Source organism: Rhinatrema bivittatum, chromosome 15 (genome assembly GCF_901001135.1).
Source record: "Rhinatrema bivittatum chromosome 15, aRhiBiv1.1, whole genome shotgun sequence".
Lineage (NCBI taxonomy): Eukaryota > Metazoa > Chordata > Amphibia > Gymnophiona > Rhinatrematidae > Rhinatrema > Rhinatrema bivittatum.
In genome coordinates, this window is record NC_042629.1 from 32,570,887 (window position 1) to 32,715,065 (window position 144,179).

The window sequence follows — 144,179 nt, forward strand, 5'->3', positions numbered from 1 at the left end:
TCTGTTTGAGTGCAGAGGACATAAAATGGCACTTCAGCTTGATCAATGATCCAGTGTGTACTGATTAAAATAAAATACTTGCATCTTCAAAAAAGGAAAATATTTATAAATGTATAATCAGCAGATATTTTCTCTGTGATTCGCAGACTGATTCACCCCCCAGAGAATTCTGGTTCCATCTCTGCTGAAATACCAATACCCACTGAGCCTATCAGCAAACAATATTCCCATTTTAGTGCTCTGATTGTCATGAAAGGTGGGGACGTAGGGATGGAGCTAGAGGATACCATGGGGACCTAGAAAAAATCCTTAAATGTCTTTCAGCTATTTTCTCCTTCTGGAGATCTATAGTGTCATATTCTATTATGATACTCTTTAGGATAGAATAGGATCAGGACAGACTGTAGAGATGTAACACAAAACTGGGAACTTTGGGGAAGGTATCAGAGCAAATCTGTGGGCTGAGATAGAAGAGAGTAGCTGGCAGAGCTCTTCTGTTGGTTAGTAAGTGTGAGTGAGGGCGGCTGACAAAGTTCTATTGGTTAGTAAGTGTGAGTGAGAACAGCTGACAAAGTTCTATTGGTTAGTAAGTGTGAGTGAGGGTAGCTGGCAGAGTTCTATTGGTTAGTAAGTGTGAGTGAGGGCAGCTGACAAAGTTCTGTTGGTTAGTAAGTGTGAGTGAGGGCAGCTGACAAAGTTCTATTGGTTAGTAAGTGTGAGTGAGGGCAGCTGACAAAGTTCTTTTGGTTAGTAAGTGTGAGTGAGGGTAGCTGGCAAAGTTCTATTGGTTAATAAGTGTGAGTGAGGGCAGCTGACAAAGTTCTGTTGGTTAGTAAGTGTGAATGAGGGCAGCTGACAAAGTTCCGTTGGTTAGTAAGTGTGAGTGAGGGCAGCTGGCAAAGTTCTGTTGGTTAGTAAGTGTGAGTGAGGGCGGCTGACAAAGTTCTGTTGGTTAGTAAGTGTGAGTGAGGGCGGCTGACAAAGTTCTGTTGGTTAGTAAGTGTGAGTGAGGGCGGCTGACAAAGTTCTATTGTTTAGTATGTGTGAGTGAGGGCGGCTGACAAAGTTCTATTGGTTAGTAAGTGTGAGTGAGGGCAGCTAACAAAGTTCTGTTGGTTAGTAAGTGTGAGTGAGGCAGCTGACAAAGTTCTATTGGTTAGTAAGTGTGAGTGAGGGTAGCTGGCAAAGTTCTATTGGTTAGTAAGTGTGAGTGAGGGCAGCTGACAAAGTTCTGTTGGTTAGTAAGTGTGAGTGAGGGCGGCTGACAAAGTTCTGTTGGTTAGTATGTGTGAGTGAGGGTAGTTGGAAGAGTGCTTCAGTTGGTTAGAAGTGTTGGAAGAGGGTGGCTGCGGGTTTCATTATTGGGTTGGGATAGGGGGAGTGGGATTAGGATGTTAGGATTTTATTGTATGATTTGGGACTGTGGGGTGAGGAGGAGTTTATATTGTATTTGGAATGTACTTTGTTATGAAATTTTTGTCTGTACAGTGTTCGCTATTTATTGGAGTTTTGTGGTAATCTGCTTTTGGGTTTCTGACTAAAAGCAGACAATGAAATGGAAATAAAGAAAATAAATATTAATTCTGCCAAAACTCCAGTGCACAAAGTTCTAGTAGATCTAAATTTCTCCAAAAATAGTTCTCCAGTTTTTAATTTGTCTGTTTTTGTCTGTTATTCTTTGCTATTCTTTGTCTGCATTGATAAATCTACTTAGTTTGTTTCTGAGTCTGTGAAATCCTCCATTTATCCACAGATCATAGCACACAGTCCATGGCAGTGCCAGCTTGCCTCACTCTACCCTACATGTATGCCCCAACCTGGCAATGGCAGGACCAGTTCAACAGGTGAAAGGGTGATTCATGTGCCATGCCTAGGCAGGCCTCTCTGCTGCTAAGTCCAACAAGGGAGCCAAGTTCAATGGTTTTCATGAAGATTTTTCAATATCCTGTCCACTTGGGGATAGACCGAGACCACAACTTTGCTCACTCTGGCCACAGAATGGCTTTCAGATGGTAAGAACTTGAGGTCGCTACCATCCTGACTCAGATGTGAAGCACTGACCTAGAGGCGAAGTTCAGCGTACAAGGTGTAGTGTATTCTGCTAAGTGAATATAGGAAATATAGGAATATAGGAATATAGGAATATAGGAATATAGGAAATATAGGAATATAGGAAATCACAAAAGTGATTAACATAGGAATATAGGAAATCACAAAAGTGATTAACACATCCAGATGCTTTGGGTGAAAGAGCAATCCTTTCCTCAAAGAATTTTACAGTGTGAGCAGGTCGAAAAGGAAACAAGTAAAACGTGATAGGGTGTGGTGCCTCCAGCCAGCAGCTACTGATGCCTTAAGCCGTATAGGACTTTGTGCTCTTCTGCAGGTGTAAAGCTTCAGGGGACCAGGAAGGGGGACCCCTTTTGTTTGCAATCTGTGGCCTGATGAATGGCAGTGTCAAGTCTTGTGTCTGACAATTAGGAAGAAGATTAAAAGCTGGATGTTTGAGCAAGCTTTTTAATGTGTTTTATGAATTAATAGTTTTTAAGATACCATTTTTTTTAGGTTTATTTAATGTGTATTGTGTTATGGGTTTTTTTTTTAAATCTGGTTTTATATGTAATCATTTAATTTGAATTGTACCTGCTTTGAGTGTTTGACATTGAAGTGGTACTCAGGTTTAACTAAATAAATTATGGAGCCCCAGAAGGTGATATGAAGTCAGTCACAGGGGGTGGGGGTGGGGTGAGGTATTATAGAGCTAGAGAGAGAATTCTGTGTTAGAACAAGTGAAAGAAGTGTTAGAAAGCAGTCTGACATCAGAGCTTTATCTTCTCAAGGCAGATATGCCCACAACACCCATTTTATTCCTCACTTTGATAAACTGAATGGCAGAACACTCCATATGTCTGTTGAGTTGCTGTAACATCCCCTTATATCGCAGAGAGAGAAACAGGCGTGTTGTGTGCAAACCGCTCGCATGCTGTAAAAACGAGCTGCACGCGTGTTTTGGCAGGGGGATGCCGCTGTCTCTGTAGCTGCTGGTTACACCTCGGCAGAGGCCTCATAACAAAGGTGCTGCCCAGAGCCGCTCCCTCCTCACCCCCTCCTTCAGATGAGCTTTCCTCTTTGGGAAGAGGATTGTTAGGGGAAGGCCAGGGCAGTGCAGGCTTTACAACAGCCTGCACTGCCCTGGCCTTCACTGCACAGGAAACTGGGGCAGCTGTTATTCAGCACTGTCAGCTCTGGAGCTCCCCCGCTCCCTGCACCCCCATACCCATCGCAAGAGGGCAGATGGAGCAGGCACGCACAGCCTTCCTGGAAGAGTCTCTGACTTAGAGGAGAGTTCGGAGAAGCGCAGCGGTGGATTCCAAAATACTCCCGTTAGTGTGCTCTTAGAGTGGCTCATGCAAACCTTGTTTGTCTCCCCGTTTATAATAAATTTTAGGGTTCACTTGTCTTATTTGGCAATGTCATCTCTTGCTTCCCTGCTCAATCTGTTTAGACCTGATGAGAGGAGCCTTAATTCCTAAAAGCTAGACTAGAAAAGTTATAAGTTACTCCATTAAAAAGGTATCACCTTTATATTATTATTATTTTTATTTCTTAGCTTTTGGTTTCTGGTTCCCCCTATGAAACTTACTCATGACCTCAAGCGCCAACTTATACAGTTCTTCATAGCACTGAGGTCCTTCCTGTAAGAATATCTTTTCATATGCTACAGTTCCTTCTTGGGCAGGGCATTCCAACTATATGACAAAATGTTGCTCTTTCCTCAGACTGGATGAATCTGCTGCTGTAAGAACATTTTGCTCTTTGATAGGGTTTCCTGGATGGGACCTGGCAGTGACCTGGCAGTCGGTAGTGTTGGCCTCCTACCCTGGGAGCTATCCTTTCATCTGGTTCTGAAAATCCCTGTAATTTGTGATCCCCTTTTGCTGGATCCTGCACACCGTTTCCACCTCAGATATCTGGTTGGCCCACTGGTACCAGCCTCCGACTGTGGTGGGGCTATATTACTTCTTTTTCCTGGGGGTCTGTTGAAGGAACTAAGGCTTGTTTATTTATTTAACCAATTTCTATTCTGCCGATTTGGAAATCTTGGTGGATTACAGCTTCACATACATAGTTATACAACAATAAAACACAGTGTAATACGATAAAACGTGACAACACAAACACAAAATAATAGCGAACATCGGTAGTGAAATTTAATCAGCAAAAGTATGCTGAAAGAGGTACATTTTTAGGGACCTTCTGGAGCAGATAAGCAAAGTCTCCCTCAGCCCTAATCCAGTTTAGCTAGATCTGCTCTGACTGCTTTCTGCTCTGTGCCTCCCTGCCTCTCACACCTTCCCCTGCTGTCTTCCGGGATATTTTCATCCCCTTCACCCCCTCTCCCCTCACCAGGCTTGTTCTCACCTGTCTTATGCCTTTCCTCATTTGACCCTTCTTAGTATAAAAAAAGAGAGGATTCGTGTTCTGTCTCCCTTTTTGTCACACCCACCCAAATGTCATCCCCCCATCCCCATTAATCCTGCGTTAACAAAACAAAAAATTGACAGCAGTTATGTATGACTGTAATCATTTTCAGGAAAAAAATATGTAATCACTTTCTTTTAAGAGCAAAAGGTATTTCCCGTGAGCATTCAGTGAATAAGTGGAAAGGTTAAAAGCGCATTTGTGAAAGTCTGGATTTAAGTGACAGGACACTGGATCCAACGCTCATAAAAAATGCAAGGCCCTATCACCTTTCCAGGACATTAGGACTTGGCTGAGCTGGCAGAACAGGTGCAACCGTTGGCACGGGTTATGCATGCTCACAGGTAGGCGTAGAAATGTTGTGATGGCTGACAATAAATCCTCTTTTACTGGGGACTTCAATAGCAGAAGAATGGAGGGATGGGTACCTTAGCTAATGGCCAGAAGATCTGCTCTGGATCAGAACAGCCAGGATACTCAGGAGGATCTCAGGGCATAAAAACTCCTTGATCTAGTCTACCCAGTTTGACCTTGCCCTACTGAGGCTCTGCTTAATCTCTTTCCATCTCCTCCCCTCTGACCTTTGTAGCTGTTGCAAGCAGACGTCATGTCATGGAGAGAGTGCCATGACCAGATATAATATGAAAATCACATTAACATTCCTTTTTTATAAATAATAAAAAAAAAAAGTGAACAGATTATTCTCATGGACATTTCTCCTTTCAGGAAGTCCTTGTGCCTCTCCAAAGGCAACACGGGCTGCTTCAGGACAAAAAGAGTGATTTGCTAGAAACACGCACAACAGTTCAGATATGTTTATTTTCTCATGTCCCAGACAGATTAATGCGACTCTGTAAACATGTTAGTTACTAGGACAGAATAAGTGCATATTTAATGGTGTTTAGTGGAGGTTCTGTGTGGTTGCAATGGGAAGACGCTTGAGTTTTGCGTATCTCTCGGCCGCTGCAGGGTAATTGGATTGCTCACTTGTTCCCTCCTGACAGCGCTCAGATGGAAAGGGAGTCAAAAGCAAAAAATCCTACTAGGATCATCTTTAGGCAAAATTTTAAGAAATGGTGATTCTATTTCCCCATGAAAAAATATGAGTACCAGAGTTCTTTATATAATCTTGTTCCACTCGGATACTCAATTTCTGGTGGCAACCCTCTCAGTGTTCATGTATTTTGTAAGGTATGAGAAGACCTTCAGATATAAAACACAACAGCTAATTGTCTCAGGTGAAAGGAATTTAGTTCCAAGCTCACTGAAATATTTATTCTGAGATTTTAAAGTTTCAGCAGCTAAAATTTTAATGGGGTTATAAAACTGGATCCAGGTGACCTCACCTGATATTCAAGCTGAGTGTTGGATGACGTAGAATTTATTCATGGCAGACCCGTCGCCTGCTGACGAGCCCTTTCAGGGCGTGCTGCCAGGAATAGAAGGAGGACCTGGCGGTGAGGACTGCAAGCCGCAGAATGTTAGGGTGAGGTTGACCTTCACCTTATTGTGGGAGTAAACCGCCCTGGCAATGACCATGGCAAGCCAGTCTCAAGCATGGGGAGCATCCTTACTTTTTCTCCCATACCCCTTGGACCATAGTTGCTCTGACTGTTGCTGTCTCCTGCTTTACAGGGGGTTTGCGGCATGCAACTGCCCCTTCAGTTGTGACCCCATCGTGTTGAGAGCCCGGCGGTGATGGTGCTCATTACATCCCCTACCATTCTTATCAAGGGAAGGAGAGCTTGGCGCAATGAACTTTAAACATTAAATGTGAAAAATAAAAGAGCCGTAGGCAGAGTTTCAGACTGCTGGCACGAGAGTGGCCCCCGAGGAAACCCTCGTGGAGAGGACGTTCCTCCAGCTCTTGTCCGGTGAAGGAAGTTGAAGTTGCCCAGGCAGACCCTCAGAAAGGGGCCAGAACTGAAGAAATTATGGGTGAAACATAGAGAATCACTTTCTTTACAATGTTTTGATCTTCCTTTTAAATAAGTATGGAGTCAGGATCTTTTACTTCTTGTAGGCTGTCATTTACATAAACTAGAAGGGGCGGCTCATTATTATTTGAAAACTGAAAAGATGCGCCATTCTTGTCAGAATGGTTAGTAATTTAAGGAAACAGTTACAGAAAGGAAATATCAGCCGGTTTTTGGGTTTTTTTTTACTGGAAACATGGTGTGTTTTGTGTTAGTATCTTGTTTTCTGTGGGACTCTTTAGTCCCGTCTCTATTGCTAGGGGGAGGGTAATTTCCATGTTTAGCTGAATGTTTTCTCTCTTAAAATCTTCAGAAGACAGTTTAGAGTGGAATATTAGAGATTAGTTTGGCAGGTTCATGGAATCTGAGAACAAACTATCCCCAGATGCATCAAAGTGTCATATTTTTCCGGGGGAGGGGTTCCACTATTACAGGGGTCGGGGGTGTCACCCTGATAGTGGGACCCCTCCTCCCGAGAAAACATTGCAGCTGCATGGCGCGTTCTTCCATCTCATCATCAAACACAGCAGAGCAGAAGAATGCACCTAGCGACTCTTTAATGCAATGGTGGTCCCCGTGAGACCAGGGCAAGGTCATCTTGGAGCCATTTTCCAAAATAGTTTTACTTTTCAATATATTTATAAATGATCTGGAAAGAAATACGACAAGTGAGATAATCAAATTTGCAGATGACACAAAATTGTTCAGAGTAGTTAAATCACAAGCAGATTGTGATAAATTGCAGGAAGACCTTGTGAGACTGGAAAATTGGGCATCCAAATGGCAGATGAAATTTAATGTGGATAAGTGCAAGGTGATGCATATAGGGAAAAATAACCCATGCTATAATTACACGATGTTGGGTTCCATATTAGGTGCTACAACCCAAGAAAGAGATCTAGGTGTCATAGTGGATAACACATTGAAATCGTCGGTGCAGTGTGCTGCGGCAGTCAAAAAAGCAAACAGAATGTTGGGAATTATTAGAAAGGGAATGGTGAATAAAACGGAAAATGTCATAATGCCTCTGTATCGCTCCATGGTGAGACCGCACCTTGAATACTGTGTACAATTCTGGTTGCCACATCTCAAAAAAGATATAATTGCGATGGAGAAGGTACAGAGAAGGGCAACCAAAGTGATAAGGGGAATGGAACAACTCCCCTATGAGGAAAGACTAAAGAGGTTAGGACTTTTCAGCTTGGAGAAGAGACGGCTGAGGGGGGATATGATAGAGGTGTTTAAAATCATGAGAGGTCTAGAACGGGTAGATGTGAATCGGTTATTTACTCTTTCGGATAGTAGAAAGACTAGGGGGCACTCCATGAAGTTAGCATGGGGCACATTTAAAACTAATCGGAGAAAGTTCTTTTTTACTCAACGCACAATTAAACTCTGGAATTTGTTGCCAGAGGATGTGGTTAGTGCAGTTAGTATAACGGTCTTTAAAAAAGGATTGGATAAGTTCTTGGAGAAGTCCATTACCTGCTATTAAGTTCACTTAGAGAATAGCCACTGCCATTAACAACGGTAACATGGAATAGACTTAGTTTTTGGGTACTTGCCAGGTTCTTATGGCCTGGATTGGCCACTGTTGGAAACAGGATGCTGGGCTCGATGGACCCTTGGTCTGACCCAGTATGGCATTTTTTTATGTTCTTATGTAGTGTCAGCCAGGCCGGATGCGAGGGTACGCCTCAGCCCTGGCCCCAGTGTGGGACTCTCTACTAGTTCTAAAGGTTTGGGGGGTTCAGGTGGGGGAGGGTGCCAGTGAGAGTGAGCCTGGATCCTATTATTTGTATTTGGACCTTTTTTTGGGGGGGGGGGGGCAGGGGCTGGGATCCTATTGGTGATTTGGGAGTGGGGGCTCATCACTATGCTGGATCTTTTTACTATTTTTTTTTTTTTACTTTTGTGGAGTCAGGGCCACCTCGAATGGCGGGGTTCAGCACTGACCCACATTTGGCCATGTGACTTTTTATTGTCGGCTTTTAAATGTGAGGTGGGAGCTTCAGGACCCGCATTAGGGTCCTGGGCCTTCTGCCTCACATTTACTGCTTTTCAAAAGGGTATGGATATTTTATTGCGGTTGACCGCCTTCCTGGTTGGCAGTAATAAAATATTTGCATCAGATTGCCTAGTAATGATGACCTTTGCATGTGATTTGCATTATTTGTGTATGCAAATCACATACAAATGTGGTCATTGCAATAGGAGAGGGAACCTGGGTGAGATGCAAAATATTGTGTATATTGCACAATATCGCGCGGTATATGCTATTTAACGCTTATTAGAACAATACCACAACTTAATGCATCTCCCTGTATGTTTGGAGTATGTAATGTGTTTGGACAATGTAAGGAAGCTGAATGCACCGAAAGGACAGGACAATGTTAGAAGAGTAGTCAATATCCTAAGCAAAATAAAAGAGCTTGAGGGTTGCGTGACTTTTGCAGAGATCAGCCCTTTTGGTTTTGGCACAAACCTCTGAACCTGGGTGCGTAGTCAACATTCCAATCCTAGGGACTCTTTCCAGGAAATTTTCACTTAACAGAGGGAGCAGACAAGGATGGCTCCTTTTCTCTGCTTCTGTTTATTCTGGTGATGGAACTCCAGTCAGAAGTCACCCTGAAAAAAATGAGTGATGATGTACTCTTATTTTTACAAAACCCTATTACTTTTTTTTTTAAACGCTTTGGAGGAAGTGATGGGGAATTTTAGTAAAGTATCGGGCATTATATTTAAATACACCAAACCGGAGATGTTGTCCATAAACATTAGTGCTGACGTTCTGGACCACATAAACAAAGGTTTATTGAGGCAGCTGGGGATGCTTTTCTCAGTGTCTATGAAGAGCTTGTATGCTTTGAAGTATCAACCTACACTCAGGAAGATACAAAGCAATCTTTGGCCTCGTCTCCCTTTTCACATCTGCTGGATAAGCAGAATATCTTCCCTTGAGTTACTTTCGTCTGTGCCTCCAATAGCCATCCCAGATAAATCCTTCAGTGAGCTTAATAGGAGTGTCTTCAGATGGCTCTGGAGAGGAGAGAAGCCTAGGGTAGCTAAAAGTATACAGAGAAGAGGAATGTGCTATCCAGGGGAGGAGCCCAAGATGGCAGCACCACTGTGGCTGCGTCTGTTTGGAGCCGGAGCGCTTACCTGCAGTGCTTGAGCTAAAGGGGAAAGTTTGGGTTTGAACCCTGCCTGGCTCTCTTCTAAGGCCCAGTAATCCAGGAGGTAGTTTCTGAGGGCTGGGAGTGAGTGACGAAGAAGATGGAAAGCTTGTCGTCCTCCCCTGTACTGGCGATTCTTTTCCGTAATGCGTGGTCTCCCCCTCCGGCCACGTTGTGATGACGAATGCCCCAGGGATGGCAGCGGAGGAGGGAGGAAGAGCTAAGACCCTGGATTTCTGGGAGACAGCAGCAGTCGTGTGGCAGAGATGGTGCAGGACTGAGGGAGTCGGCTGAGGATGGAGGAGTGTGCAGCAAACGGGAGCTGGAGTTGGTGGTTGCGCCATCAGGCAGCTTGGAAAACTTCCTCGCGAAGGTTGGCAGCACTTGGAGGGGTGGGGGGGTTACCTAAAGCGCCCAGAAACTTCTAATTTTATTATGCTTTGAGAGGCTATAGCTGCACTGCAGCTTTCTGTTTTTTGGGCGTATAAATCAGTTAAAATGTTATCGCACACTAACCCGAAATTCGGGTCCCCCCAAATTTCAAAGGCCCAAACCACGGGAAATACAATATTTCCCGCAGCGGGCCGAAAACGAAGCCCGAACCGAAAGGTTCGAGCTTTGCACATCCCTACTTCCAAGGCCCCAAGTGCTAAGGGTGACCCTTGATGTCTTTGTTCTCGTCCCTGGGAGAGGGGTATGGGTACATCCCAACGTGTGCTGAATGTGCCCACATAAAACCACTGGCGTCACTGAGTTAAAGTCCAAAAATAAAGTTTAATGAAGTATGGCCCAACAAGGTAATCCACAGCACCACAGAGTCTTTTCTTTTTACATTCCCTCTCCTCAGTCTGTTCAGGAATCTCTGGCACCAGAACCAGGGAAATGTCTACCCTCCCAGGCATGGAGAAATAGAGTCCCCAGGTGGGCAGGGAATCCCTTAGATGGGCAGGAAACCCCTTCCAAACTGGCCAAAATATAAAGTTACTGTCTCTGCACAGAGAGCTCAGATCTCTCTCTCCCCAGGGAGTGAGCACTCCGGTTGGGTTCTTCACTGGTCTCTTTAAGTTGATCTTCTAGATTTTTATATATCTTAGTGGATCCCAGATGAGTGGAATCCAAGCTGGAACAGAAGCTTCCCATGTCCTTAGGTGGGTAGGAAGAGGAGCAGGAAAACACTTCCTCCCAGATCTTCATAAAACAATTTCTTCTATTCCTCCAGAAAGGGAATCACACCGGAGTCATCACTTCAGAGAGCAAGTCTTCTTGATCCCTGGGCATCCCAAACACAGGGTTCCCCCGAGTCCAGGAAGGGCCCAAGTGTCTAGCGAGTTTCCTACCCTATAAAAGTCCAAAATATTACGTGGACAACCACTCTGCACCTTGGGAGAAGAGTTCAGCAGTGGAGCCCTCAACCCTTCCCGAAAGATCCCAGGGTGGAACCCAACTGAGGCAAACATCCACAACCTTCTGCCAGAACTGCAAATTAAACTGCGCTCCCCGAGCTCTAAGCGGAGAGCTCCTATAAAACTCGGAGGTGGGATGCCCATTCCAGACCCCTCAAAGGGGGAGGGACTGCACATGAATGGATCCTCCCCTAATTATGCTTCTCTAACCTCACGGCTGGTATTAAGTTTCACGCTTAATAGTGACAGAATTGTAGGGTCTGTCGCACTTAGATAAAACTTAGCACAGAGACACTGCAGCCATTGGTAGAAAGGAGAAAATTATCAGAGACCTCGAGGTTTGATTTGCACCAGACCTTGCCAGGTGATGTAGTCTGAAGATTCAAGTCTTATTCTGAAGACCAACCACAGATCGTCTACCAGAACCCAACCCCAGGATACATCCCATTGGGTCCTACTGCCTTAACTACTTCACTTCATGACTGCCTACATCTTTCTTTCTTTATTTTTTTTTTAACTCAGCCAATACTCATATTGATTTCATCCAGCCCTGATGGACTATGAAGATTAATGAGCGGGGCGTAATCCTTACTAAATCAGCAGTGTTAGCAAATGCTTTTGCAGACCTCAGTTGGCAGTCGTAAGCATTATGATGTCCCTTTATTCTTTCCGCTTCATTACAGAATTGAGGAGATATCACAAATCAAAGTTTTTAAAGCCACATCTGCCTTTCTAGCGTGCAAGCGTTGTCCGGACATACGTTAAAACACAAATGCAGCCCGTTTGCAAGGAGCGCTCTTCTCTAGCAGAGAGGTTCAGCAGAACAGGTGCAGCCATTGGAACGGGTTCAAATCACTCACTTCCTCCTTCCCCTCCCCCCCCCCCAAAAAATACATGAAGGTAAAAAATAAAGAGAAGAGATCTCAGAATAAGGCGAAAAGAAGAGCCAAGAAATGGGCAAGTCTAGGCTTTGAAGAATTTAGCTGAACTTGCAGCTTTGAGAATTGGTAAGGAAAGCTGCTTCAGGGGGTTTTCTGCATCCCACCATCAATATGCGTTTTCTTTTATTAAGTCCTGTACTTTCCGTGGCCCTGATAGCTTCCTGTCTGTGGACTCCACTCTCCTCTCTTCAGCCAACGCCATAAAAAAGGTCTTGGTATTACTACTGATTCCTTTCCCTCTCTTCACTCCTATCTCCTGTATTTCTGTTCCTCCTTGCAGTTCAGTCAATATTACTAAAATTTGCTCATCTATGACCTTGTCCGTCACCTTTTGGTCCATCCTGGTTGTCTTTGACACTTGGATTATTTTAATGGCTCTCCCAGATGCTGCATTCTGCCCTTCCAGCTGTGCTGCCCTTTCGTTCTACAGTGTCTCTTCCTTTACTGCCTTATTGAATTTCTTCCACTGACTCCCTGTTAAATTCAGGGTAACATTTAAACTCCTGGGTAGCCACGGTCTTGCTTCTGCCTCCTCCCCATCTCTTCTTCTCTGCTGCTAACTCTCGCTCTTTACTCTCAGCCGCATGCTCTCTTCCGTCTGCCTCGGGCTCCGAGCAGGCTTCTTTGAGTTTCCCATTGCATTCTCACTGCAGGGTGCCACATCTTTGGAATAAGCTTCCCTCAGGATGTCCAAGATGACCTTTTCCATCTGACATAAGCCAAGTTCGCGATCTCCACCTCTTCCTCGTCCTCCCATCATGACGTAACTCTGTGGCACTGTATTATTATGATGTCAAGGACGTCCACACACTCAGCCAGTCGTCTTCCCATGTAAAAAGTCACGCTGAGTCCCCTCCCCGCCCCCACGTTAGTCAGAGCAGAAAGGGGCAAAGTCGGGGCAGCAGGAGGTTGGGGGGGGGGGGGACAGGGCAGGTGAATTTGAAAGCCCTGCTTTACTGTTACATTTGCCTCTGCTCCAGACAGGTGCAAATGTCCAGGAGTGCCCTGGACCCTCTGTTCCCCTGCAGGCTGGATTTTCAAAGGAAAACCTTACAATGGGGGGGGGGGGGGGGGGGGCGGCGGCTCCGGCTTTGAAACGTTTTGCTTGTGGTGGGACTGCAAGTCCCGAGATTTGTTTCAAAATTGCCCCCTTTATAACATTTATTGTCAGATGGCCTGATCAGGGGCACAAGATCTGAGATACATTTATTTCAGAAAGACATAATCCAAAGTGGAAGCCTTCCCTTGATCATCATCATCATTATTATTATTATTTATTTATTAGTTTTTGTTCACCGATATTCAACAAAAGTCATCACATCGGTTCACAATTAACAAAAGGAAGAAAAAAATACAATGTGAAATAATTATATAAAGTAAGGGAGAAAATTAAAGCAGATAATGACATCTTTGAAATGTTTGACCTCCTTTCAGCACTTTTGACGCAGCCCTTATTGGTTTTCCCACCACTCAAAACCGTGCATGAAGCAGTACAGTAATAACATTATTTTCAGGTTAGCCCTGCTAAATTGCAGCTTACATTCATCAGGAATTCCCGATGCATTAGAAATCGCATCATTTTGGGCAAGAAAAGCCTGAAAGAGAGAAATGCGACCATTTTTTTGCTGACCTAAAGACGCTGCCTAATAAAAGGAAATCTGTGTATGAAGAGGAGGAAGCAGGGCAGCCAAGGCTTGGGCCAGCCTCTCACATCCCTGTCGGAGCAGTAGATTGACTCCTGACGCAGGCCAGAGCCATTTCACTAACGCAGCAAGTAATAAGATGTCAGCGTTGTTTTTAATACAGGCAGCGCGCATCTTCGTGCTATAACGGTGACCTTTTACGTACGGGAAAGTCACAACGGGCAGAAGCATTTTTCACCATGAAACATTTATTTATTTATTTATTTCAGATTTTTATATACCGGCATTCGAGACAGCAGTCACATCGTGCTGGTTCACATAAAACAGGGGTGCATAGTAAACATAACTATAACAATGGTGCTGAAAAGGCAGTTACATATAACAGGGTGATAAGAACTTGGCTGAGAAGGAAGAGAAAGGAAAGGTTATTAAAATTCACACAGGTAAACGATAGAAGATAAGGATGACCATGGTGTATTTGGAGATTAGTTAACCGAGTTGGAGAATAGTTAACCATGTTGGAGATTAGTTAACCATGGTATAGTTGGAGATTAGGGGTGGCTTGGTGGTGTTCTATCAATTGGCGTCCGGGAAAGCTTGTGTGAATATCCAGGTCTTTAGTCTTTTTTTGAAAGTTGAGATGCATGGTTCTGTTCTTAGATTTGACGGGATGGAGTTCCATAACGGTGGAATGGCTGTAGAGAAAGCCCGGTCTCTTAGTGTGCAGTGTCTGGTGGATTTGGACGGTGGTACCTGTAGCGATCCCCTGTATGCATCTCTTGTCGGTCTTGACGAATTGTGTAGTCGGAGAGGGATCTGTAGGTCAATGGGAGCCAGTTGGTTGATGTTTTTGTATGTGGTAAGCATGGCCTTGTATATTATTCTAAAGTGTATAGGTAGCCAATGGAGGCTCTTTAGAATGGGGGTTATGTGGTCCCTTCTCCTGGTATTTGTCAGAATTCGTGCAGCTGCATTTTGCACCATCTGAAGCGGTTTGGTGTATGAAGCGGGCAGGCCAAGTAGGATGGTGTTACAATAGTCTAATTTTGAAAAAATGATTGCTTGTAGGATGGTTCTGAAATCTTGGGCATGGAAAAGTGGTCTAATTCTTTTCAGCACTTGTAGTTGGTAGAAACAGTCTTTGGTGGTTTTGTTAATAGTGGCTTTGAAATTCAGGCGATTATCAATTAAGACTCCTAGGTCTCTCACTTGTGTGATTGTTGGCGTGGCTTGTTGTGCAGAGGTGATGGTGCTGTTTTCTGAGGCGATGAGCAGGAGTTCAGTTTTGCCGGAATTTAATACCAGGTTTAGGCTGGTGAGGAGGAGTTTAATTTTTTGAAGGCATTTATCCCAGTAAGCTAGAGTTTTTGCGAAGGAATCCTTAATGGGTATCAGGACCTGGATATCGTCCGCATAAAGGAAGTGTTTGAGGTTGAGGTCGGTGAGAAGTTGGCATAACATGCTTAAGGCTTGTGATTTTTGGAGCGTTTTATAGCCGGAGCACGCTGTGCGGCTGATGGGTGTTTCCGTGGGTCAGCCCGGGGCCAGGGCTCTGCGTGCTGGTCCCAGAGGGTTGCAGAGAGATAGGAAGGGAGGGGGATTATCATTCTACGCTGCTGTTCCAGAGCCCGGCCCACCACTGACGGACTGCCTGACTGTCTTATTAATGTACCTGCTGGGAGCAGGACGTGAACAAGGATTAGAAAACTCTTCCATGACTTGCCATGTACTGTCCTCATCTCCCTGCTGCCCCCTTGCAGCCCTCTCACTCTCCTACATTTCCTCCTCCCCACCACACTTCCTACAGCCCTCTCATGTTTCTCCACCCCTCCACTCCCTGCAACCAGTGGTGGGTTTTTCCTTCCCTCTCCCCTAGCACTGTAAGAGCTTGGGTGTGTGTCACCCCTGCCCCTGGTCCTCTGGTTGTGTGAGGCCATTCCCCCCACCATGAACTGTAATGTCCTCACCCTGCCCGCTTCCTCTGGCTGCTCCTCTGATTTTCCCTCCTCACTGTTATCAGGCAAGCAGAGACTGTGCTGGCAGGTCCGGCCTCTCACACACACATCTGGAGGGAGCGGGGACACTTCGGTGCCTGTGAGTGCGGGGCTGTAGGAAAACCCGATGTCTTCTTGCTTGTTTGTGGTGATAGCAGGGCCTGCACAAGAGTCAAAGCTCTGAGCTGGGGCGGCAGCATATCAGATTGGAGTGGAGTGGAGACCCATATGGTGTGTGTGTGGGGGGGGGGGGGGGGTGGGAAATGGGTTGGGAGGGGAGTGAGAGGTAGTGACCAAATGGGTTTGCAGGGCTGCAGCGGGAAATTTGATGCTCTAGGTACAGGCCAAGTTTGCATTATTCAGTGCCTGCCTGCAATCCATATCCTCCCCCCCCCTACTCCAGGCAGCCCTCTCACTCTCCTCCCACCCCTCACTCCCTGCACTCCTCTCTCTCTCCTTCCACCCCTCACTCCTCTCTCTCCTCCCACCCCTCACTCCCTGCACTCCTCTCTCTCTCCTTCCACCCCTCACTCCTCTCTCTCCTCCCACCCCTCACTCCTCTCTCTCCTCCCACCCCTCACTCCCTGCACTCCTCTCTCTCTCCTTCCACCCCTCACTCCTCTCTCTCCTCCCACCCCTCACTCCCTGCACTCCTCTCACTCTCCTCCCACCCCTCACTCCCTGCACTCCTCTCTCTCTCCTTCCACCCCTCACTCCTCTCTCTCCTCCCACCCCTCACTCCCTGCACTCCTCTCACTCTCCTCCCACCCCCTCACTCCCTGCACTCCTCTCACTCTCCTCCCACCCCCTCACTCCCTGCACTCCTCTCACTCTCCTCCCACCCCCTCACTCCCTGCACTCCTCTCACTCTCCTCCCACCCCCTCACTCCCTGCACTCCTCTCTCTCTCCTTCCACCCCCCTCACTCCTCTCTCTCCTCCCACCCCTCACTCCCTGCACTCCTCTCTCTCTCCTTCCACCCCTCACTCCTCTCTCTCCTCCCACCCCTCACTCCCTGCACTCCTCTCTCTCCTCCCACCCCTCACTCCCTGCACTCCTCTCTCTCTCCTTCCACCCCTCACTCCTCTCTCTCCTCCCACCCCTCACTCCCTGCACTCCTCTCACTCTCCTCCCACCCCTCACTCCCTGCACTCCTCTCTCTCTCCTTCCACCCCTCACTCCTCTCTCTCCTCCCACCCCTCACTCCCTGCACTCCTCTCACTCTCCTCCCACCCCCTCACTCCCTGCACTCCTCTCACTCTCCTCCCACCCCTCACTCCTCTCTCTCCTCCCACCCCTCACTCCCTGCACTCCTCTCTCTCTCCTTCCACCCCTCACTCCTCTCTCTCCTCCCACCCCTCACTCCCTGCACTCCTCTCACTCTCCTCCCATCCCCTCACTCCCTGCACTCCTCTCACTCTCCTCCCATCCCCTCACTCCCTGCAGTCCTCTCACTCTCCTCCCATCCCCTCACTCCCTGCAATCCTCTCACTCCTCCCATCCCCTCACTCCCTGCACTCTTCTCACTCTCCTCCCATTCCCTCACATCCTGCAGTCCTCTCACTCTCCTCCCATTCCCTCACGTCCTGCAGTCCTCTGTGCTCCTCCCATCCCCTCACTCCCTGCACTCCTCTCACTCTCCTCCCATCCCCTCACTCCCTGCACTCCTCTCACTCTCCTCCCACCCCCTCACTCCCTGCACTCCTCTCACTCTCCTCCCATTCCCTCACTCCCTGCACTCCTCTCACTCTCCTCCCATTCCCTCACGTCCTGCAGTCCTCTCACTCTCCTCCCATCCCCTCACTCCCTGCAATCCTCTCACTCTCCTCCCACCCCTCACTCCCTGCACTCTTCTCACTCTCCTCCCATTCCCTCACATCCTGCAGTCCTCTCACTCTCCTCCCATTCCCTCACGTCCTGCAGTCCTCTGTGCTCCTCCCATCCCCTCACTCCCTGCACTCCTCTCACTCTCCTCCCATCCCCTCACTCCCTGCACTCCTCTCACTCTCCTCCCACCCCCTCACTCCCTGCACTCCTCTCACTCTCCTCCCATTCCCTCACTCCCTGCAGTCCTCTTACGCTCCTCCCATCCCCTCACTCCCTGCAATCCTCTCACTCTCCTCCCATTCCCTCACGTCCTGCAGTCCTCTTCGCTCCTCCCATCCCCTCACGTCCTGCAGTCCTCTCACTCTCCTCCCATTCCCTCACGTCCTGCAGTCCTCTCACTCTCCTACCATTCCCTCACATCCTGCAGTCCTCTCACTCTCCTCCCATTCCCTCACGTCCTGCAGTCCTCTCACTCTCCTCCCATTCCCTCACGTCCTGCACTCCTCTCACTCTCCTACCATTCCCTCACGTCCTGCAGTCCTCTCACTCTCCTCCCATTCCCTCACGTCCTGCACTCCTCTCACTCTCCTCCCATTCCCTCACTCCCTGCAGTCCTCTTCGCTCCTCCCATCCCCTCACTCCCTGCAGTCCTTTCACTATCCGCTCCCTGCAACCCTCTGTCCTCCATTCCCTGCAGCCCACAAGTACTCCTTCTATCCCCTTCTCCTCCCCCTCACTCACCCTCTGTATAGCCCTCTTCTTCCTGTGGCTCTGCTGCTGTACAACGTGGCAACCTCGTGCTCTGGGCCCAAAAACTCTGCTGCCACCTTCTCTTCCAGCTCCCAATCGTATTCAAAGACTCCACATTCAACTCTGCCCACCTGGGCAAGTTGATTTTCAAAACCCTTAATATGGAGCATAAATAACAGGCCCTTTACTACTGTAAGTAGACTATGTAATATAACAGGGAGCATACCATACCAGCCATAAGTGGGATATGCAGTATAACGCAGTGCTCATTATAACACACCTGTTCCCTTGGAAATGCATGGCGGCCATTGAGCCCGCTCCTGGAAACATAAAGATCTCACTTTCTGAGTTACAGATTTCCTCTGCTTCTTCATTAATTGAAAGATGCATTTTTAAATTATAGGGAGAAAATAAGCCCTGAGCAATGTATTTTCTCAGTGCTCCTAATGGCGAAAGCGAGATTGCATTGAAAGTTAAGTGGATTTCTTCCAGGGCTGGGAGATGTGCAGTTAGTAATTACAGTCCCCAGAACATTGATTTACTGGCAGCCCCTGACAAACCCCGGAGTTGCAGCGTAATTAATCTGTTCGGCGTTTGCACTTCCCAAGCAGTATCAGAGAGCGCGGCGTAGGGTGCGTGCATGCTAAGTGAGCTCTAGGGGACTCAGCCTCTGCTCCTGCTGCGGAGGTGGCGACCGCATCGCCCAAAAGTTATACCCCTTGGCCAGATTGAAGGTGCACGCAGTGCGATCCCGTAGGGAAGTGTGGTCTGTGCACCCCCCCCCGGCTAAGGATTATTTGCCTCAGGGGCTGAGCTGAATGGGCGAGGTGAGGGTTAAGACAGCTGATAGTGGCCAATGATATCCGGTGGCACCCTAGCCCTGTTAGGGACTGATCCTGAACGAGCCGGAAGTGCAAAGAAGCAAGAGGGAACTGCTGGATGAAAGGTCTGTGTGGTTTAGGGGTCCCCGCTGAAGCAGGGTCTTGTGGACTGGACATGTCCCCGCGCGCCCTGCAGCGATTTACAGTGCAACAGAGAATACTGCACAATTGATTCAAAAAAAAAAGGCCATATTAAAGGTTCTTTCCCATTCTGTGCTTGAAAGCCTTTAGTACATCAGGGCCATTGTTCTGGAAAGCAGGAGAAAGTAAGTTTTCCCATTTGCAACAGTGTTCCCTTTCGTGGGGAAAAAAACTGAGGCGGAAATGGCGGTAGAGATCTTAAAATATGCTGTCTAGCACCTGTATTTAACAAACATTACAAGAAATAAATGGTTCCAGTCGTGAAAGTGCTGAACACATTCAGATTCGATGGCCTTGCCTCAGGTGCATCTTTTATCATCAAAATGCCTGCCCTAGGGGCTTGCGTTTCTAGCGCTTGTACATCATCATCCATCAGCAAGCACGCACAGGTACACAAACAGCCGGCCCGTGGTTCACAATCCAAGCAGCACCTCTGCCACGGAGGACACGAGGGCAGAAGTAGACTGACGCATCCTTTCCACACTGCTAAGCATATACAGTATGTACCTCAGGGCTGGATTTAAGGTTTGGGTGTCCATGGGCACCTGGGGATAGGTCAGAGGGTCCCCCCTCCAGGAATGATCACAGGGAGAGGAGGAGAGGTACCCCCCCCCCCTCCCCCGCCTCGCCATTCCTCTCTCCACCCCTCCTGTCCCTGCTGTACTAACCGGAGCCGCCTCCTTGCCTGTGGTAGCTGCAGTCTCAGTGCTCCCTCCTGAGGTGTCCTCGTGGGCCAGCCGGGCGTTGGCAGTTTTGGGGTTTGGGCAGCAGCGGGACCATGGAAGGGCCGGGCTCGCTGGAGGCAGCACTGGGACTGCGGCAGGCAGCAGGGGCTGTGCGCAGGCAAGCAGGGCATACGCCTCTCCCGGTCCTCTACCTGCTGCTGCTGCTGCTGGGCCAGGAAGTAACAGGCACAAGAGTGTGCAGGAGCCATGCAGGCCTAGATTTGATTGGTTGAATGCTTTAGGCCTGTCAGGCTGGAGCCAGGCCCGTGCGGCTCCTGTGTTCGTGCTCCTGTTCCTGCTTGCCCCACTGCTGCACTGAAGAGATGGGCTTCTTTCAAGGGACTGTAGGGGCCCAGGCACCTGCCCTGTTTTCCCCCTCCCCAGCCCCTCGGTTCCAGTGCCGCTCCCCTTGCAACTCCCCTCATCCTGGAGTCACCCGCCACTGAAAAAGCCCTGGAAGAGAAAATTCAGCGCAGGACTTGAGGCCCTGCTCTCTCCTCCCATATGGGCTTGCTGTTATTATGAGAACCCATGTGAGGGGCGGGGGATTCCTCGCTGACAGGAATTTTTAAAGATGACAGCAGCAGAGACAGGCCTGGATGGCAGCATGGCAACGGCACCCCCAGCGCCTAGGAAAATCTGGTGTCAGAGGCAGTCTCCTAAACTGCCTATATCTAAATCTGGTCCTGTATACCAGGTGCCAGCAGTTAAGTGTGGCCGCATGTAAAATATCACTCCTTATCTAGGACACTTTTTCATATTCCATCCCCTTGGGTAGAGGAACATGCAAGATCCCATAGAAAGTTCACACGCTGCCCTCTGTCTTCTCAAGTCTAACCACAAAGCCACCAGCACTAGCATGGCTACTGCCCAAACATCTCTTGGGTCCCTATGGCCTTTCCAGATGGTAACCCTGCGCCACCGAGCAGCTGCGTCACGCATGGCTCTCTGGGGAGTTGCGGCCTCAGGCCACCAGCATTTTAGTGGTAACTTGTACTGACCAACATAACAATTATCTAACGATGAGGTTTTACCTGAGCTTTGGAAACCGCATAAGTCTCTCTCATAGATGTCATTAAGCCATGTCAGACATTTTGAAGAGGGAATCTATTTGGCTTCCAAAGGTCATGCACCTCACCTTAGAAAATTCTTGTGTTGGGCACATAAAATGTATCTGAATCCAGTTATTCTTCCTCTCAAACGCACTGGTGGAACAAAACTCCAGAAAGGACAGCATGGGGAAAATGACCAAGGAATGTATTTCATTTCATCTCTTCCGCCTTTCCAAAAAGCATTTTCCTGCAGAGGGAGACTGGAATGTTCCAGATCAATTTCTTTTCTTAGGTGACCAGAGAATTAGATTGGGGCCGGGTGCTGGATATGGTATACTTAGAATTTCAGTAAAACATTTTACGCGATTGCACCTAGAAGACTCGTAAATAAACTGAGCATTCTAGGGGTGGGACCTAACATGGCGGACTGGATTATACATTTGGTGAAGAGACAGATGGCAGAGCACGGTGGTAAATGGAAGAAAAAGAGGCAGTGCCTCAGGGATCAGTCACGGGGCCAGTTTTGTTCAATATCTTTGGGAGCACTATCGTGAAGATGTCAGGGAGAAACAGTTTTGTTTTTTTTTGCAGCTGATGCTAAGATGTATATAAGACCCCACTAATATCGATGTCCTTAGTACAAAGAGCCTGTTTTGGAGTAAGGAATGGCTTTCAGAGTGTGGGATGATTGAATGTCCCTGTAAGGATATAGACAGACACCCCCAGCCTAGTGAATTTAAAGGGGCTCAGTGAAGGATCTGGAAGTTTCTAGAAGTTTTTAGAAGGAGCACAATTTCTCCTTCCAACTGCCAGCATACCTAGAAGGGACTCGGAGTAAAACGTCTCCTGCCTGAAGTACCTGGAGTAAGAGTGTGAGTTTTCCCAGAAGAAATCTGGAATGCACACAGCGGTCTGCTGTGATCCTGACACTGCCCCGGTCAGTGAGAGGAGAGGAGCTGTGCCCAAAAGGCACTAAACAGACGAAAAGGAGCCAGGCCCGTAAAAGTGCAGCATGAGAACAGTGGAGAAACTGGATTTCCCGATCAAGGATAACAGACACTTCCCATAGCCAGAGTCAGTAGGAGATAGGGACGTGCATTTGTTTGAAAGTTAATGGTAGTCCAAACTGAAAATGGCCATTATTTTGTTTAATTAAACCTTTTTTTTCTACCACTATCTGTTCCAAACATGGCCAGAATCCATTAGAATAATTTTTATTTTTTAATTATTTTTTTGCATTCCGCTTTTTTGGCACCTCAAAGTGGATTACATTCAGGTACTGGCCTGGCCTCCACCACCTCCGCTAGTAGGCTATTTCAGGCCTTGCCCAGCGATGGATTTAGAATTTTACTGCCCCTTGCACTGTTGATGGTGTTGCCCCCCATCACTTCAACAGCCAGGAACCACTGGATAGGGTTCAACAAAAAAATCAAGGGTTTTCTTTAATGTAAAGCAACCCCCTTCATGGGTAGAAAAAAAACACAAGCCTCAGATGTATTACCATCCACCTGGCCAGAATGAACAGACAGACAATGAAATGCTAAATGAAATTAGGGAAGCTAACAAAATCAGCGGCATAGTAATAATGGGTGATATCAATAACGCCAGTACTGACTGGGTGATTGGGTGACTGTCACATCAGGACATGCTAGAGAGGGAAAGTTCCTAGGTGAAATAAATGACTGCTCATGGAGCAGCTGGTACAAGAACCAACAAGAGGGGAAACTATTTTAGACCTAGACCTTAGTGGAACACGGGATTTGGTGCGAAAGGTAACGGTGTTGGAGCCACTCGGCAACAATGATCACAACATGATCAAATTTGACTTAATAACCAGAAGGAGGATGCTGAAAACATCTACTGCGACAGCATTTAACTTTCAGAAGAGTGACTATGATAAAATGAGGAAAATGGATAGAAAAAACTGAAAGGAGCAACTACAAAGGTTAAGAGTTTAGATCAGGCATGAATGTTGTTTAAAAATATCATCTTGGAAGCCCAGAACAGATGTATTCCACCCATGAGAAAAGATGGAAGGAAGTCTGAATGACAACCGGCATGGTTAAAAGGTGAGGTGAGCGATGCTATAATATCTAAAAGAATATCTTTCAAGAAATGGGAAAGGGAGCTGAATGAAGAAAATAGGAAACAGCATAAGAACTGGCAAGTTAGATGCAAACCACTGATAAGGAAGGCAAAGAGAGAATTTGAAAGGAAGTTTGCCGTGGGGCAAAAACTCATAATAAAAATGTTTTCAGGTAAGTTTGAGGTAAAAAGCCTGCCAGGGATCAAGGGATAAAGAAGCACTTAGAGATGACAAAGCCATAGCAGAGAGACTAAATGAATTCTTTGCTTCAGTATTAACTGAGGAAGATGTAAGAGATATACCCATGCCAGAAATGATATTCAAAGGTGATGATTCAGAGGAACTGAAACAAATCTCAGTGAACCTGGAAGGTGTGCTAGGGCAAATTGACAAACTAAAGAGTAACAAATCACCTGGACCAGATGGTATACATCCCAGAGTGCTGAAAGAACTGAGAAATGAAATTGCAGACCCGCTATTGGAAATTTTTAATCTATCATTAACTTTGTCTATGATACATGAAGTCTGGAGGGTTTCCAATGTAATGTAATTTTTAAAAAGGGATCAAAGGGTGAGCCAGGAAATTACAGACCAGTAAGTCTGACATCTGTGCCAGGCAAAATGGTAGAAACTATCATAGAGAACAAAATTTCTGAATATATAGATAGGCATAGTTTAATGGGACAAAGCCAACATGGATTTAGCCAAGGGAAGTCTTCATCGATCTGCTACATGTTTTTGAGTGCGTAAATAAACATGTACTTAAAGCTGAGCCAGTTAAAGCTTCCAGAAAGCATTTCACAAAGTCCCTCATGAGAGACGTCTTAGGAAATTAAAATGTCATGGAATAGGGAGCAGTGTCTTATTATGGTTTATGGTTTATTTAGGTTTTATAAACCGTCACATCAGTAAAAACCATCACAACAGTGTACAAATTAAAACAGGATTGCCAACTGGTTAAAAGACAGAAAACAGACAGTAGAGCTAAATGGTAAATTTTCCCAATCGAAAAAGGTGAATGCCCCAGGGATCTGTTCTGGGACCATTGCTTTTTAATATATTTATAAATGACCTGGAAATGAGAACGTGTTGTGATCTAATTTGCCGATTTCACAAAATTATTCAAAGTTGTTAAATCACAAGATGATTTTGAGAAATTGCAAGAGGAGCTTGCAAAACTTGGAGACTGGGCTTGCAAATGACAAATTAAATTTAATGTGGATAAGTGCAAAGTGATGCACTTAGGGAAGAGTAACCCAAATTATAGCTACAAAATGCAAGGTTCCACATGCTCAGGAAGGTGTGGTATATAATGAAAAATTTGACAAAACCGTCTTTGATAAGGAGTGATATCTTACAGGTAGTCACGCTTTATGGCTGGCAACTGGGATATATTATTGGCAGTATAGTCAGAAATAAGAGAGCAAACTGAATGGATTTCTTTATTTTTTTTCTGCCGTCATCTACTATGTGACTGTATTCTCCCTTCAGAAGCTTTTCTTCATGTTCCTTGTGCTTTCTTAATCTAATAGTATCTGTCTGATGACATGAGGGTTTCAGAATTGATAGACAGGTTTGGAGTGAACCAGCAAAAATGACTTCCTTGTCTATTCTCAGGACCTGGCTTATTCTAATTATAGCTTCACAAACACCAGTGAAAGAGATTTGAAGCAGCACCACTCTCTGTGGTGCAGACCTGATGTTCTGTGCACACAAATTGGTTGGGTCTTGCAACACCTCCTGCCGACAAGTGGTTGCACTTTGAGTAAGTCTGAGCAAGGAGAGATGAGCGTCCATTAAAAATTCTTCATCTGTGTGGAGAACACCAGGAGCCAATGGCATACTTTAAAGGAACATAGCTGTGACTGAGTGCTTCTCACCACAAAGGCAGAGAAGACACAGTGATGTGCAGCGGTGTAAAGGAATGTGATTTGCCAGTGATGGGCAGGTAGGCTTGTACTGTACAAGATCACAAGAAACCTGAAGACCTACCTGCCAGAGCCTTGTATAATTCTCTATGCACTGCATAAACGTACAGTTGGTGTTCTCACAGACTATGCAGCCCCATGTATTCTGCTGCAGCATGTTACGGTACGGCACCTAGAGAACATGGTCGTAGTGTCTTTGAATTGCTTTCAAACCAGTTTTATATACATTCCGTGATGGCGGGAAATAATTCATTTTGCAGTTTAAAATTACTAGTTTGGTGCCAGCTACCAGACTCATTGGGTAAGAAAGTTAATGGGGGACTATAGTGAACATTAAACTGATATCAGATGGATCTAGGTTATAAAGGACAGGCTGAGGTTGAGGCAGTTTTACATTGCAACAGAATAAGATAATAGATTGTGGCACATAAAGACCAAAATGCCCCATCTGGTTTGCCCAGTTGAGATTCCTTCACTTTGGTTAGATGCACATATAAATTCCAACATGCAACCTAATTTTACCTCACCTCGCAACCTTTTTTCTACCACTATCTGTTCCAAACATGGCCAGAATCCATTAGAATAATTTTTATTTTTTAATTATTTTTTTGCATTCCGCTTTTTTTGACACTTCAAAGTGGATTACATTCAGGTACTGGCCTCCACCACCTCTGCTAGTGATGGATTTAGAATTTTACTGCCCCTTGCACTGTTGATGGTGTCGCCCCCCCCCCCCCCCCCCCCCCCCCCCCCACCCACCACTTCCTCGGGAAGGTCAGACAACAGGGAGCATAAGATTTAGAGCATAGCCTCGGAGGCTTCTTCCCATCTTCAGCTTTGATTCTTCAGAGCCCAATACTTAATCCAACAGCCAGACCCCCTTCTATGTCCCTGTTATCAAATGTGATAACTCCCCCAGCCACCAAGGTTAGTGAAGTTCTGTAAAATATCCCGACCTCCCCGTGCTCACTGAAGTTATTACCTTTAGCCATGGTGCCGTCATGCGGGGCAGGCCAGTGTGGTGATACCACTGCTGGTTAGGGTTGTAACTCCCAATCTGTGCAGGTTATCTCGGTGCTTTCCCGGAGGCACCTTGCAAACCTAGCACTACCATTTCAGTTTGTAATGTATCCATCTCGCTCTGTATATGGTGCTTTATTACCTGCTACTAGGGATCCTCTGTGCTTATCTTATGCTTGTTTGAATGCTGTTACCAGATTTTGGTTTTCCCTCCGCCATCTCCTCCGTGGGTAATTCTGACTTCCTGAGACAGCAATGGCAAAGTCAGCCATTACATGCGAATACATTTCAGTCTTCATTCTGGTTAGGCAGAAGTTCAGGCTCGAAGACCTAAGCCTGACTATAATTTCCTTCCTGCAATGAGGCAAAACTAAAACTACTGCAGCTTGTCCCCTATTGCCTGCAACCATCTTGCAAGCCTGGTGCTGATTTTCTTTCTTCCATCCGAGTGTCCCACTCTTGCTTCATCACAATAGCCATGCGCCTCCTTTATACGTGGCTCTCAGGTCAGGTGTCAAGCAGGCTTCACCTCTTCGCCAATAATTTCCCGATTTTGGGGACTTTTGCATTTTTCATCCCTCCTTGACAGTTCTGCCCTTCGCCTCTTTGGGGATTGGTCCTGCTCAGAGTTCACTTCTGTTCTGGTCTCTCGCTTTTGTTTGCCCGTTGCAGTTTCAGGAAGGGAAGTCGCTGGGCATTGCCCCGGGGGGGGGGGGGGGGGTTCACGGTCTACGCAGAGGACAGTGTTGGAAGGAGCCCTCCCGGGCACGACCTTGCTGCCTTGAGTATTTGGGTGCATTTTGGATTTTTTTGGGGGGGGGACCGGCTCCCACCAGTAGGGCAACTACGCCCTGTTCTGAGGGACTGGAGTGCAGTTGTTTGGCTCTCCCTCAGCTAATAGTGGGATTTAAGTGCTGGGATTTTTTTTTTTGTATTTAAAGCTTTTATTAGCAAATGTATGAAACAACAATACAGCGTACAAGTAAAGTAAATACAAACAGCTTTTGAGAAGAGGGAGAGTTTTTCTGTTTTTTTTCTTCACTGATAGCCTATTCCAGATTCCTCTATGGGGAAGGATTTATGGACACTGATTCAGCGCCAAGGAGAAGAAAAATGGATAAAGAAACCTCTGCACCGGGGATTGTAATTCTTTTGTTGATGATGATGATGATGTTTGCCATTTTAGCATGGATTCTTTTCTTGATTTTTTTGTTGAACCCTATCCAATGGTTCCTGGCTGTTGAAGACAGCTATCAGTGAGTACTGACGTGGGAGCGTGGAGAGTGACTGGGTGTAGCAGCCACCACACCCCTCTAGGGCCCCGGAGGCTTGGACGTCCTCCCCGTCGGTGAATCCCGGCACCTAGGGCTGAAGTCTGGTGTATTTGAGCAGTGTGGAGATCCAGGGGTGAAACTGTGGCCCTGGACTTTGCTGTAGCCACAAACCAAGAGAAGGGTTACATCAGGTATCTAAGTGGCACAGAATGCACTTTCCTTGAAATCCAGGTCTGGCAGGTTAGACGTGGAATAGTTGATCAGCTGCATCTCAAGTCCGAGGCCTGTGTTGCTTTTTTTCTTTTCTACCCATGAAGGGGGTTGCTTTTCTTCCTGAATCATTACTGAACCAGTGCCCCAACATGACATCGGGGAACACTGTAACACTAATAGTGCCATCTTTTGGATAAAATGCTGAACAAGCTGCTATCTACTCCCTAAACATTGCAGATCTCTCCCAGCACTTTTTTCAGCGAGAATAAAAAAAAACAAAATGCTATTCCCAGTCTCCTGGCTTCGTTCCATCTCTATCGCCAAACCTCGCAATGGAAGTGAGTGTCCATCCTTTTGAGCAGGCACCCAGCAGCTTCAGGCAGTCTGGCGGAAATTATTCCCTAAACATGAGTTACGTGCCTTGTTTTCCCTGGAGTGGTTATAGGAGAAACGAGCCCAGGATCAAAAGTCCTTTCAGGTCTATCAGGTACCTAATAATGAACAAAGGAAAAAGTTAAATTTAGTGGCAGCGTAGAATGTGGTTTTTTTACTTTACTCTTCATGGCTTCTCTCCTTATTCATGTGTTTGCCATCACGTGAAAGAAATCCCAAATGCTAAGTCACCCTTAGTGAGTAGAAATGACCTTATGGTGCCCGGGATATCCTGTCACATCCTGGCCTGATGCTCCCTTAATCTTCCCTAATGATCTCTTGATTTAATTACTTCAGACCTCTGACCGGCAAGGGCAAAGCAAAGCGAGATGTTTTCCTCCGGCTGGCTGTCGTCTGCCTTTTCTAAGGCCACTGGTCAAGCTTTGCAGTTGGGATAGTGCTACAGGGCACGCAAGGCTCAAACCAAAAAGCTCTCAACAGCGGCATTTGAAGCAGTAAACGGCAGCCAGCCACCCAAGGCATGGGCAAACAAGTGCATCGGGGGAACTGGTGGTAGTGAGTGAGGGAAAAGGGGTGTCCACAAGACATTTAGGGGTGGGTTAAGTGCATCTAGGGATGAGCGAGTGTATGGGGGATGAGCATTAGGCGTTGGTTGGATTGTGGGTATGTCAAGAGGGGAGGGGAAAAATAAAACAGTTTTGATTGTTTCTCTAGTTTCTCTTTGAGAACAGAAAGCAAGACAACAAATATCATTATTTGTGTGTAGCTGTCTATGAAAACACATCCCTACTAGATATGTACCACCATAGAAGCCTATTTGGCTCAGTGCTCTGCACAGGAGCCATTAAGCATCCATTCCATAAAAGTAAGTTCTTCCAGATGATCTGTGGGACCAAACAAACTGCAGCCTGAGGCTTTGTCTCTTCCACAGCTGTGATAAAACAGGGGCATCACTGCTAGAGCCATACGCATCAAACCTGTGCAGGTAAGTGGGTAATAACCCCCGTTACATCTGCTAGCCTTCGTATAGCACTAGCACTTTGTAGAAATCCTTTATACTTTCACCTATATCAGCTGTGTGATGTGGATGGGAATCCTTTAAATTCCTCTGCAGCAGCATCCTAGTGCTCACGTACGTGGCACTATTGGTGGTTATGCCTGGGGCTTTCATGGCACACATTCTCCAACATGGTTTTCATCATTGCCTGACCAGAGAGAGAACCTACAAAATTAGTACAACTATTAACTAGGGCAAGGGTGGCCGACTCCGGTCCTTGAGAGCCACAAACAGACCACGTTTTACGGATAGCCACGGTGATTATGCATGAGATAAATTTCTGTGCACTGCCTCCATCGTAGGCAGATCTCTTTCGTGCATCTCCATTGTCGATATCCTTAAAACCTGGCCTGTTTGTGGCTCTTGAGGGCCGGAGTCGGCCACCCCTGAAATAGGGCATGAAGATTGTCTTCTTTTCGCTGCTGGTGCTCCTGGACCAATACTGGGACTTACAGAACATAACCCTGGAGGCTCCTCCTGCCCCCTTTTTTATTTTTTGCGTATTTATATATATTTGTTTTGCATGTTTACATATTTTATCCTTGATTGAAATGAATGTTGGGTGCATGGGTCTATTCATAGTCCCAAACAAAACCAAAGTTCCACCCACTATCTTTTTTTTCATTATTATTATTTTCTAAAACCTCACGATAATGAAACTCCTTTTCCTGAAACAGGGCACTTAAACTGTATCTGGAAATATTTATAGGACCGTCACATCAGGGGCTGACACATCGCAAAGCTTGTTGAGCAACTGAATCAGCCTCTGATCTGAAGGTCCTATAAATACTTCCAGATACAGTCTAAGTGCACTGTTTTGGGAAAAGAAGTTACATTATCGTGAGTTTAAAAAAAAAAAAAAAAAAAAAGAGAGAGTGGGTGGAACTTTGTTTTTGTTTGGTATCACTATAGTTTCCACTTTCGGACTGTGTGGGGTTAGGCGTCTATTAATAGTCCAGCATTTCAGGTTAAGATGCCTCCTAACTTTTAGGAAAGGACTTAAGACTTGGTTATTCAAGCAAGCTTTCCCAGACACAATCTAATGACACAATCCAAGGACTCAATCCAAGGACTCCCCAAAACATTCAACCATTAACAATACCATTTGTACATAGTATTTAATTAATTTAATTTGTATTTTGTCTAACCAGTTATTCTTTCCTATCTCTTCCTTCTTCTCCAAGTTCTGTGACCCTTGTTAATTGTAACTGTTTCCTTCGATCACCACAGTTTTAGTTTGATGTATTTAATGCACCCCGTTTCATGTAAACCAGCAAGATATGTCCTCATGATTGCCGGTATATAAAAACCTTAAATAAATAAATAAATAAATAAATAAATAAAAGATGTATTAATGTTACGTCCTTTTCCTTGTTTTGTGATTCAGACCAGTACTAGAGAGGCCAGGAACCCATTGTTAGCGCAGGGGAGTGCATTGTGCCTCAAACATACTAGCCTTTTGGTGGGGTGAGACACATTATGGATGGGGGGGAGGGGCTGCAAGACCACCAGGACTGCCCTCCATTAGCCTCTTCCTTGCCGGTTCACCAGAGCAGAGAGAAGTCAGGATCAGGCACTGCCCATCTGCCTTCTCCTCCTTGTCCAGTGACGGAGAGAGAAGCAGAGGATGAGCAGAGCTGTCTGCATCCTTCCTCTCCGCTGGAGTCAGGACCAGACGGGGCCATCTATCCTCAGGCTTCCCCAACCATGAAGTAGCGAGGAGCCAGAGAGAAAAATCATTTGCCCCATAACCGCCAGGATGAGCCGGAAAGGAGCGGAAGCCACCTGCTCCATCGCTGCCAAAAGAGAACTGAACCAGGGATGTTTCCTGTCAGTGGGTAAGATTAGTTAATCAAGGTGGGTAAAATAATTAAAATTTGGGAGCAAGGCCTCAAAACCCACATGATGTGCTAAAGGTTGAGATCTACCGTAGGCGCATCCAAGAGTGCGAGCCACCTAGTCCATGTTGGTTAGCAGGGTTGTGAGTTTATATCTTTCTGCTGCAGCAAGTCTACGATATCCACTGCCTGTCTTTGATTGCACTATTTGTGCTGTAGAGGGTTTTTCAAAGGGATTTCTGTGGCTGAAGTGGTGATTCACCCATAGAACTGCATGACTAATAGGCATGTAAAACTGTGTGCATGCATGCGTGCGCACGTAAGGGCAGATTTTTAAAAAGTACGCCCGACCGACGCAAACAGGAGTACGCCAGATTTTAATAGATATGCCCGTAGCAGCGCATATCTTTTAAAATCAGGGGTCGGCGTGCGCAAGGCTGCGCAAAAATCGGCAGCCTGCGCGCACCGAGCCGTACAGCCTGCCTCCGTTCCCTCCGAGGCTGCTCCGAAAATGGAGCGACCTCGGAGGGAACTTTCCTTCCACCTCCCCGCACCTTCCCCTCCCCTCCCTTCCCCTACCTAACCCGCCCCCCAGCCCTATCTAAACCCCCCCTACCTTTGTTTGAAAAGTTACGGCTGCTGTCCGCGCGATTCCCCGGCCTGGGAGCAGTTTCGGAGGCCTCGGCCACGCCCCCGAAATGCCCCCGGGCCGGAACCACGCCTGCGGCCCCGCCCCGAGATGATGCGCCGCCGCGACATGCCCCCGACACGCCCCCCCAGGAAAGCCCCGGGACTTACGCACGTCCCAGGGCTTGCGGGCGCCGCCGAGCCTATTCAACATAGGCTCGGCGTGCGCAGGGGGAACTTGGGGCAGGTTTTCGGGGGGTACGCGCGACTCTTACACGCGTACCCCTTTGAAAATCTGCCCCATACTTTTATATGCATGGGGATGAGGGGCTCCAGAGGTGGAGTCTGGAGGTGGGTGGGACTTACACTCGCACTTTTTAATTAAAGTATGCACATAAATTCTCTGGGCACACCAAACAGCAGGTGCAATCATGAGCGAGTAGCTTTGTCATGATAATTTTCAAAGTGGAACTTGTGTGAAGCAGCAGCAAAGTGAAGAGCCACCGAGGCACCTGTTCAAGCCCCTGCCCTTAGTAGCAGAGAGGATCCTCGGCTTCGAAGTCACATCATTATGAGGAGAGAAGCCAGCCTGCCGGCTCATTTACCTTCAAGACGCTGAGTGCATAAAGGGCGTTTTTACCTAAAATCACTTGTAACCCTTTTTCGGAGGGAGCACTGTCTCCCAAATGGCCATAACAGGATTTGTTTCTTGGGGGGCACATTTCCCCTCTCTCTGCTTGTCCCCAGGTGTGTGTGGACCTTCCAGGCCCGGGCGGTGCCCTGGAATCCCTCCTGGTGTGTCCTCCCGTGCCGTATGTGAGCGGGAATGCTGCAGGGAGCAGGCAGGACACGGACTGGGTGTTCAACTTAAACTTTAGATTAAATAAACAAATGTACAATCACGGAGACAACTGTGCTGCCCCTGGGGTATTTACAGCGCAGACTCTTCTTCCTTTCCTCTCTGTGGGTGTCCTCAGTGTCGGTTCCCGGGTTAGAGCTCATTCCTCAGGGAGTGAGAGAATAAGAAATCCCGGTTGGGCAGGGAAATCCCTTATGTGTGCGGACCACCCCCTGAGTCTCAAAATCGTATCTGAGGTCCACACAAGTCCGGTTCTTCCCCAGCCTGGGTCCAGATGGGGTCTCCAAAAGGTCTTGCCTCTGCTCTCAGGACTGCTTCTGAGGTGACCTCTCGTTAGGCCGAGAAAATTGAACAGGCTAATATCGCCCAGCTTCAACCGTGAGGAGGGGGGCGGCACGAAACCTCCTCACACACCAAAAAGGGCGAAAAACTTTCAAGGCCCAAAAACTTCACTTCTGAAATGAGGAGTCACTGCTGCCCTTCCACGTCAGGGAAAAGGGTTACCCAGCAGTGGTGTACTGGGGGGAGGGGGGGGAGGGGGGAGGGCCCAAGGCCTCAAGGCCTCCAGGCCTCCAGGTGCCAGGCTGTAAGGGGGGGGGGGGTGTCTGTGGGCCTTTATTTGCCAGCAGAATTGGTAAACCTTGGCTGCTGAGACATCCCATCTCGCCCAGCAGCCAAACTGAAGGAGGCTGCCGGCAATGTCCCCTCTAAGCTGGGTGTGTACAGGGCCACGCACAGCTTCCCTCTCCTCTCCACTGCACAGAAAGACCAGCGCGGCCACGGCGGAGCTCATCCCCCACCGTGGCCGAACCAGAGAAGTGGCTTTTGGCTTCCGAGGGATCCCATCCCACCCAGTGGCCCAACTGGAGGAGGCTCTGTGGCTGTCGGGGGAACCCTGACGCTACACGATAGAATCCCCCTGATGCAGGCTCTCGAAGCACGGTCCCGTGTCGGGGAGTTGGGTTTTCAGAAAGAAACAAGATAAGTGCATTTTATCTGCATAATACTGAAAAAAAAAAACCAACAACAAAAAAAATAACTTTTGGCCTATGAATAAACAAAAGTCAAATGCAGGTGGTTCGTTGCCGGGAGTGGCTGTATTGATGGTTATTAACTTGTAAAGAGTCCTACCCTAGCCCATAAGAGAGTAACCTAGGAAACGTCAGCAAATAAATATCAAAATGGTCCTTCCAGTCTCTATTCATTTATATCCCCTAGCCCCACAGCGTTTTGAATTCTGTTACCGTTCTTGCCCTCACCATCCTTCTGGGAGGGCATCCATCTCGCTTTGCCAGGAAAAAACATTTCCTGATCTTGTTCCTGAGTCTCCCCCCGCCTTGGAGTTTCATGTCCTGACCTCTAGCTCTACGGCTTCCTTTGCATCAGAAGAAGGTTACATTCTTGTGCATTGTTTGTTTAAAAAGTCGTATCCTATCCGCCCCCCTCTCTCCTCTTCTCTAGGATACACACATTTAGCCCCTCAGGCCTCCACGCCCGTGTCTTTTGGTGCAGACCTGCACCAGTTTAGTTGCCTCTCTCTGGGCCGCCTCCATCCTGTCTCTATCCTTTTTTTTGAGATGAGGTCTCCAGGTACTCCAGGCGAGACCTCACCAATGATCTGTCCAGGGACATTATCACCTCCTTTTTATTTTTTTTCCTGCTGGTTATCCCTCTCTCTAAGCAGCCCTCTGGCCCCCCCAGTCCCTGTCTTGTCACATTGCTTCGCGGTCTTCAGATCATCAGATGCTGTCACCAGGAGGTCCCCCTCCCAGGCCCGTGCACATCAGTCTCTCACCATCCCCCAACCCGTAGGGCTCCGTAAAATAAGTTAAAGGTGTTTAAGGGTTTCAGAGCTTGGAATACGCAGGAAAGGACTAGAACATGTGAGACTAATTGGACAGGAGTGATGTTGCCAGGGCACAGCCAAAGCTAAAGAGCCTGAAATAGCAAAACGAAGAGTTAAGCAGCCTTCAAAGAAAAGTCCCTGGATGTACAGCTTAAACAAACTGCTTGGTGGTTCTCTATAAAACATGGGCCTCCTGCTCACTGCTCACGCCTGGGAGGAGGGGTTTCTGCAGTTAGCTCCTGGTGAATTGATGGAAACCCCAGCCCTTACCCATGAGTAGTGAACAAAACCTTTAGCTAATAGGCCTTCCCGATAATAAATTCTGAATTTTTCTGCTCCATTGTCGGAGTGGAGCAAAGCCAAGCCCCTTTTTTTTTGACCACTATGACTTCCAAATACAGTAAAATCATATGCATATGTCAAACTGTATGGCCAATTTCTAGTGAATTTTGCAGGCTCGAGAGGAAATGGCTTGAAACAGTGACATCAAATTTAAATTTTGTCAGATTCAGTCAGGATTAATTACAATTAAACCTAATTTACTTACCATAGAATTAGCATAGGCCTTTGTTATGAGTACATAAAATCTGCATAGGCACTGGCTGTTGCGTAGCAACGAGCTCGGATTTTAAACAGCAGAAATTCAGTTTCGGAAATTGGGCTTAGTCTGCATTCTGCAAATGCCTCCCTATTAACATCACATTTGCTTTACCTGGGTTCACCCTCGGCTACAGAGCACCCAGCTGTGTGATGCAGGTTGCCCCCATCTTCAGCTCTCCTCTCTCTCGCTCATTCCTCTCCCTGCTCTGTTTCCCTATCAGCTCTGCTCTCTGCCAGCCTCCTCTCCTTGTCCCAGCTGATTGGCCTTCAGCTTCCTCCTGTCCCTCTCTCCTCTCTCCTCTCCTCTCTCCTTGTCCCCGTCCTCGTCTCTCTCTCTCTCCGTGCCCTTCCTCTCGCCACCTCGTGTCTTTACTGAGCCGTACGTGCTCCTGAAATTGAGGGCTAGTGGTTTATTACACTAAGGAAGCCTTACATAAATATATAATATGTTACCCATTAGGTAAACAGCCTCATTGATCATGGTGAAAGTGTTTACCATATGTAACCCACGAGCAGGAAAATTAAGAGTGATCGAAAAATGTTTCCACTCTACCTGGGCAAGACATCTATATTCCGTTTCTATCTCATGTCAATAGCTTTTTTTTTTTTTTTTAATTGTACTGTTATTTTGGCTAATGATAACTCTGACGCTTAGGGGAAGATTTTAAAAGGAGCGCGTGTGTCCATGTGCGCGCAGTTCCCAGTGTGCGCACATGGACGCAGCGATTTTATAACATGAGTGTGCCGGCGCGCGCAAATTATAAAACCAGTTGGCCGTGCGGGCTGCGTGCGTAAGGGGGGGGGTGTGAATCATAGTAAATTACGTGCGGCGACGCAGTCGAGCCTCTCCCAGTTCCCTCCCAGTCCGCTCCAATTAAGGAGCGGACTGGGAGGGAAGTTTCCTATCCCTATCCCTACCCCTACCCTTCCTCCCTCTTCCCCTCTCCACCCCAACCCCTAAATTTTTTCTATCCTTTTTTTTTGTTTGTTTCGGAACTTCAGGCCCGGAGCTGAAGGAAGTTGCTGGCTGGCGCATGAGTCATCAGGACAGCGAAAAATGGCGCTGTCCCGGCCTGCCCCCCGCCCCTCCGGCCCGCCCCTTGGGAGAGGCCCGGCACTTGTGCACGTATCGGGCTCTTCGCGTGTGGTTGGGCCCATTTTAAAAGGCACGCGGCGCATGCAAGGCCCGACCATGCGCGTAAATCCCGTTTTTTTTGTGCGCAAGGGCCTTTGAAAATGTGGCCTTCAGTGTGCCTTTGTGATATCATCAACCGCTGTGAAAACTGCCTAGTTTGATGTAAATCGGGGCATCGCTGGGTGGTATGGGCACATAGGGCCCATACCACAATCCTATTTGAAAGTGCCCCGAATCTCAGGGCTTTTCGTGGGGTAAGGGGGAGTCACGGCGATTCTGTGTGTCACTTTTTTTTTTTTTCATTGAAAACAGCATGGGTAGAGCTGAAAATGTAATCAGTCTCTCAGCTGTGTTATATCCCACTCCCAACTTAAATGTGCCCCCCGGAAATGTCTCCTGTTCAAGGCTGCATGCGGCGGAAGAAGATGCATGGAGGGAGGGTGGGTTTTTTTCACATCAACGATTAATGTGGGTAAAACACCTTTCATAGGGGGGTAAATGACTTCCAAGATTGCCCTTTTAACGGATTGCTCAGATGTTCCTTTTATGATGGCTTTTGAACATTAATGAACTTGTATATTCTCCGAGAGCCCATTACAACACATCAGCAAACAGAAAGATTTCATCTGAAAGGTAGGAAGGGCTAAAAAAAAAAAATGCTTAGGTTTGAATTACCTTGGGCACAAAATCCACTTCTGAATAGCATTCTTGGTCAGGAAATTTTGCTGGAAGAGGATAATGAAATCCTGTAACAGAAGGATGGGGAAATACATGAGACCAATAAAAGAGTTCACGTGTGTTCATTGTGTGGCTGACGATGTATGTGTAAGTGTGGGGGGTGTGGAAGGTCAGAAAATGACTTGGATGTTTGTAATTGGGTCACATTGTTATTAATGCTTTTGATTATTCCCAAATACTCTTGTGATTGTTGTCTGATATTTATTTTGTGGTTGTTTATTTTCAACTGTACCAACTGAAATAATCTAAAAAATAAATAAAATAGCAAGAAGTCTTCTTTTCTAAAGACAGTTTTAAACCTTTTCTGGGATGACTAAAACACTGCTTCGTGTATTGTTCTGGAAGCAAAGGATTGTTTTGGTTGCACTCCTTAACAAAGACGCGACGGGGGCATTACTTCTGAATCCATACGGCTCCATTAAAAGCCCCTTCTGAGCAGTCTCTAAGTTGCAAGGGGTGTCCTAAATTTTATGGGGTTGATTGAAAGGCTCGCCTCTCTGCAGCCGCATCTGTCCAATCTCTTGGGACTTGATGATCTTCGGTCTCTCCGTAGGAAGTACCCAATGGTTGTGTGGTACTGATAGTCCAGTACGACTGAGCCGAGGGTTACCATCCTACCCCAGGTCAACTGAAGAGGGTGACCTAATCCTGATTCTGCCCCTCGGCACGCATGGAATAGCAGTTCTGCTTTTTGTAGGGAAACCAATGGGTAAAATCCATGCATGCAACAGGGCAAAACCAGGACTGGATGAAGCCTTTTTGTTTGGCTTGGGAGTGAGGTGGCAAACCGAGATTGAGCTACGATCACTAAATCCATTTATCTTCAAACTAACGTTGTCTTTAATGCTAAAAGAGGAGGGAGTTATGCATAGGCGCGCGGCCACTTAAAATTGTGCTTACGTGTGCGCGTGGTCAGGCTATTTTACAACATGAGCGCATATGTTATATTTTCTTTCCAAATTCCCATCTCTGTCATGCCGTGTGTGCAGGGGATAGATCTCGTCTGTCTCCCCACCCCCACTCCATACCTCCCTGTGGGGGAGATTTACTAAGCTGCAGTTTTTTCCCCCCTGCAGTAAAAATCACCGCAGCACTTGCAAGGTTGGTAAATCCTGTGGTAACTTTGCAAGGGTTGGGGCGGCGAGGAACATTGCGCGTTCCCAGGTGCAGCGAGGTGGAAAGGTGTTCGCGTATCCTGGGGCTGCTTCCTTTTAGAGGATCCGTTGGGCCCTAGTCTCACCCCACCCCCTGGTCCGAGTGATCACATCCTTGGGAGTCTGATGGGACCTCCCTCTTCTATCTCCCCTACCACACCCTGAAATGGCTAAAGTCTAAAAAATGTAAAAGTGATCCGGTCCCAGCCCCAATCCCCAGTATTTATGCATTACCTCCTTTGTGCTAAAAAAAAAAAAAAAGTGTCCCAGCATCTACTGCCACTCACCTGGCAAGGGTCCTTGCCTTCTGGGCACCTCTGGAATATATCCAGGGTTTTCTTTCCCGGTATACTCCTGTGCTCTGGAGCCGTTTTCCTTGGATTTCTCAGCCGAAACTTTCCTGGAGACGCAAATGTAAGAAACTGCAGAAAGCTTTGCTAAGAGCCTGCTTTTGTTGCCTGGGGCCTTCCTTAATCTCAGTCACCGTTAGCAGGCGACTGTTCTCAATTTCAGCCTCCCGTTCCATCCCATAGTGCATCATGCAAGCCTTCGTCTTATCACACGCATGGGCCTGTAGATAGTGCTGAATAGAGTTTAAAGTTTATGTCTCCTAAAATAAAATGTGGAGTAGCTGTGGTCTAGTGGTTGGGGTAGAGCTGTTGCTGTAGCTCGTGTCTAGTGCCTGACCCAGGTGCAATGCAGAATGGTCTATAAATGGCTGTAACTGCAAACAGTCCAGAGATAAATGAACCAGCAACAAAACAACTGACCTCAGAAGCAAAAAAGGGGCTGGGCAGTTAAAGCAGGAAGAATTTTGTGTATCCCTAGGAGTAAGATACAAGAAACAGGTGAACTATTATTAGGGCTCTGTTGGGACCTCGTGACCCGGACTGGCCACTGTCGGAGACGGGATGCCGAGCTCGATGGACCTTGGTCTGACCCAGCCTGGCACTTCTTATGCTCTTAATCTATCAGCCGTTAATAATGAAGAAAGCCTTGTAGCCCAACCCAGAGGAGGCAAAGCAAGAAACAGCTCAACATACAACGTCACAACCAGAGGTAAAGGGATGTGCAGGCGAGTAAATGACATGAAAAGCCCGTAGTGCGGCTTCAGCACCTGACGGGGCAGCGTGCTAGGGGAAAGAGATGAGTCCCAGGTCCCCCTCTGTTCCCATGCCTCTGTGTGACTGGAGGCTGTTTATGGCTCCAAGCATTTGTTCCTGCTCTCCTGTTAGAAGCTTTTGCAGATTGCAGGTACCAGGCCCTCCTCTCCGGAGCACTGAGCTGAAGTATTAAAAGGTACTGCGCACTGGCTGGACATGGGGGGGAGGGGGAGAGCAATGTTCAAAGCCATTAAGCTGGGTAAAGTGCCCTGGCTGAAAATTGTGCTCCACTGGCCAGGTAAAAGTAGGTGTGGCCTTCCCTCCTGGCTGATTCTTGTCTGTGTTCTCCCCACCTAACTCTCAGCTTAGCTGGCCAGGCTGCCTGCTCAGGAAGGGACAGCGCCTGAAGGTGTTCCTAATCCTGCCTGGGGTAGGTTTATATCTGTACATAGATGGATATATAATACTGGTGTGACAGACTATGCTCCTGGGATGAGGGAGAGAGAATGGCAGTCATCCGATGATTACCAGAGATGGACTGCACCATCCCTAGGTCCCCTCGAGAATGAAAAAGATCATCAAAAACAAGACGTCTCCCAGCAAATTTTGGGTGGTCTCAGAATGCAGCTAACAAAACTTCAGGTTTTGGGTTGGGGTTTTTTTTCCCAGAAAGCATTCAATTAACTTTAGCTGATGCCTTCATTTGTGCTGGCTGCATTTGAGAAACACTGGCCTAAAACAAAAAAAAAAAGAAATCAAAAGCTCGCCAGGCTTTCAGATTATGGATCTCCCACATGAGACTAATTTGGTGCAGAAGGCCCTCTTGTGGTAACATCTCAAACTGCACGTACTAAACCGTTCATCTAGTCCAGGGTCATTAATCCCCATAGACACTAAGGGGCCGATGCAATACCATGCGCAGCGGCTAGCGCACGGTTTAACACGCGATTGTACGCGCGTCCATAACCCTTGATTCAATACGGGGATTCGTGCATCCAAACTCCACGTCCAAATCACCGCGTGGCTAATTGCGCTCATCGCATGTAAATTCCATGTAGACGAGGTTATTAGGTAATTCCCGCGATGCAAGAAATCTCCCGGGCGGCCAATGCGCCCATTGCAACGCGGCAAATTTTACGCCAGCCTAGCACTGGCGTAAAGGTCTGCCACACTCAAGGGTGCATTGAAAAAAAAAAAAGAAAAATCCTGCTTTCTGTGATTCCTCCTAATAGTATCGTAGCGATCCTAAGTAGGAGGAACCAAATAAAGCAGATTTAGTTTAAAAAAAAAAAGGTTTTTGAAAAAGGAAAACTTCTGGTCGCCCAATAGACCCACCCTAGATACAGGGTCCGGGCCGTGCATCTTCTGCGTGTTTTCGCCGGTCGTGGGAGGTAACGGATGCTCCTAGATTGAGCGTCCGTCTTCCCAACCCACTTGACAGCCGCCTCTCCTGTGCACCCTATGCCGCGGAGGTGCTAGGGACGCGCACATTTCCCCTACCGCCTCCTTTTTTGCGTGACCCCTCATTTAAATATTGCCTCGCATGCCCAGGTGGCTGGGAGCGTGTTAGGAAAGCGGGCACTCGACACTGAGCACCTGTTTTCCATGCACAAATATTGCATGGGCCCCAAAGTGTTAGAACACCCTCACCACCTCCAATGCAAACCGGCAGAGGTGAGTAAATCATACATTCATCTGTTTCCTCTCTCGCGCGTACCGTTGCTCTCTCCTTGCACGAGCCAAACTGTCTGTCAGTCTCTAGACCTAACCTAGCAGGAAAGGATCAACAGATCATGCAGGGTGGAGCGAGGACATTTCTCAGGCAAAACCTAGGATGCTGAAGTCAAACTTGGTTTGCTGTTGTAAGAAATGCGGTCAGTCAAGAAATACACTAAACTAAACTTGAGAACAAGCCATTTTAATATAAAAATGATGTATTTACCACATTTCCTGTTGATGATGGGGATTATGTTGCCTGATCCAGTCCTGGTTTTATCTCACGGCAAACATGGAGACTTGCTTTTCTTAGGAAAATCAGACTTACAAGTCCGTGCAGGCCACAGCGTAAAGCCAGGACCGGATCAGCATAAACAGAGCCTGCCGTGCATCCCTCAGTCCCTCTTCTGACCTGACTGCCCTGCAGTCCCCAGCCGGCATAGGACTGAGCCAGCTTGGCATAGGAATCTGACTTGCCTTAAAGTACCAAACACAAGCCAAACCAAAGTAGGAAGCACAGAAAAGAAAGCAGTTTGCCCTCCGTAAAATTAAAATAATCCATGTTCCAAGTGGTTAGATTTCTCTTTGCTTATTCCTTCGTGGCTTGGCTTTCTTTGAATTCCAGGACTGCCTCCTCATTTCTCTTTTCCTCCTCCTCTCCCATTCCTTGTTTCTCCTCCTTTTTTCTATGTGCAGTAGGCACCCTACACCTCTCCCCGTACTTGCAGCCTTGTTTTCCCCCCATCAGCTCTTCTCCCCCCCCCCCCATCCCAGCCTAGGTTTACTGCTTCATCCCAGGCCAGCTGTAGAGGTTGATCCGGTCCTGGTTTTGCCCCGTTGCATGCACAGATATCGAGTTCTGATTTTGCCATTGATTGCACTAAGGGAATCAGAATTTCAAATCCGTGCATGCAATGGACTAAAACCAGGCCTGGATCAGACAAAGTGGCAATCCTCTCCTCACCTCTTTTCTTGTCCTGCTAGTTTCCTCTCCCTGCCACCCTCCTTAGCACCTACACATATATTGCTAAGAGTGTGAAAACAAATACACTAACATGGAATAGATTGCTAACTTGAAAATAAAACAATATTTTATACCTTTTATTGTCTTGTTTTATTTTCCTTACTGTATTATTCTCACTCTCTCCTCATGCCTCCTTTTTCCTGGTTCCTCTTTTCATTTCAGTTTTCGCTGTCTCACCTTCTTTCCCCCTCAGTCATCGCTCCATCTCCATTTCTCTTCCCTTCATTGCCTCCTGTTCTCTTCTCTGTCCTATGCAGCTCTTCTCACGTCTTTCAGCTGCACAGGACAGAGAAGAGAATTGCTCACATCGTTCATCTGCAATTCTTCACTCTGTCCTCCTACCCCTCTTATTTTTCATTCTCTCCCTCTCCACTTTCCTCTAATATCTTTCCATCTCCACCTCATCTCTCACCTCTGTAATTACTTCTTTAATACCCCTTCCCTCCACTGTCTTCCCTCTCTCTTCCCTCCCATCCCCAGCCTGTCTCCCACGTCCACCTTCCATTTTCAGCTTCTTTTCCATCTATCTCCTGTCTCTTTCTCTCTTGTCCTCTCCCTATCTGTTGGAAATCAATGCTCTCCCTCCCGTCCTCCCTGGAGAATCCCTCCTTTCTGAGCTAATCAAAGAGCTGGGTGCCCATTCCTCCACACCCAGTTGCCACATGCGGTCTGGGCCAGCACCCCCGGTATTTTCAGAATTTGCAGCTGGCACTTCCTGACTGTGTTGATCTCACAAAGCACAAGATCAGCACAGTTCGTGCCAGCCTGTGAGTTTTGGTGCAGAGTGCTCAGGAGCAGAGGAATGGGCTCCTTCCACTGAAGCCAGCCTTGTGGGGGAGAGGCCAGAGAGTATTCTGGAGAAGGCAGTCTCTTGTGGCCGTGTATATCCTGTCTCCTGCTGCTTCTGACTTTGGCCTCAAGCATCCTGACAGATTGGCCCTTTCCACCTCGCCTCAAAATGCCACAGTGCAGGGCAGGAGCGGGAACGGGATTAGTTCCTGTGTCTGTCTCTGGACCGAGTCTAGTCTGTGGCTGCTTGTGCACCATCTGTCACGGAGTCTCTTACATAGAGGCAGAAGAAGCTATTTCCGCTGATGGCCTTCAGGTTACTGTTTCACCCATTCTAACCCTGCTCCTTCCCAGGCTGCTTATCTGCAGGGCTTTAAGCATCAGAAAAAAAATGCAGCTGGCAGGAAAAGAACCTGGACCTGTGTCAAACCCAAAGAAGTGGAAAGCCCCAAGGAAGAGCCAGCCCTGGTGACTCACCCATAATTTCTCTGGGCCACAACGGTATCTAAGAAAGACCTTTTTAAAGGATAGTCCTAAATATATATCTCTTTCAAGAGAAAGCAGGAAGTGATCTCTGACTTACCTCAACTCACTTTGGTAACTGGAATCTAAAAAGAAAGAACAACTGGTTTGTAATAATTGCTAAAACTGATATCATATATCCAAGATAACATATTTTCCATGTAAGTATAATTGATTAGACCTATTAATGTGCTATCTAGGAAAGCTAGTCAGGGAGTGGGACTGCATGATGCAGATTAATGCTCTTTCAACTATTCCCAGTGATCACGTGCCTTCTCACTTCAGTACCAAACAACTAACACAAGGACATGTGTTCCCGACAAATCCATACGCTCTACATTTCAATAAAGCAGATACGGTCAGAGAAAGAAAAGCACTGCTATGCATCATCACCTCTGCCACTTCTGTACTGTGAATACATACTATATTATTGAATCCCTCCATGGTACTAGAATTATGCACACTGTTATGGTTGCAATCCCACCCACATTTACACTATGGATAATATTTATTCACATCTATATTGTGATTAAATGCCTGTGCCACCTATACAAATACTCACGAACATTTATACTGTATCTACCACTCTTGCGCACACATATACTGTATATACCACTCTTGCGCACACATATTATGACTGCAGTAGTCACCAAAGATTCATGCATACCACATTTAGTAGCAAATGAATGACAAAAGTGATGTTGATTTATTTATGGAGAACACCCAAGATGGTCTCATTTGGGAGTTTTTGACGCAACCTAAAGTTTGCCCTTGTAGTGCTTCCCAGGATTTGACACTTTGTTTAACATCTTTATGCGTCCTCTATGCAAATTGTTAGTATTGTTATCTATTGAATATTAGCTTTTTGCACATGATCTCCAGTTGGTATTCTCAATGACGAATGGAAATACAGAAGAGCAAAACTATATCTTTGCATGTTTTACTCAAATTGGACAAAGACTCCACCTGAACTCTAGTAAAACTGAGGTCTACGGGTTGGGTTCTCTAACCCAAAGCAGAATTTGGTGATTTCTTTGCTTACTCATTAGCTGATAATTATGAAGGAGGTTTGTAATTTGGAAATCTGGCTTGATTCGTTGTCTGATCATATTACCTTTGTAGCTAAGATTGCTTATTTTTGAGGGCTATTCGGCAGATTCATTGCTATCTGTGCCAATATAATTTAAGAGCAATAGTCCAGCTGTAGTGTTTACTATAAAATAGTTTTTTTGGGCCTTCTAAAAAAACTCTTAATTCAGCTACAGTTAATCCAGGCTGACTGGGGGCTTGAAAGCAAATGACCACATTTGTCCTAAACTTCACGAGTTGTATTGACTCCCAGTTCAATATTGTATTCAGTAATTAGTGTTGCTTTTTAAGATTTTGCACAATCAAGTTTCGCAATACTTTGTAAAAGCAATTCAGAAATATGTTCTGAGCCATGCATTGTGTTCATCAGAGGAAGAGTTGCTGGTGTTTCCAACTGTTAAGGTTGTAAAACTGGAGACACATTAGACCGAATTTTCTGTGGCTGGCACGCGTAAAATCAGGGGGATATGCACGTGGCCGGGCCGTGCGTGTGCCGAGCGTATATTAGAAATGGCCTGGCCACACGCATATCTCCCGATACACGCAGAAGTGCCAGACCAACGAAAAGAGGTGGGCCAGGACAGCAGCCATTAGGTCCTGTCCTGGGGAAGCACGCGCCAGCAATTGGCTGGCGCGCGGAAGTTACTTCTGCTCTGAAGGAGCAGTAAATATTAAAACAAAAAATTAGACTAACTGGGTAGGGGGTTAGAGGTCGGGGAGGAGAGGGGAAAATGTAGGAAGAGTAGTTAGAGGGATAGGAAAGTTTCCTTAATTGGAGTGGACTGGGAGGGAACTGGGGAAGGCCTACTCGCAATGCTGCATGTTGGGTTTTTAAAATTCCACCCCCAGTGCACGTGCAAGTTCCGACCCACCCACACATGGGAATTTTAAAATCCAGCACGCATGTGCACATGGGAACCGAATTTTAAAATATGCACGCGTCACTGCACGCATGTTATAAAATCGCCATGTCCATATGCATGTGCCGAGAACTGCGTGCACATGGATGCCCATACCCTTGTTTTAAAATTGTCCCCTGCATTCTCAAATATTTTCAGTACTTACTTACCCCAAAGAGTTGAGTTCTCCTTCCTTCAAATATGAGAAACATACAGAACCTATTATGTTTTTGGGAAAGCCTTAAAGACATTATCTAATAAAACAATTTTACTTAACGTAAGAGACCTTGGAATTAATTTAGACTCAGAAATCTGTTTAATCAACACATTAACAACATTATAAAAGAAGGTTTTTTGAAACTTCAAATTTTGAAAAGGATTAAACCCCTCCTTCACCACCATGATTTTCATATTGTTCTGCAAGCTCTACTATTTACCAAAATAGACTATTGTAATGCAATACTCCTTGGATTACCTGCTTCCACCATTACACCTCTTCAACTTTTACAAAATGCAGCTGCAAGATTACTCAGTAACCTAAAAAGATCAGATCTCATTTCTCCAGTTCTCAAAGATCTTCACTGGTTACCAATATTTTATAGAATACAATACAAGACTTTATCTCTTATTCATAAAGCTTTGTACAATAACAAGACTAATTGGATGGATACAATACTCCTTTTTCAATCCCCAGAAGAACTTTACGTTCCACAAACACTGGTCTCCTTGAAATTCCGTCCCCAAAAAGATTCCGTCTCATCTCAACAAGACAACGTGCTTTCTCAGTAGCCGGCCCACCACTATGGAATACCCTTCCATTTGATCTAAGACTTGAATCATCTTCACAATCTTTTAAAAAAGAACTTAAAACATGGCTTTTTCAAAAAGCATTTTTAACATGATAAAATTATTTATCTTCCAATTTCAATTTAAGTATTTCTCACTCTTTCTCTTTTTCCTCTATCTTTTTTAATAATTTATTTTCCTTATTATGTTTATTCTTTTCACCGTTACTTTTATTATAATGTAACATTTCTAACTTTTTGTTATATGTACACCAATGGCATGACTTTTGTTGAATATCGCTATATAAAAAAACAAACAAATAAATAAATAAATAATTTGATTGACTGAGTGAGCCTGTAAACCAATTCTAGTATTGGTTTAATAAGTGTGTTTTGCTTTGTATGTTGCATTTTGGTTCTCTTGTTTTAAATTGTACATTTTTGGTTGATGTAAATCGCCTTGAGATTTTTTGTAAGATGATAAATAAATGTAATAATAATATTTGCCAGGATTAAAAAGCATCCATTCATCTCATTCACAGGTGTTTAAAAAACACTGCAGAGCATTTTAGAGGAAACAGAGAATAACTAATATCCCCTACACACACACACACACCCTTGCAAAGCAGGATGGTACAGCTGCTGTCCTGTTAGTTGAGCTGTGGAGAGGGGTGAGGCCCTTCAGGTAGCTGGCAGTCCTAATGCCCTCTGGGGTTATCCCTTGGAGTTTACCTGCATGGAGTAAAAGTCTGATTCTGTGGAAACTAAATAAGGTGTTTTTATGTGAAGAATAGTTTTATGTGCTGTTTGTAATCCGCTTTGGATAGCTGTTGTTGAGAGAGGCAATTTTTCAAATAAATAAATAAGAGCACATACCTTCCCGCCTTTTTTTACAGCAGCAGATTATAAGCAGAATAATGATGATGATAAGGAGGACAGCAGCGATAGACACGGTCACTGCGATTATTATCACTTCCGTGGTATTCTGCGTTTTACTGTAGTCTGCAACACAAAGAAAAAGAGTTATGGGGTCCTACTCCTGTTCATATGCTTGCAAAATCAGAAACTTTTCTTATTGTTGAGTCACACAAGTAAATTTTCCCTGAAACTTTGTGACACAGTTAACCTGAAGCCATTGCTCCCTATGAAAACAATGACTGGGAGAGAACCCATTTTGTGGTGGAAGATCAGATTCTGTCCCATGTCGTGCATCATATTTAATTGGCAACTGAGTCTTGTCACTGCCTTGGTGTTGTCATAACATGCAGCACTGCTGAAAGTAAATTGCCTGCATATGAAGTCCCTTCCCCAAAGAGCTCACAGATATGTGCTAGGAAGTTAAGTGGCTTAGTTCTAACAGAGGTTTCCAGATTTCATAGCCCAGATTTCCTAGAGCACAAGCACAAATTCCAGTCAGCAAATTAGGAAAGATTTCGCAAAAAAAAAAAAAAAAAGAATTGTGGGGAACAGTGCTTGGATAGTAAAGTGCTAGTATTAAAGAGGCACATGCAAAGATTTAACCCAGGGATTCTTCAGGTTACTTGTGGAAGGTCAAACCAGTGCCTTAAGTTGAAGCTGATGTCGGGGAGATGTGCTTTCATCTCACAGAGTCAGGATGACAAGATTTGGAAAATGTCGTCCGTCACAGTTCCATAAAAACAGCTTTGATAGAACTTTCCAAGAGCAGGGTGGACACATTCCTGGCTGCTTGAAACAGAAAAGTGGACTGCACAAATAGTAGGGATGTGCAGGGAATTTTTTGTTTTGGTTTAGTTTATTGTATTCATTTTTAGATTTTTTTTTGTTTGTTTCGCCTGTTTTTATTCGTTTCAGAAAATAATGCACACAATTTGCTGAAACGAATGAACCTGAAAATTTACTGGATTTTTAGGAGGATTGTGCATTTGTTTTGAGGTAAAACAAAAATGCTTGATTTGGTTTGGATTACCATTCATTATAAAGCAAATGAATAGCCAGACTGAAAATGAGCATCTCTTCAAAAGAAAGTCAAACATGATAAGCGGATGTCAGGTCTCCAGTCCAGATGTGAAGTTCATAGGTCACCACTGCGTGTTTCTTCTTAGAGAGAGAATACTGTGCTAGCAGAGGTGAATACAGTCAGAAATATTGTCTGGGGGGGGGATGCACATTGAAATAATGAGGGAACCCACCAAAGTTACTACTCATTGAAAGAAACTATGAATGGGAGCACCTATATTACATTTCCTCGTGGTGGTAGCGGGAGAGGAAATATGTGCCCGAATTTAGCACTTAGTGTGAGTCTGCCAAAAATAAAATGAATGAAAAAAAAGCCACTAAGTAGTTGGATAAAGGGGGTAATTTTTTAAGGATTAGGAATGTTTAGAGCAGTATTTTCCAAACTGGCTCCAGAACCAGCAGAGTTTTCAGGATATCTGCAATGAATATACATGAGATAAAACTGACAGAATATGCTATATATGCTGTTACATTTTGAAATCCCGACTGGCTATGGGGTCAGTAGGAGAAGTTTGGGACCCACTGGTTTAGAGACATGAGTTGTCTAGGTTGCTTGAGTTCCGATCTGAAGCAATGCTCTTTCACAGGCTTCATGAAATGTTCCATAAACTACAGACCGTTACCAGCAAAAACAGGCAACAGATTTCACTACTTCCATTGGAAGGGAGTGAAATTATGAAATATTGTGTCAGCAAAAGTGGTTATGACTATAGCACTAAATCAATTGAAAAGTAGACAGAAAACATTTTTAGAGGAAATGGGCATTGACGGATATGATGATACAGCTACATGTTGGGGAATAATGCTCATGCTCACCATATTGAGGGTCATAAAGGAATAGCTTTTGCTGCAGAATTGGCCTCAGATGCAGAGTGTGCTTTTTCCCCTTCACTCTGGATTACCGTGAAGATAAAACTGTTAGGCGATCAGAAGAATTAAGACTTCTGGTCTACTTTCAACCTAAATTAACTTTGCAACAAGGTAAATGTACAGCAATAGATGTGCAATAAACCAGGAATGGAGAGATGAAAGGGGGCAATCTATAAAAATCAGGTTCAGTGTCCCAGGTTAATTTTCTTAAATAATACCACGTTAGGTGTGGACTGTGGACATAGGTTTTGGGCCAAGTTGAAGATGAACAATGGAGTCCAAAGTCCAAACGTAGGGTAGATAGGAATCAAAGCAAAGAAAGATAGCTGCTCTGCATTTTGGAAATTCTCCACTGTAAGCAATTGGATTTGGTAACTCTGGTTGTGATTACCTTGAAGGGGTCAATCTAAGGCAGGGGTCCTCAACGTGCTCCTAGAGGAGACCCAAGCTAATCTGCTTTTCAGGATATCCGCAATGAATATTCATATGATAGATTTGCATGCACTGCCTCCATTGTATGTAAATGGATCTCATGATTATTCATTGTGAATATCCTAAAAAAAAAAAAAAAAAAGCAGAATGGCTAGGAGCTCCTCTAGGACTGGACAAGGGACCACTGATCTAAGGGATGGAGAAACTCTGCCAACAACCAAGCACTAGGGAGAGCATTAACAAAAAAACCCATAATCCATAAACCCTTTATGCAACTGTTCTCTCAGGCCCTGACATTTTTCTTCTTAAACACAGGTGTGATATATCTTTGCTCCACATAAAGGCAGTATTTTTAAAATGAGCGTGCATGTGCCCATAAAAGTATATATTGGCATGCGAGTGAAGATACGCTGGAATTTAAAATTCTGCACACGTCTGGTTTAAAATAGAGCAACAAATGCGTAAGTATGCTCCTCATTTTAAGATATTACTTGAGCAAAGCTAGTGCGCATGTCTTCCATAGGACTTTGTCGGCTTTTAAGTATGTGTATGTCTAAGTGGACTTTAAAACATGCTTGCGCGAGGCACATTCCCAGTTTTCCAATTAGTCTACCCGTTTGTCCAGTTGATAGTGACATCTTCCATACCCCTCTGGTTCTTCATACTGCATGCCACCTAGTTGACGCAGACCCCTCACCCTGTCCTATAAGTCCTAAAACTCAAGATCTACAGTCTTGCTCCTCATCAGGAGCATCAGTAAAGTTACTCAGATATCTAGCTTATATGCGTAAGTGTTGGCCCTGTCCTGGAATGCTCAGGCCCCGCCCCTTTTCTTCCCCCTTATTTCTCCACGTGCATGGGCTGCACATGCACGTATTTTGTGGCTTTTTAAAATCCACATTGCTAGCGCACAACCCACAAATGGATGTGCTTTTAAAATCAACCTCTTAAATCAGCGGTTCTCAACCGGTGTGTCGCGACATATCAGTGTGTCGCCAAGCACCGGTGGGTGTGTCACGAACTTCCTGGTCTCCCGCTGCTCTTCCCTCCCTCTCCTCACCCCAGCCAGATGCACAGAATTCTTCAACAAACACTGCTGCTGTTCCTGCCCAGGTTATCGGCACATTCAAGCCTCGAGGGAAACAGCAGCAGTGTTCGTGGAAGCCGGCAACAGCAACATGGCCTTTACTTCTTCCCGCCCCTGCAGCCCGGAAGAGGAAGTGATGTTTACCGGGCACACGGGAAGAAGAAAGGGCCATGCATGCTGCTGCTGCCACAATCGTGTCCCAAGGCTCCCCCCGGCCCTGCAGCGGTAAGAAGGCAGCCCTCAGCTGTTTGCCTGTGCCGCTATCATTGCAGCGCAGAGCAGTGAGCTGAGAATGTGGCCGCAGGGATTTCCTGCCGCACTGCTGGGAATTATGTGATATGTCTGCTGCTTGAAATATTTTATTGGTGTTTAGAGAATTGTTAATAATTTTGTAAGTTTTTAATGATTTTATGTTATTCTGTTTATCAGTTGTTTTGAAACATATTTATTATGTTTATTATTCTAGTTTTAGGATTATTATTTTTTATTACTTGAGAAATGTATAAATAGAAATGTGGAGACAAAAACTGAACTGGAAACAGCAAGAAGCCAGAATGAGTGTATGCAGTGCAACAGTGTTAAAACAAAAACATTGATTTGATGGTCACTTTATTCTGTATTTGGTGAGTGTCTGTCTGTGTTTTGCGTGTGTGACCCAGCTAAGGGTGTTCTGCAAGCTTGTAATTTCTGTATAGGGATCTATAGCAGCTTGGCTAATAGAAGATGTATTGGTGTTTAGGGCCTGGTTAAATATTTGTAGTGTTGCCTTTTCATAAGTAGGGTTGTTACTGTTTGAATGAGTTCCATAATGCTGGTGCAACCTTTTGCGCATTAGTTTGTGCACATTATTGCAGATCCTGGGAGTCTATTAGATGCTATATTTCTGTTTCCATTTCTTCAGTTTTGCACTGCATGCACAGTGCCTTTTTTTTTGGGTTTCCATTCCAGTTTCTGTCTCAGTTATTTGTACTTTACAGTCTTTCTGTACTTGGTGAAGGTCGATTCTATGTGTGTGACTGAGGTGAAGTATTTTACTAGCATGCAGGCATGTGTATCAATATTTGTTGTGTTTTCTCAATAGGACATGTATTGGTGGTAAATTACTGTTTTTTCATAAGGAGGGCTATTGTGCCTGGTAGGAGACAGTGTATATGTTGCTGTTATTGAGATGACGCCAGAAATAACTTTTTTGTATGGTAAATTGAACGGGGAATGTCCTAGTTTCATCCTCTTGCCAAGAAACAGTCCTCTATGTTATCCCACACCTTACATTCCTCAAGAAAACCCACAGATACTAAAATAAATAAATAAATAAAAAAGTTTCCATTTAACAAGGTAAAAAGCTTTTTCAGCAACTAAAAAGGGTGGCAACCCTAAAGAACCCACCTGCAAACTGTTTGATTGCTTCTCCCCCACATCATGGCATGCACGTCCCTTCTAAATAGGAACTATCTGGAATAAAGGAGAGGATAAGCAACCCCAAGGCCTGAGATCTCTCATGAGGTCTCCACCCTGCCGCCTAACCTGTGGTGGCTTGAGGGAATTGATGAAGGAATGGATTTCAATCAGCTGGGACTCGTCTCTCAGTGCTGGTATAAGAACATAAGACCATGCCATACTGGGTCAGACCAAGGGTCCATCAAGCCCAGCATTCTGTTTCCAACAGAGGCCAAAGCAGGACACAAGAACCTGACAAGTACCCAAAAACTGTCTGTTTCATGTTACTGATGCTAGTAATAGCAGTGGCTATTTTCCAAGTCAACTTAATTAATAGTAGGTAATGGACTTCTCCTCCGAGAACTTATCCAATACTTTTTTTAAACACAGCTACACTAACTGCACTAACCACATCCTCTGGCAACAAATTCCAGAGTTTAATTGTGCGTTGAGTGAAGAAGAACTTTCTCCAATTAGTTTTAAATGTGTCCCATGCTAACTTCATGGAGTGCCCCCTAGTCTTTCCATTATCTGAAAGAGTAAATAACTGATTCACACCTACCTGTTCTAGACCTCTCATGATTTTAAACATCTCTATCATATCCCCCCTCAGCCCACTGCAATGGTGTGATGGCTGCCGGTTTTCGCAGGCCCGCCCCCCGCTTCGACCCCCGCCCCCCATTACCGCAGACCTTAGAGAATCCAGGCCTGAATTAGTAATAAATAAATTATTTAACAGGAAATTATTTTCCAACTAAAAGGGACATCTGCCAAGGATGTCCCTTTCACCCCTTCCACTTTGCTTTAGCTTTTGACCTGTTTGTAAGAAAGATCAAAGGGAGCAGTACGTAATGGTCGACTGAGATACTGATGTGCAACTACCAGGCGGAAAACCTTGGGATGATCTGATGATCTCAAGGTCGTGAAAAAGTGTGATCTCAAGGTAGTGAAAAAGGGAGAGGCATAAGCAGCAGAATAAAAAGATGATAATGCCTCTGCACAGGTCCTTGTTGAGAGGTCGCCTAGGATACTGAGTCCAATGTGAAGATATATAGGCCCTTTTTTGTCACTTTTCCAAGAAAGCATTTCAAAGCAAAGTGGTTTCGAGATTTTTTAGACAGGAAATCAAACACTGGTGACGGTTCAGCCCATAACAGCAGTGGAATAATTGTAATGCGCTTCCAAGAAAGCAAGAGGATATGTCATCTGCATGGCCTGGCAGTTACAGCCCTGAACAAGGCATGGGGGAACCTGCACAGAGTGGCAGTTGTCACCCTAATCACCTTGCCGGGAAGACTGGATGGTCCATTTTGGGCTTTAACCATCATCATTTACTATGTTACTATGAGCCCTTAGCTGCACACAATATATAAATATCCCACTTATAGTGTTAAGATTGCTTTGATTTGTACTGCCTTAGGCCTTGATGTAGTAAGAGGTGAGTAAACAATATCTGATTAACTTCAGTGCACATTTTCAGCACTCAGTGTGCTAATAGCAAATAAGTCGGGAGTTAAAATTAGAGCATGTAAACCTAAAAATGTGCACAAAATGAACAGCATGCATTAATTATGTTTAATGTACACAAACCTTGGCTTGTGTTCACAAAACATGAATTAGGAGCATAAATTGTCTCCTATAATTTGTGTGCACAAAATCACACATGCTTTATGCACATAAGTGCTGAGTACAAGACCACGATACCGCAAACTGCATTTTCAGCTCCATAGACTAATACGTGCCCCAGAAACTTTATAGCACCCCTGACAGGAAATTAAATTCCCAGCATTAAGAAAATGTGAGATAAACCTATGCTCCTCTCTGCATTGATTAATGCCTTGATTAACATGATATTTACATGGAAGAACACTAACGTGTGGACACGTTTTTACTCAGGGGTGTGTGCACATTGCACATAAAACTCCTTGCTACATCGGGAGGTCAGCTCTAGGGCACAAGATGTGCACATAACTGTGCGCTGACGTGCACACAGCCCAGCGCATCTTACTACATCGGGGGCCTTAGACAGTATGACCTATGCTCATCCCATTGTGACTTTGTCAGAAACACCAGATAATGTGAAATTAGAGGTTTTTCCTGAGGTCAGCTACCGGCGAGTTGGGGATATTCTCCAGAAGTTTAAGCTCACTGCTTATTCTTAAGGTTTGTGCAGCGTGTAAGGATTTGGTGGAGACAATCACATTGATTATTCGCATGTCTTTATCGTAATCGCTATTTCCATGTCCACAGGAAAAAAAAAAGCGATTCAACATCTAATAAAAAAAGATGTCGCTTTTTTCCTAAGGTTTTGGAGAATTGCAGACTGGCATGGGATGCCCCTTTTTTTAGAGACATTGATAGAAGGAGCGGTAGCAATATGGTTCTACTTGTTGAAATGGATTTTTTTAGAAGTCTGGTTTCACACCGGGTCATGGCATAGAGAGACAGCGCTTGTGTTCCTGACAGAACACTTGCATAGGGAATCAAACAGGCGCACGGATTCATTATTGGTTCTTCTAGATTTAACTGCTACAATTAATACAAAATGCAGTAGCAGCCCGTCTGCTTACAGGCACTAACCTGAGAGAGAATATCCCCAGTCTTGAAAGATTTTTAGCAGACATGTAACGTAGTGATAGCGCGATGCTCAGATAATCTTAAAACCAATATTTTGCTCATTCGTATAGGGATTGAGTTTTATATTTTGTGCTTTGTGCTATATTGGTCATCTTTATTTTATTTGGATGTTTATACGATGTGATGCTTTGAAGTGGAGAAGTAGCCCAATGGTTACAGCAACAGGCTGAGAACCGGGAAAGCCAGGTTTCAAATCCTAGTGATGTTCCTTGGGACCTTGGGCAAGCCCTCTGGGGACAGGGAAATACCTGAATCTGGTTGAAACGTTGTACAGTGGTGGTCAGCTGCAGAAGGTTACGTTTGCTACTTGTTTCAAAGATCCATGCTCTTCCTGGTTAATTAAAGCAGCAAGTGAGTATTTGGTGGTATCAATCACATTGATAATTAACACATCTTTAAGAGATCTTCTTTTTTCCATATACACACAAAAAAGCAGTAATTCAACCTCTATTAAAAGAAACCTGAATGTAACTCGCCTTGAGCTACCAATGAAAAGTTGTGAGCCAGATGTAAATATTTTTGTGTATTAGCTTTACCATGTTTTTATTGTATTCCATAATAGTTATATGTTATAATTAGAGTATGATCTGTCGTTCCCCACCATGTGCATTTTCTAGAAAGAGCGCTACAAACTGAATTAGTAATAAATAAATGATTTAATAGGAAATTATTTTCCAACTAAAAGGGTCATCAGCCAAGGATGTCCCTTTCACCCCTTCCTCTTTGCTTTAGCTTTTGACCTGTTTGTAAGAAAGATCAAAGAGAGCAGTACGTAATGGTCGGCTGAGATACTGATGTGCAACTACCAGGCGGAAAACCTTGGGATGATCTGATGATCTCAAGGTAGTGAAAAAGGGAGAGGCATAAGCAGCAGAATAAAAAGATGATAATGCCTCTGCACAGGTCGTTGTTGAGAGGTCGCCTAGGATACTGAGTCCAATGTGAATATAAATAGGACTTTTTTTTGTCACTTTTCCAAGAAAGCATTTCAAAGCAAAGTGGTTTCAAGATTTTTTTAGACAGGGAAGGAAATCTGTGCTGGAGAGATGGTGAAGTAGATCACTTTGGACATGGACTTAGGAATTGTCCTAGGATAAAAGGTTTTTTATTTTTGGCTTTTTTTTAAATTTGGTTGTGGATGAGATGAGTGCAATTATAGGCAAATGTTGTAAAGCAAAGAATTAACATGTTTATTTGTGATTAAAGAAGGTCATGTTTCCCAAAGATGGATATTTAATTAGAATTATGACAATAGCAAAAAATATGTATTGCTGAAAATAGACCTCATTGGATCCACCTAGGATGAGTCTGTGATGGGAACAAATGGACTGGATAAATATTACCGAAAAATAAATATATTGTAGTGTATATAGCCTTTGACAATACCATATCTTTGAAAACAGATGGAAACTATAAAATAGTCAACATAAGACATGTGGAAATTTCCCAGAGATAAGTACACCCTGAAGCCATGAAGATAATTGTCATTCTGATGTATTCTTTTTTTGAAGGGGATATATAAGTAGTATTGTGAATCTCATAGGATTATGGATATTAGAAATATTGTTGACATTGAGATCTTAGCTCATTGATCAAGCTGAATTAACTTCAACATTCTAGTTAAGCCCCAGTTCAACTTCCATGCATTTCTTATGGCAAAATTGCCAAATTTGCCTTCCTCTTGCATGCCCACACATTATTGATCACCTCTGAAAACTTCAGGGTCTGATGTCTGCTCCAGGCCCTACCACCTGATGTGGTTGGTGGTGGGGGAGGGGGATCACACATACAAATGGCACCACACGTCGACATTCGGTATATTCTAATAAGCCTCTGTACATATGAATCAAAGCTAAAACTTAGCAGGAATCTATAAGAAAATGACACCATCTGAGGTACCACGAATAGACATGTGATGGCACTATCACTCCTAAACAGAGTCTGAGGCTGTAGGTAAGGTCTATTAAACTTGTGCAAACCAAAACAGCAGGTTCTCTGTTGGTATCCTTCCTCTCAGAAAATAGTCCCTTGCGACTTCCTATATGAACGTAACCCCTATTTCACATTCATAGCCCTCCCATGCCAAACAGATTTTTAACAAGTGTTTGAAAGTTTGGCAGAGTGGGATCCAGACAAAATGACCACTGATGGACCGGAATCCCAGCTGGTCCTAGATCATAGTTTAATGCCCTGAGAATTTGGCTAAGGTACCTTCAGTAGGGTGCAGTAATAACTGTTTCAAAGAATATTTGCTCACCCACGGCAGGGTCTCTTACTGCGAGGCTCACGGTTACAGACTGCGGCTCGGGGAAAGCGTCTATAGCAGCCAGGCAGCTTACAGTGCTGTTGGCCTGAGCGCTCAGGCTTAAGTTGCTGCTGACATTCCAAAGGCGATCCGACCCTTCAGTGGCGTGCGTGACATAGCTGAGAGGGTTTGCAGAGGTGTGATTAATCAGCCAGGTGAGGAGAGGCGCTGGATACCATCCGCAAGCTTCGCAAACTATTTGTGTGGTTTGGTTGAACATAGCTTGAAGGTCTGTATTTGTAATGCGCAAAGATCCGTTAACTGTATATTAAAAAGAAAGGAAGAAATAAGGCACGCTCTTTCCAGGGACGCAGTACGCATTTGGTTTATGCCCCAATCATTGTGGGTTTTCTTCACTGGTTTACATGCAGTGAAACAAGCTATGCTGGCATCAACGTGCGATGGTTTGTTCCTTTTTCAAAGGGCCAGAGATTGGCGTTTCATCGTGTTAGTGATATTGTATTAGATTTCTTAGTAAATCTCTATAAATTCTGATTATTAAAATCCTGTGGTACAGTATTACACAAGGTCTTTTGTTGGCTGAAGTGTATATAATGCACTGTTATGGTAAACTACAGCTGAAGGCACAAAATGGATGCTCCCACAAGCGTCAGGGTGAATTAGCTCAGGAGCCACTCAGAGGGCAATTTTCAAAGCCACAAGCAGGGGAAATTTGTGCTTTCCAGGGTAAATTGGCTATCTGAAAATTGCCATCATTCAAAATGGATTAAAGCACACGCGTTTAGATCACAGGACAAAAACACCCCACACATCGATTACATTTTCAAATCTACCCGCATTATTTTCCATGAGAAAGTATCTGCACACAAAGGAGGTACAAATGTCCCAGGGTAGTTTGTACCCATGGCAAACTTCAATGTGAAAGCACAGCACACACATACTCTTGCCTTGGAAATGGGTGCACTGTCCACGGGTATAATGTACCCATGACTCTATTCCCTTGTCGACAGTATTGCTCTCTCAGGGTGGATTTTTAAAGCCATTTGCAGGCATAAAATGCGGGCTTATGCGCACAAGTGGTTCATCCTAAACGCTGAAGGCCACAGGGCAAGGCAAGGCAGAGCTAGAAGGCTCGAAGTCTATAGGGCTAGGCAAGATGAGTATCTGGGTATTATGTTGACTCTACCCGTGATTCTCTTTGTGGTTTTCTGATTTCCTCCATGGTTTCCTGATATATATTCATGGTGAAGGGTTATAGAAGTCTGCATTGATATCAATCACAAACAACACCCAAAACTACACAAATGTGTATTCCAGTACACCTCTATTTGTAGCACAAAAAATAATAAATGGTGAGACTGGTATATTTTTTATATCATATCACATAGCCATCAAATCTTGTAGGACCCTTACTCATAGAGTCAGTATCAAAATCAAACTCTCATTTGGTATAGGGTCACTTTATTTTATTTCAATCCAGTATATTTTGTTCACTTTTTTATATTTTCTTTTTTTGTTAAAGTAAAACAAGTCTCTCAACGTGCTGATAAACTGTGAATTATATAAACCATAAGAACAAACGTGAATTTGTTTGTGAAACGATGATGTAAATGTCAAATCACAATCAAATATATTTCAAAAAGGAATACTCATCGCAAAATCAATCGAAGGTCCCGAATCCCGACACGATCGTGTTTCGAACCGCAAGGTCCTGCTTCAGGGAAAATGACTCCTTTCAAACTTCCTAACTTTGACATCCACAAAATTTTTTATTATTCGTTCCATCAGCAGGTTGCAATTACCGGCAAGATCAATAACTAAACTCCACTTTCTCCCCCAGGCAGACACACCATGCCCAGACACAGAGAGAGAGACACACAGGCAGACACACCATGCCTAGGCAGAGAGAGAGGGAGAGAGAGAGAAATGTCACATGGTTTTTTATGCGTTGATGGGGGAGAAAGTGGAGTTTAGTTATTAATCTTGCCAGCAATTGCAACCTGCTCCAATGTTATAAGGATTTTGCCGTCTATTTTTGAAGGATATGCGATTGAATTTAACATTCATGAGATGTGGAAAGGTAGATTTTAAAGTTGGCTGACAAGTTGTCTGCCCGCATGAATACAACCTGGTTGAAGACTGGGGGTGTTTCCGTATCTTCCGGTGAGGAGTTTAAAAGATTCTGGTTTGCCGCCATGTTCCAAATGTGCGAGTCTGAATTCAGACCATGTTAGAAGAAGTGGATGAAGAAATAGCCAGTTGGAACTATGCTGATGGAATGAATAATAAAAAATTTTCGTGGATGTCAAAGTTAGGAAGTTTGAAAGGAGTCCATGTTTCGTAGAGGAGGGGAGCCATTGTGTTCCTGAGCACAAGTTGGAGGGTTTTTCTCCTGGTGGACGTGTATATTACATTGTGAACTCTGCATTGTGGCTAAGTATATTTTTGATTATTGCAAGGTTTTTGATTATTGCAAGGTTCTGTGATTATTCCTGTGGGTTTTAGTTTTCTTAGTCTGTTTCATTTCTTTATAGTTATTACTATTACTGTAGAAAGTAATTACTATTACTGTAGAAAGGTTCTGTGATTATTCCTGTCTGTTTTTAATTTTCTTTATAGTCTGTGTTTCATTTCTTTATAGTAAGTTGATTTGCTGTTTGAATAAAGCTAGAAGGAAAAAAAAAAAAAAAACCAAAAAAAGAAACCTCCAAGTAGACAGCTCTCCAGCTTTTAAAACACCTTTTAAACTCTCCCTTGGAGTTAGTTGGCACAAAAAATCGGTTCAAACTATAAATTGGGGCATAAAGACTGTTTTTTAAAACAATTGACCAAAAGCAAAGGCAACAGTCCAGAAGTGACGTAATCTAACTGAATTGGGTGTGTCCCAGACCTTGAGCAAGGTATTCGTAGAGGAGGGGAGCCATTGTGTTCCTGAGCACAAGTTGGAGGGTTTTTCTCCTGGTGGACGTGTATATTACATTGTGAACTCTGCATTGTGGCTAAGTATATTTTTGATTATTGCAAGGTTTTTGATTATTGCAAGGTTCTGTGATTATTCCTGTGGGTTTTAGTTTTCTTAGTCTGTTTCATTTCTTTATAGTTATTACTATTACTGTAGAAAGTAATTACTATTACTGTAGAAAGGTTCTGTGATTATTCCTGTCTGTTTTTAATTTTCTTTATAGTCTGTGTTTCATTTCTTTATAGTAAGTTGATTTGCTGTTTGAATAAAGCTAGAAGGAAAAAAAAAAAAAAAAACCAAAAAAAGAAACCTCCAAGTAGACAGCTCTCCAGCTTTTAAAACACCTTTTAAACTCTCCCTTGGAGTTAGTTGGCACAAAAAATCGGTTCAAACTATAAATTGGGGCATAAAGACTGTTTTTTAAAACAATTGACCAAAAGCAAAGGCAACAGTCCAGAAGTGACGTAATCTAACTGAATTGGGTGTGTCCCAGACCTTGAGCAAGGTATTCGTAGAGGAGGGGAGCCATTGTGTTCCTGAGCACAAGTTGGAGGGTTTTTCTCCTGGTGGACGTGTATATTACATTGTGAACTCTGCATTGTGGCTAAGTATATTTTTGATTATTGCAAGGTTTTTGATTATTGCAAGGTTCTGTGATTATTCCTGTGGGTTTTAGTTTTCTTAGTCTGTTTCATTTCTTTATAGTTATTACTATTACTGTAGAAAGTAATTACTATTACTGTAGAAAGGTTCTGTGATTATTCCTGTCTGTTTTTAATTTTCTTTATAGTCTGTGTTTCATTTCTTTATAGTAAGTTGATTTGCTGTTTGAATAAAGCTAGAAGGAAAAAAAAAAAAAAAAACCAAAAAAAGAAACCTCCAAGTAGACAGCTCTCCAGCTTTTAAAACACCTTTTAAACTCTCCCTTGGAGTTAGTTGGCACAAAAAATCGGTTCAAACTATAAATTGGGGCATAAAGACTGTTTTTTAAAACAATTGACCAAAAGCAAAGGCAACAGTCCAGAAGTGACGTAATCTAACTGAATTGGGTGTGTCCCAGACCTTGAGCAAGGTATTCGTAGAGGAGGGGAGCCATTGTGTTCCTGAGCACAAGTTGGAGGGTTTTTCTCCTGGTGGACGTGTATATTACATTGTGAACTCTGCATTGTGGCTAAGTATATTTTTGATTATTGCAAGGTTTTTGATTATTGCAAGGTTCTGTGATTATTCCTGTGGGTTTTAGTTTTCTTAGTCTGTTTCATTTCTTTATAGTTATTACTATTACTGTAGAAAGTAATTACTATTACTGTAGAAAGGTTCTGTGATTATTCCTGTCTGTTTTTAATTTTCTTTATAGTCTGTGTTTCATTTCTTTATAGTAAGTTGATTTGCTGTTTGAATAAAGCTAGAAGGAAAAAAAAAAAAAAAACCAAAAAAAGAAACCTCCAAGTAGACAGCTCTCCAGCTTTTAAAACACCTTTTAAACTCTCCCTTGGAGTTAGTTGGCACAAAAAATCGGTTCAAACTATAAATTGGGGCATAAAGACTGTTTTTTAAAACAATTGACCAAAAGCAAAGGCAACAGTCCAGAAGTGACGTAATCTAACTGAATTGGGTGTGTCCCAGACCTTGAGCAAGGTATTCGTAGAGGAGGGGAGCCATTGTGTTCCTGAGCACAAGTTGGAGGGTTTTTCTCCTGGTGGACGTGTATATTACATTGTGAACTCTGCATTGTGGCTAAGTATATTTTGATTATTGCAAGGTTTTTGATTATTGCAAGGTTCTGTGATTATTCCTGTGGGTTTTAGTTTTCTTAGTCTGTTTCATTTCTTTATAGTTATTACTATTACTGTAGAAAGTAATTACTATTACTGTAGAAAGGTTCTGTGATTATTCCTGTCTGTTTTTAATTTTCTTTATAGTCTGTGTTTCATTTCTTTATAGTAAGTTGATTTGCTGTTTGAATAAAGCTAGAAGGAAAAAAAAAAAAAAAAACCAAAAAAAGAAACCTCCAAGTAGACAGCTCTCCAGCTTTTAAAACACCTTTTAAACTCTCCCTTGGAGTTAGTTGGCACAAAAAATCGGTTCAAACTATAAATTGGGGCATAAAGACTGTTTTTTAAAACAATTGACCAAAAGCAAAGGCAACAGTCCAGAAGTGACGTAATCTAACTGAATTGGGTGTGTCCCAGACCTTGAGCAAGGTATTCGTAGAGGAGGGGAGCCATTGTGTTCCTGAGCACAAGTTGGAGGGTTTTTCTCCTGGTGGACGTGTATATTACATTGTGAACTCTGCATTGTGGCTAAGTATATTTTTGATTATTGCAAGGTTTTTGATTATTGCAAGGTTCTGTGATTATTCCTGTGGGTTTTAGTTTTCTTAGTCTGTTTCATTTCTTTATAGTTATTACTATTACTGTAGAAAGTAATTACTATTACTGTAGAAAGGTTCTGTGATTATTCCTGTCTGTTTTTAATTTTCTTTATAGTCTGTGTTTCATTTCTTTATAGTAAGTTGATTTGCTGTTTGAATAAAGCTAGAAGGGAAAAAAAAAAAAAAAACCAAAAAAAGAAACCTCCAAGTAGACAGCTCTCCAGCTTTTAAAACACCTTTTAAACTCTCCCTTGGAGTTAGTTGGCACAAAAAATCGGTTCAAACTATAAATTGGGGCATAAAGACTGTTTTTTAAAACAATTGACCAAAAGCAAAGGCAACAGTCCAGAAGTGACGTAATCTAACTGAATTGGGTGTGTCCCAGACCTTGAGCAAGGTATTCGTAGAGGAGGGGAGCCATTGTGTTCCTGAGCACAAGTTGGAGGGTTTTTCTCCTGGTGGACGTGTATATTACATTGTGAACTCTGCATTGTGGCTAAGTATATTTTTGATTATTGCAAGGTTTTTGATTATTGCAAGGTTCTGTGATTATTCCTGTGGGTTTTAGTTTTCTTAGTCTGTTTCATTTCTTTATAGTTATTACTATTACTGTAGAAAGTAATTACTATTACTGTAGAAAGGTTCTGTGATTATTCCTGTCTGTTTTTAATTTTCTTTATAGTCTGTGTTTCATTTCTTTATAGTAAGTTGATTTGCTGTTTGAAAAAAGCTAGAAGGAAAAAAAAAAAAAAAAACCAAAAAAAGAAACCTCCAAGTAGACAGCTCTCCAGCTTTTAAAACACCTTTTAAACTCTCCCTTGGAGTTAGTTGGCACAAAAAATCGGTTCAAACTATAAATTGGGGCATAAAGACTGTTTTTTAAAACAATTGACCAAAAGCAAAGGCAACAGTCCAGAAGTGACGTAATCTAACTGAATTGGGTGTGTCCCAGACCTTGAGCAAGGTATTCGTAGAGGAGGGGAGCCATTGTGTTCCTGAGCACAAGTTGGAGGGTTTTTCTCCTGGTGGACGTGTATATTACATTGTGAACTCTGCATTGTGGCTAAGTATATTTTTGATTATTGCAAGGTTTTTGATTATTGCAAGGTTCTGTGATTATTCCTGTGGGTTTTAGTTTTCTTAGTCTGTTTCATTTCTTTATAGTTATTACTATTACTGTAGAAAGTAATTACTATTACTGTAGAAAGGTTCTGTGATTATTCCTGTCTGTTTTTAATTTTCTTTATAGTCTGTGTTTCATTTCTTTATAGTAAGTTGATTTGCTGTTTGAATAAAGCTAGAAGGGAAAAAAAAAAAAAAAAACCAAAAAAAGAAACCTCCAAGTAGACAGCTCTCCAGCTTTTAAAACACCTTTTAAACTCTCCCTTGGAGTTAGTTGGCACAAAAAATCGGTTCAAACTATAAATTGGGGCATAAAGACTGTTTTTTAAAACAATTGACCAAAAGCAAAGGCAACAGTCCAGAAGTGACGTAATCTAACTGAATTGGGTGTGTCCCAGACCTTGAGCAAGGTATTCGTAGAGGAGGGGAGCCATTGTGTTCCTGAGCACAAGTTGGAGGGTTTTTCTCCTGGTGGACGTGTATATTACATTGTGAACTCTGCATTGTGGCTAAGTATATTTTTGATTATTGCAAGGTTTTTGATTATTGCAAGGTTCTGTGATTATTCCTGTGGGTTTTAGTTTTCTTAGTCTGTTTCATTTCTTTATAGTTATTACTATTACTGTAGAAAGTAATTACTATTACTGTAGAAAGGTTCTGTGATTATTCCTGTCTGTTTTTAATTTTCTTTATAGTCTGTGTTTCATTTCTTTATAGTAAGTTGATTTGCTGTTTGAATAAAGCTAGAAGGGAAAAAAAAAAAAAAAAACCAAAAAAAGAAACCTCCAAGTAGACAGCTCTCCAGCTTTTAAAACACCTTTTAAACTCTCCCTTGGAGTTAGTTGGCACAAAAAATCGGTTCAAACTATAAATTGGGGCATAAAGACTGTTTTTAAAACAATTGACCAAAAGCAAAGGCAACAGTCCAGAAGTGCCCTACTTTACCCAGCTTGTCCCAGGCTAAACTGTTTGACTCCCTCCCTCCCTACCCCTCTACCCACCCACCCCTGGGGCTTGTTTTCTAATAAAGACTGCCTAACTTCCCATTGGCAGCGAGATAAATTAGTACATTGGTAACAGTCAAGGAAATACAAATCACAAACTACCAAGATGAGGACTATCCAATGTAACTGCTGTAGAGCCTTTATTCTGAGGGAAAGCATCTGGAAACTTAGAGCTTGCCCAATTTGTGCACAACTCTCTTCCTTGAAAATGGAGCTGACTGAGATAAAAGCTCAATTAGCTTCAATTAAAAGTATTACACCCACATTGCATTACACAGATAATAATTCCCCAATATCACAGAAAAACCATGAGTCAAGAAAAGGAGATCCATTACGCTCAGGTAGGACCCAAAGTCATCCATTCTTGACAGATGAGCAGCCAACAGGTACACCCTCCCACTCAAACAGGTCATTAAGAAATTCTTTACAATCCAGGATTACAGTGGGCTCTGGTAGAATTAGACCTGTGATAAGGAGACACACAATGTACCAAATGCAAAAAGAACAAGCCCTCTCTATATTAAAAACTGAGGAAGTTCTTGAAAAAAACATTGCAGTATTACCAGAAAAGAGAGAAAAAACACAATGCATGCAGTATTTCAAGATCCATAACCAAAAGAAAAATCTAATTGAGATGGATAACTCTGTCAACAGTGGCACAACTACAAACAGAAAGAGTAAAGTGAATAACAAATCTCAACTAATATCTCATAAGGAGTCCAGGAAAAGCAATAACCTTAAAGAGAGTACCTGGAAGGCTATGACCACAAATGCTCATAGTTTGGGAAATAAAATCCCAGATCTGCAGGCCCTAATGGCTGAGGCAGAATTGGACATTGTTGCTATCACAGAAACATGGTTCACAGAATCTCATGAATGGGATACAACAATACCAGGCTATAACTTGTTAAGGAAGGACAGAGAGGATAGAAAAGGGGGAGGTGTGGCTCTTTATGTCAGAAACAACATCCAAGCATCTGAGCTACAAGGAAGTTGGGGGTAAAGAAGAAGCTCTATGGGTCGACCTAAAAAAAGATGACGGAGTGTCCATTTATATTGGAGTGGTTTACAGGCCTCCAAACCAAAAGGAAGAGCTGGACAGAGATCTGATTGAAGACATCCATAAGATAGGTAAGAAGGGAGAAGTGGTGATCGTGGGTGACTTTAATATGCCAGATGTAGACTGGAAAATCCCCTCTGCAGAAACTAAAAATAGTAGAGCAATAATGGATGCCATGCAAGTATCTTTGTTCAAACAAATGGTGTTGGAACCCACGAGAGAAGGTGCTATACTCGACTTATTGCTCAATAATGCAGATAATGTCTCAGATGTCCAGGTGGGCGCCCACCTCAGCAGCAGTGATCATCGAACGGTATGGTTTAATATCACTAATAGAATAGGGAAAAGAACCACAAAGACCCGAGTTTTACAGTTCAAAAACACAGACTTTGAGGAAATGGGAAAGTACCTGGAGGAAGAACTTAAAGGATGGGAGAACGAGAGAGATGTGGATCAGCAGTGGACCAATCTAAAAGGAGCAATCACCAAGGCAACTGCTCTATATGTTAGAAACATAAAGAAAAGCAAAAGAAAATTGAAACCTATCTGGTTCTCAAAGGAGGTGGCTGACAAAATTAAAGCTAAAAGAACAGCATTCAAGAAATATAAAGGATCCCAAAGGGAGGAGCACAAAGAAGAATATTTGTATCAACTGAGGGAGACGAAGAAAACAATCAAGTTGGCAAAAAATCAAGCAGAAGAGAGGATCGCCAAGGAGATAAAAAATGGTGACAAAACATTTTTCAGATACATCAGCGAAAAGAGAAAGGTCCAAAGTGGTATAGTGAAATTGAAAGGTGGTAATGATCAATGTGTGGAGACAGACGAAGAAATGGCAGAAATATTAAACGAATACTTCAGCTCTGTGTTCACTAAAGAAGACCCTGGAGAAGGACCATCTCTACACAACAAGAAACTGGAGGGAAGTGGAATAGATGAAAATCCTTTTACAGTAGAAAATGTGTGGGAAGAGCTAAAGAACCTGAAAGTGGACAAAGCCATGGGGCCTGATGGGATTCATCCAAGGATATTGAGGGAGCTCAGAGATGTTCTGGCGGGTCCGCTGTGTGACCTGTTCAATAGATCCCTAGAAACGGGAGTGGTGCCGAGAGACTGGAGAAGAGCGGTGGTGGTCCCGCTTCACAAAAGTGGGAACAGGGAGGAGGCTGGCAACTACAGGCCGGTTAGCCTCACTTCGGTGGTGGGAAAAGTAATGGAGTCTCTGCTGAAAGAGAGAATAGTGAACTATCTACAGTCCGGAGAATTGATGGACCAGAGGCAACATGGATTCACCAGGGGAAGATCCTGTCAGACAAATCTGATTGACTTTTTTGACTGGGTAACCAAGGAATTGGACCAAGGAAGAGCGCTCGATGTCATATACTTGGATTTCAGCAAAGCTTTTGATACGGTTCCGCACAGGAGACTGGTGAATAAAACGAGAAGCTTGGGAGTGAGTGACAAGGTGGTGACCTGGATTGCAAATTGGTTGACGGACAGAAGACAATGTGTGATGGTAAACGGAACCTTCTCTGAAGAGAGAGCAGTTTTAAGTGGTGTACCGCAAGGATCGGTGTTGGGACCGGTCCTGTTCAATATCTTTGTGAGCGACATTGCGGACGGGATAGAAGGTAAGGTTTGTCTTTTTGCGGATGACACTAAGATCTGCAACAGAGTGGACACGCCGGAAGGAGTGGAGAGAATGAGACGGGATCTAAGGAAACTGGAAGAGTGGTCAAAGATATGGCAGCTGAGATTCAATGCCAAGAAGTGCAAAGTCATGCATATGGGGAGCGGAAATCCGAATGAACTGTATTCGATGGGGGGGGAAAGGCTGACGTGCATGGAGCAGGAGAGGGACCTTGGGGTGATAGTGTCTAATGATATGAAGTCTGCGAAACAATGCGACAAGGCGATAGCAAAAGCCAGAAGAATGCTGGGCTGCATAGAGAGAGGAATATCGAGTAAGAAAAGGGAAGTGATTATTCCCTTGTACAGGTCCTTGGTGAGGCCTCACCTGGAGTACTGTGTTCAGTTCTGGAGACCGTATCTACAAAAAGACAAAGACAAGATGGAAGCGGTACAGAGAAGGGCGACCAGGAAGGTGGAGGATCTTCATCGCATGACGTACGAGGAGAGATTGAAGAATCTAAATATGTACACCCTGGAGGAAAGGAGGAGCAGAGGTGATATGATACAGACTTTCAGATACTTGAAAGGTTTTAATGATCCAAAGGCAACGACAAACCTTTACCATAAGAAAAAAATCAGCAGAACCAGGGGTCACGATTTGAAGCTCCAGGGAGGAAGTTTCAGAACCAATGTCAGGAAGTATTTCTTCACGGAGAGGGTGGTGGATGCCTGGAATGCCCTTCCGGAGGAAGTGGTGAAGACCAGAACTGTGAAGGACTTCAAAGGGGCGTGGGATAAACACTGTGGATCCATAAAGTCAAGAGGCCGCCAATGAAGAGTGGGTGACTCGCCAGAATGATGGCTACTGCCTGGAGACAATACCCTTAGTCAATAAACATACACATGGTTACTGTGACTCCAACATCACTCTAAGATTCAACAGCATGAGGAAATGTGGAAAAAAGGATTTGCACTCACAATGACGGGAGTAGCTGGCTTGTTACGGCGGTTACTACCCCAAACCAAATATCCAGATTACTACCTCCACCTTCCTCTATTCCTGATGCCTTTCAACTAGCTTGATCACTCCATTCTTATACTTCACTTTCAATGCATATCCAGCATAGTTCTCTGCTTCAACAGCAGGGGAAAAGAAAAACTGTTACTTCACACATCCAGCAGAGCTCTCTGCTTAAAAGGCAGGGGAGAAGAAAAAAGGGTTCGCACTCACAAAGCGGGGAGTAGCTGGCTTGTTACGGCGGTTACTACCCCAAACCAAATGTACCTGATACTTCACTCTCGACGCATATCCAGCATGGCTCTCTACTTCAACGGCATCGGAGAAAGACTGATACATCACGAATTTCCAGCATAGCTCTCTGCTTCAACGGCAGGGGAAAAGAAAAACTGATACTTCACGCATATCCAGCATAACTTCAACGGCAGGGGAGAAGAAAAAAGGATTCACACTCACAAAGCGGGGAGTAGCTGGCTTGTCACGGCGGTTACTACCCCAAACCAAATGTGCCTGATACTTCACTTTCGATGCATATCCAGCATAGCTCTCTGCTTCAACAGCAGGGGAGAAGATAAACAACCAATAAGGGCTGTATAACATAATCTGGGTAAAAACAAATAAGCATGGGTGTAGCTTGCTTATTGCGGCGGTTACTACTCCTACTACCTCTAACTAATCAAGCTAGATATTTCACTTGGATGCAGCTCCTCCACCGCTCTCTACATTAATGGCGGGGGTGGAAGGGAATTAGAACCAAGAGCTAAGAGAAACAGATAAGTATGGGAGAAGAAATGAGGGAAGCTTGCTGGGCAGACTGGATGGGCCATTTGGTCTTCTTCTGCCGTCATTTCTATGTTTCTATATATGTTTCTATGTTTCTATGAGTCATTTCCCCTGAAGCAGGACCTTGCGGTTCGAAACACGATCGTGTCGGGATTCAGGACCTTCGATTGATTTTGCGATGAGTATTCCTTTTTGAAATATATTTGATTGTGATTTGACATCTACATCATCGTTTCACAAACAAATTCACGTTTGTTCTTATGGTTTATATAATTCACAGTTTATCAGCACGTTGAGAGACTTGTTTTACTTTAACAAAAAAAGATAATATAAAAAAGTGAACAAAATACACTGGATTGAAATAAAGTAAAGTGACCCTATACCAAATGAGAGTTTGATTTTGATACTGACTCTATGAGTAAGGGTCCTACAAGATTTGATGGCTATGTGATATGATATAAAAAATATACCAGTCTCACCATTTATTATTTTTTGAAGTCTGCATTGAGACATTTATGGGTATGCCTTCGGAGACTGATCTGGTTTAGGTGGAGTTGGATTTAATACTCCATAGTTTGTTATATATAATGGTCTCTTTACGTTTTGGGATCATTTGTGGACATTTTTACATATAAAAATAAGCATTCCATTAGAACTGTTTTAAATTAATTATTTAAGTTTTATTCATTGTATGGGAGCAACACTAATAGTAGTTAGCATATATGAGTCTAGTTAGGCATCTGGATATTGTTTATAAGTGAACATTTAACAATAAATAAAGATTCTTAGGAATATTATATAAAATATATTAGTGGTTCATCCTGTATATAAACATACAGGTTGAACCACTAATATATTTTATATAATATTATATAATATTCCTAAGAATCTTTATTTATTGTTAAATATATATATACATATATATTTAACAGGCAGACACACCATGCTCTCCCGCGGACTTTACTGTATCGGCCTGACAGAGAGAGAGAGATACAGGCAGACACACCATGCCCATACACAGAGAGAGAGAGAGAGAAAGAGTCAGACACACCATGCCCAGACAGAGAGAGACACACACACACCACACCCAGGCACAGAGAGAGAGACACACACACAGGGAGGCACACCATGCCCAGACACAGAGAGAGAGAGATACAGGCAGACACACCATGCCCAGACAGAGAGAGAGAGAAAGAGAGAGAGACACAGGCAGATACACCACACCCAGAGAGAGAGAGAGAGAGAGAGAGAGCATACCACGCTCAGACGTAGAACGAGAGAGAGAGACACACACACAGGCAGACACACCATGCCCAGACACAGAGAGAGACATAAACAGGCAGACATACCACACCCAGATAGAGAGAGACACACACAGGCAGATACACTATGCCCAGACACAGGCAGACACACCACACCCAGACAGAGAGGGACACACAGGCAGACACTCCACACCCAGACAGAGAGAGAGACACCACACCCAGACAGAGAGAGAGAGAGAGACAGAGGCAGACACTCCACACCCAGACAGAGACACAAACAGGAAGAGACACCACATCCAGACAGAGAGAGAGACACACACAGGCAGTCACACCACACCCAGATAGAGAGAGACACACCACATCCAGATAGAGACACAGACAGGCAGTCACACCATGCCCAGACACAGAAAGAAACATAAACAGGCAGACACACCACATCCAGACAGAAAGAGAGAGAGACACAGGCAGATATACCACACCCAGACAGAGAGACATATCATGCTCAGACATAGAGAGACACACACAGGCAGACACACCATGCCCAGCCCCAGACACGGAGAGAGACACACCATACCCAGATAGAGAGAGACACACACAGGCAGAAACACCACACCCAGATAGAGAGAGACACACACAGGCAGAAACACCACACCCAGATAGAGAGAGACACACACAGGCAGAAACACCACACCCAGATAGAGAGAGACACACATGCAGACACACCACACTCAGATAGAGAGAGACACACAGGCAGAAACACCACACCCAGATAGAGAGAGACACACAGGCTTCCACACCACACTCAGATAGAGACACACACAGGCAGTCATACCACGCCAAGGCACATCTCTCTCTCTGTCTGGGCTTGGTGTGTCTCTTTCTCTGTGTCTGGACGTGGTGTGCCTATGTATGTCTCTCTCTGTCTCTGGGTAGGCTACATCTGCCTATGTGTGTGTCTCTCTCTATGTCTAGGCATGGTGTGTGTGTCTCTCTCCCTGTGTCTGGGCATGGTGTTTCTGCCTGTGTCTCTCTGTGTGAATAAACTCCTACGATGAGGCTCGGGATGCCCCTTTGCACCCAGCTCAGTCGGCGCCATTTTTCAAAATGGCACTGACCTGACCTTCCCCTATCACATGATAGGGGTGAGGTCTGGGGATTGAACCTGGTGGAAGGGGGTGCCCCGTGCCCCATCGCAGGAGCTTATTCACCTTTTAAAGGGTTGAGGGGTGTGAAAGGAGGGTTAGGGGGTGGAGGGTGCCTGAAGTGTGGGGGGAAGGCCTACTGAACCCCAATGATTTTTTTAAATACCTTTGGCGGGGAGGGATGATCCCTCGCTGAACCTCAAAGATTTTTCCCTTTTGGGGAAGGAAGCACTATACCCCCAACAAACTTATTTCATTATTGCTGCACTATTTTCAATGCAAAGGAGGGCATTTTGAAGAGTGGGTTGGGGGGGGGGGCTATGACCTATTGTTTTTGTGAGTGTGTTGCAGTTTGTGTGGGTTTCTGGAATACAATATTTTTTGGGCGTTTTTTTTGTGATTTTTTTACATTTTGGAGGTCGGGACCACCTCGAGTGGCGGTTTTGGGTTGAGCCAGAGGTCAGCCCTGACCCCCGCTCAACTTTTTCTTTTTGCCATGACAATTTTTTGAGGGTTTGCATGGCCTTTAAAATGTAACATGGGAGACTCAGGACCCGTGTTAGGGTCCCGTGGCTCCCGCGTTTCATTTACCAAGCCTCCACTTTCTCGGTCAGCCGCAACAAAATATTTACAAATTGCCTATTAATGATCTTTGCATGCATTTGCATTATTCATGCATGCAAACTGCATGCAAAGCAGGCCACTGAAATAGGGGAGGGACCCTGGGCAGGGCCATGCAAATCATCCCAAACATCGAGCGATACACGCTGTTTAACATGCATTAGAGCGCCACCGTGACTTGATACATCACCCAGTTAGTTTGCTGCTCTTCTGTATTTTCCCATATTTTGATTTATTTAACTTTTTTTTTTTTTTTTTCACAAATTTTGCCCTTATTCTCCTTTCCTCACCTCCTCCCTCACTCCCCTCCACCTCCTGATTCTCTCTTGCCTCTTTGCCCATTCTCCTCCCTTACCTCACCTTTCCCCCTGGTGGGTCAGCAGTTGTGATCTGTCTCCCTGGGTAGGATCCCTGCAGGGGCAGGGTCTCCTTCCGAGCTAAGACCTGAGGGTAGCAGCTCTGCCTGGGCTGTGGAACACCATAGCGGCTCCTCCCATGTCCAGTTCTGACACAGAGGAAGCAGGGCCCATCACAGCAGAAGCAGCTCCTCTCCCTGGCCCACTGAAAGAGAGGCATGGCTAAGCCCTGCGAGGCTTACAGCCATGTCCCTCCACTCTGGCAGCTTCCTCCCTTCCTGAGCTTGCAGTGCCTCCAAGGCACCAAAGCTCAACAGTGTAGCCAATGTTTTCTTCCCTAATTGGGCAACCAGCATGCCCTCTTTCAGGACTGATTATGCCCCTGTGGGGGGCCTTTCCTTACCCCTTACATAGAGAAATCTTCCACAGTATGACAGCATTAACTTTCATTCTCAGCAGGCAGCTACAAGACTTCAGTCTTTTCTGTATTAGTTACTGTTCCAAGAGAATTATTGCCTCCTGTGCCCGACGCACTATGTAGACTGATTGCATCACCTAAGATTAGAATTTCAGATTCTTGAAATCTACTTGGACGACCACTCTTCTGTTCCCATTTCATTGTTTTTTTGAATTTATGTTGTGTTTTTATGAAACAAACCATCAGAAAATGATCTAAACACCTGAGAGACCTACAACAGAGGGTAAAAATGCTTATTATGATTTGCAGTTTGTGATCTTCCCTTTAAGCACAGGCCTGGAAGCGCGGCAGGGCAACAGGCCATTTCCGGCCAACAAATGCAATTTATGTCACAGAATCACTTGCTTTTCCTAGTGGTCCATGAGATCACCAAAGCCCTCTGACAGCGTATTTTCACTGCTCGCTCAGGGGAGGAGGGGATTCCATTAGGGGCATGCATGGAAAAAAAAAGTTTGATTTGTTTTTTCTGTTCAGTTTCCTGTTTCACTTTTTGTTCGGTTTGGATCAGGCGCACATTCCTTTCATTTGGGTCATTAATTTCATTGCTTTTCATTAAAGTCAGTGAGGGAAGCAATGAATCTGGTCTTTAACGCCCACTTTCGGGTTTTTCGTCTAAGGTTTGTGAACTTGCTGGCAGCCATCAACAGCAGAGGCAACAGCCGTCCAAGGCACTAATAAGAATGGCGTTAGCAAACACCCCACGGCACCGAAAGTAGAGCAAAGTGCGCACACGGACAGCCCGAGCCTTGGTGAGAGAGGCAAAATAGCACCCGCAGTGGCATTAACACCCCAAGGCATAGACAGAGAAGTATGGCAGCACTCCAAGGCATATGAAGATGAATTTTAAAACCCCGACACGTGCAGCAATTAGGGGATGCACGGACATGTTGGGCTCACGCACATGGCGTGCATTTTAAAAGCTGCCGAGATGCCCGCGTATCTCCCAGAGCGCGCACATCTCAGAACTTTTGAGAAAAGGATGGGGCGTAGGCGGGGAGGGGGGGGGGGGCATGTACCTGAGATGTCTGTGTAAATACTTTCAAGCACTGAGAGTTTCCCCGCTGCGTAACTTTACCTCTGCTATGGATGCCGTGTAAGTGGGAAAAAATTAAAGAAAAATAGGCAGATCGTTGGCATTTTAAGGGTTGGGGCTAGCTTCCACTTATCACCAGAGTAAACCTGGAAGCGGCAGTGATCGCATTGCTCTGCGACCCCGGCAGAAAACTGGCCCAGTTAAGGTACCTGTTGGGTGGCATCAGATGCTGGGGGAGAGTGGTTAGGGGGCAGTAGATAGGAGCTAAGGTTTCTATTTAGCAAGGATGGAAGGAAGGGGGAGGGTCTGGCCCAGTGTTGTGGTTTAATTTTTAGTTTTGCATGCTGAAGGTGTTGGGAGAGGGGTATGGGGCAGCGGATGGCTGGTATTTGGGAGGAGGGGTTCAGGCTGGGAGGCCTACATTTTATTGTAATTATTTTAATAAAGAGCACTAGGCTGGCCAATTCTAGACCTACTCAGTTATCTGGCTAGAATTTAGCCAGATAAATGGTGAATATAACCGGGGATGCCATTTAGATGGATACCTGTTAGCTTATCCTTCTAAATGGCTTTTGAATATGGACCCCTGTATTTACATAAGATGGAATAAAAATGTATTAAATAAACACCATCCTACTTCTGCTTAAATAAATAAATGGCAGATAGATTACCACTTCTCCTGCTGCTTACAGCACAGCTAGGACACAGTGACAGTGAGTGTAAGAGCACACCTTTCTTTCTCCTTTAAACCCAAAATTTTTTTTTTCTAATTTCTCTTTAAATTTGGAACTTTTCCAGATGAAGCTTCAAACCTCTGCCTTCTCTCTCTGAGATCCAACAGAGGAATGACTGAGAACAAAACAGTCAATTATTGCTCAACGTGCTCTTAGTTTCACAATCACCTAAAAAAATGTTGAAATCAATCCATGCAGCTGCCAGTTAGGATAAGCTGGTTGAAAAAGTGCTGAATCACAAAAAACCGCCCAAAAACTATTGTATTCCAGAAACCCACACAAAGTGCAACACACTCACAAAAACAATAGTTTTCACTGATCAGAATTTTTACTTTGCAATTGTAACCACATATATAGCAATACTCATGTTTAGTTAGTTTGTAGGACCCACACTCTAAGAGTTTGTATATCAATCAAACTTATTCTGGTTTATGGTCATGATAAAAAGGCCGGGGGGTCCCCCATGTTTTATACCAAATGCGGTTCTGAATACAGACCGCAAAGAGAAGGAACTGTTGAGTTAACCACAGATGTCTGGAGAATGAACAACATTGGACTGGAGTCGCTACGGGATATGGAGTGCAGCCGTTTGAGGAGTGTTTTCCCCTGAGGCAGGACCGGGTGGTCCGAAACACGATCGTGTCGGGACTATTAGCTGCATCAGATGAGTATTATTTTGAAGTTTGTTTCATGACTGTTTCTTAAGGATTATAAGGAATTATGACAAAAAACTAATTAATTTGCTCCATTTATCCGACGAAATACCTATATGTGGGGATAGTGAGCCAGCTTAAGTCGGTCTGGTTTTAAGAAAAATTTTGAAATATACAAACAAAACTAATATCTTAAAAATGAGTTAACAATTAAATAAAGTAAATGGACCATAAATCAGAATGAGTTTAATTGATATACAAACTCTTAGAGTGTGGGTCCTACAAACTAACTATACATGAGTATTGCTATATATGTGGTTGCAATTGCAAAGTAAAAACTTTGACCAGTGAAATCTATTGTTTTTGTGAGTGTGAAAAAGTGCTGAAACATGCTTTCTCCCACTTTTTCTTTGTCTCCTCCCTAACTGGTCCCACTCTATCTGACTTTGCTTCCCCCATATACTTTAATGGGATCGAACTTCGTGGACATAGTCCCTGAAATATCCAAATTCTTTTTGGCTCATTTGGTTTGGATGGCCTGAAACAAACCAAATTTCACATTCATATCATCCGACTGCATATCCCTAGTTTCCATAACTAACTCATGACTTTACCACTTGTGATTTATAGAAGAGTAAGACCTGAATATAATAAAGCAGCATAGTGTATTCTTTCTGTTTATCTTTTCTTAAAATGATAAGAACATAAATTGCCATGCTGGGTCAGACCAAGGGTCCATCAAGCCCAGTATCCTGTTTCCAACAGAGGCCAAACCAATGAGGTTCAGATTTTGATACTGTCAGTTGACCTTTGTTGACAACACAGTTGACAAACTTTGTTCTCTGCTTAAAAATAGTTTTCACCCAAGTGGGCTTGGTACACTTACAGGAATCATCACCAACCTTGGACAGAGAGATAGGCATAAGCGGAGTCATATGTTTGAAGGTTGCATTCTACCTTGCCAGAATCATTCATTGTGACATCATTAATGTTTAGCTCGGAGGTAAAATACAAAGAGCTGGAATAATTTTGTTGTGTGTAATGAGTATCCGAGATAATAGCTCTTGCTGGAACTACAGTAAGGACAGGAGAATCTTTCGCCAACCAGATAAGGACATTCCAGTCAGATGTCACAGTGCAGTTAAACCGGGCAACTGACCCCTTCAAGACTGTGCTGTTAATGGGGCCCTGAACAATGTTTATACAGAATCCACCACCTGCAAAATAAGAAAAATGTAGATAGGTTAAACATTGAACTCCTACAATAAGGACCTCCATTGCAATAAGTAGACACTGACTGTCAACAAGCCATTTTTAACCTGCACCTAAGGGTGTGTCTGCACACATCAAAGACTTGGAGCTTCTCTTACGCACAAACCAGCAGCAGTCTTCTACAGAGCTTCTGACTCATAAGATCAGTGCTCAATGCCACAGCACATCTTTTCTCCATATAAAATGTATCGCTCCCTTAGTGCCTGCCACTTCTAGAGAAAGGCCAAACTCAGTGCAATGAGTCAGCTCATGCTTATTACTACTACCACAGTAAATTACATTCAAGTAATAGTCACAATGGTAGGTACATAGTGCAGTAATCCCCCTCTTTCTCTCTCACTCTCTCTCCCTCTCCAGGCCAAACTGTGGAAATGGCAAAATGATGATGGGTATCCGGCTAACTGTGACTTATCTGGGTATATTCAGCAGGCCTGGTTAAGTTAGTTGGATTCCCAACGGCTGTCTTATCTAGATGCTTTTGCACACAAACTTTCAACTTTCACACTCGCACACACATCCTCTGCCTCTCACATACAGACATTCTCCCTCTCTCACACATACTCACAAACACACACATGCTCATTCATACTAACACCTTCTTTTTTACATCCCCCCCTCACCCTTTTGAAGGCAAAAGAGGCAGCAGCAGCCTCCTTCTTCAGCCTCATAGCCCACCAGACTCTGCCAGTGGCTAGGCTGCGCTGCCCCTCCTGCTCTTGACTGCCAAAAGTGGGAATGGGAAGCTGATGCTGCTTCCTTTGACCCTACTATAGTAGAACCGCCCTCAAGGTGAATAATCCCATAAACCAAAAGAAAATAATTTCACCCCCAAAGTGAACTGGAGGACGTTTTCAAGTGAAAACTTCAGGTGACCATCATACAACAAGACGCTGTTGACACTCACATTGCAGAGTGTATATGACCTATTATTTGACCATGTCCATAAAACACTGGTCACCATAGGAATACTTAATTTTTAAAAAATTTTCACATTTACAAATTAAAAATATCTTATCTTGCGAAACTAATTGCTGTTGTATATTTCTTCAGTTCAAAATCCAGAAGTTTTCACTTGACATCTTCCAGTTGACTTTGATGGTGAATTAGTTTATTATTTGTAGGTTTTTATATACCGATGAACAATGGGAACATCTCATCAGTTCACATAAAACATAATTCAGCAACAAGCGCTTTACAGTGAAACAATGAACTTTTAGAGAGAAGGAAGGCAAAAATTTTCAACAAGTTACGGAAAGAGAAGGCATAATTTTCAACAAGTTACATATAGTAAGGCATAATTTTCAACAAGTTACAAATAATGACAGCATAATTTTTAGCAAGTTACAGAGAGAAGGTCAGAGAGTGTAAACTATAAGACTTAAACAGAGTCATTACTTACACAATTTACAACATGTCACTTTTACAGAAGATGTAAATAGGAACTGTATAAATATGATGTAATAATCAAAATAATAAACTCATATGAACATCATAAATGAATAACTGTTTAGTAAGAATGTGATACCTCATATGATATTCGAGCCTCCCACAATTTCTATGAGAGTGCTCACTTCAAAAGTGTCAATAAGTACAGCGTTAACCAAAGTATCGAGAAGTGGTTTAACGCAAAGACGGCGTTAACCAAAGTGCTGAAAAATGGTTTAACGCAAACTGACCTTATTTATAATCATCGGTATCAACATTCAGGTTTGCAAGTACTGTACTAGCATAGCCGAGTGAAGTTCAGATCGAATGAGTTTTTTTTGTGTATCAGTGTATTCCGTTTCTAAGTCCATTTTAGTAGGAGCCACTTCCGTTGTTAATAGGAGGGCTTGGTGCTGTAGTAAATTAGATACATAGTCTGCTGAGTAACTGAATGTTTCTTTAAGCTTTGCCAGATCCATCAGACAGTAATATTTGACACAAAATGTAAATAGGAACTGTATAAATATGATGTAATAATCAAAATAATAAACTCATATGAACATCATAAATGAATAGCTGTTTAGTAAGAATGTGATACCTCATATGATATTCGAGCCTCCCACAATTTTTATGAGAGTGCTCACTTCAAAAGTGTTAATAAGTACAGCGTTAACCAAAGTATCGAGAAGTGGTTTAACGCAAAGACGGCGTTAACCAAAGGGTTGAAAAAAGGTTTAACGCAAACTGACCTTATTTATAATCATTGGTATCAACATTTTCCTGAATGTTGATACCGATGATTATAAATAAGGTCAGTTTGCGTTAAACCATTTTTCAGCACTTTGGTTAACGCCGTCTTTGCGTTAAACCACTTCTCGATACTTTGGTTAACGCTGTACTTATTGACACTTTTGAAGTGAGCACTCTCATAGAAATTGTGGGAGGCTCGAATATCAGGAGGTATCACATTCTTACTAAACAGCTATTCATTTATGATGTTCATATGAGTTTATTACTTTTACAGAAGAGGCACTTTTGACAGAAAAGACGGGAGGACGGAGGGGAGAGGGCATCATGTGGGGGTGTTGTGTTGCTCAGTGAATGATTGTTTGAATAAGCAGGTTTTCATGTGGGGGTGTGTTGTTGCTCAGTGAATGATTGTTTGAATAAGCAGGGTGTCATGTGGAGGTGTTGTGTTGCTCAGTGAATGATTGTTTGAATAAGCAGGTTTTCAGGTCTTGTTTGAATTTTTTAGGGCACGCTTCTTGTAATAGTGAGGGGGGGGGAGTTTGTTCCAAAGGGTGGGGGCAGCTAATGAGAGTGCTCGAGCTTTAGTGGAGCTGAGCTTAGTGTCTTTGGGCGAGGGGATATTCAGTGTTGCTCGGTGTTGCTGTCTTGTAGGTCTGATGGCGTTGTGGAATGTAATGTATTCATTAAACCAATGCATATTTTGGTTGTGGAGGGCTTTGTGGACTAGTATGAGAGTTTTGTAAGTTATCTTTGCAGTGACTGGAAGCCAGTGAAGGTGTTGGAGAACAGGGGTGATGTGGTCACCCCTGTTCTCCTGGCTTCTTCCGACCCTGCAAGCCATGCTGCTTTTACTGCGGCCCTTTCTCAGCTGCTCTGCCCCTCCTGCAGCTGACTGCTGGGAAGGGAGGGAAATGGGAAGCCGATGCTGCTTCTGACCGGGGGGGGGGGGGGATACTCTTTCTTCTGGGCCTTGCCATTCCTCCTCCTCTTGACTGCATCAAGGTTCCATAGTTTCTTCTGGCTGCACTGGCTTTTCCTGATAATGGCAACCAAGTCACCTCCTTCTTCCTGCCCATGTGATACTACGTCCTTTTCAGGCCAGCGCAGGCAGAAAGAAGAAAGTGCCCTCACCAGCACCCCCAGGAGTATGGCAGGCTAGGCAGCCTCCTGGTTCACCTAGTGCTTCCACCAGCCCTGCCTGTGCATATGTAGGCATTAAAATTAATGGTCCTCTCGCCTACTCCCATCTCTGCAGTTAAAATAAAGATAAGCCGCTGTTAGCCAATTATTGATTAAACATCTTGGTGTTTTGTAGCCTCTGTGCTTTTATACTCTGTTCAACTAGAAACTAACCTGATAGTATAGGAAAGGTGTCAAGGATTGCTAGACTGGGCTTGGGCTACACCTCCCGGGAAGTGGTACAGGATGGCAGGTCAGGACATGGGCCGGTCTTCTGCCTAGCTAGACCCCTGCCCTGCAGTTTGGGCCCTTGGGATATGGTGGTCGGTAGGGCTGGGCTGCAGCAGCATGGTGAGTGCAGGAAAGGACTGGAGCTTGAACTGGAACAGAGTGCAGGCAAAGACTGGAACTGGGGCTTGAATGTGGGCAAGGACTGGAACTGAAACTTGAGGGCAGGGAAGGATTAGAACTGGAGCAGGAGTGCAGGCAAGGACTGGACGAAGACAAGGACAACATAGAATAAGGAACATAAAGGCCTGAAGGTAGTGATGCAGGAAGTCTGTAATGTTCTAGACAAGGTAAGGCTCCTAGGCACAAGGCAAGGAGCTGCTTAGGCCACAGAACAAGGAAAGACCTAGGTAGGCCCAATGGCAGGGAAAGGAGTAAGAAGGCCCTTAGGCCACAAGGCAAAGCAAGGAAACAGGGGCTAGGACACGGAGCCAAGGGTGACTCCATCAAAAGAGAGGCAGTTTTGATAAAGCTGAGTTATGTAGGACTGGTTTGGGTGTGGTACAGACAGAGAGGAGGAGTTTGGCAATCATAATGAGCGATTTTATACACTGATGTAAGTGCATAAATCCCTTAATTCCTATGGGAGCTCTCATCTAGTTTCTAGTCAAAGGAATCCTAAAGCTGTGGTGAAGTTTATAATAGGGAGGATGCGTTTCAGCAGCTCTCATAAGCTGGCATCTGTGGATACGTTTTACTCACAGACTTTAGCCCGAATTTTCTAAGCAAATTAGTGCAAGTAAATCTGCTTTAAAAGTTTGCAGGTATACCAGAAACCAGTGCCGACAAACACTCCTGGCAACCAACGTAACTTTGTGTGTGCATGTTTATGTGCATTCGTGTGGAGTAGCCACGGATGGGCCTGGTGGGCCAGGGCTGTTTCACACCCAAAGAGGCCTGTTGCAGTAGTGCCAGCATGGGATCCCATCCCCACAATGGCGAAGAGGAGGGCCTTAGATGAATCAAGGCCATAATGGGGATTCCATTCCCATGACGCTGAAGAGGAGGGCTGGAGCTGCAATAACGTCGCGAGATCCCTTCTCATCCTCGAGGCGATGGTTGTAGGATTTTGGCTAGGTGTATATGTGAGTATATGTATATGTGAGAATGGGAGGTTGAATGTGTGTGTGTGTGTGTGGGAGGGGGGGTTAGAATGAGAGCTTGAATATGTGTGTGGATGGGTGAGAATGGGAGCTTGAATGTCGGTGAGAATGGGAGCTTGGGTGTGCATCTGTGTGTGTATAAGAATGGGAGCCTGAGGGGGGGAGCGAGTGAGAGCTTGTGTGTGAGTATATGATAGAGCATGTTAGAGAGAGAGCTTGTGGGTGTATAGAGAATTTGAGCTTGTGGAAGGGAGCATATGAGTGAGAACTTGTGTGTGTGAGGGAGTCTGTGAGAAAAGCATGTGTGTGTGTGTGTGTGTGTTTGAGAGAGGGAGGGAGGGAGAAAGGGAAAAATAGGAGGAGAGAGACACTGAAAAGGAATTAGAAAATGAGCGACAAGGGAAAAATGGGAAAAAAGAGACCGGGACCAACTGATTAGAAAAATACAAAGATCAGACAACAAAGGTAAAAAAAAAAAAATTATTATTTTGAGATTTTAGAAATTTGAATATGTCATCTTTGGGAATGTGCATTTCTTATATTTTTTAATTTTGGTTTTTCTTCAGTATTCCACTGTTCAGCGTCTAGTTTCTCTGGCTTTCTATTTCGGCTTTGTTTGCATGTTTCTATTTCTAATTTGTAGTCTCTTATTTCTATATTAGGTAAGGATCGGTCTCTGATTTGCCTGTGTGTGTGTGACTGAAGTGCAGTATTTCTGCTCGCATGTAGTTTCTCTGCAGCAGTCCAACTTGTTTTTTCACTCCAGTAGGTGGTGTATTCGTGTTCTAGGGCCTGGTGTAGTATTTGTATTGCTGTTTTTTCATAAGGTTGCTGTTATTTGAATCCTGAGAGTCAGTGCTGTGATTGTATGGTATGGCAAGCTTCTAGATGTCTCTTTCTTTGCAGGAGTTTGTGTTATTTCACAAAAAAGCAGTGGAGGGATATTTTTTGCTGAGGTGACAGCAGAATTTGAATATATTTTTTTTTCATGTTGGTTGTAATGTGAATTTTCCTAGCTCTGCTCTGTATCTGTTCTGATGATTAATGATATTTTATTGTGGTTATGATAATTTCTGGCTTTCTGCAAAGAAGATTCATGAAAGAAAACATTGATTTTTGTTTTATTACACGATTGATTGTATCTGTTTGTTTATCTTTTCTTTTTACATGATATACTTGTGCATTTATAAACTGCAATAAATCTACCTTATAAATGGGCTCTGACCGATGGCCCGCAAATGCGCAGTAGAGAGCAGTTCTACTGCGCATGCGCGGGCGGGAGAGCATGTCGGTCAGATGGCGCTGGGAGGAGCAGCAGCGGTGGATCGGTGGCGACGATATCGGGCAGAGCAGCGGCAGTATGTGAGTGTCAGGTGGGCCGAGCTACAATAGGGCTGAGCGGCGGCGGCAGCGATATCGGGAGGAAATGTGGCGGTGGTGGCATGGAGCAGCTGAGGTGTACGCTGGGGAGGGATCCCCGGAGACCTCCCGTCTCCATGAGCAGGCCACGCTGAAGAGCATAAGAGGGAGAGGGAAGGGAGTGGGGATTGAGAGTGGATGGGGAATGACTGAGGGAGTGGGAGGGAGAATGAGGGGGGAGGGAGAATGAGGGGGGAGGGGAGGGAGGGAGAATGAGGAGGGGAGAGTGAGGGGAGGGAGTGAGAGGGAGAATGAGGGGGAGGTGGGAGGGAGAATGAGAGGGGGGGAGGTGAGTAAGGGGAGGGAGGGGAGGGAGAATGAGAGGAAGGTGGGAGGGAGAATGAGAGGTGAGGGTGAGAGTGAGGGGGAGGTGAAAGAGGGGGAGGGAGAATGGGAGGGGAGGTGGGAGGGAGAATGAGAGGTGAGGGTGAGAGTGAGGGGAGGGGAGTGGGAGGGAGAATGAGGGGGGAGGTGAGAGTGAGGGGAGGGAGTGGGAGGGAGAATGAAGGGGGTGGTGAGAGTGAGGGGAGGGAGTGGGAGGGAGAATGAAGGGGGTGGTGAGAGTGAGGGGAGAGAGTGGGAGGGAGAATGAGGGGGAGGTGAGAGTGAGGGGAGGGAGTGGGAGGGAGAATGAGGGGGGAGGTGAGAGTGAGGGGAGGGAGTGGGAGGGAGAATGAGGGGGAGGTGAGAGTGAGGGAAGGGAGTGGGAGGGAGAATGAGGGGGGAGGTGAGTGAGATTGAGGGTGGGAGGTGAGTGAGAATGAGGGGTAGGTGAGAGGGAGGGGAGGGGAGAGGAGAGTGAGGGGAGGGAGTGGGAGAGTGAGGGAAGGGAGTTTGAGTGGGGGCAGGGGAGGGAAGGGGGGGTGAGTGACCGAGGGGGAGGAGGAGGAGGATGAGTGACAGAGGTGAATGAGCGAGGGGAAGGGGGAGTGAGGGAAAAGAAGTGTAGACGGGTGCAGTGTCTGAAAACGGACCGAAAATCTTTTTTAATGTAGCCTGTTTTAACGGGCTTAACGGCTTGTATAAAATAAATGAATACAGATTAATAAGGAATATTTTAATGCTGGTAAGCGATTGAAATAATTGAGGTAAAATGTTTTAAAGTTTCACGCATGGTGCATAATGGCTGTTTCAAACTACTTAGAAAGTCATTGTAAGGGTGCAGTATTATGGGCTGGCATCATTTATCAATAAGAATGCAACTACTAGATCTCAGACAGGCATTCCTACAGCCCACCCATGTTAAACTTGTGCCCGCCCAAAAAATCAGTTCTGGCTATGCCACTGGTGCACACTATCAAAAACCGAAGGTTTGTGCCTAAATCATGGCCCTTACCCCAACTGCACTTTCCAGGACACCTCTCTCTAGTGTGCGTAAAAGTACACGTGAAATCAATTTTGTGTTTGGACTTTTATGTGCGGGACATCCCGGGTAATTTTAAAAGGGCCACTTACATGCATAAAACGGGTTTGTGCATTGAATTCCTTTTGAAAATGACCTCCTTAGGGTCCAATGGCCAATTAATAAAAGCATAAGAATATAAGAAATGCCATGTTACTTCAGGCCAAGGTCCATCGAGCCCAGCATCAGAAGTAGCCAGCAGATGCCAAAAAATAAGCTCTACTTCTTTTTACTTACCCCCAGGATTAGCAGTAGCTTTCTTTAATCTCTCTGGCTAATAGTGTTTTATGGGCTTTTCTTCCAGGAACTTGTCCAAGCCTATTCTGAAGCCTGCTGGCTAGTCACCTTGACCATGTCCTCCGATAACAGATTCCACAACTTGATTATTTATTTATTTAAAAACATTTATTTCCCGCCCATATCAAACCTGTTCTGCTGGGCAGGTCACAACAATAAAACAATACGGTGACATCCATAATATTTAAACAAAAACAAAAATTAAATTACTAAATAAAAAATATGGGGCGGATTTTCAAAGGGTTACGCACGTAATCCCGAAAACCTGCTCCTGCGCACGCCGAGCCTATTTTGCATTGGCTCGGCGACACGTGCCAACCCCGGGACGCAGTTATGTCCTGGGGCTTTGAAAAGGGGGCGGGACGGAGCGGGGCGGTCCGGGGCGGGGCCGGAGCCTCCAGGCACAGCGGCCATATGCCGCTGTGCCCAGGATCACAGGCCGGCAGTGGGCCGGCGCGCGCAATCTACGCCTGCCCGGAGGCAGGCGCAACTTATAGGACAAAGGTAAAGGGGGGGGGGGTTTAGGTAGGGCTGGGGGGTGGGTTAGGTTAGGGAAGGGAGGGGAAGGTGGGGGGGGGGGCGGAAGGAAAGTTCCCTCCGAGGCTGCTCCGATTTCAGGTTGCGCGCACAAATGTACGCCCGCGCGCACCTTTTAAAATCCGGTCCTATATGCATTGAGCAACAAAGTACTTTCAATGATTTGTTTTAAATCAATTGATTATTAGTTTCTTGGAAAGTACCCTCGTTTTAGTATTATTTGCAAGGGTAATTAATTGTCCTTTATTTACCTGTTCCACCCCACTCATGATTTTAGAAACGTCTATCGTGGCTCCTTTCAGCCATCTCCTTTCCCAGATGAAAAAGCCCAGCCTGTGTAGCCTCGCATCATAGGAGAGATGACCCATCCCCTTTGTCATTTTTGTTGCCCTTCTCTGCACCTTTTCTAGATCCACTATGCCTTTCCTGAGATGGGGCAACAGAAATGCACCCCGTACTCAAGGTGCAGTTGCACCATGGATCAATACAGAAGCAATATGATATTTTCCGTTTTATTCTCCAATCCTTTTCGGATCTTTCCTAACATTCTATTTGCTTTTTTGACCTTCACTGTACGCTGAGCTGAGGATTTCAATGTATTGTCCACAAGGACTCCAAGGTCCTTTTCCCTGGGTGTTAACTCTCAATCAGAACCCAGCATTGTGTATCTGTAGTTCAGATTATTTTTCTCAATGTGCATCACTTTGCATTTTTCCACATTAAATTTCAGTTGCCCAGTCTCCTAGTCTCACAAGGTATTTCTGCAGTTCCCTGAAATCTGCTGCTGTTTTAACACTTTTCAGTAGTTTGGTATCATCTACAAATTTGATCACTTCACTTGTGGTTCCCTTTTCCAAATCATTTATGAATATGTTAAAGAGCACCAATCCCAGTACCAATCCCTGTGTACTCCACTTCTCCATTTGGAAAGCTGACCATTTATTCCTTTCCTCTTTTTCCTTTTACATGTTACCAGTCCAAAATAGGAATTCCCTTTGCTAAAATCATATTACTATTCCCCATTAAGCCATTTCCACCTTTATGGCCAATAATTTTGTTTTTAAGAATAGCTTCTACCATGGTGCCTGGCACCAATGTCAGGCTCATTGGCTTATAGTTTTCTGGATCACCTCTGGAGCTCTTTTTTTAAAATTGCCATTAAGTTGGCCACCCCCCAGCCTTCAGGTATTGTGGCTGTTTTAAATCATAGGTTACAGGTTACTAGTTTGCAATTTCATGTTTAGTTCTTTTAGGACTCTGAGATGGATGCTATCCAGTCCTGGTGATTTGTTACTATTTAGTTTGTTAATTTGATTATTACATCCTTCATTATCACAGAGATTTGTTTTAGTTACTCAGAATCATAATCAAAAAATGTCTATGGTGTGGATATGTTCTCAACATCCTGTTCTGTAAAGACCAAGGTAAATAATTCAGTTTTTCTGCTATTTGCTTGCCCTCTGTCAGTACCCCTTTTACTCCTTGGTCATCCAGCAGCCCAAATGACTCCTTCACAGGCTTTGTGCTTCATATGAACTTGAAATTTTCAAGTTTTTATTATTCATTTTTACCTCTTTGGCAAGCTTCTTCTCAAATTTTCTTGAGCTGTGTTATTACTGTCTTACATCTAAGTGGGGGGTATATTTTTATTGTATGATATGTATGATATGATTTTTATTTGAGTTGGGGATTTTATAGTGGGGTGATTGCTGTTTATTGTACACTGCTTTGAAATGCCTTTATAATTGACAAAGAGAGATAGAAAAATTGCAATAAATAAATGCTAATGCTCTTGCCTATTTTTCCATTTTTTGAACCTTGGTATTTTAGCTTTAACTGTCTCACCCTTAAACTATGCTGGCAATCTTTTGATCTTCCTTCAACATTTTTTGAATGCATGGACTACATTTTATCTGGGTTTCCAAGATGGTATTCTTAAACAATGTCCATGCCTCATACAAACTTTTAACCTTTGCAACTTCTTCTTTTAGTGTTTTTCTAATTTCCTCATTCTATAACTACTGCGTAGTTTTATTTAAAAGAGGTCCATATTCAAAGGACATAATATACCCAGATAGGGGCAGATTTTAAAACTTATGCCCGGGCATAGATTTGTTCACGCAACCCGGCACGAACAAATCTACGCCCGATTTTATAACATGCGCGTGCTGCCGTGCGTATGTTATAAAATCCAGGCTCGGCGTGCGCAAGGGGGTGCACACATGTGCGCCGAGGCCTAGGGGAGCCCCGATGGCTGTCCCCGTTCCCTCCAAGGCTGCTCCGAAATTGGATCGACCTTGCAGGGAAATTTTTTTCTGGCCCCCCCCCACCTTCCCCTCCCTTCCCCTATCTAACCCATCCCCCAGCCCTACCTAAATCCCCCCCTATCTTACTTTATTTCTTATGTCTGCCAGAGGCAGGTGTATCTTGCACACACCGACATGGCCGGAAAGGAGGAGGGCTCGGGACACGCCCCCTGACCCTGGACATGCCCCTGGACCACCGTCACACCCCCAGACCCATCCCCAGACCTCCCACGTTTGAAAGCCCTGGGACTTACGCGCGACCTAGGGCTTGCGCGTGCCGCCGAGCCTATGCAAAATAGGCTCGGCGCGCGCAGGGGCAGATTTTCTCAGGTTACGCGCGTAGCCTTAGAAAATCTGCCCCATAATGTTTAGTTAGTTGGATACGTTTATCTAGCTAACTTTAGACATGCTCAATAATAGGTCTAACTTATCTGTCTATCTTAGAGCCCGATTTGCTAAGCATTTTTCCCATATACACAAAATGAGAGAAAGCCTTTAGTAAATGACCCACTAGCCACATCAATCCCAAGAAAACAAACTTATACCCTCTTATCTTTTATTTTGTCCCCATAATGTTCATTGATTGTGTTTATTTATTGTGTTTTTATTTGTATGCCTTTGCTTATTTTTAGTTCCATTTCTCTGATTATGTATGTATTTTAACTGTAAACCGCTTAGATCTGCATTCTTGTTTGTATAGGCGGTATAGAAAAGCATTTAAATAAATAAATACATAAGTCTGGTTAGGTTAGCCATATAAGAAACTCCTCCACATTATTCCCCCATCCAATCACATAGCCAGATAACTATTTAGCTGGATAAATAACTATCTGGCTAAGTAGCGGCTGCTGAACTTGGCCGAATATTGAAACACCGTCACTTAGCTGGTTAAGCTGGAGCTTATCTGGCTAAGTGCTGCTGAATATAAAGCCCATAATGCCTCTCTCCGGTGATTATATCAGATATAATGTGTGCAAATGCAGAGTTTAGCATGTGTGTTATTAGCAAAGGTTAATGGCATGCAAATGAATCTATTAGTAAAGCATGCAGGTACTTTACGTATGGATGGTATTGCATCTGATCACTTTAAAACATCAAAACCGCCCTCTTCTTTTCTCTTTCCACTATCATTGGAATGCATTTTGTGATCCTCTTATATTTTTCTGCTAAATGTCAGCTTTTGCTCTGACGTACTCATTCCGTTGTAACCTGATGAAGGTAGCCTAGTTCCCGAAAGCGAGGCAAAGGGAAGATAATTTAATAACTCTGCATTGGGGGGGTTTGTAAAGTCTGTGCATACCCTTTACACACAGACCTTATTCCAAATCTTGAAAGCAAAGTTATACACATAAGTTCACTTTGAAAATTTGCACACAAGTGGCTGGGTAGGCCCTCAAATGCACCTGCACAAAGTTACACTTTTGGAGGGCTTAACTTGTGCCGGTAAGCGTTCACACACATTTTTTTTAATCAAAAAGTGTGAATGTAAGCTCCAACTTTGCCCCCTGGAACGCCTCTCTCCAGGTCACATAAAAGTATGCGAAATGCACGTATGATTCTACATGCACCGAGCCCGGGTCAGCTGTAGTACATAAAATGGACTTTTATGCGTGTGAATGCTTTTGAAAATTCAGCCTGAAATGTATGAAGTTAGTCCAAGAAAAAGGTATCACCTTACAATTTTTCTTTTGGCTTGTTAACCTTTATTTCTATGCATTTCACTGGACTAACAAGGCTACTTTATCTAAGATGGCCTAACCTTAGCTACAGCTCTCCGCTTTATTACAACCACAAAGCACTTTGCGGCAGGTTCCTATCCCCTGCACTGCAGAGGCAAAGAGCTATTTGTGTGTCATTACCTCATTGGCATGGATTTCACCTTAAAACTGTTACGAGCTAATTTTATGCTCATTAACAGCACTGTGTTTGCTTGTAAACCCATTTTGTTCACGCTACCAGCATTTGTAAAGAGTGTTAAATGGGCTGAGCGTTAGTGCGCTGTATTACATCGGCCCCTTAGAAAAGCCGCCTTCTGGAGAGGCCATCTCCTCGGCTACTTTTGAATTCTTTTCCTTCAAGGTCAATTATTTATTAAGCCTGTTTGATATTTCAGGAGGGCTGGGCAGCCCCAGTCGATGACTCAGCAGGCTTCCCTGAATTTTGAATATAAAAAGCAAACTCAATGTTCAAACAATATTTAAACTATTGCCATCTCTTTTGTCAAAGTAATTAAACCAATTAGCCTGACTAAGCTGGCACTTGTTAACAATGGTGCACAGCATCTGTGGGATAAATAGCTCCAGAGATGATGGTAATTTTAAAAAAAAAAAAAAAATGTTATTTTTATAAAAGTGCCCCCACATTTACAGTGTGCATGTGAGGGAGGGGCAAGGGGGCTTCCCTGAAGTTTTCTCCTGCTATTTTGGGTTGCCACCTCCATCAGTTTGATTCTCCTGGGGGTTACGGTGCCACGAGTCTTCATTTACAACTACTGGGGCTATTTTCCCCATTTAAAACACACACACCCCCCCCCCCCACCACTCATTTTACTCATTCATCGCACTGCCAGTTCTTGTCCCGGGGCCATACACCCCAGCTCCCTCTGCATCCTGGTGCAGGTGCACCCCGAGTCTGAGCACTCGCTCTTGCCAGTATTGGATGAGCGAGACTCTTCCCTTCTCCCCAAGCACTGTGAATGCTGCCTTTGTAAGGATCTCTGTCCTGCGCAGCCCTAGAATCTCGCCCTGATAATCCCGCATTACAGCGCTGCCGCTGAGCCATCGGGCCGGCCCAACCTGTACAGTTTTTTAAAGAGCCTTCCCAGCTTTCATGCGACAGTATCCCATTACCATTAAATGTTTCTTTAAAATGAATAATTACTGCCGCAGTATGGCCAATGACTCTAGCTGGCCACTTATCAAACACCAAATGCTGTAACAGTTTTTCTTTAAGATACGTGAAACCATTCTGATGACCCATAAAGCAAAGGCGCTGTATGTTATACCTGTTAATGTGGCTAACAGGACAGGAATGAGAGGAATGAATCTCTCTGTCCTGTCCATCCGTTCTGCTCTCAGCATCTCCTTCTGACACCCAAAACAGCCTGCAGGAGGAAATGAAACAGACACTGCATTATAAAGTATAACAGCAGCAGGTACTATTGGCAAAAAAAAATAAATAAAAATTATTTACTGGGTATAAAACTTTTTTTTGCTTTCTCTTTTGCACTCATCTTTTCCTACTCCTACCCATCTGCATCTCATCAGACAGCCATCACACACAATTTCCTTCTACCTCCTTGCTATCTCAGAGGAACCTTCACCAAATGCAAAGGCGTGCAAATCTATATCATGCACATTCATTACGGATATCCTGAAAACCTGACCTAAGTGTGTCCTGCAGAAGCCATCAAGACAAAGTCCCCAGTGCCGCCCTCAAATTGCTGTGCTGTAGGCCAGTGTTTCTCAACCATGGAGCAGCAGCAGTCCCTCCCCAGCAGTATCTTCGCTGGTCCACAGAGTGGCAATCATTGCAGGAGGAAGCAGGTGCCCTGCTGCGGTCCCGTTGGGTGCCGGCTCCTGCTCGGTCGCCCGCAACCATGAATGGGACGTTCTCTACTGCCCTTAACCTCCAGGCCAAAACGTCCCTGGCAGCAGCAGCTTCACTCCAGGCTCTACAGCCCTGCACACTGCTGCTGTTTCTGGGAGTGGGGACAGACTGCCGACACTGTCCAGCTCTTCACTACCACTGGCGCTGAACTGCTGATTGGGCCAGCAGACTAAACATGAACATAGGGCTCAACTGAGCCCTGGACTTGCCCCCATTCCTGCTCTGTAAAAATCTAGTGGGTTGCTGGCTATGCAGCTGCACGCACCAGGCTCCTTAAAGGTGTAGCCTCTACCCCCATAGCCATCAATCTAATTATTTTTAGTCCCTGTCCTCACTAGCCTCTGGAATGAGGGAACCCTGATTATTTCCCCTTCCCTGCCCTGGGTGCAAGAAGCAAAGCTCCTTTGTCATAATTCTTGTAAGTAAAACATTAGGGGGTGCCCGAGTTGAGACTGGGGGAGATTCCTGAAGGGGCAAGGTGTCTTCCCTTACCTTTACACTTCAGCCACAGAGGATCTCCTATGCTCTTAACTATTAGCCCATGGGACCATGGTGGAGTTCATCCCACCATGGCCCGAACTGAAGAGGAAGACAGAGGGGGCCACGGAGGAGCCCATCTCACCATCGCCTGGAGAAAGGAGGCTGTGTGTGAGAACCTGTGTGCATGTGCGTGTGAGAGAACCTGTGTGCATGTGTGTGTGAGAGAACCTGTGTGCATGTGCGTGTGAGAGAACCTGTGTGTGTGTGAGAACCTGTGTGCATGTGTGTGTGAGAGAACCTGTGTGCATGTGCGTGTGTGAGAACCTGTGTGCATGTGTGTGTGTGAGAGAACCTGTGTGCATGTGTGTGTGTGAGAACCTGTGTGCATGTGCGTGTGAGAGAACCTGTGTGTGTGTGTGTGAGAACCTGTGTGCATGTGTGTGTGAGAGAACCTGTGTGTGTGTGTGAGAACCTGTGTGCATGTGCGTGTGAGAGAACCTGTGTGCGTGTGTGAACCTGTGTGCGTGTGTGCGTGTGTGAGAACCTGTGTGCATGTGCGTGTGAGAGAACCTGTGTGCGTGTGTGAACCTGTGTGCGTGTGTGTGTGTGTGAGAACCTGTGTGCATGTGTGTGTGAGAGAACCTGTGTGCATGTGTCTGTCAGAGCTTTTGTTCATGTGCATGTATGTGTCTGTGTGAGAGCTTGAGTGTGTATCTATGTCAGAGCTTGTGTGTATCTATGTGAGCACCTGTATGAACAAGTGTGTATGTGTGTGTGTGTGCGCCTGTGAAGCCTGTATGTCACATATAGGTTCTCATAGGCATACTCACACACATGTAATGTGTCTGTGAGGGAGATAAGTGAGTGTGAGTGAGAGCATAGGGATGTATACGAGAGATGGAGTGTGTAAGAGAATGTATGTGTGTGTGTGTATGTGAAGATTAAGTTTGTGTGGCCCTACCTCCCCCAATCCACAACAGTCGCAGGGTGACTGGAAATCAAAAGATAACAGGTATGGAGAACAGGAAATATTTTAATCCTTATTAGTTTTAATTGTTGGGTGTAATTTGATATTTCTGCTGTTTTGAAATATTTTATTGGTGTTTGGGAAATTTTGGATATTCTATTTAATTGGTTTGAAATATGTATTCTTTTGATGACTTTGGTTTTACTATTATGATTGATATTCATATTTCTTGATTTTATTATTTATTGTTTCTGTTTTCCCATTGTTGCTCTGGCTTGTTGTGGGTTCCAGTTCAGTTCTTCTCTGCACGTTTCTATTCATACTTTCTGGTCTCTTTATTCTGTATTTGGTCAGGATCTATCTGTATTCTCCGTGTATGACCGAGATGAGGTATTCTGCTACCATATAATTTATCTGTAGGGATCTATAGCAGTCTGATTTGTTCTGTTTTCCTAAAAGGAAGTGTATTGGTGTTCTAGGTCTTGGTGTAATATGTGCAGTGTTATCTTTTCATAGATAAAGTTGTTACTATTTGAATACTAGCAGTTAGGGTTGCTTTGGTATGAGGGGTTTACTATATTGTAGTGGTAATTCCGTTTATTCCTGGCTTTCTGAGGACCAAATCCACACCCAGCACACATTACAAAAAATGTAATTCCATAGGAGTTCCAAGGGTCTTTTTTGCAGGGTTTTCTGGTTGGCACCACAGCAGTGCATGTAAATATAATATGCATGTTGTAAGTGATATTTTTCATGTAAAATTTGTTATAAATGCATAATTTGTGTCTGTAAAGGGGGTGGCTGGTGGTGGTGGTGCGTGTGCAAGGCTGTAAGGTTTGCCTAGGGTACCTAATACACTTCCCTATCCATGGGTTCTGGGGTGGGTGTGTGTGTGTCAGTTTTTCAAAATAGAGATTGCAGGAGGGAGTTGGGCTTTTTTTGTTGGGCTCGGGACAGAGACTGAATGAATTGGGAGGGAGGGAGAGGGCAGCCCAGGAATTGTTCGCACAGGGCAGCAAAAAATGTGGGCACAGGCCCTGCCGGTCTCTGGCATCAAAAATACTGAGAAACACTGCTCTAGAGAAGAGTTAAGGAGCTGTATATTTTTTTTTTTTCATCTTTTTTGAGGAGAAACGTGTTTTCCATTTTTTGTGATTCAGTGGAAGGACGTTTATGACTTGCACTGCCTTCTGTTTTGGATTTGATTGACTGCTCTTGCGTTACTGGGCAGTTCTGAACCTTTCCCTCTGAGAGATTCAATCACCCGCCCCAGATCTAGATGGGAAATTGGAAATCCATCCAGGAGGAAAAAAAAAGAGAGGAATGAAGGAGAAGAGGGGCACCCCCCCCCCCCCCGACCGGTGTCGATTCACTGCTTTAATATATCCAAAGGAACAGAGCCCATGTCACCCCCCTTCCCAGCCTGGGGGAGCACTGTAGTTACTGTCCCGAGGTGGGGCCGAGGACACGCCAGGTAAATAAGGCACATAAGTTAGAATTCAGCTTCATCAGGGGAAAGCATCCTGACAGTCTGATGAAGGCAGGCAGAGACGCAGCTCGGAAAGAAAACACAGTCCAGGAAATCTCTGCTCCTCTTTTCACAACTTCCACCTTTGCAAGTGGCCTCTCAGTAGCACACACAGAGGGTCCCCTGTAACTTTGTTACTTCTCCCTCCGTGGCAACCTCGGCCCCTCTCTTCCTGCACCTCCTCTGTCAGGGATGGATCTTTTAACTCACTTGAATGTCCTGTTCCAGCTCAAGGAAAAGCCCTTCAGAGTCCTCCGGGCCCCAGCGCCAGTCCCCACCGACCCAGTTTGGCTTCCTGGTCCAGAAGAGCTCCCGTCCTGGTCAGACACAGGGTCAGTCTTGTAAGTCCTGGGCAAGATTGCACCCTTACTTCTCCCTCTTAGGCTTCTGGGGATTTTAGGGGAAAATCCTTGCCTCTCTCTCCTTGCTGCTCCCTTCCGCCAGTCCTGGGAGAGGATCACAGCTCCAACCAACTCCTTTCCTTGCAAATCTGAAGCAGCCCCTGCCTTAGGAGAGTCAGGGCTTTTTATTATCTCTGATAACTATTAAGTCTCTGTGGGAATATCCTTCCCCCTCCCCCCCCCCCCTTGTTTGCCAAGAGGGTAAGGGACACCCCGCCTGACACTAAGGAGGCTTCAGGACTCTGGAAGATTCCTGTGCTTCACAGAGCGTGACCTCCTGCCTCCATGCACATCCTCTGCACTTCCAGCAGATGTTCACCTACAGATCAAAAGATTTACAGCTCACAGGCCTCCTTGCAAAAGGAAACCTCTCCTTCACCTGCACCCCTGCTGACGTGCCGGCCGATTCTGTGAAGTGGGTTTATTACCCATTATACTGTAAGGGGTTCAGCGCCTCGAAAACGCGCAGCCAAACCCCCTGAAAACCAATAGCGCTCATCACATGCAAATACACGTTGATGAGGCTATTAGTCAGTCACCCGGGATCCTGCACATTTTACGCTCATAAATTAACCCCCGCCTGCTTTTCTGTACACCTGCCCCCGACTTAATATCTTAGCGATATTAAGTCGGAGGAACCAAAAATTAAAAAAGAAAAATGTGCCGGCCGATCCGGTTCAGCGGTAAGGCAAGGGAGGAGAGAGAGGCAAGGATTTTCCCTAAATCCCCCAGAAGCCTAAGAGGAGAGCGGGCGGACAACACGGAGCGCCCGTTCTCCCGCGGCCCTTCCTGAATCGGCCCGATAGTCAGCCTGCACACCCCTTCCTGAGGCATAAGAGCCGGACCTGACAGGTCCAACAAGGAGCAAAAGGAGCCAGAGGTGCGCAGGACTTGAAGACCAAGAGATCTGCTCAAAGGCATTGTCAGTCAGGAACTGAATGGGATCTACCCTCCTGCCCGTATAGAGATCCCCAGGGAGGAAGCACTAAAACTATCCCTAAACTGAGAGGGAATCTGATTGGGGAAGTATATTAAGAGAGGAGAGGCAGAGTCATACGGACTGTGTATAGGAAAAGGACGTACGTGCCATTTCATTAACAACCTATCAGAAACGTTTGAGTCCAGCAGGGGTTATTGCTATCTGCTGTAGAGACTGTGAAAAAGGACACCGCTCAGAGCCTAGGAGAGTATCCCCCCCCCCCCCCCCCCCGAGGAAATCCTGGAAAACCTGGAGCTAGCGGACCGTATAGAAAAGTGAAACTAGCATAAGTCCCATAGTCACTGTGCACCCCTGGACTCCTAAGTGGGACCTCAGCCCAAGGTGTAATTCATGATACCGGATGCCACAGTATCTCCCCAGGGGGTGAAGGACAATTGCAAAGGTAAATAATAACAACAAACTCTGTAGAACAGTTAAGTTTACTAATGAGTTGGAAATGTAATTTAATTTTGTAAACCGCTTTGATATATGATGAATTGTAGTATCTCAAATTTTAATGAACATAAATATAGAGGGATTTAGTTGGGATTGTGGTTTACTTTTATTTCTTAGTGAGAGTGGCGGATAGGATACTTCATTTATTTGTACATTTTTATTTGTACGTTTTTATATACCGAAGTTTAGCTAGAGGCCTTCACTCCAGTTTACATTTAAAGCAACGAATTACATGTGCAGAAACCTTTGGTATAACAGAACAGCAAACTGGTGTAACAATGAGTTACATGTATCGAAATAACTGGTATAACAACATAACAGGTCTAACAACTGATGAGGACATAGTAGGGATTATGAATTGCTTTTTTAAATTGTATTTTGTTTTACTTGTGGTATTTTCATTGTGATGTATATTTATTATGATGAATCTTGCTTTGTGTATTGTATTTTTGTTTTAATAATGATGTATATTAATGGCTGCTTTGAGTAGCATGTTTTGGTGGAAAAGTATAGAAAAATCAAATGAAGTAAGAGCAGAAGGACTGATGGAAAGGGCTGTCAAAGAAAGAACCAGTCAAGTTACCACTTTCCACCCAGAAGAAGAGGGCAACTCTAATTTGCTCTGTTTTGCCAAGGGTTGGATGATTTGATTTTCAGCAGAAGAGACACCATTGGCACCTGTGATGGATTCCTACTGACCTGGCACTCTAGCCTGAGGTCAATAAGGTCAACTGTTTTGTCTCCCTTCCATCAACATCTGTTTATTAGAAACTGCTGTTTACTTTTAGGAGTCTAAGAAAAAGAAGAAAAACTAATAATTGAAATTCAACTTTAAATACAATTTTTTTTTTAATCGGCTACTAACGATGAGTTAATAGGACTTCACTGTCAGCGCTCACTGATTCTGGCTGAAAGCCGAAAGAAGCTGTCTGTGTTGTCACAGCTGCTCGTTGTCCCAAACCAGGAGAGAAGGCTGTGTGTCTGAGCGCAGTTCCTTTACCTGTCGTATGTACTACACTACCCTATATTGTTACTTGTGATCCCCTTGGAACAGGCATGAGAGTACTTTTAAAGGGATGAGCGCAAGCCATGCTACAGAGAGATATATAATATATCATAATATCGATAATACAGTGAATAAGGGTCAAGATCTATAACCACACCCACACCTGCCACACAGGATAGACCACATCTGACCTGATGCAAGATTTGATGCAAGTCTTTTAAGATTTTTGTCAAATACTAATGAAACCACACAATATTGACTAAAAATGCAGCCTTGCCTTACCTGATTGCTGATGATCAGTGTGGGGTCCTTTTCAGAGTTTACAGAGTAGGCCTGGATTCTGCTTCCAGCAGGTCATATCGCCACCCCTTCCATCCCGGGGTGATAAGTGACAAATCTGTCCGCAGATCTGATGGCGTGGACAGTGACGTGCAATGAAGGTGGTTTCTTGTGGGACCCTTGATCCCCCAGAACCAGGAGGAAATGTTTGAAGTGAAACTCAGCCTCCACTGTTGACTGTTCCTCCTTGTGACAACTGCCGGATGGATAAGATAAGGCTAGAGTCCACCCCTGAATGATTTGTCTGCTATTAATCATTTACTCAAGCTGGAAGGGAACCAAAGAGAAAAGGCCTGTAGCCTGAGGACAAGAAGAAAGTTTGCCAGAATCAACAATGAACCCTTCCCCACCCAGGCATCATCGAAATACAACAGGAAAATGTATGGGGGAGCGCAGAGGCGTAAATGGAACTTAGTGGGACGTTTTGGTCAAGGTGCAGTGGAAAGGAAGTCAGAAAGCAGCAGCGCTAGCAAAATTCTGCAGATATTTGATGGGGGGGATGTTTGGATCTGTTGCTTCCTCTTCGGGTGTTATTCCTGGATCTCCTTTCTTTTTGTCTTACTATATTATTTAATTTTAATACCTTCATAGCAAAGATATGCTCGTATAGTAAAAACCCATTTTCCTGAGTAAATGCTTGAGTTTTCCCAATGTGGGCGCAGCGCCTGCCATGTGTCAGGGTGATGCCTGCATGCACGTCCGAGGAGCAGCAGTACTGCAGCATCCACATTTGCTGGGCTGGGCACAGCTACATGGGTGGAATTTCTGGAAAATTATGCAAAATAAAGTATTCCATAAAAGAAGGAGTCTTAATGTGGTGTATGGCTTAAATTCCTTTCTTTCAGCTGCTTTTAAGTTTCACTGCAAGCATTAGATTAGTTTGTTTTTTTTTAATTTAATTTTATTTACAGGACAGAGTAAACAAAAAAAATGTGGTCATTTGTTAATCCTGGACACTCGCATTTAATCCAGACCCCAAACCAGAAAGAGGGGGATCTGTGTACACTTGGAAAGGTTCCCCTTCTTAATTTCCTTCTATCCCAAATGTTATTCTGCATGTATCTATGCAACAGACTACAGTCTTAAATCTACTAGAAGAGACAAAGGTGGAGACCTGGGTTCAGTTTATTTTATTTATTAAATTTATAACCCACTTAATTTATTCTAAATACCCTAAGTGGTACACAACATAGATATGAATCTCAGGGGTAGGGAACATTTTCTTGAAATAAGCAATTTCCAAGAGGAGTAGGAGAATATTTTCCCACGGGAATTTGTCTTGGGCTTGAAGGGAGAATAGATAGTCTTGTTTACTGTTGTTAACCTGGAATTAAAGGTAGATCTCCAGGACACTGAAGCAAACAACCCTAGAGAAAGTTCATGGAGAAACGAAAAAAAAAGAGAGAATAGCAACTGGGGAAATAGATGCATCTCGTTATCAGCTTCTCGTTAATTTCATATATCCGAGCCACTGTTTGCAATGTCAGGATTTAAGGGAAAAGGCATCATCAGCACAGATACTCAATTAAAGGAGACCCAATTTTTGCGACAAAGATGTTTATTTTCTCTTATAGGTAGACTTTTAAAGAAGCACGCACACATGGACGTGCTGATTTTATAACATGCGCACGCCAGCACACACATGTTATAAAATCGTTGGGCGGCGCACATGTGCAAGCGATGCGAGTAAGGGGGGGGGGAAGGATTTTCACAATTCCTGCACAGCGACGCATCCCAGCCTTCCCCAGTTCCCTCCCAGTCTGCTCCAATTAAGGAGCGGACTGGGAGGGCTTCCCTACCCCCTATCTTACCTTCCTTCCCCTTCCCCTCTCCTCCCCTCCCTCTATCCCTATCCTATCTAATCCCTGATTTTTGGGGGTTTTTTTACCTTTTGCTCCTTAACAAGAGCTGTAGCAAGTTGCACGTACCGGCTGCCTTCAGCCCCGCCCCTCTCTGCCCCCCAGACCGCCCCTTTATCTGGGCCTGGCACTTCGTCCATTAGTGTAATTGAGAGCTATTCTTCGGTTACCAGTATATCCAGGGAAGTAGTAGCAAGAGTAGGTTAGTGGATGAGAAAGGATCCTTTCAAATTCCAGTCCCTCCCTTTGAGAAGCCTGGGAATGGCCATCCCCCCAGGAGGCTTTATAACCGCTCTCTCCTGAGAGTCTGGAGGCAGTCCTTTATAAGTTTGGGAGAGTTAGGAGGGAGTAGGGAGCTTATCTGTTTTGTGCTTTTCAGGCCCAGTCAGAGGGAATAGGTTAACCCAGCCTGGGATTCCTGACCAGAGTCAGGAGGTTGGCCCTGCCAGTCTACTTCCTAGCTGGTTTGAATATTCCTCTGGGGTTTTGGGGGAGGATTTTAAGCTTTTCATGGTAGGAGTCTTGCTGGATCCCTTGGTCCTTTCCTGGATGCAGAGAATAGGGAACCCTGTGTTCAAGACGCCCAGGAATAGGGAAGACCTGCCCATCCAAGGTGATGACCCGCTACAAAAAGTAACCAGTGTTATATTTGATTAAGGAAAAGGGGACATTAACTTTAACCATCCAAGAGGAAGATTTTTGGCTGCCCCTTCCTTACCTGCATAGGAGCAGGGATCCCTCCCATTGGGGTTCCGATGAGAGTCAGCGACTGAGACAAATCCAACGAGAGGAAGAAATTGCTAACCGTGAGTACAAGAACGCTAAAGAGATTAGAGGATATCAATCTGGAGTCTTCAGCCCCTGGGGAGAAGAAAGAGATTACTCTCTGTGCAAGGACAGGATTTTTGGCCATCCGTGGAAGTGGGTTGCCTGCCCATCGGGACCTCGGATCCCTTGCCGTCCCGGAGCGCCAAGTAATACTGCCGCATGAATAGAGTCTACAGCACAAGTCATCCGTGACTTACTCTCTTTAAATGCATCGGCTCAAAAAACGGTGCGAAAAGCGGCAGTATTGCTTGGCACCCCGGTAAGGATGGCTAATGTATGGTTTATTACAGCGCAATGATTATTTACAGTAAATGGTTAGCTAAAGTTGTATTTAGGAGTTCTGTGTAAGAACGTGTTACTACCATTGCCATCTATGAATTTTCAAGCATAATTAGTTTTAGAGCGATACATTATTCTTGCGGTGACCATAGCTTTAGTATATATGATATATTCAGCAGCATTGCTTGCGAACAAGAATTTTTCTCAAGAGCTGTAGAGAAATAATGGTACCGCACTAATCTCAGCTTTTGTAGTGGCCAGTTAACCAACACATCAATGTCGATGTGTTGGTTAACTGGCCAAGGATAATGTCGAGCATGGTTTTTTCGAATTAACATTTTTGTTTAATTGTCCAGTGTAAAGACATTACACAAATCTGCATTTAAGAAATCGACAATGAATATAGATGAGAGATTATCGCGATGACAAAACAGACCATATTAAAAAGCAATTGTTCTAAAAGCAGTATTAGTAAGCCAGTTATTTATATTGCTATATTTTCTCATTACATAAAGGAAACCAGTATTTTGAAGAAACTTCCTAAAGGAAAAAAGTGTTCAATGGGATAATATTATTGTATGCCACTTGTAGGTAATTAATTTTATTTTCCTTCGACTTTCCGGCACTAAATACAATATTATTGACAAAGCTCTGTTAACGTGGTCAATCTGTACTCTTGATTGCTAGATTCTCCTTGATTATACTTTATAAAATAAGACATTTAATATGACTACAATACAATTCATTTTAGACACTCCTTGGTGTATGAGTATCTAATCAACAATTTATAGGTTATAGGGGACATATGAGCCATAATTATCGAACTATGTAGATAATAAATAAATAACCAAATAACCATCTAATCGCCAACATAATAGATACTTTATTAGAAATTAATTTCATATTTCATATATAAGTTGTCTCTTTATAGAAATACGACATCCATGCTATTGTTTGGATTAGTCTTTCACACATATAATCCTAACTGGTAATTTTCCATCAGTGTTACTACTCCATTGCTATTGTAACTCATACAATGATTTTGTCTATATATTTAATTTCCTTCCAGTCTTTACTGCCATATTGAGATGCATATGAATAATTATACATTGCTAATATTTTATCAAGAAAACTAAGGTAATAAGCGTTCATTTTATGTTTTCTGTTTTGTAGATAAGAATTTCTTATATTTAATTGTCAGTAATTATGTTACACTTCCTCCTGCGGCCGGAGCTCAGGAGGCCTCTCACCTCTCCTGACAGCATGACCCGGAGGCCACAGAACCCTGGGCCTTTCCTGCGGCATGAGCCGCCCCCGAACTGCCCAAGTTCCTCTCCTTCACCGCAGCAGGAGCCGCGGACTTTGGCATCCTCTTCGCGGCTCGGGGCCACCGCCCACGCCATCCCCAGGCCTGGAGGCCTGCTCTACAGCGGCAGGGACGCCACCTTGCTCCACCTTCCATGTCGGCCCTCTTCCTGCATGACTCTGGACTTCCTGTTCCTGCTCCTCCTAGGGTTAGGCCAGTGGCTCTCTTCCCTACTAAAGGGCCAGCACAGGTGTGACCACCTGGAGACTCCTCCCTGGGCATAGTCCTTCCAGCCCTACAAAAGGGCTCCTCAGTCAGTCCATCGTTGCCTTGGCAAGGAGTCAGGCCATCCAGGCTTTCTCATGGAGCCAGTCCTTAAGGGAGCTTCTCCTCCTGGACTTCGCTGCATTCCTTTCCTGCCTGGCTTCCGTCCTTGTCTTCCAGTCCTGATGTCTTCATCCAGTCAACCCAGGTCCTGAGTACCCATGCCTCTGGAGGATCCTTGCTTTTACCTGATCTGAGGTTCTGGTTCCAAGTTCCATGGTTTTAAAGACTGTTTCCTGTTCCTGACTCCAGAGGATCCAAGGGGTAACTTGTCCTGACCTGTCCCTTCGTCCTGAGCGTGCCCGCTCCTCTCATGGTCTGCTACCAGCCCTCTGGCTGGTAGGGCACGGTGAGGACAGAGTGGTCCGTGACCAGCCTATGGGCTGTGTAGGGTGCCTGAGGGACCTTGCTCGCCCTGTCTTGCCTCCTATGTTCCAAGCTCTTCAGAGTTCCAAGCTCCACGTCTCATCTCCGGACTTCCAAGCCTCAGTCCCAGACTAGGCTTAGTCCTACTGCAAGGGCACACTTTCCTCGTCCCGCGTTGGGGAGTGCCTCCTAGCGCTCTCCATCACCGCAGCACAATGATTCACCAAGGTCTCCGAGCGTCCCATGCTCAAGGCCGCCTGCAGCGCAAAAGATTGATTGTGTTGATATTCTTTTTATCACCCCTGATTTATTTAATTGTGGTATTTTATGTCCTCTTATGATGTCTAACTTTGATTTAAATATTTGTCAATTCTTTTAAAAAAAGGATTATAATGTTTTAATTTTTAATTTTTTAATTATTTATTAGATTAATTGAAACTATGATTGTTGTTTTACAGCCCCTGATGCAGCCGATTAGGCAAAACTCGGCCAGAGTTGGGCAATTTTCTTAATTGATTTTAATAAAAAAGAACTTCTTTCCAAGGCGAACGGTCTTGTCCTGTTTTTGTTTGCCTGTGGCTACGCTCAACCGTCTTCCATTCAGTGTGTCTCATCCACCCTTGGCGTGATTCTCTGGATCATGACCTCTTGCTTGGATCAGACCACAATTGCCTGCTGCCTGGACCTGATATAGATATGATAAGCTAACAATTTCATATCTCTGTGGGAAGTTCAAGGATGATTTAGAGAGTCTAATGCAGAGGCATCGTGCATTGCCCATGGATTTAAAGGTCACCATTGCCTTAGCTTTCCAAGCTGCAGGCAGTTTCAAAGCACATTTGGTGACACCAAAGGAATTACTCAGCCACTTATCATTGGATTGACCTTCTTAATGTCAAGAAACTTTGCATCAACAGCAAACCAAGAGAGAATTTTTTGACATTGATGGCTTTCTATTGGTCATGGGAACAATTGATTGTATTTGTTTTGCACTCAGGCTACCAGATGTTATTGAAAGGAGTTTCTGGAACAGGAAATCCTTCCACTCCTTCAATATGCAGGTGATGTCCAATGTCATAGGACTCATTACTGGTGGTGGCTAGATATCTTGATCCCTGAAATGATACTTTCACTCTGAGACAGACAGGACTACATCAGCTCTTTGAAAGTGGCAAAATCAGAGATGATTGGTTAAATACATACTTCCAAAGCGATTTCTAAGAAACCTCATTGGATTACATTTGGCTTGAGAGTAATGGGTTAGGGATCAAGAGAGCATGTTTTAAATCTAGTTTCTCACACACTCACTTCCTGTCACCTTGCCTTAGGGACTTGATTTCTCCTCGCCTCACCTATCCACTGATATTCTAAACTCTTTGAGGAAAGAGCACAGTGGCTCTGCATGTACAGCACAGTCTATGTCCACTATAGCCCGAGAAGGAGAAATGGGACTTATGTCAGGCTAGGTAGATTCATATCCCACTGAAGGGTCTCATTTACTCTCCTGTTCTTGAAAACATGATCCCCTTCAGAAACCACTTACCAAGTCTGTCCTTCCTCCACAGATAGGTATGCCTATCCCCTCAAAAGCTGGCTAATAACTCCTATTACTTATGTTTAAAATTCTAGAAAAGAACTTTATAATATTGCACTAAAGTGCACCAAGTCTGTCGTGGACAGAACTTTTGGCATCTTAAAGTGATAACGCTAGTGGGACATTATTGTATAACATGAGAGGACCTGTGACATATTCACTACATACAGTATCCTAGTGTACAGTAAAGCAAAGAGGACTAGCACAGTCTGAGATGGACAATGGAGAATTCAGTGATAGAAAGTCTGGCTTAAAGGCAGACTTTGAGATCATAAAGACAAAATGCCACTATATCTAAAAAAGAATAGACTGATTCTACAATGTTAATGTGAAAAGTCTGTGACATTTATTATTTATATATTTTCCCCTGAGTTCCCTCTGATGATTCCTTCTGTTTTCCCAGCTATGGAAGAGCTTGTTCCGATATTATTTTCTTCTCTGGGCTTCCACTGCCTCCTATGTGATGACCTCGGAGTGAGCAGGGCTGTGCTCAGTCTAGAGACTGCTAGGAGGCTGAGGGAGAGGAGAGCTGTGGACTATGAGCTGCACCACTGCTGCAAGTAAGGGAGTGAGTTGCTGTATAAGGAGAAACAGGGTGGTTCCAAAATGGCTGCTTCCTGAGGAGACATGTCTGTTCTGCCTTTTCTCAGAACTGTTTCTTTCCTTAATTAATTCCAATCCTGTGGCAGTACTGGCCACGAGAAAAGGAAATATTTCTTCTTATTCTTGGAGCAATGCCAGATGTCCATTATTGCCTTCTTGGTCAAGAAGGGTTTGCCAGGGATTATAAGCAGTATGTCAGAAATTCAGAGTTTTGCACTTATACCCTCTGCTTTTTTGCTGGTTTCCAGCCCCCAAATAATACAGTTCTCAAAATGTTTAAGACAGGCATCACCTTCATCGCTTGCTCTTCATGGGGACCCTGGTGGTCTCCTATGGTTTTTCTCTACTCCTTAAATCTTGGGTGGAACAGGATGGCTGTAAGTATCTGATCGTTTGTAGAAGCCGTGAATTTGGTGACTGAATTGGAGAGGGATGCTTCTGCAGTGGCAGCAGGAGCAGTGTTGGAGAGATGGAATACATCTGGGTTGAATGGAATGCCGGACAGTGCGAACGCCTCCTGGACTGTCTGCTGAGAGAGCTATTAGGAGTATTGGTGGCACCATGAGTTTGGGAAGGTAAGGCTCTTTCCATGAATACCTGGAACAGTCCAAGTCTATGCAGTCTACCACTGATGGAGATGGCTGCCCTGCCCTGCCCTGCTCCAGTTCCTGATACTATATTGACAGCTATGAATGCCCTTGGTTTCAAACAGATGGTGACCAACCCCACACACAAAGCGGGTCATACCCTTGACCTTATATTTACCAACACCTTAATCCAAGCTGACCACCCCATCTGTACGCCCATTCCCTGGTCAGATCACTACCGTATAGATACATGGTGCACTATACAAGATTCCCCCCAAACCTCTCAACCTACAAAAACAATCAGTTTCCGAAAACAGGCTAAAACCGAAGATATAATAGACGCCCTCTCAGAGGAACTACCTAACCTAGACCTTACAGATGCTAACTCCGCCACCTCTTCATGGTTCCAAATCACCACCAACATAGCAGATAAACTCTGCCCCTCTCAAACCAAAAAAATCAACTTAGAAAAGAATAACAAAAAACCATGGTATGTAAATGAACTTAAAACCATGAAACTGAATCTTCGTAAATTAGAAAAAACCTGGCGAAGGAACCGCCTCCCTACTACACTAACACAGTTTCGCACCCAATTACACGCATACCGAAAAGCCACAGAAAAAGCAAAAAAAGATTTCTATGCCACAAGAATCCATCAATTCCAGTTCAACCCACAAGCCCTCTTCCAATATGTAAACAGCCTCATTACATCTCAAGACAGATGTAATCCTGACAATGACGATGAAACAAAATGTGAGAATCTAGCATCTTACTTCCTCTCTAAAGTGGAAACCATTATGGCACGCTTCACAGCTCATTCTGGCTCACCAAACTCACCTACACCCAAAAACACCCCTATTAACTGCACCAATCAAAACACACAATCACACCCACACACGAAAAACCCAAACTCCTCACTATTGAACTTTGAAAACACATCTGCACTAGAAATTGAAACCACCCTCAAAAAAATCAAACCCGCCTATCACCCCTCAGACAACCTGCCTACCAAAATATTACTCACAAGCCCAGCTACTACAGCCAAACACATCGCAAACATACTGAACAAATCCATTACCCTAGGACAAGTCCCAAAGCAACTCAAGCACGCCATTATCAAACCCACTCTCAAAAAACCTAATTTGGATCCTAACGAACTAGCCAACTATCGCCCAGTATCAAACCTCCCTTTCCTCTCCAAAATACTAGAAAAGATTATCAACAAACAACTCACTGAATACATTGATGAACACAACATACTCTCCACATCTCAATATGGTTTTCGCAAACACCATAGTACAGAAACACTACTCATCACCCTCTCAGAATCTATACTTAAAGCCATGGACAACGGACAATCCCACATACTTGCACTATTAGATATCTCTGCGGCATTTGATACCGTAAACCACCTCACACTCATCAAACGCCTCATGGAAATTGGCATTGCTGGCACAGCCCTACTATGGTTCCAATCATACCTTAGTGACAGAAGCTACAGTGTAAAAATTGGTTGTAACAAATCTAACCCTGTCAAACTATCTCAAGGAGTACCACAGGGTTCATCCCTCTCTTCTACACTATTTAATATATACCTCCTCCCCCTCTGCCAACTCCTCTCGAAACTGGGTATCCAGCACTTTATATATGCTGACGACGTGCAGATACTCATCCCTATTAATGATTCCATTGCAAACGCAATGAAGATCTGGAACTCTGCACTATCTGAGATAAATAAACTGCTCTCCGATAATTTCCTTGCACTCAATACTAACAAAACAGAGCTACTCATTCTCTCCCCTCCCAACAACCCTTCACGCAGTCTCTCCCCCACACCCTCACTACCCAGTTGCCCTCCTACTCTACTAGTCCGCAACCTTGGCATTATGATAGACGATCAATTTAATCTCAAAAAATTCATTTCAGCCACCATAAAAAGTGGATTTTTCAAACTCCACACCTTGAAGAGAATCAAACCTCTTCTTCATACCTCTGACTTCCGCACAGTTCTGCAAGCTATGATCCTGTCCAAACTTGATTATTGCAACGCTATCCTCCTAGGCTTACCAAAAAGTACCCTACAACCTCTACAGTTATTACAAAATGCTGCAGCACGCATCCTTACCAACACTCACCGTCATGACCACATTACTCCCGTCCTTCAATCATTACATTGGCTCCCCGTAGCCTCCAGGATAGTATATAAAGTACTCACGCTCATACACAAAGCCATTCATAACCATGACATGCAATGGTTCCCTGAACATCTCCTGCTTCACGCTCCGACAAGACCCACAAGAACGTATCACCTGGCCAAACTCCAGATACCCTCTCCAAAGTTCATGAAGCATACCACCTTTAGAGAGCGATCTTTCATCATCGCAGGAACCGCCCACTGGAATAAAATGCCTTCCCAATTACGCCAGGAACCTTGCCACAAAAAATTCAAGCACAATCTTAAAACATGGCTGTTCAAACTAGCATACCCTGACTAACGATTTGTCTCTCACCTAAGATATGACTTGACCGCCTAACCGACTGCCCACCTGACCCTCGCCCTTTCTTTTTTCTCTCCCTACCCAATTGACCCTCACCCTCGCTATCTTCTCTCCCCCCCCTCCCAACCTCTTGAGGTCTTCTCCTCATCTTCCCCTTCCATCGTTCACTTCACCCTGCTGATTTTCCTGATTGCTTTATATAACTTTATTGTTGAAACTAACATGTACATTTGTATATATATCTCGTATTATCATCCCCTGCCCTATTAACCGCTACCTGTTAATGTTATTATTGTAAAGCTTGTTCCTAAGTTATTATTATTATTATTATTGTAAAGCTTGTTGCTAAGTTATGTTACATTGTGAACCGAGGTGATGTTTTGCAAACGTGCCTCGGTATATAAGAAACCATTAAATAAATAAAATAAAATAAAAATGTGGGGACTAAGGAGTTGTCTGCCTTTACATAGATAAACCTTCAGGAATCTCGTGAAGAAGTTCCAGCTGTAAGTATACAAATTAAGTTTCATTCTGGATAATAGAGATTATAATTGTAATTTATGATCAGAAGATAAACCTTTAAAAAAAAGGTTCTGAGTAATAATCAAATTATGATCTCCCTGGATCTTTACCTGGAGAGTTTTCTCTAGACACTATATTGAAAGCTGTTGCCAGATTAGAGAAGTTTGCTTAGAAAAGATTTGAATTGCAACTTGTGACCCTCTCCCTCTGCAGGGTCCTTCTGGAATTCAGAGGCAGATTTTCCCCGCGGCCACTTATCTACCTGGTGCACGGATTCTCTCTACCTTCTCCTTCCGCACAGGTCTCCGCAGACCACCAGGGTGCCCGGGGTCTGTTCCAGTGGGGAGGAAGATACTACCCTGGCATCCTAGGTTCATGGGAGCATGAGCCCACTTTCAGTACTCACTGTCTGGTGCCTCAGTTAGTGAATGTTTTCCTACAGAAGAACAGACAGGACAACTTTCATGGTGTTCAAAAATAAACTTTTACTGCAACAAAAATGAGCTTTAAAGTCCATTCCAGAAATAAAAGTCCATGAATCTAAAAAGATATTTAACACAAAAGTCCACAATGCTGTTATCAGATTGATGTTAAATAAATAAATAAATGTTCTCTAAGTCAGTATCCCTATGGGGTAGGGACAATTTGTGACCCCTGCATTCCTGGATGACTGAAAGCGGGCTCCTGGCAAAAGGCCAAGTCTCATTCTTTCTGTTGGTATTCAAACACCTGGGACCTTGAATGGCAAAACTACAAATCTCCTCTCAAAAACGTCTCTCCTCTTGTCTTGGGCAACTGTCAACCTCACTTCAGTGGGTAGTAGGGCACACAGCACCCTGTCCCCGATCTCTCCAGACCGGAGGCTTCTCTCCTGAAAGGACACTGGTCCAAAGCACAACTTCTCTTCCAAATCCCAAGACTCTCGCTCCCTCTTTACTCCTGCTGTCCTGTCCCTTATTGACTAAGCAAGGAGGGCAGAGAAAAGGGGCTTCTCCAAAATCTCCTCCTCAGCTCTCAGCTCCCAACAAAATCCTCCTACTGCCCATGCTCAACCCCTACAAGGCAGAGCTGACCAATCCCAAGCCTTGGTGAAAGGAACTTCTAGGGATGATCTGAAAAATACTCCAAGTCCCTTACTGTTGGTCAAGGAGGGTAAATGTGTTGGTAAGGGATCGGAATATCACTTAAAAGTACGATATTGTAGTTAGATTTGAAGAACATATTGCTAGATGTGACAAGATTGTGGATGAAGTATCTGAGAGAGTTCATTCCTGTGAAACCAAAGTTTCTTCTATTCAAGAGACTTGTGGCATGCTTTTAAAAAATTATTTAATGTTGCACTGCAAGTTGGAAATTACTGAAAATATATTACGAAAATGTGCATTTGGTGAGTGGAATTTAACTTTAGCCAAGTAAATTCAGTGTATCTGGATATGTTGTTACCTGGGTAAGTTTGCTACTCAGCAACGGTGAATATCTGACTAAAAAAAAACTTTTCAAGACAGCAGAGACCTGAATTCCCTCCCCCTTGCCCCCCCCCCCAAAGTAATGCTGCTGACTGAAAGGAATGATCCCTTCTTCCAAGTTAAAATAAATAAATAAATAAATAAAATGTGGTAGCAGAGCGACCCGTTCCCCCATACTCCTTCTTTAAAAAGTGGAGCACCTCCGTACTTTGCCCTCAACTCTCAAAAGCATTCCTGTCCTCCAATGAGAGGAGCAAAAGCTCTTGCCTCCTCCCACAGGGGGAATATCGGAGGTCAGACACAGGAGCCTTGGTGCCAGGCCTAGGCCTGGGCCTGGGCGAGAAGACCTGACCTCAGGCTGGGTGCTGGCATCCGATCTAGGTCTCGGCAAAGGGACCCAGCCTGGTCTGGGTTCTGGCAGCAAACCTAGGCTTAGGCTCTGGGACTCAGTCTCAGGGCTGGGCACCAGGCCCGGTCCGAGATTTGTTTTACAGTGAATTAATTGAGGCCTAAGGACGGCTTCCCCCTGTGACTTCAATGTAAAATGAAAAAACAAATGAATAAATGAAAATGGGTTGTTTCGTTTCTTTCTACCTAAATGAAGGTAGATAATTTACGAAATGAATGGATGAGCCAAAGCAAAAAAATTGCCTCTGCTCCTCCTTGGCCTGCACTTAGATATCCGTTTATTCACGACACTACAGCCAGGATTGGTCTCTTCACCGGCAGCTGACAAACCTAATGTAAACCTACCCTTAATGTTTGAAAAATGCTGTAGTGCAAACAGATGTATAAATTATGTCTCATTCCTGTCTATACTCATCTCTTCTCCTTTTGTCCACTAGAGGGTGAGGCAAGACTGTACAATACACGACTCGGTGCTGCACAAAAGTCACAAAACCGAATTTTGATTTTTCACTTTCATTGTTTCCCTTATAACACTTACAGTCTCTTTGAAAATTAACACAGAGATGAATATCATGGCAGATGAGGACCTTTTGACTTCTCTCATCTGCCCAAAAATAAAGAGGAACTCTCATTGTCCAAATTTCAAGACAGTTTCATGCTTAGGAACCTTTGTGCCTTGCTCGCCAAGTTCTGAAAGGAGCAGAGCTCCCAAGGGAGAGCAGTGTCAGAGAGGGACATTTTCAGCTCGCAGCCTGACACAGCATGTGTCAGGCTGCGAGCCTTCTGCCCTCCTGGAAAAATATCTTACTTACACTGGGAACGATAAGGATGAATGAGGATAGATATGTCCTTTCCCTTACCTCTGAGAGTCCTTTGACTTAGATTACCTACCTAGCACAGGAAAAAGAGGCAGGAAATCCTTGGCAAAATTCAAATAAACAATTTTCCAACCTGTGTGTCTGTAGTTTGATTTCTAACCTCTTAGTTCCATCTCATATTTTCTGGTGTCTCTCTTCTTTCTTTGTCTCTTTCCTTAAGAATGGATACTTTAATACTTTCTCTCATCTCTCTTTCTGCTCTGCTTCTCTTTGGCATACCTGGGATCTTTTAATTTCCAGTCACCCTCAGATTATTGTAGATTGAGGGAGGCAGAGCCTCACAAACTATCCCTCTCTCTCTCATTCACACACATATACTAACACATTCATTCTTTCACCCCCCCCCTCACATACATACCAATGCTCTCTCATACACTCCCTCTCCCTCACACACACATTATGTGTGTGTGTGTGTGTGTGTGTGTGCGAGAGCCTGTGTGTGACACCAGGCCCAGAACACTAACACACCACCTATTGAGCAAACAGAAGAAGCAGACTCCTACAAATCCCTACAGAGAAACAACAAGTTAGTCAAAATCCGGCACATCTGTTGCACGTGCATCACAGACCCTTGCCTAATACAGAATAATAAACTACAAATTAGAAAGAGAAAGCCTGAGAAACCAGAGTCTGTGAACACTGGAATACTGAAGAAAAATGCAGAACACAAATATATAAGAAATGTACATTCCCAAAGATGGCATAATGCAATTGCTGAAAGGCAAAATATTTTTTTTTACCTTTGTTATCTGTCTTATATTTCTAATTGGTTGGCCCCAGTCTCTTTTTTCCCCTTGTCTATCTTTTCCTTATTCCTTTTTCAGGATCTCTTTTATTCTGTTTCTTCTTTCTCTTCCTGTCTTCTTTCTTTCTTCCTTCATACACACACACTCAGGCTCTCTCTCACAAACTTTCTCTCATGCAAGATCCCACTCTTGCATGCTCTCTCTCAGATATACACAGGTTTCCATTCCCATACACAGACGCCCACACTCAAATGCTTTCTCTTACATGCAGGCTACAACTTTCTCACAACACACACAGGTTCTCACTCTCACATGCTGGCTCTCATTCCCCCACACACACACAGACACACACAGGCTCTCACTTTTACATTCTCTATCACACAGCTTCATATTCCAGCATAAACACACACTCTCATGTGCTTTCATATACAGATTCCCACTCCCATACACACAATCTCTCATTCTCTCATGCAGTCTGTCGCTATCTCACACACACACACACACACAGACTTCCACTCTCACCTACTCTCTCTTACACACAGGTTCCTATTCCTACATACCCATACACGCGCTCACACCCACATGCTCTCTCTTTCACACACACACACACACCCAAGCAGGTTACCATTCACCCCACCCACACACTCCCAAACAGGATATCATTTACACACACATCCAGGCAGGTTACCTTTCTCACACACACATATACACACACACACACAGGCAGGTTACCTTTCACACACACACACACAGACACCCACCGAGCCCTAGGCAGGTTAGCATTATCACACATACATACAGACCCAGGCAGGTTACTAGTCACAAACACACACACACACACACACACACACAAATATATACATATAAAGACTTCCACTCTCACCTACTCTCTCTCACACACAGGCTCCTACTCCTACATACCCATACACTCCCTCACACACACACAGAGGCTCTCAAAACCACATGCTCTCTCTCTCTTTCACACACACACACACACACACACACTCAAGCAGGTTCCCATTCACATCCCCTCCAAGCAGGCCCCCATTCACACACACACACACACACACACACACCCACCCCAAGTAGATTACCATTCACACATACGCACCCCAAGGCAGGTTACCATTCACCCACCCACACACTCCCAAACAGGATGTCATTCACACCCACCCCCAGGCAGGTTACCATTCTCACATACACATGCAGACCCAGGTAGGTTACTAGTCACACACGCACACACACCCCAAGGCTGATTATCATTCACCCACCCATACACACCCAAACAGGATATCATTCACACACACATCCAGGCAGGTTACCTTTCTCCACACACACAGACACCCCCCCACCCCCAGGCAGGTTACCATTCTCACACACACACACACGCAGGCACCACCAACACACAGGCAGGTTACCTTTTTCCACACACACAGACACATCCCCACCCCCAGGCAGGTTACCATTCTCACACACACACACACATGCAGGCAGCACCAACACACAGGCAGGTTACTAATTACACACACACAGGCAGGCTACAGTTCATAAAAAGACAAAACACAGGCAGGCTCCCCATCAGGAACAGAAGTGGGAGCCTATTTTGCTGCTGCTGCTGCTGCTCCTTGTGTGCCTGCCCTGCAGTATTCAAAATATGTGGGGCTAGAACTTCCTCTCTGCCGATCTCACGAAGCACAAGATCAGCAAGGAGCACCTACTGGCCACATGTGTTTTGCATTCCACAGGCCCAGCACACTTAGAAGAACAGGAGAACGGGCTCCTTCCTCTTCTTGGCCGCTGGCATCCTCCCAGGCCTGTTTCTTTTATCAGCCACCATTAGGATTGAGTCCACTGGCAGCCTTGTGGGCCTCCTCTTCTCTGTCTCTGCTCCCTTGGATGTGCGCGCTGAAGCCCCGCATCAGGGCCCCTCTCCTTAGGCTGGTCAGGCAGTTGTTGTTGCACGGCACACCCTGTTTTAAAGTTGGTGGTGCTTGTGCACCACTGAAGAATTGTGGATGCTACACCCATGTTATGTATATGTGACAGCATTCAGTTCCCCATGACCATAATTTTCTCCTGAACCATTCCCGCTAGAAAAGGAATAGTATTAATTATTATTCTGTAGGGTTTGCACCACCTCCATCTGCTGGAGACAGAGAAATACTGAGGGGATGCAGATAGCACACCAGGTTAAGAGAGGATTCCCTTCAAGTTTTTCTCTGTCTCCATCTGCTGGAAGGGAGGCAAAACCCACAGTCTGGACTGATCTGGGTACGTACAGGGAATAATTATTATTCTGTGTTTAAAATACATTTATTGATTTGCTGATCTGCTTAAGATTCAGTACTGTTGCAGTAGATAAGATATAAGTGTGGTTAGGGAATCTGCTCTCTAGTTGCTTCATATAATAAAAATGTCTGCTGGGGAGTTGGGGGTCTGAGAGGGGAAAGGGAGGGGAAAGGGAGTTGGGACCAAGACTGCTGGAGAGAGAGGGCTTGGGAGCAAGAATGAGCCTTCTCCTGTTGTCGACCCTATGAGTGAAGAAAGCAAGCATGGCCCTGCCAGAATCATCAGCATGGCGAGCGGGCCATGCTGCTTTTACGCTTCCTGAGGCCCCACATGGCGGCGCTATGGCCCCTTTCAGTAGCAGCGCCTATGGCCATATTGGCCATAGGCGCTGCTACTGCTCTACCATGAGAGTATCTCTGTTTGTACTATGGCTTCCCCCTTCCTGTAATTCTGGAAGAGGATCACAGCTACATCCTGCTTTTAACTCTGTGACTCTGGAGAAGCCCCACACCAAGTATAGTCAGGATTTTTATAATCTTCTCTTTAACCAAGCCCAAAAAGCTGTTTGTAACACCCTCTGACCCACATGTGAGCACTTTGCTCTAGAACCTTCTCTCACTACTTCTTTGCACTTCTGCAACTTTTTCAGAATTCCCATGAAGAGGACAATAACAAAGCATTTCCTGTAAAATATTAAATTCTATACACTCTGTAGCATAGGGCGCCACACTTTTGTTTCTTGTCTTCCCTTTGTTGAGAGTCTCTCACTACTGGGAGGGAAGGGGCTGTTATGTTTTTTGTCTTCTCTTTTTGTTATTTGGGAGAATTATTATTTACAGTGATGTAGTCTCATGATATGTGCCTGTGTGTAACTTGCATATGTACAAATTTTCAATAATAACAATTGTCTTTTGAATACCAGTTAATTTAGAGGCATCCCATTGACTGTTCATGAACACTTCTAGGAGTTCTTCACCTTTCTCCGCTAGTGGACGATATGACTGGAGAGGATTTAGATTTTAGATTTTGTAATGTGCTTTCAGTTCTGTAGGATACCGGTGGCCACTGGTTGCAAAAACCACACGATACTGAGCTTATCGTAGCTCAGTTCAAGTGGCGGTGTCATTCAATGTGATTGACTCATGGACCCTCTTCATCCTGTGAACTCTGCAAGGCATTCCAATACATCAGCAACTCATAGGGCTGGACATAATGACATGTCATACGTTTTCTAAAGCGACAGCCAGAGAATTTCAGTTTTATAAGGGAAAAAAAAGGTCCATTCTGTATGAAGCTCCTCCAGAGATATTCTCAACTTGTCTAGGCACAACTCTACATAGATATCCTCCAGTCTCAAGTAAGGGATGCTGGTGAAATGTTATAGATCTGATTGTTGATGTCAATAGGAAAAAAACATAACCCATGCCAGAGCAAAAAAGGTAGATACCTCTCGCTTAGATACTCAACCTCACTTATGTACCACTTACTGTCCTTGTTCTGTAGGAGGTGATACTGAGATTTGAGGATGCCGATGAAAAAATTAGTGGTCCTGTTCTTCTTTACAGGCAGCTTGGTGAGGTAAAATATATCAATGAACTGGTTACCAATCTCATGGTGCATTAAATACAAAATAGCAGTATTTATTAATAACCTTCTCCACCATGTCTCATTTCCCTGGATTACTTCTACCCTACAGATACACACCCAGCATGCATCCTCCACTCCTCCAGTCAATTCCTGATTGACATTGCCTCTCCTAGAGTTGTCAGACTTGCTGTGACATGTGAACGGTCCTTTTCCATATTTGAATCCCCACTCTGAAATGCTCTACTGTTATCCCTCCAGCTCACACATGACACTAAACAATTCAGGAAAACTCACCTTTTCTCAGAGCCATTCCAATAACCCAGGCAATCTGAGCTCCTTTTTACCATCTTGTACTAAATGTAACTTTTTGTATTTTTTAGTCATTTTATTGTTAATTTTATCTTTATGCATGTTTCTTGTTCCTGTCCCAGACTGAATTGGAGAGGTGGGTAAGAAATGCTAGTAAATAAATAAATATCTGAGGCTGTCTTCATCACAAGGCTGTATTCTATCCCATCAGTGTTTTCAGGGTCAGGTTGTAGTAGGAGGCTGTGAAATTTTTTTGGATGATGTCCTTGTATTTCAAGCTTTCGCTGATGATGCTGGCTTCTGCCTGTTTGTTCTCTTTCTCCATCGTCCCCAGGAGAAAAAAGGACACCACCCGCTTGTCCTCTATTATTCTCTCTTTCCCCCATGTCTGTCGGGGAAAGTTGCCAGTGTCCTATAGTGATGAGAATAGCCAAGAATAGAGGGTTTTCCTTGCAGTCAATGTCTGGTAACAATTAAAAAAAAAAAGTATCACTACCACTGGCTTCCTCGTGGCAGAATATGCAGAAATTAACAGGATTCAGTGCAATGAATAGACAGAGAAAAGCAAAGAGCAGCACCACTGTGAAGAAGCCTATGATTTCAGGCTTCTGCTGAGCCATCTGAAACAGACAAAATATATTCCAAAAGAAAATGTTACTCTCTGTTAACAATAAACATTTAGAGAACTTCACCGGCTTTCTGTCACTTTCAGAATGTGGCACAAAGTAACCCCCCAGAGTTCAAAGTCACTGGTCAAAACGAGATCTTTGGGGTCTCTGTATATGACTGATCTGCAACTTTCAGTTCATGCTCTATTTCTGGTTTCATTAATCTGAAAGGACAAGCTGTGTAGGTGGAGTTGAGGTCTGTTTCTAAGAGCCAGGTTAACAGCTATCAAATTTAAGATAGATTTAAGTGTGGCACTCTGAACTGGCAGGAAAAGCCAACACGTGTTTATTAAAACTTTGGTTGGAGTTGGGCTTTTCTTTTATATATTTTTAGTTTGATTTAAAAGATCATATGCCATGTTTGTCCTGTAAATAGCTTGTAACAAATCACCAGGTTTACCTATTTGTGCACTGAGCCAGGGCAATGGAGCAATTCATTATCTGAATCCAGACCGGTTTCTGTAACCTGTAAAAGAGGAAATTACAAAGGGCAGGTGCTACCTTTGTCACACGTGGTGCTAGGATTTGGATCCACTGCAATTCTACAGAGAAGCAAGGAACGTTTGAATTGTAACTGGCCAGAGAGAAAAACCGAGGCACCTGAGTCTTCCATAATTTTAGTAAGAGTTTCTGGGAATGACACAGTCTAAGCAAAGGGGGTTTAAAAGTGCAAGGTTTGTTTTGTTTATGGATCGGGCCAAAATGCTGCTGTTGTGTCATAGAGTTTGAATTTGCCATCGGCTGAGCCCAGGCACGGAAGCCAAGACATGGCACGCTCAGGCATGGGATGGGAAGGATGGTACTGATAGCTAGTAGGTGCCTTTGTAAAAGCAAACAAGTGACTCCGAGGGTTGGCTTGAAATAAATGCCCTTCCAGGCCTTGGGCTCACTGGATTTTCTAATACAGTCATGGAAAGAGGGGTAAAACCCCGGAGGAGAGCTCCCCAGCTAGCTGAGGGGTGCCGGGGTGGGAGAAGAGCATGCTGCAAAATACTGGCTCGTTAGGTTGGAGACGTTTGCCAGGGATGACTTGCTGACTTGTTTTAAAGCGGCGTTGGAGGAAAGAAAGGTATAAGGGGTAAAAACCCGCAGGATTTGTAACCAGCCGACTGGTGCTCAGCAGCTATGATGGCTCATTAAAGGCTTTGCTCGAATATAGGTGACGGGTTCTAGTCCAGCTGAGCCAGAAGCTAGGTGGGGCGGGTACGGGTGGATGGGGAGGAGGGGTCAAGCAGACCTGTGTGCCAAGTATATTCTGGAAAAACCTCTAACTGGAAAGAGCCACCAGCAGCTGGGGGTTTTACTACTTTTTACTAGGCAAAATGGCCAAAATGTTGCTAAAACTTCCCCTTTCTACTCCCTTGGTTCACGGAGAGGCTGCAACCCAAGGCACTGCTGACCTGGGGGGAGCTTTAAACCCACAGCTTCAATGTTACTAACCCAGCACCCAACCCTTGGGCCAGCGAGCCTTTCACATGGAGCAATTTTTGGAACTTATACTTGTCCTTTTTTGGGAGTAGGACAGCCCGCACCCACCCACAGGAAAGACATATTCATCAGGAGAGCTGCTGTCTTCCATGAGCTACTGGTGGCTCAGGGATTTGAGCCAGGTATTTATAAACCAAAGGACCAAATGCTCACATTCAACCTCTGTTTATATAAACACAATTGGATGTTATTTTTATTTATTTTTTTTTTTACAATAAACTTTTTTATCGGGAAAATAGCAAGTCTACAACACTTCTATCCTTTGTAATGCAATCAGCAACAATCAACAGCCAATACAAAATATAGAACAATATCCTCAACCTTTATTTTAATTCTCCCCCCCCCCCCCCACCTTGAGAATATTAGGATTTCCACTTCTCCTAGGGAAGCACCCGGTCTGTTTTTCTGTATCGCGTAAAATGTTCTATTCAGTACATCTCATTTGGTCAACTGCACACCTGCGACATGGCTGCAGCAGCTTTCTTCTTCCAGATGGCCGAATCCGAGCATCTCACAGGGTTAAGAACTTGAAACGTGAACTGGTTTACCGGTCCAGGAGCCTCCTCAATCACCATTCATCACAGCCTTTATGAACAGCTGAATAGCCTCTGCCTGAGGGAGAGGTGCCCACACAGTACCGGTCCACGTATCCCCCCGCACCCTCTCCGACACTCTGCCTAAGGGAGAGATGCCCACACAGTACCACCACATGTGTTCCATGGCGCTTCCTGCCCGCACCCTGTCCAACATCTATCAGACACAGATCCATACACACAGTATGCAATGTAGCAGGCATAAAATAGCAGCTAGAGTACACCTTAAGGGATGTTCTGTTCAGTGCTATCTTCCCATTCCTCCTCCTCCAGGTCAACTTGCAGCTCCTTCGCCCAGGCTAATTCATGTTTAATTTAGCCAAGAGACTATGCAATAACATTTTATACATTTTAGATGTCAATACTTTAACACTTACAGTTTTGGAGCATAATACTTCCATCCCAGCTGTGTCTTTAGCCAACTGCACTTTAACTAAGGCACTGAGGCTGGGCACCTGTGCTGCATTTAGTGGAACAAGCACTCTTTACACCCCTATGTGGCTGGCTCAGCCGGTCAGTCATGTCATCCAAGGAGGTACTGCCCCCTCTCCTATCCAAAAGATAGGAAAGAAGGGAGAAGTGGTGATTGTTGGAGATTTTAATATGCCAGATGTAGACTGGAGAATCCCATCTGCAGAATCTAATAATAATAGAGAAATAGTGGATGCCCTGCAAGTCGCTTTGTTCAAACAAATGGTAATGGAACCCACGAGAGAAGAAGCTATACTCGACTTAGTGCTCACTAATGGAGATAACATCTCTGATGTCCAGGTGGGTGCCCATCTCAGCACCAGTGATCATCAAATGGTATGGTTTAATATCACAAAAAGGATATGGAAAAGAAGCACAAAGTCCCAAGTTTTACATTCCAAAAACATGGACTTTGATGAAATGGGGAAGTACCTGGAGGAAGAACTAAAAGGCTGGGAGAACGAGGGAGATGAGGATCAACAGTGGACCAATCTAAAAGGAGCAATTACCAAGGCAACTAATCTATATGTTAGAAAAGTTAAGAAAAGCATAAGAAAAATGAAACCTATCTGGTTCTCAAAGGAGGTGGCTGACAAAATAAAGGCTAAAAGAACAGCGTTCAAAAAATATAAAAGATCCCAAAGGGAGGAGCACAAAGAAGAATATCTGGTACAACTGAGGGAGATGATGAAATTAATCAAGACGGCAAAAAGTCAAGCAGAAGAGAGGATTGCCAAGGAGATAAAGAGAGGTGACAAAACATTTTTCAGATACATCAGTGAAAGGAGAAAAGTTCAAAGTGGTATAGTGAAATTGAAAGGTGAAAAGGATCAATGTGTGGAGAGAGACGAAGAAATGGCAGAAATATTAAACGAATACTTCAGTTCTGTGTTCACTAAAGAGGACCCTGGTGAAGGACCATTGCTAGTTAACAAGGAACTGGAGGGGAGTGGAGTAGATGTAACTCCATTTACAGTAGAAAATGTATGGGAAGAGCTGGAGAAACTGAAAGTGGACAAAGCCATGGGACCTGATGAGGTTCATCCCAGGATACTGAGGGAGCTCAGAAATGAGCTGGCGGGACCACTGTGTGACCTGTTCAATAGATCCCTAGAAATGGGAGTAGTGCCGAGTGATTGGAGAAGAGCGGTGGTGGTCCCGCTTCACAAGAGTGGGAACAGAGAAGAGACTGGTAACTACAGACCGGTTAGCTTCACTTCGGTGGTGGGAAAAGTAATGGAGTCGCTGTTGAAAGAGAGAATAGTGAAATATCTACAGTCAGGACAATTGCTGGACCACAGGCAGCATGGATTCACCAGGGGAAGGTCCTGTCAGACAAATCTGATTCACTTTTTTGATCCAAGGAATTGGAATTTTTTGATCCAAGGAATTGGATCAAGGAAGAGCACTCGATGTCATCTACTTGGACTTCAGCAAAGCTTTTGATACGGTCCTGCACAGGAGACTGGTGAATAAAATAAGAAGCTTAGGAGTGAGTGCCGAGGTGGTGGCTTGGATTGCAAACTGGTTGAAGGACAGAAGACAATGTGTGATGGTAAATGGAACTCTCTCTGAAGAGAGAGCGGTTTTAAGCGGTGTACCGCAAGGATCGGTGTTGGGACTGGTCCTGTTCAATATCTTTGTGAGCGACATTGTGGACGAGATAGAAGGTAAGATTTGTCTTTTTGCGGACGACACAAAGATCTGCAACAGAGTGGACATGCCAGAAGGAGTGGAGAGAATGAGATGGGATTTAAGGAAGCTGGAAGAGTGGTCGAAGATATGGCAGCTGAGATTCAATGCCAAGAAGTGCAGAGTCATGCATATGGGGAGTGGAAATCCAAATGAACTGTATTTGATGGGGGGGAGAAAGGCTGATGTGCACGGAGCAGGAGAGAGACCTTGGGGTTTTGGTGTCTAATGATCTGAAGTCGGCGAAACAATGTGACAAGGCGATAGCTAAAGCCAGAAGAATGCTGTGCTGCATAGAGAGAGGAATATCGAGTAAAAAAAGGGAAGTGATTATCCCCTTGTACAGGTCCTTGGTGAGGCCTCACCTGGAGTACTGTGTACAGTTCTGGAGACCATATCTCCAAAGAGACAGAGACAAGATGGAGGCAGTCCAGAGAAGGGCGACCAAAAAGGTGGAGGGTCTTCATCGAATGACTTATGAGGAGAGATTGAAGAATCTAAATATGTACACCCTGGTGGAAAGGAGGAGCAGAGGTGATATGATACAGGCTTTCAGATACTTGAAAGGTTTTAATGATCCAAAGACTACGACAAACCTTTTCCATCGGAAAAAAATCAGCAGAACCAGGGGTCACGATTTGAAACTCCAGGGAGGAAGACTCAGAACCAATGTCAGGAAGTATTTCTTCACGGAGAGGGTGGTGGATGCCTAGAATGCCCTTCCGGAGGAAGTGGTGAAGACCAGAAATGTGAAGGACTTCAAAGGGGCGTGGGATAAACACTGTGGATCCATAAAGTCTAGAGGACGTGAATGAAGAGTGGGTGGCTCGCGGGAATGTCGGCTACTGCCTGGAGATAATACCCTTTTCAATAAACATTCACACAGTTAATGCGACTCCAACAATGCTCTAAGCTTCAACGGCAAGAGGAAAAGTGGAAAAAAGGATATGCATTCACAAAAAGTGGTGTGTAGCTTGCTTGTTACGGCGGTTACTACCCCAAACCAAATAAGCCTGATACTTCACTTTTAATACATATCCAGCATAGCTCTCTGCTTCAACGGCAGCAGAGAGACTGATACTTCAAGCCTATCCAGCATAGCTCTCTGCTTCGATGGCAGGGGAGAAAGACCGATACTTCACGCATATCCAGCATAGCTCTCTGCTTCAATGGCAGGGGAGAAAGACCGATACTTCATGCATATCCAGCATAGCTCTCTGCTTCAACGGCAGGGGAGAAAGACCGATACTTCACGCACATCCAACATAGCTCTCTGCTTCAATGGCAGGGGAGAAAGACAGATACTTTAAGCATATCCAGCATAGCTTTCTGCTTCAATGGCAGGGGAATGAAGAAAAGTGGATCTATATCCAGACAACAACCAACAAGGATTGAATTACATAGTCTGAGTAAACAAAAGCATGGGTGTAGCTTGCTTATTGTGGCGGTTACTACCCCTAACTAAGCTAGATATTCATTTAGATGCAGTTCCAACCCTGTTCTCTACATTAATGGTGGGGGTGGAAGGGAAATAGAACCAAAAGGTTACTAAGAGCCAAGACTAACAGAATTATGAGGAAAAAAAAGTGCAAAACTTACTGGGCAGACTGGATGGGCCATTTGGTCTTCTTCCGCCGTCATTTCTATGTTTCTATGTTTCTCCCCATGGCTTGCCATACTACCGGCACTGCTGAGTGGACCAGGGAGATTAAGGGGGTGGGGGGTGGAGAGAGGGGATTGGGTTTGGAGCAGGGAAAAAAAAAGAGCCAGGGAGGGGTTACAGGCATGGGCAGAGACGGAGGGGATCACTGCAGAACGTTCTATGTTTTTGTTTAAGATGCGGTAACTTCCAGGTTGCTAAAGCACAATGTGTGGATCCAGAGTCAGACCTGAGGGAGGAAAGTAGCTGCCTACAGTGCAACATCCCAGATAGCTGCAGCTGAGGGCCGGACTGAGTGTGAGATACTGTGAGCCTTTCCCTCCCTCCAAGTCTCCTCTCCCCAGGCTGTACCTCTGTCTGTGCCTCTCCCCACCCTCTCCCTTGGGCTGGGTTCTCTCTTAGGGTTCTCTGCAGCTCCTGCACACTGCGAGTGAGGGGCTGGGACCAAGAGGGCTGTGCTGTGCCCGCCTTCTCGCCCCATGCTGTCCATTCACAGCACCACGAAGGAGCGGGGCCGCAGCTCAGCTCTCCTGTGATAGGCTCCGACCCTGCTTCACCCTCATAGTAGGAGGAGCTACCACCCAGGAGAAAGATCTAGGTGTCATAGTGGATAATACATTGAAATTGTCGGCTCAGTGTGCTGCAGCAGTCAAAAAAGCAAACAGAATGTTAGGAATTATTAAGAAGGGAATGGTTAATAAAACGGAAAATGTCATAATGCCTCTGTATCGCTCCATGGTGAGACCCCACCTTGAATACTGTGTACAATTCTGGTCGCCGCATCTCAAAAAAGATATAGTTGCGATGGAGAAGGTACAGAGAAGGGCAACCAAAATGATAAGGGGAATGGAACAACTCCCCTATGAGGAAAGACTAAAGAGGTTAGGGCTGTTCAGTTTGGAGAAGAGATGGGTGAGGGGGGATATGATAGAGGTGTTTACAATTATGAGAGGTCTAGACGGGTTATTGTGAATTGGTTATTTACTCTTTCGGATAAATGCTTTTTCTCACCCCTCTCCAGGCCACCCCATACCTCTGCTCAGCCCCCTACATCCTTCTTGAATTACTATTAATGTCCGTAGTCCAAAGAGAGGCACAATGGCACTGGCCTCGGGTCAGCTGGTACCATTTTGATTTGCTGCTCCAGAGGGTAGGAGGAACTGGGGATTGCTCCTGACCCTCTTTGGACAATAGACACTAGTACTTGGGCTGGGGTGGGGGTGGGGGTGGGAGGGGAATACAAGGAGGCCTGGAAAGGGTTAAGAGAAAGTCCAGGAGGTTTTCTTTTAATTGGACGGTGTGAGATTTCATTGAAAATTTGTAGAGGCAGTTCAATGATTGCTTGCGCCCTGTAATATGACATCTATTTATTTATTCTGTTTAGCAACTGCCCTGTTCAAGAGACTCAAGGCGATATACAAATCACAAAATGAATACATAAAGTTAACACATCAACATAAGCACTAAAATCATCTTGAATAAGAAAACAAAGTAAAAGAGAAACCATCAATAAAAGAACTATAGGACCTAAAATAAAGAGCCAAGCCTTACACAAGATTTCTAATGTTGGGTGTTCATTAAACTGGATACTCATGATGAGCAATTATCTTCGCGTTCCCCAATTCGGAAAAATCTTTCCATTTCTGTTCATTCAAACAGTGTTATCATATTATGTAAAATATGCAATCTGCTTTGAATAATTTATATAGTGGAATATAACTGAGACTAAATAAATAAAATAAAAGAAATGTGCCTATCACCTCACTGGAGGAAAGGCCAGGAAGGTTCACTTAAGTCCTCTAAAGGAACCCCAGACCTGATCTCCCTCCCAGCTCTAAGCACCCCAAGTCCCAATGGTTATAACTGTCTCTGCTGCCCCAGGCTCCTTCCCACCCTCCTACCCCTTTATCCTAATATTTATAAAAGTCTGCCTGATACCCTAATCTTCCTCCCATTCTCTTCCTCAAGTCCCAATATGGCCAATATGCATCTGACAATGTGTGGTTAACTTTGTCTGGACCTTCAGTCCAAAGCCGCACCAGCTGAATATTCAGACTAAACTTAACCGAGCAAAGTTGTCCAGGTGCTGTAGCTTTTGCCCTGCTGTTTAACCAAAATAAAACCGCACCCTATGAACACCCCCACTGCCTCTTTCTGTCCAGATAAATGTTGTCCAAGGAACAATTTGCCCAGAGAAAATGTAGTTGTTGAGCGGGTGTGGGGAGGGGAATTAAAAATACTGGAGTTTCTCCAGGTAACTCCAGAAGTTAGCCAAATAAACCGTGTGAATATTAACCCCAATATTTATAAATGGCTGGCGAGGGAATGGAGAAGGGTAATTAATTCTCTGCTATATACATGGCCACTGCCCCCCCCCCCCCCCCCCCCACACACACATACATTGATTTTAGAGACCTATTTTGGTTCAGTACAGCTGATGGATCAGTTGTCACTTCCTGGGCACAGTTCATCCTGTGATATCTGCAAGGCATCCCAGTACATCAGCAGCTCATGGGGTTGGACCCGATGACAGGTCACAATTTTTCTAAAGCGACAGATAGAGAAATCCAATTTTTCAGAGAAAAAAGTATGTTCAGTGTGAAGTTCCTCAGGTGGTATTCTCAACTTGTCCAGACACAGCCCTACATAAACATCTTCCAGTTTAAAATAAGGGACGCTGGGTGAAACTTTATAGATCTGCTTGGCGATGTCGGTAGAAAAAACATAACCTGTACCAGAGCAGAAACTTGGATACCTCTGCCCTGGATACTCGATCTCGCTTACGTACCACTTGCTGTTCTTGTCACGTATGGGGTATTCCTCAGGTTTGAGGAAGCCTGTGAAAAAACTGGTGGTCCTGTTCTTCCTTACAAGCAGTTCAGTGAGGTAAAATGTATTAACAAACATGTCCGAGTCCGTCTTCATCACAAAGCTGGACTGTGGGCAGAAGTGATGAACCCATTCTATTCCCATCAGGGTCTTCAGTGTCAGGTTGTAGTAGGAGTCTGTGAAATTTTTCTGGATGATGTCCTTGTATTTCAAGCTTTCGCTGATGATGCTGGCTTCTGCCTGTTTGTTCTTTTTCTCCATTGTCCCCAGAAGAAAAAAGGACACCACCCGCTTGTCCTCTATTATTCTCTCTTTCCCCCATGTCTGACGGATCACGGCCCGAGCTTCCAGCTGCCAAGGTTCTGCAGTGACGAGAATAACCAGGAAGGGAGGGTTCTCCCTGCAGTCAATGTCTGGTAACAGCAAAAAGGTATCACTTCTACCACCAGCTCTCTTGTGGCAGAAAATGCAGAATTTAACAGAATTCAGTTCAATGAATAGAATGAGACAAGCAACGAGGAGAACCACGGTGAAGATGCCTACAATTCCAGCCTTACACAGAGCCATCTGAAACAGACAAAGACAAATTACAAAATAATCATTAGAAAAATTCACCAACTTCCTTTCCCTTTCAGAATGTGCCCTAAATTATCTTGCCAGAGTTCAAAGTCAAATAAGATCTTTGCCGTCTCTGTATATGACTGATCTGCAGCGTCCACTTCATATTCCTACCTCCCCTATCTATCAATTATTTTCTATACACTTATTTCTAGTGCTAACAGAGGACAACTTTCAAAGGCAGAAGGTCATATAACTATGCAGCTACCTGGGTAAATTCCCTCAGCCAAAAACTGCCCTCCACTCAATGGCCAAAGCACACTGGTGGTTTCTCAGCAAGCCTACACTGACCATGGCAGAAAGTGGCAGAGGCGGGTAAAGCATGCATGGGGATTCCCGTTTGAAATGCCCTTGTATGTTTTACCATGTGTACTGTTCTCCTGATATAAAGCAACAGTAACCTCTATGCAGTGAGTTTCCATTTGAAAACTGATTTGCATATCTGCGGACCAGTAAGCTTCTCACTGTTTTCAAAAATTGTCCCCTTAGGGGTGGATTTTTAAACTTACGCACGTGCGCCCATGTGCATTTACTTCCTGGCGCGTGCACATGGATGTGGCTATTTTATAACATGCGCGTGCGTGTTATAAAATATGAGGGCTCGCGCACAAGCAGCAGATTTTAACATCCCTGCACACATGTGTGGATGGTCCGGGACTCGTGTGCACACGGGGGGTACATTTTTAATTTATGCATAGTGACGCACTGGTCCCTTTTCCCAGTTTCCTTCCAGTCCGCTCCAATTAAGGAGCGGACAGAGAGGGAACTTCCCTACCACCCTACCTAGCCTCCCTTACCTTTCCTCTCTCCTCCCCACCCTCTAAACCTTTGTCTACCTTTTTTGGTTTTTATTTTGTTGCTTACTGCTCCTGTGGAGCTACTTTGGAGCAGTAGTTACATGCACGCACCAGCGATACCTTCCCCGGTACAGTGGCAAATGGGTGCTGTACCGGCCACCTCCAGCCCCGTCCCTCCCACCCACTCCCCCCCCCCACCCCTCCCCGGACCACCCCTTTCATTCTGCCCGGCTCTTCTGGCATAACAAGAGTTATGAGCGTGGCTGGGCCCCTTTGAAGATGCGCGTTGCACGCACAAGGCCCGGCTACGCACATAACCCCTGTTTTCCACGTGCGCAACATTTTAAAAATCTACCCATAAATGTCAAATGGCAATTTGTACGGGTGGAGGTGAGGTCTCTCCATAGGAACCAGATTAACAGCTCTTTATCTACGTAAAACCCAGTTTTAAGTGCACAAATCCTTTTGAAAATTACCCTGTCAGTGCATAGTTTTGATAAGGAAATGCATCTACAGAAAAGAAGGTGAAAATCTGTTTGGGAACATTTTCCTTGGACAATTTTCAAAGGAAAAGTACACTTGGTACTTTTACTTTAGAAACTGCATATAAATAGTACACATAGACTCACAGCAAGGCAGATAGTGTGAAAAGGGTGGACAGTTTCTCCTAATCTGATATGAGCACAAACAGAGGTTTGGCTACCAGAGAAGACAGAAAGAAGAAAGATCGCAAATGAATGGTGAGAAAGTAACAACAATGATTCTGTGAAACAAATAGAATATGAATTTAAAAAATGTTAGAGTTAAAATTAAACTAAAGTTAAAACAAAATATTGCATTTTATAAGTTTAAAATAAAATCTAATAAAATTTAGTGGTAATAAAAATAATTACAAATAGAAATAGATATTCGGTCTGTTCAGCTTGGAGAAGAGATGGCTGAGGGGGGATATAGTAGAGTCCATGAGTAGAAATGAACCGGTAAATGTAAATTGTGTTATGAGCACAAACAAGGGTTTGGCTACCACAGAAGACAGAAAGAAGAAAGACTGCAAATGACTGGTGGAAAAGAAACAATAATGATTATAATCAAACAACTATAATATAGATTTAAAATGATGAAATATTGCAATTAAAATTAAGTTGAAGTTAAATCAATTTACTGCATCATGTATGTTTAAAATAAAATCTAACAAAATATAGTGGTAATAAACATAATTACAAATAGTTACCTGTAGAAACACAACAGTAAGTGTATTTGATAATTTTATACCCATATTGAATTTGGTTGATTATGATTATTGTTCTTCTCCTCATGCAGTCTCTGCTAGTCACTCACCATGCACCTCTGCAAGAGAGATACAGTAGTAAAGATTAAATACTGGGAGTAGCCAGTGCTTTTTATCCTTACACCCCTTTAATTTCCAGGTACCACAGGGTGGGTGCACAGAATGGAAATGCAGAGGGACCTTCTAGCACAGCACTGCCTCTCATTATTGACCACCTAAACATGTGGATTTGAGATGGGTCGTAGGTAGCAGAGCACTTGCGAATGCGATGTGCAGTAGGAACTTTTTAAGCAGGCTTTGTTAATTGTAGACTGTCCAGAGACTTATTCCTTTATCTTAATGGCTGGGAAAGTTTTCTTCTTCTTAGGGGCTAACAGCTTCATTAATACCTGAAGCAAGAAGTAAACAAAGGGGCAAGGCAGTGTGAAAACTCATGCAATGATTGCTAGGGAAAAAACAGCAGCGAATTTCTGGTTCTGTTCATTTACATTTATTAAAAAATTATTATATTTATTAAAATTTGTTAATTACTTAACACTTCTAGGCCTAAGCAATATACAACACAACATACATAATAAAAACAGACAATTAAAATATAATAACAATATGAATCAAATACGAACATGAATACTAAAATACAATTTAACATAAAATAATAAAACATGCCAAAGGACAATAGGTGTGAGGTGGGGGTGAGAACTCTCCCTAGGAGCCAGGTTAACTGAGCTTCACGCTTACCATACATTCATGTGAGCCTTTCTGAATTGGAAAAGCCAGCAAGGGTTTAGTTGCAATCAGGCTTTTGTCTTGTATATTTTTTGTTTTATTTAAAAGTCTACATGCTGCACAGTCCCTGCAAATAGAAGAAAATAAATCATCTTCCTTACTTTGCCCACTGAACTTGGTTGGTAGAAACATTCTTTGGCCTCCTCTACCGTCACCAGTAAACCGAAAATGAAGATTTCGCAAAGGGCAGCTGCTGGTTTTGATACAGCAGCATTATGTAATGCTGTTAGATAACTAGTGAGTACAGATACCAAAAGAATGTGGGAACATAAGAATACAGAGAGGCATTTAGGTGGGTAAAGCAGGGCTGTACCCATATAATTGTGCATTTGACATTTGTCCCACCTGTATGTTCACACATTCGTATGTATATATTGATTATACGCATAAATGCACAAACAAATATTTGGAGAAGTGTTCCAGGAGGTGGAGCCTGCATGTACATATGTGGTCCAGGTCTCAATGCTGGTCTATAAATCATAAGAACATAAGAAATTTCCACACTGGGTCAGAACAAGAGTCCATCAAGCCCAGCATCCTGGCCAAACCAGGTTACAAGAACCTGGCAAGTATCCAAACAGTAAGAAGATCCCATGCTACTGATGCTAGTAATAGCAGAAGCCATTCCCTAAGTCAACTTGATTAATAGCAGCTAATTGACTTCTCCAACAAGAACTTATCCAAACCTTCTTTAAACCCAGCTTCACTAACTGCACTAACCACATCCTCTGGCAACAAATTCCAGAGCTTAATTGTGCGTTGAATGAAAAAGAATTTTCTTCGGTTAGTCTTAAATGTGCTACTTGCTAACTTCATGGAGTTCCCCCCTAGTCCTTCTATTATCCAAAAGTGTAAATAACCAATTCAAATGTACTCGTTCAAAACTTCTCATGATTTTAAAGACCTCTATCATAGTCCTCCCCTCAGCCATCTCTTCTCCAAGCTGAATAACCCTAACCTCTTCAGCCTTTCCTTATAGGGGAGCTGTTCCATCCCCTTTTTCATTTTGGTCACCCTTCTTTGTACCTTCTCAAGTGCAACTATATCTTTTTTGAGATGTGGTGACCAGAACTGTACAATACTCAAAATGTGGTCTCACTAAGGAGTTCATAAGAAGAAGAACATGCAATACTGGGTCAGACCAAGGGTCCATCAAGCCCAGCATCCTGTTTCCAACAGTGGCCAATCCAGTCCATAAGAACCTGGCAAGTACCTAAAAACTAAGTCTATACATTGCTGCTGTTGCTAGTAATAGCAGTGGCTATTTTCTAAGTCAACTTAATTAATAGCAGCTAATGGACTTCTCCTCCAAGAACTTTTCCAATCCTTTTTTAAACACAGCTACACTAACTGCACTAACCACATCCTCTGGCAACAAATTCCTGAGTTTAATTGTGCATTGAGTGAAAAAGAACTTTCTCCGATTAGTCTTAAATGTGCCACATGCTAACTTCATGGAGTGCCCCCTAGACTTTCTATTATCCGAAAGACTAAATAACTGATCACATTAACCCGTACTAGACCTCTCATGATTTTAAACACCTCTATCATATCCCCACTCAGCCATCTCTTCTCCAAGCTGAAAAGTCCTAACCTCTTTAGTCTTTCCTCATAGGGGAGTTGTTCCATTCCCTTTATCATTTTGATCGCCCTTCTCTGTACCTTCTCCATCGCAACTATATCTTTTTTGAGATGCGGCGACCAGAATTGTACACAGTATTCAAGGTGTGGTCTCACCATGGAGGGATACAGAGGCATTATGACATTTTCCATTTTATTCACCACTCCCTTTCTAATAATTCCAAACAATCTGTTTGCTTTTTTGACTGCAGAAGCACACTTAACCGATGATTTCAATGTGTTATCCACTATGACGCCTAGATCTCTTTCTTGGGTGGTAGCTCCTAATATAGAACCTGACATTGTGTAACTATAGCATGGATTATTTTCCCCTATATGCATCACCTTGCACTTATCCACATTAAATTTCATCTGCCATTTGGATGCCCAATTTTCCAGTCTCAGAATGTCTTCCTGCAATTTATTGCAATCTGCTTGTTATTTAACTACTCTGAACAATTTTGTATCATCTGCAAATTTGATTACCCCACTTGTCGTATTTCTTTCCAGATCATTTATAAATATATTGAAAGGTAGGGTCCTAATGCAGATCCCTGAGGCACTCCACTTCCCACTCCCTTCCACTGAGAAAATTGTCCATTTAATCCTACTCTCTGTTTCCTGTCTTTTAACCAGTTTGTAATCCACGAAAGGACATTGCCACGTATCCCATGACTTTTTACTTTTCCTAGAAGCCTCTCATGAGGAAATTATCAGTAGCCTATGGGTACATGATCAATCAAACTGATTGACAGGTGAGATAAGGATGACAGCAGCCAATCAGCAGTCACTTCCGGTCTAAGCCCCACCCATACCCCGCCCACTTCCCATGGAAGTGAATGGGGGTATAGCCATGCCCCTTCTGCCTCCTCCCGCCCTTGACTACGCCCATCCTGGCCCCAGGCCATGCCCCTTCTGCCCCTGGCCCTGCCCTTATCGCCACCCCAGACCCTGCCCATGCTCCTCCCCCAATAGAAGTGAATGGGGAGCCCCTCCCATGCCCCACCTTCAAACCATCCCCTATGATGTCACGGGTGGCCCCACCCACACCCCACCCCAATCCACACTCCCTGTGACATGGGTATGACATCGCCGGACGTCCACCCCCTCACCACCCCCCAAAAACACGACCCTTAAAACATCATGAGACAGGGGCTTGTTGCTTTTTTAATGATGCCAGAATTAATGGACTCTGGCTGTTTTTTTATGATCTCACCAGAAGTACAATACAAAATCCCCAAAATATGCACTCCTAGAGCATCCTGATGCCTTTTAATGATGACGGAGCAGGAAGTATGCTTTTAAGATGCACCCCTAGAACATCCTTACATCTTTTAATGATGACAGAGCAGGAAGTATGCTATTTTCTAGCCCCATTGTTTTTTAAAAAATTACAAGCTGTTAGGTGGCAGGAAAACTGTGGCTCATTCTGTAGCAAGGATTTGGTTTTTAAACAAGTGATTGCTTGGAACTACATGTGGTTAACTGCATGAACTGCAGGCAATATATTTTTTCACACAGGCACGATCAAACTTGCAAGACAGGTTTTTGCAAGCCCAGGTAGTATAATGGGTTCGCTGTCACTCAAACCCCCAAGCCAAACCCCCAATGATGTCACCAGAAGTCCACCCCTCCCCTCCAACCCCTCACTGTAGATAGGCATGCCCCAATAAAAGTTACCAGTGAGGTGGCAGGAAGCTGTGATGGGGTACTTTCCAGAACCCCAACGATGTAACAGCCTCAAACTGTTACATCGATGTAACAGTTTGAGGCTGTTACATCGATGGTGTAGGCCTGTATTGTTCTGTGAAAACTGTGATTATAACTGTTCACAAAAGCCTGAAGCACATCTTCATATCGAAAAGTATTACGCGCTGTAAAGTATCGCCACATTTTGGATTTTAAAGTCCTGTTAAATCTCTCCACCACCGCTGCCTTAACATCGTTGTTGGTCACAAAATGATGAATGCCTCTGTATTTTAACAAACTCTTCACAGAGCTATTTAAAAACTCTTTACCTCTGTCTATTTGTATTTTGTTGGGAACATGGCCACCTTTAAATATATTTTCAAATGCCTCGGCCACTTCACGACCTGTTTTTGTTTTTAGGCTCACAGCCCATGCGTATTTTGACAAAACATCTATCACCGTCAAAATGTATTTGTAGCCTCTGGTATAACCAAACAAGGTGATCAGGTCAACCAGATCTGCTTGCCATTGCACATCCATATCAGACACTATGGTTTATTTCTTTTAAATCGTACTCTAGCAGGCTTGTGTAAAGAATAAGCATCTTGCTTTGTAAGCCAATCAATCACCTGTTTCTTGGTCTCAGCAGGCATACATGTTTTAGCCATCTGAAAAAGAGGCGTTATACCTGCAAAGCTACCTATAGAGCCTGAGTCATAATATTTTTTTTTAAGATCCAATGGTGCATTCTTGTTTTTTATATGGCTGTAAATCAAGGGTTCACATCCCGAAGCAGAACAATTATAAGGCGTGCTGCATTTTACATAGAGCTATATATGGTCAAAAAACAGATTGGCTGAATTTTTTAATTCGGCTTCACACCCCACAAAGATCATTAAGATCAGCTAATAAAGGACTATTGCAAATCCCGTCAGTAAATTCAGCCCACCTCATACTAGTACAAGATAGGTCAATCTCTATTGCTGGTCCCTGTATTTGGAACACAATGCTCGCTGAATTACAACTGGAATCAGAGTTTAAAGCTTTCAAGAAAGCATTGAAGACATGGCTCTTCGTACAGGCCTATGCAGACCATTTAGAGGAAAGAAGTAGCTAGAATGAAAAAGCGATTATTATTATGTTTTTCTTTTACCCATCCTTTTATTAATAATTTTATTTTATATTGAATATGTAACTGTATTTTAACCTCCATAATTATAGTTGTTTTTTATGATTTTATGATGTTATGATTCTATGATATAGACCGTTGTGATGTTTCTTGCGAATGACGGTATACAAAATTTTTAAATAAAATAAATAAATAATCCTAAATAAAAACAATCTCTCTCTTGAGGGTTTTTTTGAAAAACAAACCAAACGTCTGTAGTCTATATTTTAAAAAGCCTTTTTTTATTTGAAAAATAATTACACATTCAACCATCTGTTTGTGTCAAGTACTTTGTCTTTTACAGGGAAGGGGGTCTTTGCACTTTACAGTCTTTGTGTACATTTCAGCATTTGCCGCAGAAAGATTTTCCTTGAGTTGTACCAGCAGATCCCTGTTGGCTGGATTACCCATGACGGTGGAGGGCATGTTTAGTTCTGCCAGGGTTTGCATGAACTCCCCCTAACCTTTGGGTATCCTCCAATGTGAAAGAGCACGGGTCTGTGCAGCTCCACGAACCAGGTCTAATAGGTTAGAGCCACTTACATGGTTTCCTTTGTATACAAAAGTCCCATTACTCTCCCAGGGTGAAATGTCTTTATTCTTTGACAGTTTATTGAGCAGTACTTCTGCATTTTTTCTATAGCGCATGCTGATGCTATTTAACACTTCCTGCAGGATGGGGTCTGGAGGGCTATTGTACTCTAGAAATACAGAGGTTGCTGTATCATAATGTAGGGGTAGAAACAGATTTATTCTTTCTTTTTCCATTTCTCCATGTCTGTTAAGCACCAGATAGCGCTGTAGCACTTCTGAATAGCATTTGGCTTTCTCATATTCAGACATACCAGAACTTTGAAGTATACCTTTCATTTCTTCATCGAGTCTTTGAGCAGCTGTGGTTCTAATATTTTCCTCATGAACTGAAGGGCTTCTCAAAAGATCAAGTTTTGACTAGCCACTAAATACATTTTTTCTGTGTACTGCATTAGTGTTTAGCTCAAAAGGCCCATGATGAGTGGTAATGCAAAGCCTAGCAAAGGCCCAATAAACCTCCCCGACTGCTTCACCAGTTTCCTTTTTTTTTTTAAGAGTTATTCTTTTATTACCCAGAATCCTTATGGCTTGACGTTTCCTTTTCAAGATGTTTATTTGCTGTTGTGATAAAGGAACATTACCTTTCAGAGTGTTTAATGCGATCTCTGCTATGGCCCCCACTAAATTGTTAGAAGTGGCCTTTAGGATAGCTTTTCTCTGCTGCGGAGAGGCTTGAACTAAAAGTTTTAAAAGGGGTAGATTTTAAAAGCCCTGCACAGGCCGCCGGCGCGTGCAAAGCCCCGGGACGCGCATAAGTCCCGGGGCTTTGCTTGGGGGGCATGTCGGGGGCCATGTCGGAGGCAGCGCGGCATTTGGGGCATCTCCGGGGGCGTGTCCGGAGGCATGATGGCAGTCCGGGGGCAGGGCCAAGTGCTTCGGCACAGCGGCCTGTGCTGGGGCAAGGAGCCGATGACGCGCGCAAGTTACGCCTGCCAGAGACAGGCATAACTCAACGAAATAAATTAGGGGAGGGGGATTTAGTTAGGGCTGGGGGATGGGTTAGATAGGGGAAGGGAGGGAAAGGTGGAAAGGGGACAAAAAAAAAGTTCCCTTCGAGGCCACTCCAATTTCGGAGCAGCCTCGGAGGGAATGGAGGCAGGCTGTGCGGCTTGGCGCCCGCAGGCTGCCAATTTTGCGCAGCCTTGCACGCGCTGACCCCAGATTTTAAATGATATGCGCGGCTATGCGCGTATCTTTTAAATTCCGGCTTTTAAATTACTTTTTAAAAATCTGCCCCTAAGCGAGCAGACATGGTCTCTGGGACACACACAAAACAAATATGTGGGGGGAGAATATATATTCACTTCTTTTTATGGAGGGGCTGTGTTTTTTCACAATATACCATGGTCCATTCTGGTGGAAAGATGTTTGTCCTCAGTCTGTAATGCTCAGGGGTCGTAGTTTTTAAATCCACGATGAGATATCCATATGGCTTTCTGGTGGCATCCTCAAAGGCTTCTAAAAAGAAGCGTGACTTACCAGGGTACATCTGTCTGGCTAAAACAGCGATTTGCAACTTGTCTCTAGGATTCTTAAAAGCACCATATATTTGGTATTTAAGGCTATAGTTCTGCTTGTTTTGCCTTGACAGAAGACATTTTGTACAATCTATATAAATAAAAATGTAAATGTTCGTTTGTTCAAAATCTTAAATCTCCGAAAGTTCACTGATTGCTTTGAAATTTTGACACAACGTTGCATTCGAATACGCGCGTGTTTTTATATACCTATATTATATAGATGTCACACCTGTGACAGGTAAAAACATGCTTTTTTGGAAAAACAGCGCCATCTGTTGGACGTAAAAGCAACACACGCTATCTACAATATAAATGGGCTCTGACCGACGGACTGCAAATGCGCAGTAGAGAGCAGCTCTACCGCGCATGTGCGGACCATAGAGCTCTGCGCTACGTGCTGGGTGTCACAGAGGGGAGGAGGAAAGGGCAGACGAGTCGCCGCTCCGAGAAACAGCTCAGTCCGTTCCTCCGCCGCTGGGGAAGGAGGGAGGGAGTAGGGACTGCCGGACAGTTACACACAGGAGGAGGAAAGGGTAGAAGAGTCACCGAGCCAGTCCGTCCACCGCCGGGGAAAGGGGGGAGGGAGTCAGGACGGCCGGAGCAGAGCAAATGCAGAAACGTGTGCTTTCTCTTTTCTTTCTTTTCCATTGAACCAGACTGATCCACAGCAACGCGTGACCGGGTACAGCTAGTATATATAATACTCAGATTTCTGTGATGCATGTATTGTGTGAAGGCTTTCTCGATTCCATCACTTTTACAAGCAGAAGTCATCAAATAGTCTACAATAACCATATTTATTTTATTGATTGGAAACAGTTGATCATCATTAAAAGTATCAGGCAAAGAATCCATAAAGGTAATAAAAGGATATTTATACAACATTTCTTTATACAAAGGTTGCCAGCAACTATAACACCATACAATCTTATCAGGCATGTCAGTCAACACACGTCCAGCGTGATCTAGCAGGGTTTTAACAAAGAAGCTTTTGCCGTAAAGGGGGGTCGCTGGCACCCTCACAACTCACAAATATCATAGAATCTGTATCGTCGTACAGACAACGTTTTTGCAAACTGTCAAGCAGTTCTAAACGAGCATAAGCAGTTGTGAAACAGGCAATGAAGATGTTTGTATTACCTGACAATACGCCGCGGTCTTTTGAATACTTCCATGTCACACAGGCTGTTTCATCATCAATAAAATCGCATGATGAAACATCATATTTGGGTGAAAACAAATACTTATACAGATCGTCAGGATCTCTCACAACACTTGTAACAGGTAGGTTTGTTCTTTGGCCAAACTTCCCCCACAAACAGGCTGATACAGTACAGTGCGCTCCTGGACGCGCATTTTCCCTTACCCCTTATTCAGTAAGGGGCCGAAAACGCATGTCCAATCCGCCGAACCTAATAGCGCCCGCAACATGCAAATGCATGTTGATGGCCCTATTAGGTATTCCCATGCGATACAGAAAGTAAAATGTGCAGCCAAGCCGCACATTTTACTTTCAGAAATTAGCGCCTACCCAAAGGTAGGCGCTAATTTCCTCGGGCACCAGGAAAGTGCACAGAAAAGCAGTAAAAACTGCTTTTCTGTGCACCCTCTGACTTAATATCATGGCGATATTAAGTCGGAAGTCCCGAAACTTTCCAAAAGTAAAAAAAAAAAAGAAAAAAAAAATTGAAGTCAGCCGGCGGCTGTCGGGTCAAAAACCGGACACTCAATTTTGCTGGCGTCCAGTTTCCGAGCCCATGGCTGTCAGCGGGTTTGAGAACTGACGGCGGCAAAATTGAACATCGGCTGTCAAACCCGCTGACAGCCGCCACTCCGGCCCAAAAGGAGGTGCTAGGGACGCGCTAGTGTCCCTAGCGCCTCCTTTTGCCCATTTTTACTGCCGGGCCTCATCTAAATACAGAATCACGCACACAGGAGAATGGCCTGTGCATGTGCTGGGAGAGCGGACTTTACTGAATCGGCCTGAAAGAGTTTAAGAAAAGCTTGGCAATTTGGTGCTTTGCGGGGTTGATACTAACCTGTTCAGGCCTTAAAACTACACCTTCTTTTTTGTAAAAAATCAGATATATACATGTTTTGTTTTTCTACATCGGTACACCATTGAGGGTAACCAGAGGCCTCATGTTTTTGACGGAGATGCATTTTTATGTATTCAGAAAACAGACTGACAGATTTACATTCAAAGTGCCATATTTCACATATTTCAGCAACCACATACCCTTTTGCCCACCTCATTCATCTCCACAGTGCACCAAGTCCCTATGAGGGCTCTCTCCTCGTCTGTGTGGTTGCACATATCCTAGAGATGTGCTTCGTTTTTTTCTACCGGGTCGTTTTTCGGTTCGGATACTTCGTGGTACAATTCGGGTTTTCTCGTTTCGTTTTTTCGAAAAACGAAACGAGGAAACCCGAAACCGGGCCGAAAAACGAATCGGTAAACGAAGCTTAAAAAAACCCACCCCAAGCATTTAAAAACATTTAGAAGCATTTTCGTATATATATACAACCCCCCCCCATCCCGATCCCTCCCCAAGACTTACAAAGATCCCTGGTGGTCCAGCGGGGTCCCGGGTTCCATTTGCCCTCCGTGCCCGGTACTGCAAGCCGTGCGCCTCAAAATGGTGCCGAACTACCATGTCATAGGGGCTTTCGGCGCCATTGGTCAGCCCCTGTCACATGGCCATCGGCGCCATCTTGTGCTCCTATCATGTGACAGGAGCTGACCAATGGCGCCGAAAGCCTCTGTGACATAGTATGGGCAAAGGCTATCGGCGCCATTTTGGTTACTGGCAGCCAACAACGAAATCGCTCCCGGACCCCTGCTGGACCCCCAGGGATTATTGGCAAGCCTTGGGGGGGTCAGGAGCAACATTGCCTATAAGATGGAACCTTTCACTACACAACCCATGTCTTCTTATTGTGTTATATATGGTGTTATTTTACATTCTTCCTGCATGAGACTAAATACAAAATTGAATCTTTATGGGTAGAAATCCCTTGTATGTCAGGGAAGACTATAGTGATAGGAGTATACTACCGTCCACCTGGTCAAGATGGTGACACTGACAGTGAAATGCAAAGAGAAATTAGGGAAGCTAACCAAATTGGTAGTGCGGTAATAATGGGAGACTTCAATTACCCCAATATTGACTGGGTAAATGTATCATCGGGACACGCTAGAGAGATAACGTTCCTGGATGGAATAAATGACAGCTTTATGGCGCAATTGGTTCAGGAACCGACGAGAGAGGGAGCAATTTTAGATCTAATTCTCAGTGGAGCACAGGACTTGATGAGAGAGGTAACGGTGGTGGGGCCACTTGGCAATAGTGATCATAATATGATCAAATTTGATTTAATGACTGGAAGAGGAACAGTGTGCAAATCCAAAGCTCTCGTGCTAAACTTTCAAAAGGGAAACTTTGATAAAATGAGAAAAATTGTTAAAAAAAAACTGAAAGCAGCTACAAAAGTAAAAAATGTCCCAGAGGCGTGGTCATTGTTAAAAAATACCATTCTAGAAGCACAGTCCAGATGTATTCCACACATTAAGAAAGGTGGAAAGAAGGCAAAACGATTACCGGCTTGGTTAAAAGGGGAGGTGAAAGAAGCTATTTTAGCCAAAAGATCTTCATTCAAAAATTGGAAGAAGAATCCAACAGAAGAAAATAGGATAAAGTATAAACGTTGGCAAGTTAAATGTAAGACATTGATAAGACAAGCTAAGAGAGAATTTGAAAAGAAGTTGACTGTAGAGGCCAAAACTCACAGTAAAAGCTTTTTAAAATATATCTGAAGCAGAAAGCCTGTGAGGGAGTCAGTTGGACCATTAGATGATCGAGGGGTTAAAGGGGCACTTAGAGAAGATAAGGCCATCGCGGAAAGATTAAATGATTTCTTTGCTTCGGTGTTTACTGAAGAGGATGTTGGGGAGGTACACGTAATGGAGAAGGTTTTCATGGGTAATGATTCAGATGGACTGAATCAAATTACGGTGAACCTAGAAGATGTGGTAGACCTGATTGACAAACTGAAGAGTAGTAAATCACCTGGACCAGATGGTATATATCCCAGACTTCTGAAGGAACTAAAAAATGAAATTTCAGACCTATTAGTAAAAATTTGTAACCTATCATTAAAATCATACATTGTGGGAGTCCGGCGATGACGTAGAGGCGCCGGCAGCACGGCTTTAGAGCTCCGGAGTCCCGCTCCCGGTCTCGGCGGAAAAACCCCATAAAATTGCGGCGAAACGCTCCCCAATTTATTTGCCATCTTTCGGGGGACGGGCTACAGAGGTTCCGATCTGCATGGGAGGTGTGGGGGATGCGGCAGAGGAATCTTCGCAAGACAGCGGTGCGACGACCTTGCTGCTCCAAGATGGCGGCGGCCCCATCTTCTCCAGTGGGCGCGAAAGTTTTAGAAGCGGTGTCGGAGGACGCGCTGTTGCAGATTTCCCAGAGTGTGACTGCGGCTCTGGATGCCCGGCTTATTCGCATACAATCTACGATGGAGGATCTTAAGGCGGCTGTGGAGGGTCAGTCTAAGCGCCTAGATGAGGCGGAACAGGTTCTCTCCGATCATGGGGATCGGATGGCGGCGGCCGAGCGCCACGTGGCTGAGCTGCGATCACAGCAAAAAGAGCTGTTAGACAAGGTAGAGGATCTGGAGGATCGTGGGCGCCGCAATAACCTCAAGATAGTGGGGCTACCTGAGGCAGTAAAAGACTCTGAGCTTTTGGACTGGATTGAGAATTGGCTCCCTGCCCACATAGGTTTGGCCTTGTCCCCCGGGGAGCTAAAATGTGAGAGGGTCCACCGGGTTGGGCCCGTGCGAGAGGGGGCGCCCAGACCCCGACCGGTGATGGCGCGGATCTTGAATTGGGAGCATAAGACTAAACTCTTGCGAGCCTTTAAGCAAAAGGATCTTGTGGAATACAACAATCACAAGATTTTAGTATTTAATGATTTTTCCGCCTCTACTGCTGCAAAAAGGAAATTGATGACGCCAGCTTGCTCGGAGCTCTACAGGAGGGGTATCAAATTTGGTTTGCTGTACCCTGCTAAGCTCCGTGTGTACCACAACAACAAAGTCCTCTTCTTTAATACTAAGGAGGAAGCTGATGGATTCCTTGCTAGTCTACCTGGGGCAGCCGGGGACTGAACAAGTTAGGGCGCCCATAGGAGTCAAGATTTCTTCCTTCTTACCACCGTTGTGGTTTTGTGAGCTGGCCGACCCCTCTCCATGGAGGGGGGGGGGGGGTGAAGATTCGTTGGTTGCTTTTTCAGGATGGTGTGACTTTTATCATTGGCTCCATTTTGCCGGCTGACAGTCTGGTGTTTTCTTACAAAGGACATAAAGCAATCTTATTTTTCTTTCTTTCTTTTTGCTAATAAGGCTTGAGTGCCCAAGGATGTTATTTGATTCCTGTATCTGCTTACATTGGTTTGATGTTAGGGTGTGTGTTCTGTTGTATGGACCATGTTTCACTAACTATGTTGGCTGGGGGTTCGCGGGGTGGGAGCGGGACGGAGGGGGGTAAGCTTGACCTACTGGAACGATCGGTGGGTGAGATGCCTCTGTACCTCCTTGAGCGGTTCTGGGTATGTGTGGGGGTGTGTGTGTGGGTGTGCTTGTGGGGCCAGGAGGAGGTATTGTGTGGGGGGAAGGCTGGGAGGGCTGGGATAGTTGGGGGATGGGGGGGTTGGGTCCAGGGACCGTGGTGCTACACCTCTCCTGTTGTTTTTCATATCCCCTTGTGGTCTAGGCTGGGGGGCCATGAGGGAAGGTGGCGTACGCTCCTAGAGCCCACTGGTTGGGCTCCCATACAATTTGTGCGGGGCACCGTGCGCCATGGCGAAGGTTAGAGTAACTACCATGAATGTAGATGGGATACACTCCCCAGTTAAGCGGAAAAAAACTATTAACTATGTTTAGTCGCATGCATTCCCAAGTTGTTTTTCTCCAGGAGACACACTTGAACGATGCGGAACATCGTAAACTTAAGCGGGAGTGGGTGGGTCAATGCATATATTCTTCTTACACCTCTCGCAAGAGGGGAGTGGCTATCCTCTTTCATAAAAACCTGCCCTTCCGCCTCATTAGAACTTGTCATGATACAGAGGGTCGGTATGTGATTGCAGCTGGGGTCCTAGGTCACCAAAAGATAGCTTTTTGTAATGTGTACGGGCCCAATGTTTTTTCTCAGGATTTCTTTTCGTCCCTGGCGGGCTTGCTCACAGAGTTTCTGGATTATGTGTTGGTGGTTGGGGGAGACCTTAACGTAGTAGCGGACAACCTTTTGGATCGAAAACCGCCCAGGCCAGACACCGCCCGGGACCGTTCTTTGGGAGTTCATTTTTTATGTGATGAACTTCAACTGCTAGATGTGTGGAGGGTTCTTCACCCTGGTGAACTTGATTTTACATTCTATTCTCATCCCCATCAGGTCTACTCTCGTTTGGACTATCTGCTGGTGTCTGAGAAGTGGTTTGCCAGGGTGGAGGAGGCGTCTATAGGCGTTCGATCGGTCTCAGATCATGCCCCGGTGTCAGTCTTGTTGCGGAGTGGTACGGGAGAGCGGTCCCCGTTTTCGTGGCGTATGCGCCCGGACTTGTACCACGATGAGCAGTTTCGTGCGTACTTACAAGGGTACTGGAAGGAGTATGTCAAGCATAACTCTACCCCAGATATTTCCGCGGCGACCTTGTGGGAGGCCGGGAAAGCGGTGATGCGCGGGGAAATCATTGCGTATGTGGCTAAGACGAATCGTCAACGGAATGCTGAAATAATCCACCTTACGCAGGTCCTTAAAAGTGCCCAACAGAGACACGTGGTTGATATGACCCCGGAAGGTAGGGGACAGGTTGACCAGGCGCGAGCTACGCTGAATTCTTTGCTCCACCAACGGGCGTCCAAATCACTCAAATATTTTCAATACCAACTTTATAAATATGGCAATAGGGCCGGTCGACTCTTGGCCCACTTGGTTCGCCCTCGGGGTCAGAGGCAGGTTATAGTTAGTATTAAAGATAGTCGGGGCGAACGTCGAACGTCCCCTGGAGATATAGAGGCTAGGTTTCTTGAATATTATCGCCAACTGTATGCGGAACGTCGTAGCGATCCGCTGGTTCGGGAGGCTTTATTCCATTCGACTGAATGGCCGAGGGTGACTCCAGCTCAGTTGGCAGCTCTTAACACTCCCATTACTGATCAGGAGGTGCATCGGGCCATTCATGCTCTCCAGTTGGGCAAGGCTGCGGGGTCGGACGGACTCGGCTCCGAGTTCTATAAAATTTTGAAATTTCATTTGCTTTCCCCACTTGGGGCTTTCTATAATACATTGTTGGAGGAGGGGGGCCTCTCTCCTGCGCTTAATCACTCGGTTATTGTGGTTCTTCCCAAGCCGGGAAAGGACCCGGAGGAGGTGGGGGCTTACAGACCTATCTCCCTGATAAATGTGGATGTTAAGTTATTCGCGGCTATTTTGGCTGCTAGACTTAGTGGTCTTCTTCCCACACTCGTTCACGACGATCAAACTGGTTTTGTACGGGGCAGACATGGGGTTCGGAATGTGCGCCGCCTGATGGCCTCTCTTAGTTATTCTGCTGGTGCGGACGCGGCTGTTCTGAGTCTTGACGCAGAGAAGGCCTTCGATTCATTGTCTTGGGATTTTCTTTTTTGGGTGTTGCGGCAGTATGGCTTTGAGGGGGCTTTTGTGAAGTGGGCGGAGGTTCTATATAGCAACCCTAGTGCTAGTATTTTATTGAATGGGACAGTGACCCCGCCGTTTGACTTACATTGTGGAGTCCGTCAGGGTTGCCCCCTTTCTCCCTTACTTTTTGTTTTAGCGCTGGAACCACTGGCTATTCGGTTGCGGGAGGAGCCACAGATACGGGGATTGCGGGTGGGCCAACAGTCTCTTCGTACGGCTCTTTTTGCGGATGATATTTTGCTTTTTGTTGGCAACCCGCAAGCAAGCGTTCCCGTTATTATTAATCTTTTTGACCAATTTCGGGAGGTGGCGGGACTATGTATTAACTTTGGGAAGTCGGAGGCGCTGGCCTTGAATCCTCAGCTGCAATCTTCATGGGTGGGCACTTTTCCACTTAGATGGGCGCCAGCTAAGCTGAAATACTTAGGTATTTGGATTCCGAGGGACCTACGGCACTTATATGAATTGAATGTCACTAGCCTATTAGAGCGGATCCGCTCCCAGCTGGAGGCTTGGGCCTCGCTTCCCTTGTCTCATTTTGGTCGCTGCGCTCTTATTAAAATGATCATTGCTCCCAAGATTTTGTATGTCTTGTCCATGGTTCCTTGTTGGATACGGGATAGGGACTTAAAAAGGTTGTACGCGGCCCTCCAGCACTTTATATGGCGGGGACGGAAAGCCCGTCTTAGTTATCAGGCTATGACTTACTCTCGGGATCAAGGGGGATGTGGCCTGCCTGACTTCCGCTTGTACAACGCGGCCTGCCAGCTGCGCTTCATAGGGGAGTGGCTTACGGGGGACTATAAATTCTGCATGAGGGGGCTGATCTCCGGCATGGCAGCCCCTTGGTCGCCCCTGAGTCTTATCCAATCTAGTGCTGGGGAGCGGCGTGGGCTTACATACCCTAGGGTTTTGCTGTCTCCGTGCATTGCGGCATGGCGATGGTTACGGGGGCAGCGGGGATTGGATGGGGTGATTTCCCTCCTAGTGCCCCTGACTGGCAATGTGGGCTTTTTGCCGGGACGGGACTGTGGGGCTCTGTTTCATGAGTGGGCGTCTAAGGGGGCGATGTTTGCCTTTCACTTTTATGACACTGATACTCATACACTGCTGGACTTTGCTACATTGGCTCGCACTTATCGATTACAGACTCACCAGTTTTTTGCGTATCTGCAAACCAGGCACTACTTAACCTCTTTCCACTGGACGTCAGACAGGGTGGGCCTGGAGTGCTCCTACGCTAACAAGGTTTTTGACACGGCCTACCTAACTAACACCATCGCGAAGTGGGCTAAGCTTGGCAGATCGTGGCGCTCAAACCCGCGTCTTGCTGTGTTGGCGGACAAATGGACTGCTACTTTTGGAGAACCCATTACTGAGCAATACTTGGCGAAATGTTTTGAAGCGGTGCATCGCCAGCTACCTGATATTGGACTGCGGGAGGTGCAGTTTCGCATCCTTCAGCGGATCTACTGTGATGATGTGCGACGCTTTAGGATGGGGAGCACTGACTCTCCTCTCTGTATTAAATGTGGCCAAGAGGAGGGCACTTTGGTACATAGACTGTATTCTTGTCCCACTCTTCACTCCTTCTGGGCCACGGTGATGGGCGTGATTTCCCAGTGCACTGGAGCACCGCCGCCCAAAACGGGGAGGTTTCTTCTTTCCAGTCCTCAAGCCTGTACTGCTGTAGGCAGCCGATCCAAGGACCGCTTTGGACGTATTGCGGCTATGCTGGCATGCCGCACCATATTGTCTGGATGGGCGACACCTGTGACGGCCCCCACTTCAGCAGAGTGGTTTCAGCGCATGGCATTGGTTTTGCAGATGGAACGTTTGGATTTTTTGAAAGGCCACCGTACGGCTGATAAACTGTATGGGGCTTGTTGGACTCAGTGTGTTTCATTGTTGCCGACCTCAGTCCAGGTCGGCCTGCGGGAGAGTGGGTATACAAATGATTGGATTGCTAATATGGTCTCTGGGGGGACGGGGTTGGGAAGGGGGAAGGGTGGCCCGGTATGAATGTAGTGTGAATGGGTTGGGTGGGGGGTATGTGGGTGGGTGGAAGGGGGAGGGGGTGAGGTGGTATATTTAGACCTAAGAAAAGGCCAGGGCGCATCTACTG

The 144,179-nt window shown here is 44.5% G+C and overlaps 2 protein-coding genes across 4 annotated transcripts; both read right to left on the reverse strand.

Annotated features, from left to right (window-relative positions):
* Nucleotides 1–25,765: 25,765 nt before the first annotated feature.
* On the reverse strand, nucleotides 25,766–96,581 carry IGSF5 (immunoglobulin superfamily member 5). 3 transcript variants are annotated; one of them, XM_029579016.1, is made up of 9 exons: nucleotides 96,333–96,581; nucleotides 89,629–89,727; nucleotides 75,549–75,863; nucleotides 56,404–56,712; nucleotides 46,562–46,687; nucleotides 42,974–42,998; nucleotides 38,046–38,158; nucleotides 36,542–36,612; nucleotides 25,766–28,002 (listed from the first exon to the last, which is right to left on the reverse strand). In XM_029579016.1, the coding sequence occupies exons 2-9, from the start codon at nucleotides 89,702–89,704 to the stop codon at nucleotides 27,913–27,915; spliced, it is 1,125 nt and encodes a 374-aa protein (XP_029434876.1). In that variant the 5' UTR covers nucleotides 89,705–89,727; nucleotides 96,333–96,581; the 3' UTR covers nucleotides 25,766–27,912. The 3 variants fall into 3 exon arrangements, with proteins under 3 accessions (XP_029434876.1, XP_029434877.1, XP_029434878.1); XM_029579017.1 differs by lacking the exon at nucleotides 56,404–56,712; XM_029579018.1 differs by lacking the exons at nucleotides 89,629–89,727; nucleotides 96,333–96,581 and having other exon boundaries at nucleotides 75,533–75,710.
* A 27,230-nt stretch (nucleotides 96,582–123,811) lies between these two features.
* Nucleotides 123,812–127,003, reverse strand: LOC115076863 (beta-1,3-galactosyltransferase 5-like). The gene is made up of 2 exons (XM_029578836.1): nucleotides 126,886–127,003; nucleotides 123,812–124,806 (listed from the first exon to the last, which is right to left on the reverse strand). Exons 1-2 carry the CDS (start codon nucleotides 126,928–126,930, stop codon nucleotides 123,853–123,855), a joined length of 999 nt encoding a protein of 332 aa, XP_029434696.1. The 5' UTR covers nucleotides 126,931–127,003; the 3' UTR covers nucleotides 123,812–123,852.
* Nucleotides 127,004–144,179: the final 17,176 nt, after the last annotated feature.

Excerpts from the sequence above, each read along its gene's own strand:
- IGSF5 (XM_029579016.1), bottom strand. The coding sequence starts at position 89,704 with ATGCTGAGAGCAGAACGGATGGACAGGACAGAGAGATTCATTCCTCTC. Across the intron at positions 46,688-56,403 it reads AGTAAGAGACCCTGCCGTGG|ACTACAGTAAAACGCAGAAT; the intron begins GTGAGCAAATAT and ends TTTGTGTTGCAG. Across the intron at positions 38,159-42,973 it reads AGTTACCAAAGTGAGTTGAG|GAAAGTTTCGGCTGAGAAAT; the intron begins GTAAGTCAGAGA and ends TTGCGTCTCCAG.
- LOC115076863 (XM_029578836.1), bottom strand. The coding sequence starts at position 126,930 with ATGGGTATAAAATTATCAAATACACTTACTGTTGTGTTTCTACAG. Across the intron at positions 124,807-126,885 it reads TTACTGTTGTGTTTCTACAG|ATGGCTCTGTGTAAGGCTGG; the intron begins GTAACTATTTGT and ends TGTCTGTTTCAG.